A 144,179-nucleotide genomic window follows, 5' to 3' on the forward strand; every position below is an offset into this window, starting at 1 on the left:
GTATTTTCTTCAGAGATCCAGTGGGATTTCCCTTTCAGAATTTTGCTTTACCACAGTAACTATGGAAAATTTAACAATTCAGAGCTTATTTCTAGGAACTTAATTTTTGCAGACCACTGGTGTACATGGTGCAGCCAGAACACTGAGAGACCATGGCCTAGTGAGTTAAACAATTGGTGAACTGAGACTACACTGCAGCTGGATTACAGAGAGGCAGCAGTCAGACGCACTGTAGCCTGATAAATGGCAGATGTGCAACAAAGGAGGAGAGATGACAGCGGATTGGGTAGGGAAATAGTAGTCATGCAGAAAGAATTTGTCTAGGAAGGAATAATGAGGTGGCTTGCCAAAGGCAACATTAATAAAATGGATGGGTACCAACATAGGAAAGAGGCAAGAAGTATGACAGCAGCGGGGATTAAATAGAGGAAATTACAATAGAAAATTGGTTCCTAACCCGAGTCATGCACAAACAAATGATGAGGCTATTGAGCATAGCGCAGATGGGAGATAGGACATTATTTTATTTTTCAGTAGCAAGAGGACATTGGTCCATCTAGCCTACCCATCAACACACTTTGGTTTCATTACCATGATAAAATAGCTTGGCCAGAGCCTAGAGACTCTAACAGTGGAAATGGATGAACAGATGCCTAGCAAATTTTTCTGACACGTCCAGTCCTAAATTGAGTCTTTCATAGAAACACTAAGGTTATAGAGAAGGAAATATCAATAATTTCAAATAAATGAATTTTCAAAAGGCATTTAATAACCATTTGTATAGATTTGCACAGAAGGTTAATATCTAATACTGAGTTTCATTAAAAAATATATAAATTTGTGGGATGGACAGGAAATTGTTTGGAGGTAAAAAGCAGAGAGTTGGGGTGAAATGACTCTGCTTGGATTGGCAGGTAGTGTCCGAGTGGCCGTTATAGGGTTCTCCCAAGTTTCTGTTGCCATGTTGCAGAATCCGCCAAAGTAGCACACAGGAGCCAGCAGATAGAAAACAATAACTCGGTTTATTCGATGTGTAATAAGTCTCCACTCCCCAAAGGGTCTCCCTCCCCGGCCTGCACCCAGGCCGGGCTTTATATACAGGTGAGAGTTCCCCGAGTTAATGGAAAGCTCTGCCCTCGTTATTGGGGAAGTTCATATTCCGTAGAGGTCATGGGGAATTGAATTGTCCTTATATGGTGACCTCCAGGGAGTTAATATCACCGCACTCCTCCCTTTCCCCAAGTCCGGAGAAATGTCCGTGTCCATGGACTGATCCAATGCGTGTCTAGTCTTTTTCACTCAAGGACAGTTCTTGGGAGCTGATCGTGTGGCATCCAGGGGTCTGTACCGGACTGGGGAGCGGTGTTTTCATGCAGAGCGCCTGGGTGGCACCGCTGGAACCAATGAAGCAGTGGGACGTGGCAATGAGGCAGTGGGACGTGGCAATGAGGCAGTGGGACGTGGCAATGAGGCGGTGGCAACATATCCATGCCTGTCTCTTATTCTGAAATGGATGAGACATCCATCCACCAGGCATCTCAGCATTTTCGACGTTGGTGTCTGGTCTCTCGATAGCTGGCACAACCTGGAGTAATGGTGGTAACGAAGGCTGAGGTGGCAACATAGGCGATGGTGGGCCTGGATCGGGGTCTCTGGAACCGGGTCCCGTGTGTCAGGAACGTGGCTGTGGAGATGATCCACCTGTCAATTAGACTCGAGCCCCTGTGCCCACACTCGATACGAGACCAGCCAATACGACAACTGGAATCCACGTGGACCCTTAAGGCCGTGCATCAGATCACCAAGGGCGAACGTGCGCAAAGACGTACACCGACCTGCGTCAGTCTCGGTCCAGTCCTGGCTGGATTTTCCCACCAAGGCCTGAGATGACCAAACTTAACCAAATGCGGAGGCAGTAACCCATCAGCAATTCAGCCAGAGCAACCCCCATCGTGGTGTGCAGTGTCGTGTGGTAGCAAAATAATAAATGTGCGATTTGAGTCTCCAGGAACCAGTGATCTGCTCCTTCATGCTGAGTTTAAAGATCTGGATGGACCGCTCCACTAATCTGGGTGGTAGGGGGCAGTACGCCCATGGTGAATTCCGTTCACGACCATGAGCGCCCGAACTCCATGCTTACAAAAGCTGTTCCGTTATCTGAAACCATTACCTCTGGTATTCCGTGCATGCTGAATGACTGCTGTTGCCGCTCGAGGCTGGTTTAGCACAGTGGGTTAAACAGCTATCTTGTAATGCAGAACAAGGCCAGCAGCGCAGGTTCAATTCCCGTACCGGCCTCCCCGAACAGGTGCTGGAATGTGGTGACTCGGGGCTTTTCACAGTAACTTCACTGAAGCCTACTTGTGACAGGGAAGATGCTGGAATCTATCATCAAGGAAGAAATTGCGAGGCATCTGGATAGAAATTGTCCCATTGGGCAGACACAGCATGGGTTCGTAAAAGGTAGGTCATGCCTAACTAATTTAGTGGAATTTTTTGAGGACATTACCAGTGCAGTAGATAACGGGGAGCCGATGGATGTGGTATATCTGGATTTCCAGAAAGCCTATGACAAGGTGCCACACAAAAGGTTGCTGCATAAGATAAAGATGCATGGCATTAAGGGTAAAGTAGTAGCATGGATAGAGGATTGGTTAATTAATAGAAAGCAAAGAGTTGGGATAAATGGGTGTTTCTCTGGTTGGCAATCAGTAGCTAGTGGTGTCCCTCAGGGATCCGTGTTGGGCCCACAATTGTTCACAATTTACATTGATGATTTGGAGTTGGGGACCAAGGGCAATGTGTCCAAGTTTGCAGATGACACTAAGATGAGTGGTAAAGCAAAAAGTGCAGAGGATACTGGAAGTCTGCAGAGGGATTTGGATAGGTTAAGTGAATGGGCTCGGGTCTGGCAGATGGAATACAATGTTCACAAATGTGAGGTTATCCATTTTGGTAGGAATAACAGCAAACGGGATTATTATTTAAACAATAAAATATTAAAGCATGCCGCTGTTCAGAGAGACTTGGGTGTGCTAGTGCATGAGTCACAGAAGGTTGGTTTACAAGTGCAACAGGTGATTAAGAAGGCAAATGGAATTTTGTCCTTCATTGCTAGAGGGATGGAGTTTAAGACTAGGGAGGTTATGTTGCAATTGTATAAGGTGTTAGTGCGGCCACACCTGGAGTATTTTGTTCAGTTTTGGTCTCCTTACTTGAGAAAGGACGTACTGGCGCTGGAGGGTGTGCAGAGGAGATTCACTAGGTTAATCCCAGAGCTGAAGGGGTTGGATTATGAGGAGAGGTTGAGTAGACTGGGACTGTACTCGTTGGAATTTAGAAGGATGAGGGGGGATCTTATAGAAACATTTAAAATTATGAAGGGAATAGATAGGATAGATGCGGGCAGGTTGTTTCCACTGGCGGGTGACAGCAGAACTAGGGGGCATAGCCTCGAAATAAGGGGAAGTAGATTTAGAACTGAGTTTAGGAGGAACTTCTTCACCCAAAGGGTTGTGAATCTATGGAATTCCTTGCCCAGTGAAGCAGTTGAGGCTCCTTCATTACATGTTTTTAAGGTAAAGATAGATAGTTTTTTGAAGAATAAAGGGATTAAGGGTTATGGTGTTCGGGCCGGAAAGTGGAGCTGAGTCCACAAAAGATCAGCCATGATCTAATTGAATGGCGGAGCAGGCTCGAGGGGCCAGATGGCCTACTCCTGCTCCTAGTTCTTATGTTCTTAATAAGTGATTATTATTGGGCTGGTTTAGCTCACTGGGCTAAATCGCTGGCTTTTGAAGCAGACCAAGCAAGCCAGCAGCACGGTTCGATTCCCGTACCAGCCTCCCTAAACAGGCGCCGGAATGTGGCAACTAGGGGCTTTTCACAGTAACTTCATTGAAGCCTACTCTTGACAATAAGCGATTTTCATTTCATTTTTCCATGGTGGCACGAGTGATCAGCGCCTGCATCTTGTGGATCTTCATCCATTTTGAGTGGGCGTCCACGACAATGAGGAACATCGCCGCCTGGAATAGTGCCGCAAATTCGATGTGGAGGTGAGACCAAGATGGTCTGGCCAATCCCATCCTCGTCGACAGTCTGGCCAATCACATCCTCGTCGACAGTCTGGCCAATCACATCCTCGTCGACAGTCTGGCCAATCACATCCTCGACGACAGTCTGGCCAATCACATCCTCGTCGACAGTCTGGCCAATCACATCCTCGTCGACAGTCTGGCCAATCACATCCTCGTCGACAGTCTGGCCAATCACATCCTCGTCGACAATCTGGAATCCACCAAAGTAGCATGCATGAACCAGCAGGTAGAAAACAATAACTGAGTTTATTCGATATACAATAAGTCTCCGCTCCCCAAAGAGTCTCCCTCCCTGACCTGCACCCAGGTCGGGGTTTGTACACAAGTTCATCCGATGTGCCACAGCGAAAAACCGTACTGACCTCTGTTATATTACACTTTGTGGTAATATGTTGTTATTCTTTGCCTTGTGATCCAGAATGGGCTGATGAGTTGATGATAAAGAAACCATCAAACTTTAGATTGAAGCAAAACTAATTTATTGAATAACGATTAATAAAATAAAGTTCGCACACGGAGCTATAACTACTAATAAAGTAAGGTTGAATCTGTTAAACAGTAATCTAGAATCTATTATTAACTAATGATTGGGGTCCTGCTACTTAAAAAGGACACGGCTGCCATTTTAGGTTGGGCCTCTGCTGTGAACATGTTAATCAGTTCCATGAGTGATGGTTTCAGGGAAACCAGTTAAAGGTGCAGTTGAATTATTTTTGTGTGTCCCACAGGAGCAATGCTGACTTGGACAGACACCACAACTTCTTCATTGTTGCTGGGTCGAAATCCGATAATTCTCTTTCTAAACCCTTAACACGTGGACCTCAGCAATCAGCAAAGGTCCACCGTTACCTTTTCAGCGGAAGTAGGGATAAGCTGTAAATGTGGTTTTGCTGATGTAGTTCATATCACAAAATCATATTTGAAAAATAAGTAATTGTACAAATGGCCTAATAGTAGGGTGCTTATTCACTATAAATGTCTGCATCCTCCTGTGTGTACCTTCTGCAGCAGGACCTTCCAAGGAACTGCTATCAAAAAGAGGAATTTCCCCACATTTCTGCCCATCTGCATTTCCATTGGCTACAATGCTTTACAGTTCCTACGGATATTGCTAATGAAATGAAATGAAAATTGCTTATTGTCACAAGTCGGCTTCAAATGAAGTTACTGTGAAAAGCCCCTAGTCGCCACATTCCGGCGCCTGCTCAGGGAATCGAACTGTGCTGCTGGCCTGCCTTGGTCTGCTTTCAAAGCCAGTGATTTAGCCCAGTGTGCTAAACAGCCCCAACTCATCCATCTGCAACTCATCTAGATTTCTTGCACTGAGACTGATGAAGGCTAATAGTGTAATTTAAATGTTACTTCTGTGGGAATGATAAAATTGATTATTGTATTGTTGTAATTGTTATGTCCAAAGTGAACTATGTCACAATTAATTACATTAAACCGTACACGGTTTCGACCATTTGCTTAATTAATCCAGATGCTCTTTTATAATTTTGTGTACTTACAAAAGAAATAAGGACTTGCATGTATCCAGCATGTTTCAAGGCCGCAGTACATCCCTAAGCTCGTTTCAGACAATGAAATCTTTTAGAAGTATGGTCATTGTTGTAGTGTAGGGAATGTGACAGCTGGTTTGCGCCCCCACAAACAGCAAAATGAAAACAATGACATACTTTGTATTTTTTATTGTGATGTGAAGGGAGGCACGGTTGCAGAGTGGTTAGCACTGCTGCCTCACGGCGGCAGGGGCCCAGGTTCAATTCTGGCCTCGGGCGACTGCCCATGTGGAGTTTTCACATTCTCCCCGTGTCTGCGTGGGTTTCCTCCACATGCTCCAGTTTCCTCCCCCAGTCCAAATATGTGCAGGTTAGGTGGATTGGCCATGCTAAATTGACCCTCAGTGTCCAAAGATTAGGTGGGGTTACAGAGATGGGGCAGGTAATGGGCCTGGGTGGGGTGCTCTTTTGGAGGCTCAGTGCAGGCTTGATGGGCCGAAAGGCCTCCTTCTGCACTTAGAGATTCTGTGTTCAAGGAGTCCGAGAAAAACTGCAGTCAATGAGAATCAGGGTGAAATTCTCAGCTGGTTGCAGTCATAACCAGCAAAAAGGAGGATAGTTTTGGTTGTTAGAAGTTAATCATCTCAGTTCAAGAGTTTCACAGGGTAGTGTCCTCAGCCCAACAATCTTCAGCTGCTTTATCACTTACCTTCCTTTGATCATATATAATAGTAATCTTTATTGTCACAAGTAGGCTTATATTAACACTGCAATGAGGTTACTGTGAAAAGCCCCTAGTCGTCACATTCCGGCGCTTGCTCGGGTACACTGAGGGAGAATTCAGAATGACCAAATTATCTAACAGCGCATCTTTCCGGACTTGTGGGAGGAAACCGGAGTACCCGGAGGAAACCCACATAGACACAGGGAGAATGTGCGGACTCCACACAGACAGTGACCCAAACCGTGAATCAAACCTGGGACCCTGGCGCTGTGAAGCAACATTACTAACCACTGTGCTATCATAAGGTCAGGAGTACCAATGTTTGCTGATGATTGCACAATGTTCAGCACCATTCACGACTCCTCAGGCACTGAAGCAATCCTTGTCCAGTTCCAATTATTTTCATTAGATAATGAGGTGAACATCAAAATGCGTATTCACAATCGACAACGGACGCCCGTGCAAGAAGCTATGAATCACAGTGAAGAAAGAAACACCAACCTGATGATGGAAAGAAAAGGTTGAACACATGAAGCATGTTTAAACATATATTACAATATGAGTCATAATTCATCCCTGCAACAAAGAAAAGTGAGTGAATCTGATTAAACCTGGAATTGGAAAATTGAGATTAAATGTAAAAACAAGCACAAAAGTACCTTAGTGCCCAATAAATAAAATGATCTACTCTTTGTGACTCAAGTGGAAAATGAGACAAACATTTATTCATACTTCAAACACCACCACCTCTGGAAGCAGCTTCCTCACATTTTTCATCTGTTTCCCCAATAACAATAACAACTAAATGTTAAAGCAAACATAATTTTAATGAGCTGAGCACACCGACTTTTAGAAATTGGTCACCTAAAAACAGCTGCCTCAAACTCAGCTTCACGCCAACTGTCTCAGATACCAAATATTCCAGCTCTTTGCTGCAGATTCTGAACCTCAGCAAATCTTCCATGTCCACCCCATGCTTTCTGAGACTGCCTGTTATATTTCTTTGTTAGCTACAAAGAGAAAAGGTAGAGGTGTCCACACTCGGGATTCTTTCAAACATGGTGAGGGGTTTCATAATAATATAATAATCTCTATTGTTACAAGCCTACTTGTGACAATAAAGATTATTATAAGTTTACTATTGTAAGTGTGGTAAACCACGTGATTGTATTGTCTGGACTGTACTGTATCATACATGCCTGGGCTTGTCCAGGTCGGCTCCGCCTGTGGTTCCTCCCCTCGGGCCTTCTGTATAAAAGTGGCAAGTCTCCGCCTCCGGACCCAGTTCAGGTCCAGAGGCTGGAGGCTTGCTGTTTAGTGTATTAAAGCCTCAGTTAACTTTATCAACTCGTTGTGTATTATTGATGGTGTATCAATAAGTTCATAAGATATAGGAGCAGAATTCAGCCCATCGAGTCTGCTCTGCCATCCTATCATGGCTGATAATAATAATAATCTTTATTGTCACAAGTCGGCTTACATTAACACTGCAATGAAGTTACCGTGAAAAGCCCCGATTCGCCACATTCCGGCACCTGTTCGGGTACACTGAGGGAGAATTCAGAATGTCTAAATTACCTAACAGAACGTCTTTCCATACTTGTGGGAGCAAACCGGAGCACCAGGAGGAAACCCACGCAGACACAGTCAGAATATGCAGACTCCGCACAGACAGTGACCCACGCCAGCAATCGAAACTGTGAAGCCACAGTGCTAACCACTGTGCTACCGTGTCGCCCACACAATCTAAGATGGAGAACTGCAAAGTCTGTGCAAACAGTGCTGGCATCACTCCACATCATGTGATGCTTTACCAGGTGTAATCTCTAATCCATAGAAATGGTTGTTGGAGGTCCCTGGTTATAGATGTTTCAACAAGATTAGGGAGGATGGTAAAAGAGGTTGGGGGGGGGGGGGGGTGGCATTGTTAATTAGAGATAGTATAACAGCTGCAGAAAGGCAGTTCGAGGAGGATCTGCCTACTGAGGTAGTATGGGTTGAAGTCAGAAATAGGAAAGGAGCAGTCACCTTGTTGGGAGTTTTCTATAGGCCCCCCAATAGCAGCAGAGGTGTGGAGGAACAGATTGGGAAATAGATTTTGGAAGGGTGCAGAAGTCACAGAGTAGTAGTCATGGGTGACTTCAACTTCCCAAACATTGAGTGGAAACTCTTTAGATCAAATAGTTTGGATGGGGTGGTGTTTGTGCAGTGTGTCCAGGAAGCTTTTCTAACACAGTACATAGATTGCCTGACCAGAGGGGAGGACATATTGGATTTGGTACTTGGTAATGAACCAGGGCAAGTGATAGATTTGTTAGTGGGGGAGCATTTTGAAGGTAGTGACCACAATTCTGTGACTTTCACTTTAGTAATGGAGAGGGATAGGTGCGTGCAAAAGGGCAAGGTTTACAATTGGGGGAAGGGTAAATACAATGCTGTCAGACAAGAATTGAAGTGCATAAGTTGGGAACATAGGCTGTCAGGGAAGGACACAAGTGAAATGTGGTACTTGTTCAAGGAACAGGTACTACATGTCTTTGATATGTATGTCCCTGTCAGGCAGGGAAGAGATGGTCAAGTGAGGGAACCCTGGTTGACAAGAGAGGTTGAATGTCTTGTTAAGAGGACGAAGGAGACTTATGTAAGGCTGAGGAAACAAGGTTCAGACAGAGCGCTGGAGGGATACAAGATAGCCAGGAGGGAACTGAAGAAAGGGATGAGGAGAGCCAAGAGAGGGCATGAAAAATCTTTGGCGGGAAGGATCAAGGAAAACCCCAAGGCCTTTAACACACATGTAAGAAATATGAGAATGACTAGAGCGAGGGTAGGTCCGATCAAGGACAGTAGCGGGAGATTGTGTATTGAGTCTGAAGAGATAGGAGAGGTCTTGAACAAGTACTTTTCTTCAGTATTTACAAACGAGAGGGGCCATATTGTTGGAGAGGACAATGTGAAACAGACTGGTAAGCTCGAGGAGATACTTGTTAGGAAGGAAGATGTGTTGGGCATTTTGAAAAACTTGAGGATAGACAAGTCCCCCGGGCCTGACGGGATATATCCAAGGATTTTATGGGAAGCAAGAAATGAAATTTCAGAGCCGTTGGCAATGATCTTTTAGTCCTCACTGTCAACAGGGGTGGTACCAGGGGATTGGAGAGTGGCGAATGTTGTGCCCCTGTTCAAAAAAGGGAATAGAGTTAACCCTGGGAATTATAGGCCACTTAGTCTTACTTCGGTGGTAGGCAAAGTAATGGAAAGGGTACTGAGGGATAGGATTTCTGAGCATATGGAAAAACACTGCTTGATTTGGGATAGTCAGCACGGATTTGTGAGGGGTAGGTCTTGCCTTACAAGTTTTATTGAATTCTTTGAGGAGGTGACCAAGCATGTGGATGAAGGTAAAGCACTGGATGTAGTGTACATGGATTTTAGTAAGGCATTTGATAAGGTTCCCCATGGTAGGCTTATGCAGAAAGTAGGTAGGCATGTGATAGTGGGATATTTGGTCAGTTGGATAACGAACTGGCTAACCAATAGAAGTCAGAGAGTGGTGGTGGATGGAAAATATTCATCCTGGAGCCCAGTTACCAGTGGCGTACCGCAGGGATCAGTTCTGGGTCCTCTGCTGTTTGTGATTTTCATTAATGACTTGGATGAGGGAGTTGAAGGGTGGGTCAGTAAATCTGCAGACGATACGAAGATTGGTGGAGTTGTGGATAGTGAGGAGGGCTGTTGTCGGCTGAAAAGGGACATAGATAGGATGCAGAGCTGGGCTGAGAAGTGGCAGATGGAGTTTGACCCTGACAAATGTGAGGTTGTCCATTTTGGAAGGGCAAATATGAATGCGGAATACAGGGTTCTTGGCAATGTGGAGGAGCAGAGAGATCTTGGGATCTATGTTCATAGATCTTTGAAAGTTGCCATTCAAGTGGATAGAGCTCTGAAGAAGGCCTCTGGTGTGCCAGCGTTCATTAGCAGAGGGATTGAATTTAAGAGCCGTGAGGTGATGATGCAGCTGTACAAAACCTTGGTAAGGCCACATTTGGAGTACTGTGTGCAGTTCTGGTCACCTCATTTTAGGAAGGATGTGGAAGCTTTGGAAAATGTGCAAAGGAGATTTACCAGGATGTTGCCTGGAATGGAGAGTAGGTCTTACGAGGAAAGGTTGAGGGTGCTAGGCCTTTTCTCATTAGAACGGAGAAGGATGAGGGGCAACTTGATAGAGGTTTATAAGATGATCAGGGGAATAGATAGACAGTCAGAGACTTTTTCCCCGGGTGGAACAAACCATTACAAGGGGATATAAATTTAAGGTGAATGGTGGAAGATATAGGGGGGATTTCAGAGGTAGATTCTTTACCCACAGAGTAGTGGGGGCATGGAATGCACTGCCTGTGGAAGTAGTTGAGTCGGAAACATTAGGGACCTTCAAGCGGCTATTGGATAGGTACATGGATTATGGTAGAATAATGGAGTGTGAATTAATTTGTTCTTAAGGGCAGCACGGTAGCATTGTGGATATCACAATTGCTTCACAGCTCCAGGGTCCCAGGTTCGATTCCGGCTTGGGTCACTGTCTGCGCGGAGTCTGCACATCCTCCCCGTGACTGTGTGGGTTTCCTCCGGGTGCTCCGGTTTCCTCCCACAGTCCAAAGATGTGCAGGTTAGGTGGATTGGCCATGATAAATTGCCCTTAGTGTCCAAAATTGCCCTTAGTGTTGGGTGGGGTTGCTGGGTTGTGGGAACGGGGTGGAGGTGTTGACCTCGCGTGGGGTGCTCTTTCCAGGGGCCGGTGCGGACTCGTTGGGCCGGGTGGCCTCCTTCTGCACTGTAAATTCTATGTTAATCTATGATTAATCTGGGACAAAGGTTCGGCACAACATCATGGCCGAAGGGCCTGTTCTGTGCTGTATTTTTCTATGTTCTATGTTCTATATAACACCCCTCCCCTTAACTTCATTCGAGCAACGGCAACAATTCAATATTTATACAACAGATTCACTGATGCATTATCTTTATAAATATGTATAATTCAACAAGACAGTCTCTCAGATGGACATCTATTCCATTTGAATGGACATTGTGAAATCTGGTTACTCGAGACCCAAGTGTCCCCATTCCCTTCAGTAGGTGGCATTTCCTGGGAAGTTACTCCAATTTCTGTCACTATAGGCATTGGAAAGTCCTCAGACACAGAATCGGAACTTGTCTCTGCATTTGGTCTCTGTCCCGAAATATTGCTGTCCAGATTTTCCAACAATAGAAGTTCTTGAGAAGTCTCAGCGCTTTCACTTTGTGAAGCAAGTAGCTGATCATCATGACATCACCAAACTGTTTAGCACAGGGCTAAATCACTGGCTTTGGAAGCAAAGCAGGCCAGCAGCACGGTTCGATTCCCGTAACAGCCTCCCCGAACAGGCGCCGGAATGTGGCGACTAGGGGCTTTTCACAGTAACTTCATTTGAAGCCTACTTGTGACAATAAGCGATTTTCATTTCATTTCATTCCTCTGCACGGTGTATGAAATTGGACCTGTCTTTGCAAGGGTCGCAGCAGGTAGCCCATTTTTCGTTGGTGTTGTAGCTTCTAGCTAGCATTCACTCTCCCTGGCTGCAAGTTTATTTTTTACAGTTTTGCTCCCTCCTAACAATTTGTGCTTGTTGTTGTCATTTGGCAATCTCTAAAGTATTAGGCAGAGTTAACAAATCAGTTTCCTACTGAACAACAGCATTGCTGGTGAACCCTGTGTTGTTGCATGTGCAGTGTTCTGGTAAGGCATTGGGGATTTGTTCACTCTTCTTGCCAATGTCCCCGGATCCTTCGACGCTTTGATGGAATGTTTCAAAGATAGAACAAAATGTTCGGCCAATTCCTTTGTTGGAGGATGATAGGGAGCTGACTTGATATGGTGCATACCAATATACACTTGATGTGTTGCATTCCGTTTCCCTTCAAGTGGTCCTCAAACTCCTTCAAAGTGAATTGAGTGCCATTGTCACTTACAACCCTTGTGAATATTTAGTCCAGTCTCTCAATGATCTGCTCAGTGATCGTTGATTTCATGATCACGACTTCTGGCCATTTAGAGTGAACATCCACAGTCACTAAGAACATGTAACCCTCCACTGGCCCGGAATAATCTATGTGTATTCTCCGCCATGGCTGTTTCGGCCATTCCCATGGATATAATGGTTGTAACTGTGGAATGTTCCTTAGTTTTACACAGGATTGGCATTGTCCTACTTTCTCTTCAATTTCAGCATCGAATCCTGCCCACAAAAAATAACTGTGCCAGTTCCTTCACCCTCACTATATCAGGATATCCCTCTTTTGATTGATCAAGGACTTTACTGCGTAAGCACAGAGGAACAATCACATTGATTTCCCCACAATAAAACTTCATTCTGCGCATTCAACTCAAGTCTTCGTGTGATGCAGGACTTGAGGTCTGAAGTTTTCCTCTAAACATCTGACCACATTTCCTTTTGGACCAAGTCCGTCACCTTCCCCATCACTGGATCAGTTCTTGTGTATCTCGGAACTTGAGATGAAGGCACATGTATATTATCCACAAGCAAGAAATACAGGATGTTGACGAAATGTTCATGCTTGTAACGGCAGTCTTGACAAATCATCAGCATTTGCATGTTGCTCTGACTTGCGATATTAGATATTGTATATGTGTTCCAACAATATCAAAGACCACCTTGGCAATCTACTGGCTGTCAAAAAGGATACATTTTATACAGCCCAAAGATTGTCATCAAGAGTCGATGACCCATAAAAAGAATAAAATGACATCCATAAAGGTAGTGATAGAACCTTCTTACCCAGAAAATTATGCTCAAAGCTTCTTCTTCTAGCTCAGTGTAATCCATTTCTGCATTAATACGAGTTTGTGAAGCAAATACTATCTGTCGTTCCTCTACTGAAGGCATAATGTGCGAGACAATCGCGCCAACCTCAGAGGGTGAGGCATCACAAGCAAGTTGTAACTTCATTTTAGGATTGTAGTGAACTAACAGCTTTGGCTTCTGTATGGCATAGTTTATTTTATGCATTTTCACATTCATCCGACCGGTGCAGTGCCTGTTTAGCACATAGCAAAGTGTGTAAAAGCTTTAAACATGTTGCTAAATTCGGCACAAATTTGCGATAATAATTGATTAATCTTAAAACGTCATTAATTGTGTCACATTTTGAGGATGTGGTGCTTCCAAGATTGTACCATATTCTTCAGCTCCTTCTGTCAGCCATCTTTATCGATGGTATGAGCAAGGTAATTTATGAATGACTTGAAAAAGTCACACTTTTCCTTCTAAACTCTCAGGTTCTGGCTCTTTAAATGCTTCAGAGTAGCTTCCAAATTCTTCAAGTAGTCCGGATCACTTGAAGCAGTGATGAGTATATCATCTAAATATCATTGCGTTCCATTCAGCCCACTTCGAATTTGATCCATGGATCTTTGAAAAAGAGTAGGAGCAGATGTTATTCCAAAAGGAAGTCTTCTGTAATTAAGCAGACCTTTGTGCATCACAATGGTGAGTGGCAGCTGTGATTCTGCAGCCACATTCGTCTGCAAATGTGCCTATGAAAGATCCATTTTATTGAATTTCTGCCCTCGGAAAAGACCAGCAAACAAGTCTTCAATCAATGGCACTGGATAATGATTTGTGCACTATAATGGGTTAATAGTTGTTTTAAAATTTCCACATATTCTCATGTTTTAATACAGGAACAATTGCTGTTGCCCAATCACTTGTAGCAACTGGTTCAATGACTCTTATTTGGAGCAGTCTTTCTAGTTCTCCATCAACGTTTGGCATGTGATAGGGTTCTAGCTTTGAGACATTGTGGTGTACTGTTTGGCTTGATTTTTAAGTGCATCTCAACTCCAGTCATTCAGCCTAGTGAGTCTTCAAACACCATCTCATGCTTCGCCAGAAGTTGGTGCAAGTTGCTCTTTGAATCTATTAGTTGACTTACTGTTTTCCAGTTGAGTTTCACCTTTGCCAACCATGCTATACCAAATTTCTATGCACAATATGAAGAGGCAACTTTATGTCTGTCCATTTGCTTCTACTTCCATCATAATACATCCTTTTAAAGGTGTGACCTCTTCAGTGATCCTTAGGATCACATACAATAGTTTTAAAGGCAGATGTTTCATATTTTGACAATAAATTGTCTCAGATATTAATAATACAGATGAGCTCATATCCACTTCTATTTGATTTCATGAACCTCGAGTTTTGGATATGCCCAAAAACTTTGTTGATCACCCCACTAACAAGGCACCTAGCTTCAGTTCCTGCAGTGGCTCAGGTAAGTTGGTTTCTGAGTGGTCTTGAACTTCGCCTACACGGTTAGTCTGTGTGATGAACGGTATTAATAACGGCTGTAAACGGTACCTGACCTTTAATACCTTGCCCCTTTAAGATGCTTGGAACCCTGGGGGACTCCGCCTCTGGCTACGCCCCCAGGAAACAGTATATAGGATAAGGCTCCATGTGGTGAGCACATTCTCTCGAATGCAGTCCTGTTCTCTGTAGATTAAAGCCTATTGATTACCGACCTCGCTCTCGCATCGTAATTGAGAATGCCTCAATTTAATATACAGACACATCAAGATGGACAGCGCTCTAAAACCGGAGAAACTCAACCTGGACGCCAGGTCGCCGGAAGTCCCGGAAATGTTTAAATATTGGCTCCGGTGTTTCGAGGACTATCTGGACTCTTCAACGACTGATGTCAACAGCACTCGCAAGCTGCGTTTACTACATGGCTGGGTGGGCCACCAACTCTCCGGCGTGATCGAGAACGCTACGACCTATGATGCGGCGGTCAAAATACTGAAGAAACGCTTCATAAAACCTACTAACGAGGTACACGGCAGACATTTGCTCTCAACCTGCAGCCAGCGTTCCGGGGAAACCCTGGACGAGTTCGTGGAAAGACTCACTGCGCTTGAGAGGAACTGCGACCACAAAGCAGTGACGGCAGAAGACCACAGGAACTTGCATATTCGCGACGCCCTTGTGTCCGGTATCAGGTCCTCGTACATCCGGGAGCGACTCCTAGAAGACGGGGCAAAGGATCTCAGGGCAGGGTAACGCTCGCCTCTTCTCTCGAAACGGCCCACCGTAACCTCCGTACGTACTCCGCGGACCTTGCGAACCTCTCTCGATCCCCTCCAGACTCGGCCACGCTACAGGCCTGTGCCGCGCGACGATCCACTCACTCCGGGGGTTCCCCATGCTATTTCTGTGGGCAAGGCCAGCACCCTCGTCAGCGCTGCCCAGCCCGCTCCGCGATCTGCAACGACTGCGGGAAGAAAGGGCACTTCCCTAAAGTCTGCCTGGCTGGGCCCAAAGCCACAAACGAAACCCTCACCAGGCCCAGAAATCAAGCTCCCGGTCTCACAGACCCCGCAACGCGGCCGCACTGCGGCCGGGCACGCCCACTTCCGACGCGTCATCGACCTCGTGCGAGTCATGGGAGCGGCCATCTTGGCGGCGGCCACCTTCGAAACCCAACACGTTCGACCAGCAGTGGTGGCCATCTTGTGACTCCAGGCGGCCATTTTGTGAGTTCGACTCTGACGGCCCGCAACTAGGAGCGATCACACTCGATCAATCGCGGCCAAAGCACCTGCGGAACTCGATGATGCGGGTTCAAGTTAACGGCCACGACACTCCCTGCCTATTCGACTCCGGGGGGTCATAGAGGCCAGCAACAGCCCTTGGAGGGCTCAAGTATTGGTAGTCCGCTCCGGGGAAAAGCAGCGAATGGTCGTGGATTATAGCCAGACCATAAACCGCTTTACGCAACTCGATGCGTATCCACTTCCCCGCATAGCAGAAATGGTGACCCAGATCGCCCAGTATCGGATATTCTCCACGGTCGACCTTAAATCGGCCTATCATCAACTCCCTATCCGCCTACAGGACCGCCCCAATGCGGCTTTCGAAGCAGCCGGTCGGCTGTTTCACTTCCTCAGGGTCCCTTTTGGTGTCACAAACGGAGTCTCCGTTTTCCAGAGGGCAATGGATCATATGGTGGACCAGTACAGCTTACGGGCCACCTTCCCGTACTTGGACAACGTCACCATCTGCGGCCATGATCAGCAGGACCACGATGCAAACCTGAGGAGGTTCCTCCAGACTGCCCGGGCCCTCAACCTCACGTACAACAAAGAGAAATGCGTGTTTCACACAACCCGGCTAGCCATCCTCGGCTACGTCATGGACAATGGGGTCCTAGGCCCAGACCCCAACCACATGCGTCCCCTTAAGGAACTTCCCCTTCCCCGTAGCCTCAAGGCACTCAAACGGTGCTTGGGGCTTTTCTCCTATTACGCCCAGTGGGTCCCCAGATATGTGGACAAAGCCCGACCACTCATTAAGACCACGTTTTTTCTCCTGATGGCTGAGGCCCAGTCAGCTTTCAGCCGTATCAAGGCCGACATCATCAAGGCCGCCATGCACGCGGTGGACGAGGCCATCCCCTTCCAAGTAGAAAGCGATGCATCAGACATCGCCCTGGCTGCTACCCTCAACCAGGCAGGCAGACCAGTAGCGTTCTTCACCCGAACCCTCACCGCCTCGGAAATCTGGCACTCTGCAGTCGAGAAGGAGGCACAAGCCATAGTGGAGGCCGTGCGACACTGGAGGCACTACCTAGCCGGTAGGAGGTTCACCTTCGTCACCAACTAACGGTCGGTCGCCTTTATGTTCGATAACGCACAACGGGGCAAAATAAAGAATGACAAAATTCTGAGGTGGAGAATAGAGCTCTCCACCTATACGTACGATATTAAATATCGCCCGGGGAAGCTCAATGAGTCCCCATATGCCCTGTCCCGCGACACGTGCGCCAACGCGCAATTGGACCGCCTGAGATCCATCCACGATGACCTCTGCCACCCGGGGGTCACCCGGCGTGCCCACTTCATCAAGTCCCGCAACCTGCCCTACTCCACAGGAGAGGTCAAGACCATGACTAAGGCCTGCCAGATCTGAGCGGAATGCAAACCGCAATTCTATCGACCAGACAAGGCCCGTCTGATAAAGGCCTCTGGGCTCTTTGAGCGACTAAGTGTGGACTTCAAAGGGCCCCTCCCGTCCACCAACCGCAACATCTATTTCCTCACCGTCATCAATGAGTTCTCCCGCTTCCATTTTGCTGTCCCCTGTCCCGATACTACCTCAGCCTCCGTGATCAAGGCACTGTGCAGCATCTTCACTCTGTTTGGTTTCCCCGCTTATATCCACAGCGACCGGGGTACATCGTTCATGAGCGATGAGCTGCGTCGGTACCTACTCAGCAAGGGCATTGCCTCGAGCAGAACGACGAGCTATAACCCGCGGGGAAACGGGCAAGTGGAGAGGGAGAACGCGACAGTTTGGAAGGCTGTCCTCCTAGCCCTACGGTCAAGGAGTCTCCCTATCGCCCGCTGGCAGGAGGTCCTACCCGATGCCCTGCACTCCATTAGGTCGCTCCTCTGTACGGCCTCGAACGAAACCCCTCACAATCGTTTGTTTGTCTTCCCCAGGAAGTCCATCTCTGGGGTCTCGCTTCCACCCTGTCTGACGACTCCGGGTCCAGTCCTACTCCGGAGGCACGCGAGGAGCCATAAAATGGATCCAATAGTCAAGAGGGTCAACCTGCTGCACGCAAACCCTCAATACGCCTACGTCGAGCACTCCGACGGCAGGCAGGATACCGTCTCTCTGCAAGACCTGGCACCCGCTGGCTCTCCCACCGCCCCCACCGACTCTCCCACCGACCCCGACGTTTTCCCCACCGACACCCCCCCTTCTACCGATGCTCCCCGCCCCGCACCGACCGCTGACTCTGACAGCGCCACCCCATAGCGGCCCCTGCCCCCCAGACAGTGCCGGCACCGATCACCCTAATCACCCCGATACCCCCCCCCTCCAAGGCTCAGTCAACCGTGCTCCCAGATAGACCACCATCGGAACCGACCGCATCCACGGCGCCACCACCGGAGCAGCGAAAGCCAGCACGGACGATCAGACCACCACAAAGACTGAACCTGTAACTCCACTTCACCCCCGATGGACTATGTGTTTTTTTTAAACAGGGGGTGAATGTGATGAACGGTATTAATAACGGCCGTAAACGGTACCTGACCTTTAATACCTTGCCCCTTTAAGATGCTTGGAACCCTGGGGGACTCCGCCTCTGGCTACGCCCCCAGGAAACGGTACATAGGATAAGGCTCCATGTGGTGAGCACACTTCTCTCGGATGCTGTTCAGTTCTCTGTAGATTAAAGCCTTTTGATTACCGACCTCGCTCCCGCGTCGTAATTGAGGGTGTCTCAGTCTGTTTAGATGTGTTTTTTTTCTTGCACATTCTTGGTGTTGAAGAGGTTTTCTGAGCCCATCATGCCTTTGCAATATCGCCCTTTTTGCCACAGTTCTTACATGCATTTGTTCTACTCCAATGTTGCCCCGCAGAGTGCCAAACTTGTGTACATTTGTGACATGGTTCTACCCTTGCAGCCTTGTTCTTTGTGATATCCATTTTGTGAATCTTCACTCCAGTCCCTATCTGTGAAGCTTCTGGAGAACCCCACTGACATGAGCAGACAGAGAATTCCGGCCAATGTCTGGAGTTATCTATTCCCTGGGAATAGATAATTCCCTGGGGACTATCTAGTCCTCTTAATACAAACAAAGTCACTCCGGCGTGCTGAACCAGAGATCTGTAATATTATTCACTCGTCCTCCATTCGCTTCCATTTCACTGAAATGTCTCCCTCCTTCAATGCTGATGCGACTATCAATTCACGCGAAACAGAGAGTAGATGTAAACTGTGGCTTTAATTAACTAGAACAGAGCCTGCCTGTGACTGATCTGTTAGAGAGAGCCGCCTACAGAGCTGCTGCTCTTTATACCTCCCCTCAAGGGGCGGAGCCCACAAGGGCACCAACATGATACATTCTATGCAATGTCATCCAATGGTCCATAGATGGAGTCCACATGGGCAACAGCGTGATACAGAGTAATACATGGTGAATGGTTAATACAATACGTTCATCACAAACACCTGCCTTGCTCATGGCTGAAAAATATCTTAACTTGGTTTTGGAATTTTATAAAAGCTGAAATAGACACCTATCCCCGTATGCAAGTACTTACCTTTACTTGTATATATCCTGTTAACTTTGATCCAATTCTGATTGCCCGTTGGGCTTTCTCACTGCACAAGTTGCATTTACAGCTAGGAATAATTATCCAGGTAACCTGCAGTGGGCCTTTTGGGGCAGTCAGTACACATGGACCAATTCTGTGAGCAGGGCAAGGAATTACCCAGGCCTCAGTGCCCTCATAACCTCTGCAACAAACTCAACCAGAGTACATGAGGCAAGCGGGAGGGTACCTCTTTCATTATCAGGTGCCGAGGGGCGCATCGTGGGCACTCACAAAAGAAAAATCTCACAGGTTACAGGCTAAGGGTTGGCAGGCCATCCGCAAAACATTTATTACTGCCTGCAAAAGATTTATTTATAACTCCACTCAAAAAAAATTGTTTCCCTGGCACTGTTCCTCCAATCTACTCAGGAAGAAGCCACATAAAAGCCTTCTGCGTGTTCAAAACAATAAGCATTCCCCACACAGGGATTCTCTGCTACAGGCCCCAAGGCTCAGTTCTTTAGAAGTACTGGTTGTTTAACGGATGATGCACAATCAGAAGGACCTAGAAATTCTGGCCCAGGTGTAACCGGAAGGAAATAGAGTGTTGGCTCCCCCTGCTGGTATTTTATCCACTGCGCAATAATACAAAATAAATCAGTAAACGTGTGAATTAATTTCATCCTAACTCTCCTTCACTTACAACTCTACAAATTAGGATCGAGAATATCATGATGAATCAGTTCTCTTCCACGTTGAACATCACTTTGAACTAGCACTGTGGATAACGAGGGCATAGAATATGCCCTGGGTGAGGGAACTTCAATGTCTATCACCAAGAGTAACTCGGCAACACCAACACAGACCAGCCTGGCTGATATTTGAACAAGCAATTCTGGATTTGGTGATGTGTTGTGTAATGAGGCGGACTTAATTAGGGAACTTAAGGTGAAGGAACCCTAAGGGAGCAGTAACCACAATATTGTAGACTTTACCCTGCAGTTTGAGAGGGAGAAGCTGCAATCAGATGTAAGTTGTACAATTGAATAAAGGTAACTACAAAGACATGAGGGAGGAGCTGGTCAGAGTTGAGTGGAAGGGGAGCCTAGCAGGGAAGACATTGGAACAGCAATGGCAGGAGTTTAGGGGCGTTACTCGGGAGGCACAACAGAAATTCATCCCAAGGAGGAGGAAACATGCTCAGAAGAGGGCAAGATAACCATGGCTAACAAGGGAAGTCATGACAGCGTAGAAGCAAAAGAAAAAGCATACAATTTGGCAAGGATTAGTGGGAAGCCAGAGGATTAGGAAGCCTTTAAAAGCAAGCAGGGGACAACTAAAAAAGCAATAAGGGGGAGAAGATGAAATATGAGTGTAAGCGAGCTAGTAATATAAAAGAAGAATGCAAGAGTTTTTTTGATATATAAAAGGTAAGGGAGAGGTAAGAATCGACATTGGCCAACTGGAAAATACAGTTGGAGAAGCAGTAATGGGAACAAAGAAATGGCAGAGGAACTGAATAGGTACTTGGCATCAGTCTTCACAGTGGAAGACAGCAGTGGCATACCAGAACTTCAGGAGAGTCAGGTGAATGAAGTGGCCATCACTAAGGGGAAGGTGCTGGGGAAACTGAAAGGTCTGAAGGTGGATAAATAACCTGGACCGGATGGACTACACCCCAGGGTTCGGAAAGAGATAGCTGAGGAGATTGTGGAGCTATTGGTGGTGAACCTTCAGGAATGACTGGAAGTAGGGTGGGTCCTAGAGGATTGGAAACTGGCTAATGTAATGTTTAAGAAGAGAGGGAGGTAGAAGAGAGGAAATTGTAGGCCGGTTAGCCTCACTTCGGTTGTTGGTAAAATTTTAGAGTCTATTATTAAGGATGAGATTGCGGAGTACTTAGAAGTGCATGGTAAAATAGGACCGAGTCAGCATGGATTCATCAAGGGGAGATCCTGCCTGGCAAATCTGTTTGAATTCTTTTGGAGATAACAAGGTAGTTAGACAAAGGAGAACCAGTGGATGTGCTTTATTTAGATTTCCAGAAGGTGTTTGACAAGGTGCCGCACAGGAGGCTGCTGAATTAGCTAAGAGCCCATGGTGTTAGGGGTAAGATATTGGCACGGATAGAGGATTGGCTGTCTGGCAGAAGGCAGAGAGTGGGGATAAAGGAGTCTTTTTCAGGATGGCAGCCGGTGACTAGTGGTGTTCCGCAGGGGTCAGAGTTGGGACCACAGCTATTCACGATATACATTAATGGCCTGGAAGAAGGAACTGAGAGCATTGTTGCTAGGTTTGCAGATGATTCAAAAATATGTAGAGGGACAAGTTATGTTGAGGAAGCAGAGAGACTGCAGAAGGACCTGGACAGATTAGGAAAGTGGGCAAAGAAGTGGCAGATGGAAAACAATGGGGAAAGGTGTGAGGTTGTGCACTTTGGCAGGAAGAATCGAGGCATAGACTATTTTCTAATTGGGAAATGGCTTCGGAAATCAGAAACACAAAGGGATTTAGGCGTCCTAGGTCAGGATTCTCTTAAGGTTACCATGCAGGTTCAGTCGGCAGTTAGAAAGGCAAATGCAGGATGGCACAGTGGCGCAGTGGTTAGCACTGCTTCCTATGGCGCTGAAGACTCGGGTTTGATCCCAGCCCTGGATCACTGCCTGTGTGGAGTTTGCACATTCTCCCCGTGTCTGTGTGGGCTTCACCCCCAAAACCGAAAGATGTGCAGGTTAGGTTAGACTGGCCACACTAAATTGCCCCTTAATGCTGTGGGGAGCTGGGTCCCAATCTCTCCATGGCAGATGGTGAAATCTGAATTCAATTTTTAAAACATCTGGAATTAAAAGTCTAATGATGACCATGAAACCATTGTTGATTTTCATAAAAACTCATCTGGTTCACTAATGTCCTTTAGGGAAGGAAATCTGCCATCCTTACCTGGTCTGGCCTACATGTGACTCCAGACGCACAGCTTATGTGGTTGACTCTTAAATGTCCTCTGAACAAGCCACTCAGTTCAAGGGCAATTAGGGATGTGCAAAAAATGCTGGTCCAGCCAGTGACGTCCACACCCCATGAACAAATAAAAAATATCATGAATGATAATTGGCATTTAAACAAGAGGAGCAGGATCCAAATCAGTTTGCAAAAGTTGAAAAAACAAATCTCTATTGTATGATTAATACCACTGTTGACTCTTTACAGCAAAATATGATAGGGTTACGGACGGCACGATGGTGCAGTGGTTAGCACTGCTGCCTCACGCTACCAAGGACCCTGGTTCGATCAGGGCTCCGGGTCACTGTCCGTGTGGAGTTTGCACGTTCTCCCCATGTTTGCGTGGGTCTCACCCCCACAACCCAGAAAAATGTGCACGGTAGGTGAATTGGCCATGCTAAATTTCCCCTTAATTGGAAAAAAAAGGAACTGGATATTCTCAGTTTATTTAAAAAAACATATGATAGAGCATCTTCACCAAGGGCGGATCCCCGCACAAGCGCAAAACACAAAACTCAAATGTTCACAACCAGCTTGGGTTGAAAGAGCCAAGGAAACAATCACCTCGGCCTCGTCCTGAGGTTCCACAAACACAGGTGCCAGTCTGCAGTCAATTTAATTCTTTACATGTGATATCAAGAAATGGCTCCATGCACAGCACTGACTATGGGTTGCAATGACAACTGTAGTGTTGAATGTGGATATTTGTCCAAGTGTGCCCGATCCACAAATTAGGAATAATCTAATTATCAACCCTCAGCCAATAATAATCATCAGCAATGTAAAGGAAGATGTTATTGAGAGGACTATCAAGCAGCACTAACTTACCAAAAATCTGCTCACTGATGCGCGATATTTTTCTGCCAGGACCATTCAGCTCCAGACCCCAAGTACAAGAGAAATGAAACTCGCTTATTGTCACGAGTAGACTTCAATGAAGTTACTGTGAAAAGCCCCTAGTCGCCACATTCCGCCGCCTGTTCGAGGAGGCTGTTACGGGAATCGAACCGTGCTGCTGGCCTGCCTTGGTCTGCTTTCAAAGCCAGCGATTTAGCCCAGTGTGCTAAACAGCCCCACTGTGTGTGTGTGTTGGGGGGGGGGAGTTGACCCAGTGGTTGGGGGAGGGGAGTTTTGACCCTGTGGTTGGGGGAGGGGGAAGAGTGGCCAAACCCAGTGGTGCGGAGGGGGGCTTGGTGGTTGGGGTGGGTAAGTCCAGGAGGGAGAGGGAATCAATCTGGGACGGGGGTTAGTCAACGGATGAGGGTCTCTGATGGGAGACTCTGGTGGGGGTTTCTAATGGGGTCTCTGATGAGGGTTCTGTTGGTGGGGGGTCTCTGATTGGGGCCTCCGATGGGGGGGGGGTTCAGATGGTGGTCTGGGTCAGTGGAAGTGGATCAGGTCACCCTCATGCGTGTGGACTATGCAGGGGGGTAATCCATTATTCCTGTGGTGGAGGGAGGTTGCACCTACTTGTCGGGGGAGGGGAGGCACGGGGGAGGATTTGTGTTGTGCGGGGGAAGGTGCCCACCGCCGAATCACGTTGTCGGGCCCACCGCCAAATCACGTTGTCGGGCCCACCGCCGAATCATGTTGTCGGGCTGCCCGCTCAAAACGGCAGACAAATATTAGGATTCTGCCGGATTCCAGCACGCTCTTCCCCATGTATTAATTCGCATTGCGGGATCTGCTACAAGCACCAGCAACAATTTGTAGCGATTCTCCACTGGTGAGAGCACTTTGGCTACAAAGTGAGCAATCCTGACTCTACTCAGCCCAGAATATCTAGAGGTCCTGCTCAATTATAATAATGCATTTATACTGTAGGGCCCATTTTACAAAACACCACTCTCAGATATTGTGGCATTAATGAATCAAGCCATTTTGGGGAAATGAATACCAAAATCCTGATGACAAATGGTGTCCAGTTTCAGCTGACATTCCCCTACCTGGACAAAGACTAGTGCTACAAGACTGGATTCCATTTTATGCCACAACATACCAACAGGACAACAACTTTCATCAACAGTGCAAACATGACAAGATGTCGAGCAGCTATATCTTGTACATCTTCTTCCGCGTGGTTAATAGTCTTTCGTTTGTTATATTTATTTTGCACTGCGGCCTTATTTTGACAGCCAGCAAAAGTACCAGCTTAAACCTAACATTCCGAAACAGATCAAGGCGACAATTTAAAATCTAAGAGCATATCGAAGTATCTAAAGTTTCAGTAATACAGCTCACCAAACGTGATGGAAAGCACAATCTGCTTAATATTTCATCAAGGTTGAATATTTTATACAATAGCCATGTTAGTGCCATTTTTCTTCAGATGGAAAACTATTTTTGATGCATGTACGAGTTACACATTTATGAAGCATAAATCAGCAGAGGCATGCTCATTTGAATACTGAGATCTGTCAGATAAAATAGCAGCAGAACGATGGTCAGGATTGACATTGAATCTAAAAGATGTAGCTACTGGTTGCACCACTTCTGATTCGCCCCCATACTCACCGCTGCCCCTTTTGTAAGCAACTGTAGGATCAGCGAGCAGAATAGTGAAATGTACTGCAAATTGCTGATTTTAATATGCAGGGAATTCCGGGCTTTAAGCCTGTACAACACCCTTTCTGAAGAGTCACCCCCATCGAGGCCTTCCCGATTTTCACCCTCTCCTCAACCACGTGCTAAAACATTCCTTCCCATTCCAGATGTTTCAAATTCTAAGCAACTTAACTGGAAGCTAGTCATAGAATCCCTACATTGCAGCAGGAGGCCATTCAGCCCATCGAGTCTGCACCGACCCTCTGAAAAAAAGGACCCTACCTAGGTCCACTCCCCGTAAACCCATAGCCCCACCTAACCTTTGAGCACTAAGGGACATTTTTTGCCATGGCCAATCCACTTATCCTGCACATCTTTGGACTTTGTGATCAACTTACCAAACTTCACACCAGTGCATACATTTTAATTGTAGAAAATAAAGGAGGTGATGGCATAGTGGTATCATCACAAGACTAGTAAACTAGAAATGCTCTGGGGACCTGGGTTTGAATCCCACCACTGCAGATAGTGAATTTGAATCCAATCAAAATCTTGATTAAAAGTGTAATGATGACCATGAAACCATTATTGATTGTCGTAAAACCCCATCTGAATAACAGGAATGCGGAATATTTGGCTAATGGTAAAATTCTTGGTAGTGTGGATGAGCAGAGGGATCTCGGTGTCCATGTACATAGATCCCTGAAAGTTGCCACCCAGGTTGATAGGGTTGTGAAGAAGGCCTATGGTGTGTTGGCCTTTATTGGTAGAGGGATTGAGTTCCGGAGCCATGAGGTCATGATGCAGCTGTACCAAACTCTGGTACGGCCGCATTTGGAGTATTGCGTACAGTTCTGGTCGCCTCATTATAGGAAGGACGTGGAAGCTTTGGAACGGGTGCAGAGGAGATTTACCAGGATGTTGCCTGGCATGGAGGGAAAATCTTATGAGGAAAGGCTGATGGACTTGAGGTTGTTTTCGTTAGAGAGAAGAAGGTTAAGAGGTGACTTAATAGAGGCATACAAAATGATCAGAGGGTTAGATAGGGTGGACAGCGAGAGCCTTCTCCCGCGGATGGAGGTGGCTAGCACGAGGGGACATAGCCTTAAATTGAGGGGTAATAGATATAGGACAGAGGTCAGAGGTGGGTTTTTTACGCAAAGAGTGGTGAGGCCGTGGAATGCCCTACCTGCAACAGTAGTGAACTCGCCAACATTGAGGGCATTTAAAAATTTATTGGATAAGCATATGGATGATAAGGGCATAGTGTAGGTTAGATGGCCTTTAGTTTTTTTTTCCATGTCGGTGCAACATCGAGGGCCGAAGGGCCTGTACTGCGCTGTATCGTTCTATGTTCTATGTTCTATGGTTCACTAATATAATTTAGGGAAGGAAATCTGCCATCCTTACCTGGTCTGGCGTACATGTGACTCCAGACTCACGGCAATGCGGTTGACCCTTAGGCAATTAGGGATGGTCAATAAATCCCAGCCAACGACACCCACATCCCATGAACGAATAAAAAAAATACTATCCTTCACTGGGGCGGCACTGAGGCGACCTTGGCATTAGCCTATTGAGTATTATAAGGGTCAAAGAACAATACGGCACAGGAACAGGTCCTTCGGCCCTCCAAGCCCGCCGACCTTGGTACCTGCTTAAACTAAAACCGTATGGACTTATGGAGTCCATATCCTTCCATTCCCACCCTATTCATATATTTGTCTAGATGCCCCTTAAATGCCACTATCGTACCTGCTCCCACCACCTCCCCAGACCGCGTTCCATATATTTACCACCCTCTGTGTAAAAATCTCGCATATCTTCTAAACTTTTCCCCAAGCACTTTAAACCTATGTCCCCTTATTACTTTATTTTCCTACCCTAGGAAAGAGAATCTGACTATCCACTCTGTCCATGCCATTCATAATCTTGTAGACCTCTATCAGGTCACCTCTCAACCTCCGTCGTTCCAGTGAGAACAGACCGAGTTTATCTAACCTCTTCTTATAACTAATGCCCACCATACCAGGCAACATCCTAGTAAACTGCTTCTGTACCCTCTCCAAAGCATCCACATCCTTCTTGTAGTGTGGCGACCAGAATAGAGTATAAGGAAAGGGAAAAACTAGAAGTTGGGGGAACTGATGAAATGGGGAAAATGGGGTCTGGAGACGAAATGGAAAACTATAAATGTGAGAACTAAAGGGAAAAGAAGACCTGGCTATAATAGATCATTAGAGGCTGAACGTCCAGCAAAAGACCATGACCAATAACATACTGGTTCCCACCTTCACATTTAGAGGGTCCCCCAATGATACGCTGGGGAATCCCTTTAGTATGTTCCCATGCAAGGGTTATCCCAGCCATTGCCCAGAAGTGCTAACAGCCTCTGGGCAATTGTGCTGGGGTGGGAACCATCAAACAGAAGTGATTTGAATCGGTAGCTTCACCTGGTTCTGCCAATTTTACCCAGATAGTTACTCTGAAAGAGTTAGAGGAAATAAATGTCTTCTAACTCCAGAATGCCTATTTCAAAAACCTAGACCGTGCCTCACATGTGACACCCCAGGGGACCCACCACACTATCCCCACCTCAACCCAAGCCCTCACCCCAGCTCCTGGACACTCCCACCTCCCAGCCCAATCCTCTCCTCCTTCTGGTGAGGCCTGGTCCAACCAGCCCCCTCCCAGACTGACACCACCCCCCTCAGACCAACTTCCCCCGCCCAATCCACCCCCCACGCCTCCATTGTCTGAAACACTCGCCTTTTTAATTGTCATTTCAAACACCTCCTATAAGGCAATTAGTGCCGTAAAAAGGGGCATTTCTTACCTCTCTGAGCCCACTTGCTCCACACGGTAGCTCGCTTTGTTGCTCCTGTCTCACCCAGCCTGAGTGAGGGAGGTTGGGTGAGATGGGGGCTTTGGACTCTCAGCAAAAGTGCCGAAAAGTGCCACTCTCAGGGAGTTACAGGCCCATGGCTGAGTTACAGAAAGCTGAGTCACTGCAGCTGATTTCCAATGCCAAGCACATCATTATGCATGACAGCACTGAACATCTAGAGAGCTGTGCTGAATCTTTCACATTTAGACAGTAAGGAATCCCAAGACTCTTCATAGATTTTAGGCTGAGATCTGGCTTGTGCCAGGAACAAGGGGCTATGATGGCATAGTGCTAATATTACAATTTCTGCTCCCAAAGGCCTGGACTATTGATCAATAGAAATTAGTTCCAATTGCTGCCAAAATTTGGGGAATTAAAATTCAATGAATTAAATAAATCAGGAATCCAAAAGCAGGTAACATTAATGGTGACCATGTAACTATTTCTGTAATAAAACCCCTCAGGTTCACTTTTTATTTCTTCAAGGGATGTGGGTTTTGCTGGCTAGGCCAGTATTCGTTGCCCATTCCTAATTGCCCTTGAGAAGGTTATGGTGAGCTGCCTTGTTGAACTGCTGCAATCCATATGGTGTAGGTACACCTACAGTGCTGTTAGAGAGAGAGTTCCAGAATTTTCACCCAGCAACAGTAAAGGAACGATGATATAGTTCCAAGTCAGTATGGTGATTAACTTGAAAGAGAACTTTCCGGTGGTGGTGTTCCCATGTGTCTGCTGCTCTTGTCTTTCGAGATGGTGGTGGTCTTGGATGTGGTGTCTAAGGAGCCTTGGTGAGCTGCTGCAGTGCATCTTGTGGATGGTACATATTGCTGCCACTGTGCATTGGTGGTGGAGGGGATGCCAATCAAGCGAGCTGCTTCGATCTGGATGGTGTCGAGCTTCTTGAGTGTTGTTGGAGCTGCGCTCATCCAGACAAGTGGGGAGTATTCCATTACACTCCTGACATTTGCATTTTGAAGGCTTTGGGGAGTCAGGAGGCGAGTTACCCACCACAGGATTTCAAGCCTGTGACTTACTGTTATGGCCACAGTATTTATATGGCTAGTCCAGTTCAGTTTTGGCTCAATGGTAAATGCTAGGATGTCGATAGTGGGGGATTTAGTGATGGTAACGCTATTGAATGTCAAAGAGGGGGTTGGTTAGATTCTCTTTTGTTGGATATGGTTGTTGCCTGGCGCTTGTGTGGCATATATGCCACTTGCCCCTTAGCCCAAACCTGGATATTATCCAGGTGTTGTATTTGATCATGGACTACTTCAGTATCTGAGGAGTCATGATTGTTCTGAACATTGTGCAGTCATCAGCGAGCATCCCCACTTCTGACATTTTGATAAATGGAAGGCCATTGATGAAGCAGCTGAAGATGGACACTCCTTTGAGGAACACTTGCAGTAGTCTTCTGGAGCTGAGATGACTGACCTCCAACAGCTAAAATCATCTTATGTTGTGCTAGATATGAGTGGTGGTGCCCTTTAGAGAAGGAAATCTTACATCCTTGCTGGTCTGGTGTAGGATCAGAATCCCCTCCAACTGAACTTCTATTAAATATAAAATGCCCAAAGCTTCATAGACATAAACACTGCAAACAAACAGGCTTAACCTCAACCTGCAGAGACACGCTGTCATGAAAAGGGTTAATCTGTACAGCATGTAATACCAAAAACAAGTCGATACTATGTAAAGACACAAGGGCGTTATCACTTCAAAGACACAAAACAGCTCCCATGGGACAACCCAATTAAAGAAAATGGGAGACCATCAATGCAAATGGTTCTAGGCAACAGAATTCATATAAACAAATATTGACAACAGCTAAGGAGAAAAGGACTTTATCACAGACATAACAAATCAGGAGCCATAGACAGCGTACTTGAATGAGGTCCATCATTTCTTTTTATTTTTTTATCAGAGTTACAAAGCCAAAGCCCAGAGTGGACAAACCCCTAATCCAGCTCCTTGCCTGCTCCAAAAAACAATTCAAATTAAATCCAATTCATGATCCTCACAAGAGATACATACCAGGCATTCTACCTGACCTCATGTTCAATCTTAGCCAAAAGGCCGAGAAGCGATTAGGTCCATTATTTCAGTCATGAAAACAACATTGCGATGAATGCGTTTGGACCAACGTAGGAACCAGGCGAAAAAGATTAAAAACGTGCTAAGCACTGACCATCCAAACAGAACATCTCCAGGAAATATGCTTGATATTTTCAATAATGTCTTGTAATAAAAAGGCAAGGACAGTAGGGTTTAGCACCACCATAACCACAGAAAGTCTCGAAGGGTCAACCTGCTTCATGGACCGACAACTCACACCAGAAGAACCAACCATGGCAGGAGCTGTAAATATCAGCCAGATCCTAGGGACCTTGGGGCTGCGGTTTAAGGATAGTTTAAGGGTAGTAATTGATGCACTATCAATTACGACGAGACGAGAGTAGAGAGTAATTGATGCCGAAATGGCTGCAGCTCAGAGAGCCCACACATTTATACTCCACCTACTGGGCAGAGCCAGCAGGCAGGGATCTACTCCCGTACCTGTAGTACAAGGGCCTTACCGTAATACCCTCATTTGCAGTATATAATACAACAGTGGTGACTACCACATTCACCCCCTGTTAAAAAAAGAGTTCATCGGGGGTGGTGGAAACTATTTACACACAGGTCAGTAAAACAATTTTGAAGGAGTCTACAAATTTAGACGGTCAGGCGCCTTGATCCACCATTGCGAGCGCCGCAGGTGTGGTGTTGATGCCACCGTTGGTTCGGTCATCGGTCACTCCAGGAGCGTGCCGACCTCATCTTCATCCACGAGTGGGACCAAGGGGAGGCTAGAACGTCCTGGAGTAGAGGCTGTGCGGGGACCCAGCTGGTGCCAGGTCCCGAAGGGAGACTATGTCTTGACGGCCATCGGGGTACGCTACGTAGGCGTACTGCGGGTTCGCGTGGAGTAGCTGTACCCTCTCAACCAACGGGTCCACCTTGTGTAGCCGCAAGTGTTTACGGAGGAGAACAGGTCCTGGAGCTGCCAGCCATGTCGGCAGCGAAACCCCGGAGGTGGACTTCCTAGGGAAAGCAAAGAGACGTTCATGGGGAGTTTCGTTAGTCGCGGTACACAGGAGCGGCCAAATGGAGTGAAGGCTGTCGGGGAGAACCTCCTGCCAGCGGGAGGCCGGGAGATTTCTGGACCGTTGAGCCAGCTGGACGGCCTTCCAGACAGTCCCATTCTCCCGCTCCACCTGCTCGTTTCCCCTGGGGTTGTAGCCGGTCGTCCTGCTTGAGGCAATGCCCCTGTTGAGCAGGTACTGCCGCAGTTCATCGGTCATAAATGAGGATCTCTGGTCTCTGTGGACATAGGCGGGGAAACCGAACAAAGCAAAGTTGGTGTTGAGGGCTTTGATGACGGTACTCTTGAGTACTCGTCGACCACGTTGAGAAAATACGTGTTGCAGTCGGTGGAAGGGAGGGGCCCTTTGAAGTCCAATCTGAGGCGCTCAAAGGGGCGGGAGGCCTTCACCAGGCGTGCATGGTCTGGCCGGTAGAAATGCGGTTTACACTCCGCGCGGACCTGGCAGTCTCTGGTGATAGCCCTGACTTCCTCGATGAAGTAAGGCAGATTGCGGGACATTATGAAGTGATAAAAGCGGGTGACCCGTTGGTGGCTGAGATCGTCATGCAGGGTGCGGAGTCGGTCCACTCGTGCGCTGGCACATGTGCCTCGGGATAGGGCATCCGGGACTTACCGGGGCAATACAAAATCTCGTAATCGTAGGTGGAGAGCTCGATCCTCCACCTCAAGATTTTATCATTTTTGATCTTACCCCACTGTGTGTTGTTAAACATGAGGGCAACCGACCGTTGGTCAGTGAGGAGAGTGAATCTCCTGCCGGCCAGGTAATGCCTCCAATGTCGCACCGCTTCTACGATGGCTTGGGCCTCCTTTGCGACAGAGGAGTGCCAGATTTCGGAGGCATGGAGGGTGCGGGAAAAGAATGCCACGTGCCTGCCTGCCTGATTGAGGATGGCGGCCAGAGCGACGTATGATGCATCGCTCTCGACTTGGAATGGTAACATCTTGTCGACCGCGTGCATCACGGCCGTGGCGATATCGGCCTTGATATGGTTCAAGGCCTGGTGAGCCTCGGCCATCAGTGGGAAAGTGGTGGATTGAATAAGTGGGTGGGCCTTGTCCGCATTGTTTGGGACCCACTGGGCGTAGTGCGAAAAGAACCCCAGGCATCGTTTGAGGGCCTTGGGGCAGGGGGGAAGGGGGAGTTCCATGAGGGGGTGCATGCGATCGTGGGCGGGCCCTAGAACTCCGTTCTGGACCACATAGCCGAGGATGACTAATCGGTCCGTACTGAACACACACTTCTCCTTGTTGTAGGTTATGTTAATGAGTTTGGCGGTGTGGAGGTATTTGGAAGGTTAGTGTCGTGGTCCTGCTGGTCGTGGCCGCAGATGGTGACATTGTCCAGGTACGGGAAAGTGGCCCGCAGTCCGTACCGGTCAACCATTCGGTCCATCACCCGTTGTAAGACCAAGACCCCGTTAGTGACGCCGAAGGGAACCCTAAGGAAATGGTAAAGGCGGCCGTCCGCTTCAAATGTGGTGTACTGGCGGTCTGCCTTGCGAATGGGGAGCTGGTGGTCGGCAGATTTCAGGTCTACTGTCGAGAAGACCCGGTACTGTGCAATCTGATTGACCATATCAGATATGCGAGGGAGAGGGCATGCGTCGAGCTGCGTGTACCGATTGATGGTCTGACTGTAGTCAACAACCATGACTACCGCAGTAACTAAATCCTGGGGGGGTTTGACTTTAATCAGTTAAAGTTTGGGCAGAAATGTGAGGTTTTGCCTGTGGTTTTTCAGTGGGCTTTTTTTAATAAGTCGTGGTTTCAAGTGCTGTGCAGTACCATTTTGCTTGTTTAGAGCTCCTGGGCGGGATTGTTTGCTGCCTGACGCCAAAATCGTAATCAGCGATTGGGCAGAGAATGGATTCCAATGCTCGAATCGGGGGTGGCGTCGGTTTGACGCCGGTTTGTGATTCTCAGCCCCCTCCGAACAGGCATCATCATGACACGCGCTGTGCGCAGTCACAAGGCGTTTGGCACCTCATCAGTTGGCCCAGCTGCGATGCTCCGCCCCCGATGGGCCGAGTTCCCGACGACATGGGACACGTGTTGTCTGAGTCGGTGTGCCGGCTGCGGACTGTGTCCAGTGCCGCCACACTCGGCCGGGATCCATGCCACTGGCTGGGGAGCCATCCGCTAGGGCTAGGGAGACTAGTAGAGGGTAGCCAGGGGGTGGCCAGGGGGTGGGCTGTGGGGTCGCGATTTGCGGGTTAGGGTTACACGCATAGCCACACCATGTTGTACACCGTGACCGCTGCTGGTCATCAGCCGTGCGCATGCGCGGCCCAGGATCCGGTCGTATTCTGCGCAATCCGCGGGTGGTTCCCGCAGCGCGATGCTAGTCCCTCACAGGTACCGGGATCGGTGACGGGTTTGCGGCGATTTTCCTAACGTGAACCTCATGCAGATTCTCCATTCGAGCTGGCACTTAGCCACAGAAACGGAGAATTCCGTCCCCTGTATAAGGGCATAGGAGTGTGTTTATGTTTATATATACGCTTGTGGCCGGACCTAAAACCCTGTGCCCATATAAGTTTGTCCTTTCTAAAATGCTAAAGAAACGAGAGTAAGTGTAGACAGGAGCGTGCACCCCTTACACTGGTCCTTATGTGATTCCAGACCCACAACAATGTGGTTGGCTCTGAACTGCCATCTGAAATGACCCCCCAGGCCATTCAATTGTCAAGAAGGTGTCACCCACACCACCTTCCGAAAGGCAATTAGGGATGTAAATGCTGGCATTGCCAGGGACACCTGCATCCTGTAAATGACTAAAATAAATACCCTACATAGCAGGAGCTCATGATCTCATTAAACTAGCTGAGATTCCCGGGGCTGTCAACACACTAGAGCCTTTCTGTAAACGCAGGTCATTCACATTCTACAGTTTCCATCGAGGTGCGTTGGCAGAGTGGAAAGTGCATTTCAATTTCACCCTGCCCGGAAAAAAAAATCTAATCAGCTGGAGAGAGATGAGAAATGTAACCCTGGCAGCAAAGGACAGCAGCCTGAGGTTCTGTAAGACAAAGAGCACAATCAGGATTGCCAGATTCCAGCCAGATGTGGAACAAACTCATAAAACATACATAGAACAGTACAGCACAGAACAGGCCCTTCGGCCCTCAATGTTGTGCCAAGCCATGATCACCCTACTCAAACCCACGTATCCACCCCATACCCACAACCCAACAACCCCCCCCCCCTTAACCTTACTTTTATTAGGACACTACGGGCAATTTAGCATGGCCAATCCACCTAACCCGCACATCTTTGGACTGTGGGAGGAAACCGGAGCACCCGGAGGAAACCCACGCACACAGGGGAAGGACGTGCAGACTCCACACAGACAGTGACCCAGCCGGGAATCGAACCTGGGACCCTGGAGCTGTGAAGCATTTATGCTAACCACCATGCTACCCTGCTGCCCAGATGAAATGGGTTTGTGCCTATAGCATCCTTATTCATGCCTTGAGTGTCATAGATTACAACTGCCTCTACCAATAAAGTGCTGGGACAGAAACTAAGATTAAAAATTAGGCTTGATAGGCGGATGAAGACTTTGGAAGTCTGTAAGAATAGGGTGGGTAAATATAATTAAAACTACTCACAGGGAGGTTAAGTGCCAACATAAACTGTCTGGGCTGAATTTCATCCTGCAACTCCTATTTCTTGCAAACCTTCCGTGATAACCCCCACGGGGAAGCAATCATTAATCTCCCAGTGGGACCCGTGGAGTATGAGCTCCCCAGGTAGGGGTTGCGGGCCAACCACCTGGGGCTTGTTATGAGCAAGGTATAAAATCAGGCTCAACTTCGGGCCTGGTGAAACAAGTCCTCCCAGCCTGGATTGCAGTCGGAGTGTGATGTTGCATCACGCAGACTATTGTAAACATGTAAATAAATCCATCTTTGTTTACGACAGCTTCCCTCTGAGTTATTATACCCTCCAAACGCCAAGCCTCAAAGTGAACGACCATTTGCAACAAATCAGTCTGTGTGAGTATCTTTGATGAAAATGAGCGTTTGATGCACATAACCATGTCAATAGAGCTATTTATTTCCAGCGTCGTGATTCCCACGGTGCCTACTTCAGAAGAATGGAAGTTGATTTCATCGAAAGAAATAATGTCTTCAGAAGGATTTGCAGCACAGATGCTGAGGGGATGTTTCCCCAGGTGAAGGAATAACTAGGGGGCATACTTTCAGAATAAGAGATTGTCCATTTAGGATGGGCATGAGGAGAAATTTTCTCAAGGTAATTAGCCATGGATATACAAACATACATATTAGAAGGAGTAGGTCACTCGGCCCCTCGGAGTCTGCTCCGCTATTCAAGAATTTATCTACATCCACCTTAAAAATATTTAAAGCCTCTGCTTGCACCACCTTCTGAGAGAAGAATATCTCCCCATCTCTGTCCAAAATAGGCGACTCCTTATTTTTAAACAGTGCTAGATTCTCCCAGAAGAGGAAATATCCTCTCCATAGCCACCCTCAGGATCTCCGCAGTGGGGTTCTCCGACTCTCCGCCGGGTCGGAGAATCCCTGGGGGGCGGCGCGAATCCTGCCCCTCCGCCGGCTGCCATATTCTCCGGCGCTGGTTTTTGGGCGGGGGCGGGTTTCACGCCACGCCGGTCGGGGGCCATTGGCGGCCCCCCTGGCAATTCTCTGGGCCCCAATGGCTCGAGTGGCCGTCCGTTTCTGGCCAGTCCCGCCAGTGTGGATTGGACATGGTCCCACACAGTGGGACATGGCAGGTAAGTCAGCCCTCCCCCCCCCTCGTTGGGGGGGGCCACAGGAGGATCTGCCCCCAGGGAGAGGCCCCACGGTGGCCTGGCCCGCGATCGTGGCCCACCGATCTGCGGGCCTGTGTCGTGGGGGCACTCCTTCCTTCCACGCCAACCCCTGTAGGGCTCTGCCATGGCCGGCGCGGAGAAGACAAACCCCTGTGCATGCGGCAGAATATGTCGGTTTGCGCAAGCGCGGAAACACGCATCGGTATGCCCCGATCGCAGGCCAGGCCCCCGTGGGGGCCCGCCCCGGCGTCAGGTCCCCCCGCGCCCCTCCGAGGACCACCCCAGCTGACTTACCTGTCAGGTCCCGCCTTGTGGGACCATGTTTAATCCACGCCGGCAGGACTGGCCAGAAACCAACAGCCGCTCGGCTCATCGGGGCCCAGATAATTGCCGGGGGGGGCGCTGCCAACAGCACCCCGACCGGCGTGACGTGAACCCCGCCCCTGCCGAAAAACCAGCGCCGGAGAATACGGAAGCCAGGGCGGGGCGGCGGCGCGGGATTCATGCGCCCCCCCCCCAGGGATTCTGCGACCCGGTGGGGGGGGTCAGAGAATCCCGCTGCACATATTTCAATCAAGCTGACTTTTACTCTTCTGAACTCCAGAGGATACAAACCTAGGGATTGAACGCTATAAACATTGGGGGGTTACCATTTACCAAAACTGTAACTGGATTGGCCATATAAATCCTATGGCTACAAGAGCAGGTCAAAGGCTAGGAATCCTGCGGTGAGTAACTCACTTCCTGACTCCCCAAAGCCTGTCCACCATCTGCAAGGCGCACGTCAAGAGTGTGATGGAAAAGTATCCACTTGCCTGGATGAGTGTAGGTCCAACTGTCATAATATCCACTCATGTATATAATGAGATGCAGACAGGCAGTGATTGACACATAGGATGACCAGTAAGCCTACAACACAGTGCAGCCAATCACCAGACAGGACACTACCACTATAAAGCCAGAGGGCACAAGGTTTCCCGCTCTCTCGGGACCCAGCTACTGAGACAGTCAGAGTCCACGAGCTAGCCAGTGCAAACACCATGCGGTAGCTAGTAAGTCTGGTCAGGCTACTACAAGGTCACCAGTCAGATCAGTATAGTGTCGACCCACAGCTGAATATGTATAGCAGCTCTATAGTTGAATAAAACAGTGTTGGATCTTCTCCCGTGTTAGATGTCTGTTTCTAACTTCCCAGGATCGAGTGCAGTCCACATCGAACCAACCTGCCAAACACATCACCAACAACACTTAAGAAGCTCAACACCACCATGGACAAAGGAGCCGCTTGATTGATACCCCTTCCTCAAACCTCCACCACCGACAGACAGTGGCAGTGGCGTATACCACCTTCAAGATGCACTGCAGGAACTCACCAAGGTTCCTCAGGCAGCATCGTCCAAACCCACGACCACTGCCATCTAGAAGGACAAGGGCAGCAGGTACCTAAGGACACCACCACTTGGAGGTTCCCTTCTAAGTCACTCAACACCTTGACTTGGAAATATAGCACCGTTCCTTCACTGTCGCTGGGTGAAAATCCTGGAACTCCTTCCGTGGGTGTACCTACATCTCAGGGACTGCAGCTATTCAAGAAGGCAGCTGACCACTACCTTCTCTAGGGCAACAAGGCAATAAATGCTGGCCTCGGCAGTAACGCGCACATCCCACAAATTATTTTTTTAAACACCCGCTGTTGGCACAATTTTGCACCACACCCTTGGTATGTAATCATCTGAGCTAACCAAGGCCCTCTGTCTTCTCTCAGAGAGCTATGAATCTTTGGAATTCTCTGCCACAGAGAGCTGTAAAGGCTGAGGCATTGAATTTATTCAAGCTTAAGATAGACAGGTTATTGTAGGGGAGTCAAGGATTATGGGGAGGAGGCGCAGCCATGATCTCGTTGATTGGTGGAGGAGCTTGAGGAGCTGTATGACCCACACCTGCTCCTATTTCTTATGTTCTTATGTATATTTCTTTAAATCAATTCTCTGACTACTCCATATTATGATCTTAGTGGCTCGTGAGTCATAGAGTCTTTTTTTTTATTCATTCATGGAATGTGGGCTACCCTGGCAGAGCCAGCATTTATTGCCCATCCCTAAGGGCACTTAAGAGTCAACCACATTTCTGTGGGTCTAGAGTCACATGGAGGCCAGACAAGGTAAGGACTGCAGATTTCCTTCCCTAAAGAACATTAGTGAACCAGATGGGTTTTTATGACAATTGACAATGGTTTCATAGTCGCATTTGGACTTTTAATTCCAAATTTATTCAATTTGAATTCAAATTTCACCATCTGCCATGGCGGGATTTGAACCCGGGTCCCCAGAACATGACTCTGGGTCTCTGGATTACTAGTCTTGCGATAATACCACTTTGCCACTGCATCCCCATTGTGGGTCAGTGGGTGGCCATATTGTCAGAAGACTTCATCGGATACCTGAGATAGCCTTCATCTTAGATTAGCCAGGGCTCCTAATGGACCCACTGAAAGTTGCATAACCTCCACTGCTGAAGGGGATGCAGTGGCTTCTTACACCCATATGTACAAACCTCAGAGAAGTCTGGGAGGAGAGACCACATGTTACATGGTCTGCTAGGCCACTGGTGTTAGCTGAGCTCCTGTCCAGTATTGATCAGCAGGAAGTCAAGCTGAATGGTGCCAGTTAAATTCGAGAAGCTCTGGGTTTCTCATTAAATGTCAGAGATTTTCCATTATTATCTCGATCATGTGCACCCTTAACAAGTGAGGCTTCTGGCAACATTTGATTTCAATTCTACTTCTGTCCGCTTTCTGTCTTTTAATTTTGATTCTTAAATAATTCATCAGTGTCTCGAGTTAATCTGTACACTCAGTCTGCTTATTAACTGTGCTAAGCCTTGTTATATAAGAAAAAGTTCTTTAATTGAACATAATGGCCCTGTAGTGCTACATTGTTACTGGCAGAGGTTTAGTGTACAATGGGGAAAAAGTAATTTTCTTGTCAGATAAATGAGATGGAAACCATTTTTGCCAGCGTTACATCCCAAAGTCAATCCCTCCAAATTCCCTCAGGTTTTTTTAGCCTTTATGCAGTTAGATTACCAAATTGCAGAAGAGCTTATTTGCATATGCTATAATGAGGGCCCATAGTAGGGGCAGCACGGTGGCGCAGTGGGTAGCACTGCAGTTTCACAGTGCCAAGGTCCCAGGTTTGATCCCAGCTCTGGGTCACTGTCCGTGTGGAGTTTGCACATTCTCCCTGTGTTTGCGTGGGTTTCGCCCCCACAACCCAAAGATGTGTAAGGTGGATTGAACACGCTAAATTGCCCCTTAATTGGAAAAATGAATTGGGTAGTCTAAGGGCGGAATTCTCCGCTCCCGCGAAAAATCGGGAAGGCCGCTCCTCGCACCTAATTCACCCCTACCCGGGGGGCTAGGAGGGGCTCTCCGTAAATCTCAGCCGCTGGGCCTTGACGCTTGCGTCAAGGCGGTGTGCCGAGAATGACGCGACGGCGGCGGCGATGTGACGACAGCCGCGCATGCGCAGGTTGGCCGGCTCCAACCCGCGCATGCGCGGCTGACGTCACGACGACTGACGGCTCCAACTCGAACATGCACGGTTGCCGTCTTCCCCTCCGCTGCCCCGCAAGACGTGGCGGCTTGACCTTGCGGGGCGGCGGAGGGGAAAGAGTGCGTCGCTTTGAGACGCCGGCCCGATGATCAATGGGCACCGATCGTGGGCCAGTCCCCTCCCGAGCATGGCCGTGGGGCTCACTCCCCTCTCCGCCCCCCACAAGCTTCAAACTAGCATTTGGTGCCCATGTTCACGACGGCAGCGACCAGGTGTGGTTGCTGCCGTCGTGAACCGGTCGGGAACGGCAGGCCGCTCGGCCCATCCGGGCCGGAGAATCGCTGGTCGCTGTGAAAAACGGCGAGCGGCGATTCTTCCGAGCGGGGGGGTGGGAGAATCGCGGGGGGCACCAGGGGGGCGTGTCGTGAGTCGCCCGGCCCTCCCGCGATTTTCCTACCCGGCGTGGGGAGCAGAGAATTCCGCCCTAAATTTATTTTTTTTGAAATGAGGGCCCATAGTACTGGAACCCTGCCTTTTCTGCCTTACACTCTCAATACATTCACGGTAATGATATGGCGCAGCTGGTGTCAGGGTCAGTTGAGGGAGGGAGAAGTGAGGAGGTGGTGAGCCTGAAGACTCTGGTGAAATTCAAAATTTCTGCAAAGCATGCCACTTCGATGTGATTTTATATTTTGGCTAATATTCCCAGCGTAGTCCAAAACCGGAGTTGTTTTTGACTGACTGTGAGAGATTGGCTCTCACTCACAACCAAAGATTTAATGGAAACATTTCTAAGTGTCACTTTGGGCTTGGTTGGCAGGATGTTTCTCACTGGCTTTATGGCTCAGATCTACCCCGGTGTTCACCCACACATTTTTTTGCTCCTTGGGGAGTTACTCCACAGTTTAGTCCACACCTAGACATTTTTTCAGCAATATGTCCATTACCCCACATCCCCCAAGTGAGGACAACCCCCTGTGAGGTCGCAGAGCCCCCCCCCCCCCCTCCCTCTCTTTCAGGCCTCCCCACTTTCCCTTTTGAGCCCAACCCTTTCAGGACCACCACCCTTCACCCACCAAGTCTTTAAAAGGCCCCATCACACCCACCCTTCACTCTCCCCCAACCGTAATACTTCTTGTATCCCCCCCCCCTTTCATGGGCATGACCCCACTCAGGACCAGGCCCATGCCAGTGCACCCCGGACACCCGGGCAACTTGACTCTGTCACTCAGGCACCTTGGCAGTGCCAGGATAGCAGTGGCAAGGTGGCTAGATGCCAGAGGGAGAGCCAGGGGCCTTGACCACCCGGGGTCTCCAACGGCCTGGGAGTCCCACCCCCCAGGTGCCGTTACGCCTATTCCATGTTTCTTCCTGGGCCTCGGGTGAGTCGGGTGCTGACATATTTAAATGAGCCTAATGCTTCATTTAAATATGTACATCTCGCCCAGCGAGATCTCGCTAGTTCTCTCAAGGCATTCCAAGTGTCGTAAATCTCATGAGAGGCCTCTCACGAGATTTAATGTCGTTTCACCGATTCAGGTGCAACAAGGCCGTTGAATCGCGCCCCAAGTCTTCTCAGAGGCAGGTACAGCATCCCCAATATACAGGCCCTTCATGAAGAAGAAGGAGGAGCAGCACGCAATTGGAGGAGAGTCACAATGTGGCGACATCGACGTTGGACTGGCGTGGGCAGAGTCAGAGGTCTGACAGCACCAGGTTAAAGTCCAACAGGTTTATTTGGAATCACTAGCTGTCGGAGCACAACTGATGAAGGAGCTGCGCTCCGAAAGCTAGTGATTCCAAATAAACCTGTTGTACTTTAACCTGGTGTTGTAGGAGTTCTGATGGAGTAGAATCAGACAGCTTTAAGGGAAGGTGAACCTCCCCAAAAAATATATAGGCAACACAGGACATGTGAAGTTTGAAGCAATGTATGTATGAAGCATAAGAACATGGGTAATAGAAGCAGAAGCAGGCCATTGACCCCTCAAGCCAATCCCACCATTCAACTAGATCAAGGCTGATCATCTACTTCAATGCCATTTCTTGCACGGCCATAGCTCTTGATATCCTAATGTCAGCAATCTAATTAAACTCTGTCTTGAACATACTCAATAACAGCCTCCAAAGCTCTCTGAGGAAGAAAATTCCAAAAATTCACAACCCTTCCTACTCAGCTCAATCTTAAGTGGCCTGTGCCTTATTCTGAGATGTGGGGCGGAATTCTCTGAAAATGGGGCTATGTCCCCACGCCCGCGAGAAAACGAGCGCGAATCACTCTGGACTTTCTCCAGTGATTCTGTGTTTTGAAGGATGCTTGCAGGGCCCCGGAGTGCACAACGCAGCTCCGACTGCCGATACGGGGCCCTGCACTTCCACGCAACATAGCTGATCCACACTGCAAGCCGGCCCCCACAATATAGACCCCCCTCCCTAGATTGCGCGCACCTGCCGATCAGTGCCCCCGATCGTAACTCTGGCCTTCTTGGAGGACCCCCCCCCCCCGGCGACTGATCCCCCCCCGCTTCCCATCAGGGCCGGCACTCCGAGCTCCCGCCGGGTGGAACCATGTTCGAACCACGCTGGCAAGAACTCAGCCAGCTGCCGGAGGAGAATCGCCGCGGGGGCTTCTTTCAATGGCCCACGACCAGCGCTGCATCAACCGTGCACACGTGACCGGCAGCGATTCTCCGGTCCGCAGAGAATCGCAGGAAGGCGTCAGACCCGATCGCGGGTCTGACACCCTTTTCTCCGTCCCTGTGCCGAACGTGATTTTGGAGAATCCCGCCTATGTTCCTTAGTTCTACAACCTCCAACCAAGAGAAACATCCTTCCTGCATCTACTCTGTTAAGCCCTGTAAGAAATGTGTATGTTTCAATGTGGTCACCTCTCATTCATCTCAACTCTATAAAACACAGTCTCAGTCCTCTCAATTTTCATAGGGCTATCCTTCCATCCCAGGAATCAGCCTGATCAACCTCTGCTGTGCTACCTAGACAGCAAGTATATCCTTCCTGTAATGTTCTAGTGCATTTACAATGATTGAATCAGTGCACAAAAGAACATCTAGTTCCAGACTAATCAAATGTATTACAGTATTGTATAACAAGCTGTGGGTTGGATACTACTACTAACGAACTGGAACAATCACACACATAACTAACCACAACGACTTCTCCTACAGACTCCCCCTAGCTTGCAGTCACATAGTATAACTTGCCTGCAACCTAGTGGTCGGAGGTCAAACATATTTACATGTACAATTGCTTATGCATATCACGACACTTCGCTCGGCAAGGAGACCAAAACTGTAGAGAATACTTCAGGTACAGTCTCACCAAGGCTCTATACAACTGGAGAAAGTAATCTTTCCTCCTGTACTCAAATCCTCTTGCAAAAAAGGCCAACATACTATTTACCTTCCTGATTGCTTGCTGAACTTGCATGTTAATTTTCAGTGACTCATGAACAAGGACCCTTTGGTCATCAGTATTTTCTAATCTCTTACCAGAGAGATACATGTCGCTTTTTCATACAAATGTGCATAACTTCACATTTTTCCCCATTATATTCCATCTCTCATGTTCTTGCCCACTCACTTAAGCTGTCTAATTCCCCTTGAAGCCCCTTTGCATCCTCTTCACAACTCACATTACCACCCAGCTTTTGTGTCAGCAACAAACTTGGAAAGATTACATTTGGTGTCCACATCCTAATCATTGATATAGATTGTGAACGGCTGGGGCCCAAGTACGGATCTTTACGGTACCCCACCAGTAACAGTCTGCCAACCTGAGAATGATCCATTTATTCCTACTCTCCTTTTTCTGTCTTTTAACCAATTTTCAATCCACTATTACCCCCTTTCCCGTGTGCTCTAATTTTGTTCACTAAACTGCGGAATACAGGGTTAACGGTAGGGTTCTTGGCAATGTAGAGGAGCAGAGAGATCTTGGGGTCTATGTTCATAGATCTTTGAAAGTTGCCACTCAGTGGATAGAGCTGTGAAGAAGGCCTATGGTGTGTTAGCGTTCATTAGCAGAGGGATTGAATTTAAGAGCTGCGAGGTGATGATGCAGCTGTACAAAACCTTGGTCAGGCCACATTTGGAGTACTGTGTGCAGTTCTGGTCACCTCATTTTAGGAAGGATGTGGAAGCTTTGGAAAAGGTGCAAAGGTGATTTACCAAGATGTTGCCTGGAATGGAGAGTAGGTCTCACGAGGAAAGGTTGAGGGTGCTAGGCCTTTTCTCATTAAAACGGAGAAGGATGAGGGGCAACTTGATAGAGGTTTATAAGATGATCAGGGGAATAGATAGAGTAGACAGTCAGAGACTTTTTCCCCGGGTGGAACAAACCATTACAAGGGGACATAAATTTAAGGTGAATGGTGGAAGATATAGGGGGGGTGTCAGAGGTAGGTTCTTTACCCAGAGAGTAGTGGGGGCATGGAATGCACTGCCTGTGGAAGTAGTTGAGTCGGAAACATTAGGGACCTTCAAGCGGCTATTGGATAGGTATATGGATTATGGTAGAATAATGGAGTGTGGATTAATTTGTTCTTAAGGGCAGCATGGTAGCATTGTGGATATCACAATTGCTTCACAGCTCCAGGGTCCCAAGTTCAACTTGGGTCACTGTCTGTGTGGAGTCTGCACATCCTCCCCGTGTGTGCGTGGGTTTCCTCCGGGTACTCCGGTTTCCTCCCACAGTCCAAAGATGTGCAGGTTGGGTGGATTGGCCATGATAAATTGCCCTTAGTGTCCACAATTCTACGATTAACCTAGGACAAAAGTTCGGCACAACATCGTGGGCTGAATGGCCTGTTCTGTGCTGTATTTCTCTATATCTCTATACCTAACTCTTGTGTGGCACCTCATCAAATGCTTTCTGAAAATCCAAACACACCACATTCACTGACTCCCCCTTATCTATCCTACCAGTAACATCATTTAAAAACTTGAACAGGTTTGTCAAACATAATTTCCTGTTCATAAATCCATGTTGATTCTGCCCAATCCTGTCATTAACCTCTAAGTTATCATATGCTTTGTAATTGATTCTAGCATTTTCTCCACGACCAATGTCAGGCTGACAGGTTTTTACCAGCCGGTTTCCACTTTTCTTAAATAATGGATTTACATTTGCTACCTTTCAATCTACAGGAGCTGTTCCAGAATCAGTAGAATTTTGGGAGATGGCCACCATCCACTATCTCTAAAGTTACTTATCTCAATATTCTGGGACGTAGACCATCAGGTCCAGGGGATTCATCAAATTTCTCCCATTAATTTCTCCCGTACTACCTTCTTACTTACACAAGTTTCTTTCAGTACTTCATTAATATTACTAGTTCCTTGGTTCTCCACTATTTCTGGGAGTTTTTTTGTATCTTCCCCCATGAAGACTGAGACACAGTGTTATATTAGAGGTGCAATATATCTGTACTCATTTGTCTTGCCGAGTTATACTTAATACCGATTATTAAGTTATACCGAGTTATACCGAGTTATACCTAGGGGCTGGTTTAGCTCACCAGGGGCTGGTTTAGCTCACCAAGCTAAATCGCTGGCTTTTAAAGCAGACCAAGCAGGCCAGCAGCACGGTTCGATTCCCGTACCAGCCTCCCCGGACAGGGGCCGGAATGTGGCGACTAGGGGCTTTTCACAGTAACTTCATTGAAGCCTACTCGTGACAATAAGCGATTTTCATTTTCATTTTTCAACTTGATGGTAAACAGTCGAGGTCTTCCAGGTTGATGACAAATTATTTATTGAGTAACAAAATAATATACTTGTGAGTTCTCTACTTTAATACTTTGACTAGTAGTGGAATTAACTAAGATTGAATTAAATTAACAATGAATAAAATACACTACACTCTGAGCTAGTCACACTTCTATTCTCTAGCTACAACACACACAAAGAGAAGAAGAGGAAGAAGAGAGCAGGAAAACTTATATGTCCCTGTTAGTGTTGCCATCTAATGATCATCTGACTGCACATTAACTAATCATGTGTTATCATATACAGAGATTACTACACATTGGATGGAATTCTCAGTTGTCATGACTATGTGCGGTGGTGGGCAGTTCCGGCAGCACCTTTCCTGCTGGCCGGAATGTGCGATCCCGCACCAGATTCAGTACTTTCAACCTCATTAATTATGCACAGATGAGCTCCCCTCCAAGATGGCTGATTCATCCGCCCGCCGTGGCTGGAGAGTTCGAAGGTCCTGGCACCATATTTAATTACCAGTCCAGCACACTCATATCAGTGTCTCCAGCCCAGCTGTCATCCCCAATCCAGAACCCAGAAGCAAAAGGCAAGTAACCTCAAGAAGGAGGCAGTACCAGCTTCCACCACCAGGGCCCTCGAGGCCCACATTCGGGAGTCTGAGCCCACCGGCATGTGCTCACCCCAGGGACAGCTCAAAGCCGCACACCAACCATACCTCTCCAGCCTGGAAGGCTGTTACCCAGGAGGTCAGTACGGCTGCCACCAGCCCGCGAAGCACAATCCAGTGCAGGAAGCAGATGAATGGCCTCACCTGCTCTGCCACGGTAAGTCTTCTCTCAGCTCCCTCCACTATTAAACTCTCAGCATGGCATCAAACATCTACTCTCTTCAGAGAACTCACACATTCAGTCACAGAGGCACATATCGATACTTACTCTCTCAACAGGACTTCCACAGCACCATCATCCCATCTGTCATGTTCCTCACACTTACCCTCTGTCTCCTCTGGCTAGGGCGCACCACACACAGGGGACATTTCACCCAAACTCTGCTCTATCCCTCTGATCACATGTCTTTGTTTTGTCTCCATCCAGGCTAAACTTGCACACACCATGCAAGAGTGAGGGCGAGCTCAGAGCAGGGGACAATCAGCAGAGATCCTTGCCCTCAGAGTGTGAGAGGAGGCTGCTCAGAGCTCACCAGTGAGGACAGGAGTTGCTCATGTGGTGAAGCAGAGCTTGGCCTCTCACAACTGCCTAGTATGGATCTCAGCTCCAATACTTCATCAAATGCTGCAATTTTCACTGAGTGCCATGTATTCAGAATTAGCTTCAGCTCATCCAGTGAACTGTCCTTTTGTATTTCTCAGGTACCAGCAGACCCTGGCCAGCTAGTTAGCCCTGCAGCTCTCTGCGTCTGAGGATGAGGGGGCTTGGGGTGAACCCTCACAGTGTTCACCCACAACCTCCACCAGAACAGACATACACATTGGTGGGACTGAGTCAAAGGCTAGGCTGGGGGTCACTTTCTCGAGAACACCTCTCAGACACGTCCCTGCAGCAGTCATAGGCAGTGACAGCCTAGGTCTCAGGTGCTCTGAGAGCTGCTGGAGAACAGCCACCCACTCAGTGCAAGCCAGATGTTGAGCCTCTAGAACCGGCTGCCTGCTCACTGGTGGGGATGCAAAGGGAGGCAGCGGAACATCAAACAGAGCTTTGAAAGTCACTCATCAGGATAGAGCGCACGATGGATAAGTCTCCCCGCGTTCTATCTGATGTGGCTCCGACATGCGGGTGACTCAAGGCCACCATGGGAAGCTTGGCAACCACCTTAATAATAATAATCTTTATTGTCAAAAGTAGGCTTACATTAAAACTGCAATGAAGACCCTTGGTCCAGCAGATCCTGATGGATTTGCACTTGGTCATGCACTCCATAGTCACAAACCCTGGTGGACGTCATCAGGATTTTGGCCACATGGGGAGGAGATACCTTGACCTCCCTCCATACCCCATGTCCTGCAGGAGTCTTGCAAGGCCCTTTGGCACCCACAGGAAGGATGAGCATCAGCGGTACACCCCCAGGGCCTCCACTCAGGACACTTGATGGGTGTACAGCCACTCAGAGTCCTCTCTGCCTGTACTTTTGAAGCTGCTGAGTTGCTTCTGTCCCTGAACAGGAGACCCTTATAAAGATGGGGATTTCCAGGGCGCAGGCAAACAGGGGACGTCCACCAAGGTCACAGGTGTGGGTGTCAGAGCTGCACCAAGATGTAGATGTAGGGTAAGGAACCTTTTGATGTCACATCAGGGTCACGGAATAAATTTCTGTGAATAAATTTCACTTTTCGATAATCATTCCATGGGTGTACGAATGTAACAGTAGATGAAAGCATTTTGGTTTCGATCTTTGCAGCCCTCATAGTACAAGTTTCAGCATGCCTCACACTTAGAACGTCCCCTTTTACGTTTAACATTCGCGAAAGGTTAACCACAGTGCCACGTCTTACCAGACTCCTGTGTGTTGTCCGGGAGATATGTGTAATTCTTTATTTGGAATATATGATGGATAAGCTCTCAACCTTTAGTCCTCAAGGGGTAGCAATAGTTGAGGAGTGATCATCAGATATTTGACTCTGCACATTTGGGTTTCCTAACCGATAGCATCCCAAAGCAAGTCCGAATTTCCTTTGCGGCAGTTTTTGTATCCTTACATAGCGTAGAAAGCATCTAGGCCCGACTCACATTGTTGTTCTTCCTTAGTGGACTTTAAGTTGACAGAGTGAGAACAATACCGGGATACCAATGATGACAGCTAAGGTCAGATCCTAGAGAGTCATGATCTCTTACTGCCCAAGTGTGAATGTTGGACTGCTCCTCCCAGCGATGGTTCGGCTATTTCCTCAGAAGTCAGAAAATGGCTTGCAGATCCATAGGCGATGTTTCCTGACAATCGGACTTAGTTTTACTCGGAACCTTTCAACTATGAGGGTGTCATGGGCATGCCTCCCACATCAGCCCTCCTCCATGACATCATGACTCTGATATTGTTCCTCAGCATCTCCCTGGGTTTCCTGCACCTCCTCATCTTCATCTTCCGAGGAGGGCTTCTCTTCCTTCAGTTCACTCTCTGGTGTGGTCTCCTTCTCCAAGGGAATCAGTCCCAACTTCTCCAGTCTATCTACGTAACTGAAGTCCTTTATCTCTGGTACCATTCCCATGATTTTTTTCAGTGCTCTCTCCAATGCCTTTTCATCTTGTGGTGTGGTGCCCAGAACTAGATACAATACTCCTGTTGAGCCCAAACCAGTGTTTTATACAAGTTTAACATAACCTCCTTGATCTTGTACTCTACGTCAATTCATAATGAAAATGAAATGAAATGAAAATCACTTATTGTCACGAGTAGGCTTCAATGAAGTTACTGTGAAAAGCCCCTAGTCACCACATTCCGCCGCCTGTCCGGGGAGGCTGGTACGGGAATCGAACCGTGCTGCTGGCCTGCTTGGTCTGCTTTAAAAGCCAGCGATTTAGCCTTGTGAGCTAAACCAGCCCCTAAACCTAAACCTAGGACCCAAGAGAATTTTCTCACTCTGCCTCAACGCCACTTACGCAAAGTGTACTGTATTTGCTTAGTTGGATTGCTGGACTCTGCAGGTGTATGTTGAGCCCCAAGATCCAATGTTCAGAGATCTGCAGACTGGCACGTGTCTAAAACTGAAGAGAAGCGACTTTCGGAGAATTTCTATACATACACACTGTTGGTAAAATTAGGTCTTCCAAAATAAATGTTTTTTTTGTACGGTGTCCTGTTTCTCCAGCTGTAGCAAGCCCCAACAAACTGGCAAGTTTCCAGTCAAACATCCCATTGGAGGGCAGAGAGCTTGTTTCCTACAGGTAAATGATTCCCAGGTTGAGGAGTGTGATCAGGGTCAGCAAAGCAACATCTTTCCAAAAGTATTCCCAAACTAGGGAAATGAAAAGTCCAGGCCAAAGTGTTTTGTCTGGATTCCTAGTTGAACTACTCTGCTATCAATAAGTCAAATGCAGCACATCACTTGTTGCATTCCGTAGAACTCAAGAAAAAATATTTGTGTACTTAACCTCGCTCATTATGGACCAGACTCGACATTCTCAGAGCACAAGGCTCTAATGTATTTTAATTCTCCCATGTATACATGAATTTAATTGATGCAAAAATACACTTGCATATTGGACAACAATGTCCAATTTTAACTTGCTCCAGGTCTCCACTGACCCATGTGGTGCCTGATGTGACCATCAATTCACTCGAGACATGATGGGAAGTAAACTGTGGCTTTAATAGACTTACAATTGAGCCTGCCTGCGTCTAGAAGAACTGAGGGCAAATTCACAAGGCTGCAGCACTTTATACTTCCGGTAGTGGGGGGGGGCATGGGCGGAGCCAAGGGTGGAGCCCTGTACAAGCTCCTCATCTCCCCCTGTGGGCAAAGCCGCGCAACGGCTCACAGACAGAGCCCACAAGGACACAATGCTATACAGTGTGAATTAAGCAATGTACATTCACCACAGTGCCTTTATAAACTATTCATGCCTTGTTCTTGCAGTTTATGACATTAGGCTATTTCAATACTCATTCAAGCGGAATGTATTCACAAGTGGTTAAATAATGCACCTTTGTCTTGACTGGTTAATATTCAGATTAATTTTTCTTTTTGCAAGAGTTTGAAGAGGGGTTTATTGTCTTGCTGTATTTGCCAGATTTTTATATCTTATTCTTCTGCTTTCAGTTCGAAAGCCAAGCAGCAAAAATGATTCAGTAGTTCCTTTTCAAGCTACTTGGAATGAATTCCAATGTTTTTGTAGTACTCTTATCAAAACTACCATTGGACGGCAGAGAGCTTGTTTCCTACAGGTAAATGATTCCCAGGTTGAGGAGTGTGATCAGGGTCAGCAAAGCAACATCTTTCCAAAAGTACTCCTAAACTAGGGGATTGATTTCCCGTTGCTGTTGCTCTGATTAAAACCATTGTGCCTCCTCGAAAAAGTTTGGATCCTGCTCTGCTAAGGGTGACAAAGTGGACCTCCCACGTCAGCTTCAGCTGCAGGTCAAAGATATCCTCTGTAATCCCAGTAAACAGGGCTAAGCTGATGGGCAGTTCATTAAGGACACAGGAGTCCAAACCGAGTAAAAATAAGAACAAAGTTCTATTTGCAAACAGTATATTTACACTCCCCGGTAGACCCCTGCTGGGAACCACTCTGGTCGGTGGTTTCTTACTGGCCGACCTTATATACATTGGGTAATTGAGATACCCTGTCCCTAGCAGGGGAGATCGTACTTCACAAGGAGCACAGGGAAGGCAATCATTTCCATCCCGTAGGCCCCATGCTGGATATTACATTCCTCCCCCTCAAAGTCCATGACCCCCTCGACGAGCAACGAGATGGAGAAGGAGGAGCAGGCGGAGGATGTCGGAGTCTCTTCGTCTCTGATAATGAACATCGCATCACCAGGTGCGAAGTGGCACAGAGGTCAATGTCCTTGCAAATCTTGGTTATGACGCACCTTTGCGCCAATGTCTGGTGAAAGCAAATGCAGCTGAGTACGAAGTCTAAGACCCATTCACATCTCAGCGGGGGCTACCGAGTTACTGCGTGTGGCATGTTGCTCGATGAAAATAGAAATCTTGCCAGTCTATTGCCTGTTATTTTGGATGTCGTTTCCCCGTTTATCCATCTGTACAACACTTTCTGCCAAACCATTCGATGCCGGAGGTGGGTGCGGATGTGGCGAATCTCATTACTCTTCACAAAGGCAGAAAATTCTTCACCGGTGAAGGTGGCCTTGTTATCGGAGACGAGTACCTCCAGGGTTCCATAGGTGGAAAAGGAAATGTGCAATTGCTCGATGGTCGCCCGGGAAGTGATTGTCGCCATCTTGTGGACCTCCAACCGCTTTGAGTGGATGTCCAGGAAAAGAAACATCGAACCTAAGAAGGGACCGGCGAAATCGGCAGGCACATGGGCCCAAGGGCGTCCCGACCACTCCCCAGGGTGCAGGGGCGCTGCCGCGGGGAGCTCCTGGTGCTCCTGGCTGGTGGAGTACTGTTGGGCCAACGTCTCGATATCCGGACCCCATATTCGGAAAATCGTTTCGACACCGCCTCGGAGTTCTGCAAGTGTTCTTATTCCGTGGCCCCTGTGACTAACGCATTGTCCAAGTAAACTGCAACTTTCGGCAATCCACACAGGATATTCTCCATGGGACGCTGGAAGACTGCGCACACCGAGCAGACTCCGAACGGAAGCCAGGTATGTTCACTGAGTCCCTTGTGCATATTAATTGTGATGGACTTCCTTGAAGCTTTATCAAGCTCCAGTGTAGATAAGTATTGCTCATGTCCAATTTTGTGAATGTACAGCCAATGGCAAATGTTACATATAAATCCTCAATGCAAGGTAATGGGTAACAGTCTAACCTCAAAGCCGTGTTCACTGTCAATTTATTGTCTTTGCAGAATAATCCCAAACTCTCCAAACGCTAAGGTTCAGTCTCAACCTTCTCCACTATAGTGTAGGGAACTGCATGGGCGTGGAAATATCAGGGCTGGGCTTCCAGATCCCCTTGTACTTTAGCTACAGTCCCTTTAATAGTAACCAAACCAGGCTGGAAAACCTTGGGGACTTTGCTCAGTATGATCTGTACACAAACCACCAGAGTCCATGTGGAGGATATGCCACCAATCCTACTGCAGCTGGTGTAGCGAATCACGGCCCAACAGGTTAGGGCCATTTTTTTGCACAACAATGAGGGGAAGGTGCACTGACTGGTGCCCATAAACCACCAGAGTGAGGGTGGACACTAGCCATTCCCCTGCACAAGCAATCCAATGAGCCGCCATGTTGGCCAAGGGCAGAGTATGCACTCCTTGCTTGATGAAATCAAAAGTGCTCTGTGCCAGCATGGCGCTCCCATATCAAGCTCCATGTCAGGCATATGACCATTAGCCTGTATCAGAACATTAATAGGAGCCTCACAGAGCACTGCCAAACAGTTCAGCTGTATCTCAGCCTCATCCTCTGCCTCTTCTGGGTCATCCAGATGCAGGGCCCAGCCTTGGGGTTGATGCCTAACTCGACCAGGGCACCTGGAGCACTGGCCTTCCTGCTGCCGGCGAATACACCTAGACCGGCGTACACATGTAGCACACAGGCTGGAATTACCTTCAGCTAAGTTCTAGGATGTTCCACGTCTCGGCGGCCGACTCTTCCCCAAGAAACTAGTCACAGCGGCGTTCAGCCCTTCCGTGGGGATACCAGGTGAGGAGATAGGGTGAAGGTGTGGGCTTGAGTAGGGTGCTCTTTCCATAGGCTGGTGCAGACTCAATAGGCCGAATGGCCTCCTTCTGCACTGTAAATTCTGTAAATTCTAAGAATCGTGAGGAGAGAAGAGGACTCTCCCCTAGTATGGGATGATGACGGGTTACCAAACCCGATTAAAGTTGGTAAGGGACCTTGCCCAGGAGTTGAAAGATCCTTGTTGTGCAACAGCAGTTCGAAAGATGGCGGAGGAGGATGGGTTGTCGTCGACGGCAACTTTGCAAATGGAACAGCTGATGAGTTTCATCAAGGAAGAATTTGGACAACAGCACAAGGAGATGTAGGTGGACTGGTCGATGGCAATTGAGGGTGCCCAGTTGGTACCCAGTTGTGGGTCCCTGGAGCGAGTGGAGAAGCAGCTTGAGGCATAGAATCATAGAATCACAGAATTTACAGTGCAGAAGGAGGCCTTTCAGCCCATCGTGCCTGCACCAGCTCCACCCTATCCCGGTAACCCAGTAATCCCACCTACTCTTTTTGGACACCAAGGTCAATTTTGCATGGCCAATCCACCTAACCTGCATATCTTTGGACTGTGGGAGGAAACCGGAGCACCCGGAGGAAACCCACGCAGACACGGGGAGAACGTGCAGACTCCGCACAGACAGTGGCCCAGCGGAGAATCGAACCTGGGACCCTACAGCTGTGAAGCATCTGTGCTAACCACTGTGCTACCATGACAATGAAGGAGATGGAGAAGACGGTATTGGATCAGAGCAGTCGAATCGCCTCATTCGAGGCCACGTGGGCGACGATGGGGGAGATGTGCAAGGTGCTGCGGGCGATAGTCATCGACCAAGAAAATTGCTCAAGGCAGCAGGACCTGCGTATTATGGAGCTGCCGGAGGGAGCGGAATGAACGAGTGCCACCAATATATGTGTCGAACATGTTCGGGAAGCTGATAGACGAGGAGGTCTTCGAGAGTTCCCCTGAAGTGGATGGGGCCCACTTGTCCTTGATACAGAAGCCGAGGGCAGAGGAGCCACCCCGGGCTGTGATTGTGCTGACGTGTTGTGCCACAAGCGCCACGGGCTGGTCGAATGTTTGCGTATCCGGTGTCACGGGCACGTGAGACTCCAGTTCACTCCAAACGTGTGCTCAGGACGTCAACAATCTGACTGTCTGGTGCTCGATCTCCGTGATATTGTTAGCCCGAGAGAAATAACACATTCATTCAGTATATTGGTTCCGTCTTCAACACCGGCGTCAAATGTATCGAGCCACACAAACAGAGGCATGGGTCCAGAAAATCGGGAAGGTGGCTCAGCTGAATAGGTCGCAGCATTGACAGCAAACCACTTTACTCCTCGTCGCCAGTTTAATAAGGACGCGGGATTCCAAACCGAGTAAAAATAAGAACAAAGGTTTATTTACAAAGATTATATTTGCACTCCCCGGTAGACCACTATAGGGTACTTCTCTGGCCGGGGTTGTCTTACTGGCCGACCTTATATACACTGGGTAATTAAGATACCTTGCCCCTAACGGGGGAGCTCGTACACCGCAAGGAACACGGGGAAGACAAGCATTCCCACCCCATAGACCTCATGCGGGATATAACAAACAGCTTTCCAAAGAGTTTGACAAACATACTAAAATCAGCTCTTATAATTTTATGTCAGTCAGGTTTTTTCAAGAATAATATAATTTTATTATGTGGTCATCAAGGTAATGCAGTCATATAGTGGGTGTGAAATATTTCTCTCACACCTCACATCAGGTCAAGTAGTTGCGGCAGAAATAAATTTTGAATGCTCTTCCCCAGCAGCAACGCACCTTAATTGGACTAACCTATTCAGCAGTAAAGAAATTTATTTTTCCCATTTCAGCAACACTTGTATGGCCTCTTTGAATAACATTCTCCAATTAGGGCAATTTCTCACTGCGGACTTGTCACTGTTCGCAGCGCCACTGAAACTCCCCAAATAAATTTCACGTTGGACATTTTGTTGTCAAAGGCCCATTTTTATTCCTCATCCGACATCACTGAAAACAGAATGGGCCAGATTTTAATGTCAAAGTAACAATCAGGCTGATGGTGCTCCACGTTATTTATGTGTAAACACAACAGCAAGCTCAGCGAAGATATAGATGTGCAGTTAAATACAAATGTCCACAGATTGCTGCCTGTGCTGCGCCACTCTGTCATTAGCTTTGTGAAAAAGACATTATGCTTCGCCTGCACTGAATGTCACGGAGTTGCTGCATTTATGTGGTGGATATATATAAAGACCAGTTAGCTTAACATCTGTGGTAGGGACATTGCTGGAATCTATTATTAAGGAGGTTATAGCAGGAGACTTAGAAAATGTTAATGCAATCAGAGTTAACATGATTTTGTGAAAGGGAACTCATGTTAGACTAATTTATTGGAGTTCTTTGAGGAAGTAACAAGAACTAAGAACAAAGAACAAGACAGCACAGGAACAGGCCCATTGGCCCTCCAAGGCTGTACCGGTCATGATACTAACCATGGCCAAAACCCTCAGCTTCCTTGTGCCGTATCCCTCTATGCCCATCCTACCCATGTATTTGTCAAGATGCCTTTTGAACAATGTTAATGTACCTAGAACATTGTTAAAGTATCTAAGCAGGGTGAATGATGGGAAATCGGTGTGTTTACATAGAACTTTACATAGAATTTACAGTGCAGAAGGAGGCCATTCGGCCCATCGAGTCTGCACCGGCTCTTGGAAAGAGCATCCTACCCAAGGTCAACACCTCCACCCTATCCCCATAACCCAGTAACCCCACCCAACACTAAGGGCAATTTTGGACACTACGGGCAATTTAACGTGGCCAATCCACCTAACCTGCACATCTTTGGACTGTGGGAGGAAACCGGAGCACCCGGAGGAAACCCACGCACACACGGGGAGGATGTGCAGACTCCACACAGACAGTGACCCAAGCCGGAATCGAACCTGGGACCCTGGAGCTGTGAAGCGATTGTGCTATCCACAATGCTACCGTGCTGCCCGTGGTTATCCACAATGCTACCGTGTTGTACTTAGATTTCCATAAAGCAGTGGAGGGAGCATCGGTCTGGGCTCCAATCGGCAATAACCATCGGTTTGTACCTGGAACGCTGGATGGGAGATTTCGGAGATGGCAGAGAGCAGGGATTGAGAGGATGGGGACCTATTTATAGATGGGAGCTTCACCTGTTTGAAGGATTATTGTAAAGAACTCATGGAGTCAGAGGAAACGTAGACAGGGTTCCTAAAGCGCAAATGGGAAGACGAGTTAGTGGGGGAAATAGAGGCAGGTCTTTGGGCGGATGGGTTAAGCAGAGTCAACCCATCCTCATCATGTGCCAGGCTTAGCCTGATTCAGTTTAAGTTCATTCACCGAGCACACTGATGTGGTGATTGTATATCTGTGTAGATGCAATACAACTGAGCAAACGCTAGAGGGAGCACGGGAGAGATATAAATACACACGAACAGGAAATCAGGACACTTCACAGGAACGGGAGCTGGTAGCAAGACACAGACTAGCAGCAAAGATGTAACATTAAGTTAAGCACTGAAGAGAGAACGAACTCACAATAAAGCATCTACTTCAAATTTAAGACTACGAGCTTTATTAAGACACAAGGAACAACACATGGTACCAGAGAACTTCAGAATGCTTACTAGATGATTGCACAAGCTGCAGACACAGAAAGACCAAAATGGCAAGGAAAACTCCTACCGGACATTCGACGTGGCAAGACTTCGCTAATTCGATGATATCTATTGGAACCCCACCTCAGCTGAACACAACCGGTAATTTAAGTAACGAATGGAAAATATTTAAACAAATGTTCGATATATATATCATAGCTAATGATTTAGAAGCAGCCTCAGAAGAAATGAAAATAGCACTGCTCATCGCAGGACATGAAGCGAGAGAAATATATAATTGCTTTAAATACTTGAAAGGTGAAGACAGCACCAAATTAGAAGTAATACTAAAAAAATTTGAAGAGCACTGTATAGAATTTGAACAGTACTGTATGCTCAGAGACCAAACTGCACATGGACTGAGTGATGCAAAACTCAAACAATCATTATCAGAACAGAAAGGGTTCAGTCCATAAATCGCGAGTGAAAAGTCCAGATCGAAAGGAAAAATGAACTTGAACTTTTTACAAAGAAAAGACGCTGAAATCCACTGTAAAATGGCATCTGAGCACCTTTTACAGTCTCCGGGGAATAAAAGACGAAAATCTGCGTTTACGCATGCGCAGGAAACAGAAGCCGCACATGCGCAGTTAAAATCAGCCGTTTTGCGTTCTGCACATGCGCAAGCCATGCATGCGCCGTTAGAAAAGGTTTTGGTCGCGGATCGTTCTGCGCATGTGCAAATCGCGCATGCCCAGTTGAAAGGAAAGATCGCACCATTCGAAGATGGTTCTGCGCATGCGCAAGCTGCGCATGCACAGTGGACAAAAAAAAGCACAGTAAAGGAAGATCGATTTGCGCATGCGCAATCGATTCCTACACATGACGTCACGAGCGTCATGGTATCAGAGGAACCGGACCACGCCCATTTAAAAGGGAAATGCCCAAAAATTGAAAAGAAACTTAAAGCTGTAAAACACAATTTTCTTACCTCAAAAGACAGAACAACCCCGGAACTTACACCAGCAGTTGAAAATAACTCTCACAACACCCTGGAACAAGCAGTCTGCACCACCCAAAGTGAAGAGAACAATAACAATTCCAAAACAAAAAAAGATGAAGAAAACGATACCAAATCTGAAACAAAAAAAGATGATTTGTTTTTTGAACAATACTACTCAGACATGGCTGAGTTGGTTGAGTTATTCGGATATGCTGATCACAGCATCAGCAACACGGTCGCAAAGCTCAACACGACTCTACTCATGGTAGATGAATCCAATACCATGGTGCCATGGCCGATCGTCGATACATTGAATGACAGCAATACCCAAGACGAAGACAACACCACACAGAGAGCACAGAAAGACTCCACAGAGAGAGCGATGACAGGCTCCACAGAGAAAGCGATGAAGGACTCCACAGAGCGAGCGATGAAAGACTCCGCAAAGAGAGCGACGCAAGCCTCCACAAAGAGAGTGACGCAAGCCTCCACAGACAGCTTGTTGAAAGACTCCAAAATGGAAGCAAGCATACACTCCATAGCGAACACCATGCATGAACAAAACCATGAAGGTCAACCCACCGTATCTGAGCAACCACAAGCAGATTATGAAAGTCTACCAAGCTCACAAAATCAAGAAGACGACAATGTAAATCTACCCACTGCATGCGAAAACAGTGAAAATGTGACCACACTCGACATACAGGAGGTACAGGATCACAGCGAGACTGACAGATCTCAGCTCATCTGTACAGAAGCACAGAGTAGGGCTACTCATGAGACCAGAGAGACCACGTCAATTTAAATCTTGAAAATTTTGACTCCAGAAGAGGAGCACCAAGAGTCCAGAGAGACCGCGTCCATAGAAATCATGAAGATTTTGACTCCAGAAGAGGAGCACCAAGAAAGCAAAGAAGAGGAATCAAATCCACCACAAATGACTGATGTCACCAACATCAATGCAACATCAGATCATTCTCACCATTCTCTAGACAAAACGTTCAATGTAACAGATACCACAAAGGACACTCGCACCAATAACTGTGACAATGACTCAAATTATCCACACGGGACACTCATTGAGTGCAACAAGAAAAACAAAATTCGCAATAAGCACTGCAGAAACAAGAACAACAACAGCAACAACAAAAACTACAAACACAACAACAAAAACTACAAGAAGAACAACAAAAACAACAAGAAGCATAACAAAGACAACAACAAGCACAAGAACAACGATGAAAACAACAAAAACAGAAGCAACAAGAACGACAACGAAAACAACAAAGACAGAAATGACAAAAACAACAACAAGAACGACAACGAAAACAACAAAGACAGAAATGACAGAAACAACAACAATGAAACAACGACCTGTACAAAATGGTACAACTCTGCACATGAAGGACAATGCCACAGCACACTGCAAAACAATGACAAGACTACAAACATGCCATGGCATGACAACGAATCTCACAAATTCACATCTGCTCCAGAACAAGCAAGCACACCAGCTGTCAAGGCAGATGACACACTAAATCGATACCACAAGCACAGAAAAAAGTCCATCTTAGTCAACATCAGTGGTTTAACCATTCAAACACCTCGGGATTACTTATTGGTTACTTAAAAAAACAAGAACACCGACAACATTCACAACGGAGTTGCAATATCAATATCACCACGTCAACAACGAAAAAGAAAAAACTCAATGAACAATTTAATCAAGTTTGGACTCATAAATGTTTTTATTAAGATTGGACTAATAAATATTAATTGGCATTGTAAAATATCCAATATCATCATCACTTGTATAGATACACATATCATAAGTAATCTAACTGTTTTGTACAATTTTCTTTAACAATGTACAGAAAATATGTAAAGAAGAAAGGGGGGATGTGCTGATTGTATATCCGTGTAGATGCAATACAACTGAGCAAGCACTATAGGGAGCACGGGAGAGATATAAATACACACGAACAGGAAGTCAGGACACTTCACAGGAACGGGAGCTGGTAGCAAGACACAGACTAGCAGCACAGATGTAACATTAAGTTAAGCACTGAAGAGGGAACAAACTCACAATAAAGCATCTACTTCAACTTTAAGACTACGAGCTTTATTAAGACACAAGGAACAACACAACTGAAACTAGGGGACAGTTTAAAAATATGGAGTCTTCAATGTTGTGTCCTGTGTTCTTGACCAGCAGTGAATCTATAGAACTGCTGGTGACTCAGCCAGAACTGGGATTTATTAATTTAGGGAGTTAGATTGGAAGCTAAAGAGCAGGAGGAGCAGAGTAGTAATCTCAGGATTGCCTCCGGTGCCACGTGCTAGTGAGGTAAAAATCATAGAGCGGGTGCAGCTGAACATGTGGCTACAGCGCTGGTGCAGGAGGGAAGGCTTCAGATATGTAGATCATTGGGATGCCTTCTGGGGAAGGTGGGACCTGTACATGAGGGATGGGTTGCAACTAAAAAGGAAGGGCACTAATATCCTGGGCGGGAGATTTGCTGGAGCTCTCGGGAGGGTTCAAACTAGTTTGGCAGGGGGTTGGTAACCAGAGCTATGGATCAGAGGATAGGGTAGCTGTTGAACGGACAGAAATAGTATGTAGCAAGGCTGTGAGGAAGGATAGGCAGTTGATAGGGCAAAGTTGCACTCAGTGGGATGGGCAAATGTGTGTCTGTTTCAATGCAAGGAGTGTCAGGAATAAGGGAGATGAACTTAGAGCATGGATCAGTACTTGAAACTACGATGCTGTGGCCATTACAGAGACATGGATTTCACAGGGGCACGAATGGTTGTTAGATGTTCCGGGGTTTAGATGTTTGAAGAAGAATAGGGAGGGAGGTAAAAGAGGAGGGGGGATGGCACTGTTAATTAGAGAGTGCATCACAGTTGCAGAAAAGGAGGAAGTCGAGGACGGTTTATTTAGTGAGTCAGTGTGGGTAGAAGTCAGAAACAAGAAAGGAGCAGTCACTTTATTGGGAGTTTTCTATAGACCCCCACTAGCAGCAGAGAGATGGAGGAACAGATTGGATGGCAGATCTTGAAAAGGTGCTGAAGTAACAGAATTGTTGTCATGGGTGACTTCAACTTGCCTAATATTGACTGAAACCTCCTTAGTGCAAATGGTTTGGATGGAGCAGGTTTTGTCAGGTGTGTCCAGGAAGGATTCCTGACTCAATACATAGAAAGGTTGATGAGGGGGGAGGCCAGATTGCATTTGGTGCTTGACAACGAACCAGGCCAGGTGTCAGATGTCTCGGTGGGAGAGCATCCGGTGACAGTGACCACAACTCCTTGACCTTTACCATAGTCATGGAGAGGGATAGGAACAGATAGCATGGGAAGGTATTAAATTGGGGGAGGGGAAATTATACTGCTATTAGACAGGAGCTGGGGAGCATAAATTGGGAATAGATGTTCTCTGGGAAATGCACAACAGTAATGTGGGGTTTGTTTAAGGAGCACTTGCTGAGAGTGCTGGATAGTTTTGTCCCACTGAGACAAGGAAGGAATGGTAAGGTGAAGGAATCTTGGATGACAAGAGAAGTGGAGCTTCTCGTCAAGAGGAAGAAGGAAGCATACGTAAGGTTGAGGAAGCAAGGATCTGGCATGGCTCTAGAGGGTTACAAGGTAGCCAGGAAGGAACTCAAAAATGGACTTAGGAGAGCTAGAAGGGGGCATGAAAAAGCCCTGGCGGGAAGGATTGGGGAAAATCCCAAGGCGTTCTACACTTACGAGAAATAAGAGGATAATCGGACTGAGAATAGGGACAATCAGGGATAGTGGAGGGAACATGTGCCTGGAGTTTGAGGACATAGGGGAGACCCTAAATGAATAGTTTGTTTTAGTATTCACTAGAGAGAGGGACCTTGTTGCTCAGGAAAACAGCATGAACCAGGTTAATAGGCTCGAACAGGTTGATATTAAGAAGGAGGATGTGCTGGAAATATTGAAAAACATTAGGATAGTTAAGTCCCCTTGACCAGACGGAATATACTCAAGGTTAATACAGGAAGCAAGGGAGGAGATTGCTGCGCCGTTGGCGATGATCTTTGCGTCCTCACTCTCCACTGGAGTAGTACCAGATGATTGGAGGAAGGCAAATGTTCCCCTGTTCAAGAAAGGGAATAGAGAAATCCTTGGGAATTACAGTCAGTCTTACGTCTGTGGTGAACAAAATACTGGAAAGGATTCTGAGAGGTAGGATTTATGATTATTTAGAAAAACATAGTTTAATTAAAGATGGTCAGCATGGCTTTGTGAGGGGCAGGTCATGCCTCACAAGCCTCGTTGAATTCTTTGAGGGTGTGATGAGGCACATTGATGAAGGTCGGGCAACGGATGTGGTGTACATGGATGTCAGTAAGGAATTTAATGAGGTTCCCTATAGTAGGCTCATTCAGAAAGTCAGGGGGCATGGAATACAGGGACATTTTGCTGTCTGGATACAGAATTGGCTGGCCGAAAGAAGACAGTGAGAGCCTTTTTCCTCGGATGGTGATGTCTAGCACGAGGGAACATAGCTTTAAATTGAGGGGAGATAGATATAAGACAGATGTCAAAGGTAGGTTCTTTACTCAGAGAGTAGTAAGGGTGTGGAATGCCCTGTCTGCAACAGTAGTGGACTTGTCAACACTAAAGGCATTCAAATGGTCATTAGATAGACATATGGACGATAAGGGAATAGTGTAGATGGGCTTTAGAGTGGTTTCACAGGTCGGCGCAACATCGAGGGCCGAAGGGCCTGTACTGCGCTGTAATGTTCTATGTTCTATGTTCAATGTTCTAGTGTTGAGGGCTGTTGCAGGTTACAACAGGACATTGACATGATGCAGAGCTGGGCTGAGAATTGGCAGATGGAATTCAACCTAGATAAATGATTCATTTTGGAACGTTGAATTTGAATGCTGAATACAGGGTAAAAGGCAGGATTCTTGGAAGTGTGGAGGAACGGAGGGATCTTGGGGTCCATGTACATAGATCCCTCAAAGTTGCCACCAGGTTGATACGGTTGTTAAGAAGGTGTATGGTGTGTTGGCTTTCATTAACAGGGGCTTGAGTTTCGGAGCCACGAGGTTTTTGCTGCAGCTTTGTAAAACCCTGGTTAGACCACACTTGGAATATTGTGTCCAGTTCTCGTTGCCTCATTATAGGAAAGATGTGGATGCTTTGGAGAAGGTGCAGAGAAGGTTTATCAGGATGCTGCCTGGACCAGAGGGCATGTCTTATGAAGAAAGGTTGAGGGAGCTAGGGCTTTTATGACTGGAAGAGAGGTGAATTGATAAAGGTGTAGAAGGTGATGAGAGGCATGGATAGAATGGATAGCCAGAGACTTTTCCCCAGGGCGGAAAAGGCTGTCACAAGGGGACATAAATTTAAGGTGATTGGAGGAAGGTATCGGGGAGTTGTCAGAGGTCGGTTCTTTACACAGAGAGTGGTGGGTGCGTGGAATGCACTACTAGCAGAGGTGGTGGAGTCAGAGTCATTAGAGGCATTTAAACAACTCTTGGACAGGCACATGGACCGCAGTAAATTGAAGGGGTGTAAGTTAGATTGATCTTAGATTAGGATAAGTGGCCGGCACAACATTGAGGGACCGAAGGGCCTGTACTGTGCTGTACTGTTCTCTGTTCTTTGTTCTATTTGCCAGAACTAGGATATATTAATGTACACGAGCCAAGGTAATGATCAAATGCAGACCAAGTTATCATAGAATTATATTAGACTCTCCTGGAACGACCCTTATGCATAACTGTCCTCATGTACGCCTTACTACCTACTGCTAGTAGCTGGAAGTCACCTGACTTATGTTGGACGGCACCTGCTGAGTACATGTAATATTATCTGCAGGCATATCCCCACATTCAATTTAAGACAGAGATGAGAAGATTTTTTTTCTCTCAAAAGGTCATCGGTCTGTGGAGCTCTGTGCCCCAGAAAGCAGTGGAGGTAGGGTTAATGAATATTTTTACAGCAGCGGTAGATAGATCCTTGACAATAAGAAAGTCAAAGGCTATTGGAGATAGGCGGAATGTGAGGTTGAGGCCACAATCAGATCAGTCGGGATCTTATGGCGGAATGACAGAGCAGGCTTGAGGGTCTGAATGGTCTATCCCTGCTCCTAATAGTTTGTAGAGATCAAGTTAACCTGCCAGAGATGTTTAGGGTTCGTAATTAAATGTATAAATAGTCCTTTAACAATGTGATAAATGTTAATAGCTACCAATCAATTTCTCTGCAAATAAAACAGTTGAATTCCCTCAGGGATTGTGAATTGTTTTAGGATATTTTTTAAAAGCTCTAGTTTTATTTTTATTATTCTCATTACATTTTTTTCCTGTTTTACCATCTCTTTGTTTTTAAATAAATTATTTTTTCCAATTAAGGGGTGATTTAGCGTGGCCAATCCACCTAACCTTCGCATCTTTGGGTTGTGGGGGTGGGACCCACACAGACAGGGGGAGAATATGCACACTCCCCTCGGATAGTGACCCGGGGCAGGGATCGAACCCGGGTCCTTGGTGGTGTGAGGCAGCAGTGCCAGCCCAGTGCCACCATGTCACCCATATTTTACCATCTCTTAATCCGTTCTTTCTCTCCCTCTGTTTATTCCTTCCTGCACTTTGTTTCACATGGTATTCACCCCCTTTTATTCATCCTCTTTCGCCAGTCTTTATTTCCCAATCATTAACTCTCATTCATTAAGGAGATTCTCTGTTAGTTACTTGACCATTGTCCACTTGCACTTATGGCCACTTTAATGGGCAAAAGTTTTTTGAGCTAAAGAGGTGCAGAAGCAGATGCAGATAGTTGCTTTGCGACAGCAAATTCTGGGCATTATTTCAATGTTGTTGTGGAACTTTACAGTGCACAAATTGACATAATAATAATCTTTATTATTGCCACAAGTAGGCTTACATTAACACTGCAATGAAGTTACTGTGAAAATCCCCATTTGTAACATTGCAACAATGATCGTACTTCAAAAGTATTTAACTGCCTGTAAAATGTTTAAGTCATCCTGAGGTCATGAAAGGTGCTTTCATTCTATCTTTAGTTTCAACTTGTTCAAACCCCATTTCTCGTAGTTCGAAAAGGTTATCCACATTTCCCCATTCATGGATATTGATGTAGAAGACCAATTTATAGTTGTTATTTTATTAAAAAGCAGCTTGTGGGTTAAGCGTTGTGCGGCTGCATGGTGGCAAGGTGCTTAGCACTACTGTCTCACAGCGCCAGGGACCCGGGTTTGATTCTGACCTCAGGTGACCATCTGCGTGGACTTTACACCTTCCCCCCATGTTTACGTGGGTTTCCTCCGAGTGCTTTGGTTTCCTCCCACAGTCCAAAGATGTGCAGGTTAAGTGAAGTTATGGGCATTAGGCAGGGGAGCATGGGCTCAGGCACGGTGCTCTTTTAGAGAGTCAGTGCAGACTCATATAATCATTTAATTTATAGTGCAGAAGGAGGCCATTAGCCCCATCGGGTCTGCATCGGCCCTTGGAAAGAGACTCGATGGGCTGAATAGCCTCCTTCTACACTGTAAGGATTCTATGATTCAGATTACGCCATAGTTTGTACCTTTTGTTGGATTCCCGTCAACTTTGTCTCTGGCTTGGCTCATCTGGTGCTGAAGCCCTCATCCATGCCTTTGTTACATCTAGATTTGATTATTTCAACACTGGCCTTCCACATTCTACACTCCGTATACATGAGATCATCTAATCTCTGCTGCCCGTTTGTTAACTCAGACAAAGTCGCTTTCATCCATCGCCCCATGCTTGCTGACCTCCATTGGCTCCTGGTAAACCAACATCTTTATTTTAAGATTCTCCTCGTTTTCAAATCTCTCCAGGGCCTCGCCCCTCCCTTTTTGGGTAATCGTTTTCAGCCCACAACCACAGGAGGCATCTGTGCTCATCTGATTCTCATCTCTTGAGCATCCCCAATTCCAATCGCTCCACTATTGATAACCAAGCAAATAAAAGCAAATGCCGGAATCTGAAATAAAAACAAAAAGTACTGGACAATCTCAGCAGTTCTGACAGCATCTGTGGAGAGAGAAGGGAGCTAACATTTCGAGCATGGATCAATCTTTCTCAAGGTGCTGATTACCATGGCTTCAGTTGCCTAGGATTTGAACTCTGGAATTCCTATCTCCACCTCTGTACCTCCCTTTCCTCCTTTAAGATGGTCCTTACATTACAACCTACCTCTTTGACCAAGCTTTTGGTCACCTGACCTAATATCGCCTTACATGGTTAGTTGGGGGTCATATTTTGTTTTATAATGTTCCTGGATATTTTATTGTAAATATAAGTTGTTGGTGTTGCAAGTAAAATTAACATTGCTTCACAGTACTTCATAAATAATCACTAAATGATTTGTAGTCCGCGGCCCCATTCCAACTACCATGTATGAGTAACATCAATGGTCCCAGCAAAGGCACATTTGGATGGCAAAGAGCCTCTGTAGTTAGCTGGTTTGCAAATAGCATGTAGATTCTACTTTCGAAGTTTGGACTGCTATTCGTAAAATGTCCCAATTCAAAGATTAAGGCAGTTAATTAAAATTAATTCTAGTGGTTATTTTTGCTCCTGTAGCCCAGATGTAACTCCTACTCCCAGTATGCTGTAACTACACAACCCCAATTTGTCACAGTAAAAAATCCATTCGTGATCAGCACAAAAAGGACATGTCGTTTCTGCAACTGGCCACAATTACCAAAAAGAATCCTTACATTTAATTTTTCAAAACTTGTTTTTATCTCAAACGCCTCCAAAAGGCAAGGAAGACTCCTTCCCACTGCGGGGACGGTGCCCCCTATGGTGGGGAAGAGCAAATTCCGCCCGTTTGTGTGGTGATAGCGCCTCGTACAGTTGGGGAGGTGTAAACTCTGACTGCAAAGGCGGAACCAGGGCCCTCAGCAGGCGGGGAGGAAAAAGTGCGCCGACAGTGCCGCCCGCTGGCGGGGAGGAGCAAAGACCGTCCCTTTGGTGCGGCGACAGTGCCGCCCGCAGGTCGGGAGGAGCAAACTCCACCCCTTTGGTGCGGCGACAGCGCCGCCCGCAGGCTGGAGGAGTAAACCCCGCCCCTTTTGGTGCGGCGGCAGCGCCGCCCGCAGGGGAGGAGGAGCAAACTCCACCCCTTTGGTGCGGCGACAGCGCCGCCCGCAGGCAGGGAGGTGTTGTCCTTCTCTCCCTTTTGCTGCCGCCTGAGTCGGAAGAGCCTGCGGGTCACTTGCTCCAGTTGGCGGAGCCGGGAAGCTGCGATGTCCACGGAGTCGGCGAAGAAGAGAAAGACCAAAGTGATTCGCAGCGATGGCGGGGCGGCGGAGAAGGAAGTTAGGAAGGGTCGGGGGGACGCCGACCAGGTGGGTGGCTGGCTGAATGCGGGTGGGGTTGGTGCGAGGCTGGGCGCCGCGGCCTGGGCCGGCCCGACAAACACACTGAGCTGCTGTTGAACAAACCACAAGCACAGGAGGATCTAATTCCTCCTCCTCACAGATTACCTTGTGCTCAAGCCTAACAGGATATCAAAGAAAAGCCAACATTTCAATTCATTGGAGTTTTATCTGGAAATTGCTGTTGAAACTGTTTATGGAGCATTTCAGCATCTTGTTTTCTTTTAAAAAGGTGAAGTTAAAGATAAATCACCCACATCCAGTATTTTATTTTGAATTTTAGTATTTTCGGTCTCCAGACCTGATCATCATCAGGTTTAAAGTTGGCTCAGTAGTTGAGCTGAAGCAACCACCCCCATGTTAATCTAGTCCCTTCACCTTCATTCCTGTAAGGCAACTTTTGCAGATGAACATAGCAGTGGTTATGAGTGGCCTCATAGTTGTCGATGTGTATCGAATGGTAAAATACGTGCTTGTTTCAGGAGACTAAATCTTACAGTGAAGAAGCAGAAGTGGACGCCCGAGACCCTGCTAAGGACTACGATCTGTACAAGAAAACCTGTGAGGATCTTCAAAGGTTGATGGCTGAGATTCACGAACTGAAGAGTAAAGGGGGAAAAGATGCGGTAGGTCGAACTCCATTGATGTAAATGTTCTGGATGCTGGAAATTTGAGTTGCGGAAACAGAAAATGTTGGAAATGTTCAGCAGCTCTGGCAGCACCTGTGGAAGATGGGAGTGAATCATAGAATCCCTACAGCGCAGAAGGAGGCTATTCGGCCTATCGAGTCTGCACCGACCCTTCAAATGAGCAGTCTATCCATGACCATTACCCCATCCCTGTAAGCCCATAACCTAACTTGCACATCCTTGGACACTAAGTGGCAATTTGGCGTGGTCAATCCACCTAATGCGCACATCTTTGGACTGTGGGAGGAAATTGGAGCACCCGGAAGAAACCCACACAGCCAGGGGGAGAATGTACAAATGCCACACAGGCATACAGTCAAGTCAAAATTGAACCCAGGTTCCCGGGCTGTGAGGCAGTAGTGCTAACCACCCAACATTTCAGTCCGATAATCTTTCATCAGAGGCTGATGCCATTAACTCTGTTTCTCGCACCACTGAGGCTGCACGACCTGTTAAGTATATCCAGCATTTCTATTTTTATTTACATTAATGGGGTCCCTGCTTCACCATGGGAACAGCTGTGAAATCAAGAGCAATAAACCCCATATCCAATTCCAGATTTTTTGAAAAAGCTTAATATGAATTAATCTTGGTGGAATAATTTTCAACTGGCCAGGCGTGTTCAGACTGGATTAGCTCTAAACATAAAGCAGGAAAATAAAGGGATTGGGTATGTAATAAATAGCCCAGGCACTTTTTCTAAGAGTCTGAGAGAAATTGGTAAAACTGCGGACTTGCTGTCAAATAGTCTTATAAGCATCGTGAGATTGAATATAACACGATATAGTACAGTATTGTATTTTAAGCAAATTTGAATAATTTGACAGTGTGAGGTATTCTGCTATCTGAAGAGATAGAGAAATCTAACATATATATTGGGTATTTTCTAGTGACATATTTATTAGATGTTAACTAACCCAAACACAGCAGAAAGTAAAATTACTTGATGAGAGGGAGGAATGTTGGCCAAACCGCGAAGCAAAGCTCCACTCATCAAATAATCCCATTAACCTGAACCACTGATAAGAGAAAATGGGCCTTGGTATGACATCTTTTCTAAAGGATGGCATTGCCAACAGTGCAAAATGCCTCATTGCTGCTCTGGAGGGCAGCCTTGATTAGGTGCTCCAGCCCGAGAGTGGTGTGTGTTTTGTTTTCATGGGATGTGGGTGTGGTTGGCAATTGCTATCCCAAATTCCCCTTGAGAAGGTAGCAAAGAGCTGCCTTCTTGAACCACTGCAGTCCATCTGGTTCATGTATATCCACAGTGCCTTTAAGGAGGGAATTCCAGGATTTTGATCTAGCGACATTGAAGGAACAGGGATATAGTTCCAATTGAGGATGGTATGTGACTTGGAAAAGCTTTCAGTTGGTGACGTTTCCATGCAACTGCTGCCCTTGTCCTCGGTGTTGGAGGTTGTGGGTTTGGCTATCAGAGGAGCCTGGTGAGTGGCTGCAGTGCATCTTGTATATGGTACACATTGCTGCTTCAGTGACCTGGTGATGGATGCAGTTGCAATCAGACAGGCTGCCATGTCCTGGACGATGTGCAGCTCCTTGAGTGTCGTTGGAGCCAAACTCATCAGGCAAGTGGTACGCATCCCATCACTTGTGTCTTGTAGATGGTGGGCAGGCTTTGGGGAGTCGTGTTGCTCTCTACTGAATTCCCAGCCTCTGACCTAGTCCTGTTCAGTTTCTGATCAGGATGTTCGTAACCTGCAAATCTTTGACACAGAGGAAAGAATGCAGCTAACTGTGCAAAGCTTAGGCCTTGAGAAACTATTACTGAGGATGTAAATGAAAATTGGATCAAATATTATTTAAAATAAGTAACAAGAAGAAATTCTTGATACAACTTGTGCTGGGCAGGTTAGTAGGGACCAAAACATTGAGTTGGTTCAGTGTCACTGGATGCCATGTTGACAGAGGAATGAGCTAAAGTGTGCCAAGGTGTTTTATTTCATCCTCAGCTTTGCCTACCTCTTTTAAGAGCTGCAGTTTTGGGGGTTTATTGCTATGTGTTGCTGAATTCCCTTGTCATTATGTACTTCATTTCATAATACCAATGGCAGGCTCTGAAAGATGAAGGTAAAGAAAACTAAGATCTTCTTGAGTTGGTAATAGAAAGCCTCCACTTAAAACATGACATGAGTAGCAGATTAAACAAAGGAAGAGAGTGTGGGTACTGAATTAAGTGTTGAGGATCATTGTTTTAAGCTTAGAATATCAGAAACTGAACTTGCGGGCAACTTTTGTATAAATTGGGTATTTCACTCTCTGTGCAATGGAAAAGTTGATGTACAAATATTGTTTTACAAAGGCACTTCAGTAATATCAGTGCTTTCTTCCTTTAAGACACTTTAAGTGAAAGAAATAAATTAAAAATATAAATTAAGAACAACAACTTGTAACATCTTTTGCAACCTGCCGACCCCCCAAAGTGCTTTATAATTAATTAAGTATGTTTGAAATATAGTCAGCATTGTAATCTAAAATCCTGGCAGCCAATATGCACCCAGTACAGTCCCACAGAGAACAATGAAATATTGGACAGATGGTTATTTCAATGATATCCGTTGGAAGGTAAATATCGGTCAGAACTACAGGATAAAACCTATTCTGTTCTTCGAAAGATCTTTTATATCCACGTGATGGAAGACTGTTCCTCGGTTTAACCACTTACCTGATAAACTATATCTCTGACAGTTCAGTACTCCCCCCATCCTGCACTGAGGCGTCAGCTTAGATTAGGTGCTCAGTTCTCCAGAGTTTTTTCTTGGACACATGATCGACTAACACAAAGGCAAAAGAACCAAAGCTGACAGTAGTTTATGTAGAGTAGGAGAAGCTCGGGTGTAACATCTCACCATTCCACGTGCTAAGTACATGCTTTACATTTGGTACATTTGTGTAGTTTCTAATTCGCCTTTCCCTTCTTACAGTCAGCAGAGATTGATGAGCGGCGGATCCAAAGCTGCATTCACTTCATGACTCTAAAGAAATTAAATCGTTTGGCTCATATCAGGTTAAAAAAGGGTCGAGATCAAACTCATGAGGTAAATACTTTATGCATCAAAAGTGGGGAGGTCTTGCAAAATCCATTTTCACTTTGGGAGATTACTGTCTCGGAGAAAAACACTTTTACTTCAATCCCCAACTCCATCACCGCTGACTCCAAAAGAAATAGACTAAAAATAGGGCCAATTTCTTTGGTTTTTCTCAAACTTGTTCAGCTGCATTATTGATTTGGGAGGTTTTGCTCCATTTATTGTGGGGTAGCTGTGTAATTGTACGTGATTGGTTTGGAGGCTGGTTTAGCACACTGGGCTAAATAGCTGGCTTGTAATGCAGAACAAGGCAGCAGCGCGGGTTCAATTCCGTACCGGCCTCCCCGAACAGGTGCCGGAATGTGGCTACTAGGGGCTTTTCACAGTAACTTCATTGAAGCCTACTTGTGACAATAAGCGATTATTATTATTATTATTGTAGTAATTAATTCTGGAATATTAATCCTATAGATTGGCCTTTAATAAATCAAGTAGTTACAATTGTTGTTGCACTACAGTCAACTGTGACTGGTATGTTCCTAATTGACATGAATGAAACAGTTCTGGAAATACTGTAACAATGTTGGAAAACTTTGTATGTTGTTCAGAATTGACTTTGTTTGAAGTAGCAATGTAAACAAATTGATGCAGTTTATACACTTTGGATACTAAAGACTAGCTGTTGTTTCTCAGGCCAAACAGAAAGTGGATGCTCTTCATCTGCAACTTCAGAATCTTCTATATGAGGTGATGCATCTTCAAAAGGAGATCACTAAGTGCTTAGAATTCAAGTAAGTTTCCCTTATCAATGGGAAAGGTTTTCAAATTGTTTCATGTTCTCACCTTTGGTTTTATTGCAGCCAAGAGGTCTGTTTTATTGACGTTTGTCAAATCTCTTCAATGTTGTGGTAATCCACTATTTCATATTGTTCATTGTCTCGAATTTTTCCCCCAATATTTCATCCCAGCATTGTATGTTTTAAAGTGCTCCTTAAGTTTGGACGGGCAGGGTATATATTTATACAGCTTGGTATTGTGCATTAGCAGTGACTCAGAAAAGCATGTCACTATGTTTTAATTCATTCTGTGTTTCACTGGCAAGACCAGCATTTATTGCCCATCCCTACGTGCCCTGGAGAAGGTGGCAGTGAGCATTCTTCTTAATGCACAGATACTACAATGTTTCAAGTACTCCAACAGTGTTGTTGGTGGGTGAAGTTCCAGGATTTTGACCCTGTGACGGTGAAGAAAGAACAATATATTTCCAAGTCAGATTGATGGGGCAGGAACCTGCAGGGGTGGAAAAGATCACAGGTTTAATAGGTGTGGCAGAAAAAGCTCTAGCAATTTGCCTCACTGCAGCCTGTAGATAATACACACGGCAGTCACGATGCACTGATGTTGGAGAGATTGAATATATCAGACCCTGAAGGTGTAGGTGAACAGCACGAGCCACTTTCCCTTCACCCTTGTATTTCATGTCAAATGGGCCCCTCAGCTGAAATACTGGACTGAACTTTGCTCTTCATATGCCTGAATTAATTCCAACTCTGTTTAACTTCAGGTAAAACTGCAGATTTACAAATCTTCTATCTTGATATGATATCAGATGGGTGTTTGTCATTTCTTTCCTTCTGTGCTGTATTTTAGATCTAAACATGAAGAGATTGACTTGGTGAATGTGGATGAGTTCTATAAAGATGCCCCATTGGAAATTAGCAAGCCTACGTTCACCATGAATGATCCACATCAGCAAACTCTGTCTCGTTTAGACTGGGAACTTGAACAACGTAAAAGGTATGAAGATGTTCACAGAATGATGCAGCACTGAGAGACTCCGTTCAGCTCACCATGCCTTTCTTAATTCTTTGAAAGAGTTATCTAGTTAGTTCCACTCTCCTGCTCTTTCCCCCCCAGAGCTGAACAATCATTTTCCATTTCAAGGATTTAATCAAGTCCCATTTGAAAGCTATTATTGAACCGAGTTCCATGCAGTGCATGGTAGATCATCATAACTCGCTAGGTAAAAATAGTTTTTCTCCGATTATTGACCCTACCTGCTGTAGGAAGCAATTTCTCCTTACTCTACCAAAACTTTTCAAGATTTTGGATGCCTCTTTCTGCGTTTTAGGGAAGTAATTCCAGTCTCTCCACAAAATTCCCCAGTAACATGCTAGTAAATGCTTCTGTGCTCTCTTCCAATCCTTCACATGGTTCCTATAGTGTGGTGCTCAGAATTGAATGCAATACTTCAGCTGGGGCCTGACCAGTGTTTCATAAAGCTTTTGTAATCTGTGCTTTTTATTTTTTTTAAATACATTTAGAGTACCCAATTCATTTTTTCCAATTAAGGGGCAATTTCGTGTGGCCAATCCACCTACTCTGCACATCTTTTGGGTTGTGGGGGCAAAACCCCACGCAAACACGGGGAGAATGTGCAAACTTCACATGGAAGGTGACCCAGAGCCGGGATCGAACCTGGGACCTCGGCACTGTAAGGCTGCAGTACTACCACTGCGCCACCGTGCTGCCCTATCTATGCTTTTAAAACCAAGGATCCATGTGCCTTTTTAACAGCGTGATAAAATTGTCTTGCCATCCATCCCCCAGATCTCTCTAACTGCACTCTGCGCCTCTTTAAAAGTGTAATCGCTCATTTCTATTGCTACTAAAATGAATCACTTACATTTCCCTGTGTTATATTTCTTCCCATTTCATCAGCCTTTTAGTAACCACTTCACTGTTTACCAGATTTCCGGGTTTTGTGTCATCTGCGATCTTTGATACGTGATACATAGAATCATAGAATGGTTACAGCAGAGGAGGCCATTCATGCCCATGACATCTCCCTGCAAGAGGAATTCTGCAAGTTCCATTCCTCTGCTCTTTCCCCAGAGCCTATTTTTTTTCTCTTCGGGTGCTTATCCAATTCCTTTTGCGATTCACAGTTGGAATCTGCCTCCACCACAATATCGGGCTGTGCATTCCACATCCTAATCACTCGCTACGTAAAAAGTTTTTCCTTGTCACTCTTTTGCCTCTTTCCAATTCCTTGAATCCAAGGCTTCTGGTTCCTTCCAGTGGGAACACTTTCTCTCTTCCCATTCTGTCCAGCCTCTTCATGGTTTTAGAACACCTCTATTAAATCACCTATCAATAGCCTGTGTTCATAACTACCCCATCTTCTCCCATCTATCATCATTATTGAAGTCTCTGATTCCATGAACCATTCTCATAGATTTTTTTCTGCATTCTCTGTAAATTCTTCACATCCTTCCTAAAGTGCAGTGTCCAGAATTGAACAGAATACTCCATTTGAGGCCAAAACATTTTTTGTGAAGGTTCATCATAACCTCTATTTATAAAAGTTAGGGATCCATATGCCTTTTTTACCACTTTCTCAATCTCTCCTGCCTACTTCAATGATTTGTACACGTATCTATCCTTCCTCACTGTTCCCAATGTTTCCAAGTTTTATGATATCCAGGTCAATGATATATATCAAAATGAGCAGTGGCCCCAACAAAGATCCTGGGGAACACCACTATACACTTCACTCCCGATGGAAAAACAACGGTTATCAGTGGAGCCATTTAAATTTTGCTAACAAGTGATACATGTGATATATTGTGATACTTTATCAAATGCCTTTTAAAAACCCCATTAACTGCACTACTGTCGTAAGTTAATTTATCAATCAAGTTATTCAAACACAATTGGCTTTTAATAAATCTGATGGCTTTCATTTAGTAGCCCAATAGTGGGATTCTCCGGTCTGCCAGCCACATGTTTATCAGCCACGCGCCGTTGTCAATGCGATTTCCCTTTGTAACCACCTCACGCCGCCGGGAAACCTGGCAGAGCTGTGCTGCCAGCAGGAAAATTGAATCGCAATGACTGGAAAATTTTGGCCACAGTTTCCAAGTGTAACTAATTTTGTGCCGAATTAGTGTCTCTAAAAGTTGGCCTGAATTGCCCAGTCATCACTCCCTTCTCTTTTGAACAATTTTCCAGTACTCGGACACCATTCCTGAACCTAAGGATACTTAAAATATTATGGCCTGGGCCTTCACAGTTTCCATCATTAAGTTCCTCAACAACTTAGGATGCTATCCAACTGAACCAGGTGACTTTTCTATTTCAAGCTCAGTCAACCTGTGAAGTAGCTAGTTATCTTTTTATCTTATCCAATTTCTCCACTGCCCCCTTTACTATAACATGACTGCATTTTCTTTTGTAAAGACAAAATACTCATTTAGTTCCTCAGCCCTTGCCCTTGGCTTCCCATAAGACAATTTTTTTTGGTTCCAAATCAGCCCCACTCTTTTACTGTTTATATAAAGACTTTTGGGTTCCCCTTTATGTTCCCCGGCAATCTGTTTTCAAACACTCTCTTTACCTTTCTTATTTCTGATTTTAATTCTCCCCTGTCCTTAAGAACAAAGCAAAATACAGCACAAGAACAGGCCCTTCGGCCCACCAAGCCTGTGCCGATAAGTTGTATTGTTTTCTGTCTCTGTGGTAAAAGCTTTCTGAAACCTATTCATTTTTATTTGTAGGTTGGCCGAAAAATATAAAGAATCATTAGCAAACAAAGAGAAAATTCTAAAAGACATTGAAATCAAAAAGGAATATTTAAGCAGTCTTCAGCCACGGCTCAACACTATTATGCAGGTATGCAGGACAATGCATTTAAACTTTAAGTTTTAATATTTTTCACTGTATGATGAAGTAAGCTTTTTGGATCATAATGCAGTCTTGCATGGTTCACTCCAGGTACCGTCTTTACCCCTAATGAGACAAAATGTTTGAAACCCTTTAAAACTAATAGTTGGAAACGGTCATTTGGTACATATCATGACATCTCCAGTGCTACTCATGTGATCACTGCAAGCACCATCCAGCCTGAAAACCAAAATGGTATTTAGTATGTTTGTATTTTTTAGCGCTTAAAACATTTTGTGGGAATTTTTGTGCTCATTGGAGTTGAGTCGCCAACCCAGCCACACCTTTTTAATTTAAATGAGATTGTATACCATGTCAAATTGTGGGTCGGTTTTTGTTCTAAAAACATATGCCAACTAAGCCCTGGTGTAACACGACTGTAGAGTTATTTCACATTTAATTTTTATGCCTACCCAAGGAGACATTTATCCTTTCAGTCAAGGCTGGGTTTAATCCAGGTCTCAGCTAGACAACGCTACGTGCTAACAAACTATCAGCTAGTCCCTCAGAAATTTCAGCATAAGATTTGATTATATCACAAGCTCTCGACAGACTGAACGTTAAATCCAGAGTTGGTGCCTTGAGTTGTCTACATAAAGAATCTTTGCCAAACTGAAATATATTTCCCAAAAACTTGCAGTTACATGTTCAGAATAAAGTAGAACCCTGCTTAAGTAAAATATGTGGAGCTTTTTTTATTTGGCATTAACACAAATCTGCCCAGCTAATTGTGTGTGTCAGTCTCTGTCACTTCTTCCACTTTCTCCCTACCCTGATCTAAGAAAGAAACTACTTGCCCCACCTCCCATTTGTGTTCCCTCAAATAAGCTGACCAAAGTTGAAAAAACTCCTCATGAATAAAACAAGCTTTGACAAATTCTGGTTGAGAATATCTTCTAAATTATTCAGCCTTTCTCGTGTTTATTTGAATATTAGTCATACTAGAATATTCAAAACTGTATATCACTATTTATTTGATATAGATTCTGCACCTTCTGTGCTGATATTTACATATGGCACCTGTGCACATAATACAGCCAGTCTTCCAGCAAAGGACCATCCACATTTTATTCATAATGTAGCAGCTACCCCAGTTACTCTTGTACTTCATTATACACACTTTTCTAACATTAGATTGTGTTCTTCAGTTGCTTCACTCTTCTGAAGATAGTAACTCGGGCAGGGATTTTCTCGCTCTTCTGAAGATAGTAACTCGGGCAGGGTTATGATTTTGTTGAGGTGTGCAGCCTTTGACCAATGTTCATGTTTAAGTCTAAACAGTGAATATCCACAAACTATTTTAAGAGTTGCTAGATAACCAAGAGAAAATAAAAATCAGAAAGGGATACTCAAACAGCCTTATGCCATGGCTCAACAATATCAGCCAGGCGTGTGACAAAAAGGTATACTAACCAATTTTATAAGAACATAGAATTACACAGAATCCCCCTCACAGAAACAGGTCATTTGGCCCAACTGGTCTATGCTAGTGTTTATACTCCACATGAACTTCATCTCACTTTAAATACCTCGTCTCACCCTGTCCTATCCCTCAGTCAGCAGTACTATTTTTCTCAAGTCGGAGCGGGGTACTGTGGAGGCTGCTGATCCTCTCTCCAATTGGTGTCCATAGAATTTCTGAGTCTGGGCACTATAGCTAACTGTTATGCACATTGGCACTATGTGGATTATGCACGATGTGGATTTGTGCATTACTGCATGGTGTATTTATGCTGCTGAATCATTGGAGTATGGGGTGCGCATAATTGGAATATAAGTTCTATGTCTTCAGAGTGAGTTTAAAACAAGGTCAATTTTAAATGGCCACGTGACCAATGCTATGAATAAATGATGTGTGTTTTGCTGTTATCCTGGTGCAACATTTGGAAGTCCATTGACTATTAATTTACTGCTTTGTTAGGCATCTTTACCAGTGCAGGAGTATCTTTCTATGCCCTTTGACCAAGCTCATAAACAGTACGAAATCGCGAGACACCTGCCTCCTCCATTATATGTGCTGTACGTGCAGGCAAATTCTTATGGGCAAGCTTGTGGTAAGTCAAATGCACAATGGCTGAGTGATTTGGCATGCATAAAGTTCACAATAGCAATGCACTTGTTTTCATTTCTGTCAATGTTTCTATAAGCTTGTTAAAATTATTGCATACAACCTTTATACAAATTGAGTTGAAAACTTTAAACTTTGTTCTGAATGCAATTGTTGCTTTAGCAAATGTATATATAAAATATATTTTTATTCTTTCACATTTGAAACGGTTCGCAGTATTAATCTTCCGTGTTCTCTTCATGGTATTTTGTTTTGCCGGTGTTGTTATTTTTTTAGCCTTTTGTTTTTGTGCTGTATTTTGTTGCCAGACTTTTTAAAAACTTTGAAATAAGGAACAGTTTGGCAGATGTGGCCCAATTTGTTGTGCTTTCCTACTACGTCCCTTGTAGAATTTAATCGCGTTTACTGTGAGCGTCATTTGTGTGACAGGAAAGTGACACACAAGTCATATGTAGTAGCTTTAAATCTTTACTGTTGGTTTCTTAATCTCTCTATTAACAAATAGTTACTTTTGTTTGGTTTTCAATTCAGCATGCAAGATTAATTACTGGATTAAGCTCAGCTTTGTTGCTGCTTTGTTTTCTTTTACTGACACCATTCCTCTCTTTCACAATCCTTTTTTGTAACCCTCTTCTGGCTGTGGTGGTGGATGCCCCATTAGCTCAGATGAACAAGGCCTCCCAGCCCTATGGGCGGGGTGAGTATTGGGACTTGAATATTATTTATTGAGCTTTCAATATTTTTGCATTTAGTACTGTGCTGCTTGTATCTTATAACTTTCAACCGAGGTACCACTGTACCTCGTGACATAAAACCGTGACATTTAAAATATAGATTAAGGTTTTTAAGAACACAAATTACAGGCGTGGATTTAGCCAATTCTTCCTAAATTGGTGATTTTACAAAAGGTACCTGTTTTCAAATTTTCACTATATTTTTAAAATACAAAGAGAATCTCTTCCGAGAATCTAACCCTAACCCAATCTTAATTAGAATGGTATCCTGTAGAATTAAGGCAGTTTGTCTTCATTCATTCATAGTTTATGATCTGTAATGCATGCCTGCATGTCCATTTTTCTATAAAGGCTTTATATTAGCCAATCTAAGGAAAACAACTTGACTATTGCACAAGTGTTGCGTAATTGATGTGGAGATATTTCTCTGGAAAGAAGCTGCCATATTTCACTTAGACTGAGAATTTCTGTTTGCGCATATCGATTTATATTTAGGTATGCTGTTCTACCAACTGTCTGCGTGTGTTTTAAGTTTATTCCTAGCTCTCTGAGTGAAATGCTTAATAACTGCATCCAAGCAGATTTGTATCTTACTGAATTATTGCATTAACCTTTTTTTTTAAATGTACTGCTGCCGATTTACAATCTCCTGTTTTTCTGCTAATATTCTAATGTTTAAGTTCTTGCAGTGGTAGGATGAATAACTAGAAAGTACTTCTACTGAGATGTGAATTGGATCTAGTTTTGTATAACCAAGTCCCCAGTTTAGTAATGTTGAAATTTCTGGAACTGTTGATACAAATTTCAAGCAAAATGCGAAAAGATTGCAAATGCATATGCAGCCTTTAAATGAAAGGGAAAGTACACAATTTTCTAATTCAATTATCATACTGGAAATATGAGTATGAATATGACTGCCCCATTCATGGAAATATAAACTATCAAACCCATCTATAGATTTGCTTTTCATTAGGGCAGCACGGTGGCGCAGTGGTTAGCACTGCAGGCTCACGGCGCCGAGGTCCCAGGTTCGATCCCGGCTCTGGCCACTGTCCTTGTGGAGTTTGCACATTCTCCCCGTGTTTGCGTGGGTTTCGCTCTCACGCAAAAAAGATGTGCAGGGTAGGTGGATTGGCCTCGCTAAATTACCCCTTAATTGGAAAAAATGAATGGGGTATTCTAAATTTATAAAAGAAAAATTTGCTTTTTATTTCCTTTGGCTTGGACCGCCCAACCAGTGCTGAATGTGTAGAATTGATTAGTATCAGTGGACTCTATTTCTGCTCTTTGGAGTGTATGGAGTTGTTTAAACCATCATGTAGCCAGCTAGCACAGAAATTAAAACAAAATATTTTCACAGAAATTAAAAGTTAATGTTTTCTTTGATCATTTTCTTTGAGGTATAAGAATCTGAAATCTTTCATTAAGCATCATGCATAGAATGTTCATTCTACACAATCAGAGTGACAGTTTTGATAGTGTTCTGTCTTGAATCTGATGAGCCTTTGCTTTATTTCATTTTGAATGTGGATAGATGATCACAATGAATTCAGTGCCATTTTTAAGTATGCAATACTCAGATTATATGTGAAGATGTGTTTTATCTTCCTGATGCTTGACTCCTTATCGTCATTTGATATTGCATCTGATAACCTTGCTATTGTCAGCAGGCCATCCTTTGAAAAAACATAAGAATTTGATTTCAACCAAATTTACATGGTGATTAAAAGTATTTTTCACAAGTTTGCATGCTGCACAGCTACCTATATAGTGTTTTTTTTTCTTCCTCGATCAATTACCTGTTAGTAGAGATGGTGAGCAGAGCACGTGTGTAATCAGTTTTGGGAAAAAGTGTCACAGGAGAAAATGGTCTTTTTTGCAGTGTTTTCACCTTCGTGGTAGAAATCTAGGTCTAAACCTTGCAGTCAGCAGCAAGGCAAAGGCACTCACTGCTGCACCAGAAGAATATGCCTTGTGCTGACCCTTCCCTGACAGCAGTCCAAATCTGGCTCTAAGCCAAGGGATTCTGCAGTAGTGATGTTAGCAAACAGGATAAGCAACTAATCAAATTGAAGTATTCCCAATTGAAGTAGGTATGAAAGCAAAATATTAGATCACTGAATGCCTCCACTCTTATTTTCAATTTTCAGATAAATGAATTATGATTAAGGATGAAGTTAAAATATTCTACACAAATTTTAAAACAAAACTAATATCAAATATTATATCATGATGGAGAAATTGGACATTCCCCAAATATTGAAATAGCTTTCATGCCCAGATTAGCAGTAATTATGAAGTTTGAACACTGTTGAAAACCCAATGACACCACCTTCAACAAAGGTTTTTACAGTGACACGCATAGCATAAAAATGGATGGTTCCTTCAGTTTGCTGGTTGCTATGGGGCTGCAGTCCAGGAATCTAAACCGCACATCGAGAAGAGTATTAAATCATTAGTAGCATCTTCTGAATATCAGCGTTACTCTGCACATGTGAGGTCACCCAAAGTTACTGTCAGTTTCAGAAATAATGACAGAGAACACAGTAGCACTGTGGGTAGCACTGTTGCTTCCCAGCTTAAGGGTTCCAGGTAGGACAGTGACCAGGCACTGGGATCGAACTTGGTGCTGTGAGGCAGCAGTGCTAACCACTGCACTGCCGTGCTGCCCGGCTTATTGACAATGTTGGTAGCTTCGGACTACAAGCCAGATATCTAAATATTTATTTTTCCCCACACAATAGAACTATATGGGGACCGGAAATTTGATATTCATACTACTTGTGGCAGACAGTAGGTGCAGTCTCCTTGTGCTCTGCTAAACTTGGATTAAATTTTGAAAAGAAATCTGACAGGCCAGCTCTTTATTGCATAAGGAGTTCGCCTTGTAAAATACTGTCATAAGGGAAATATGAATCCTGTTCCTTACCAACTAATTTGATGATAACACCGTAAATGAAAGTTGTCAGTTTCCCATAACGGTCAAAACGTTTTAACCATCTTTATTTTCTGGTATTGATATTATGTGATCATATAAATCAAATTCATATTTTTCTTTTGCCAGATAAGAATCTTACGGTCGCTATTGATGGGGATGTGGAAGAAGCCAAGGCACTTGCAAGACCACCAGAAGATTCTCAAGGTGATCATATAATGGTGGAAATTGGGGCTATTTGGAACTTTACTTGGAAATTAATTTTTGCTTTTTGCTTTAATTAGCAACCAAACACTTTTTCCCAATGACTCGGCAAAGTTATCTGTTAATTAAAATCATTAAAATGCTGGAAACAGGGCAGCACGGTGGCTCACGGCGCCGAGGTCCCAGGTTCGATCCCGGCGCTGGGTCACTGTCCGTGTGGAGTTTGCACATTCTCCCTGTGTTTGCATGGGTTTCACCCCCACAACCCAAAGACGTGCAGGATAAGTGGATTGGCCACGCTAAATTGCCCCTTTTTGGAAAAAAATGAATTGGGCACTCTTTATAAAAAAAAAAAAATGTTTAAAATGCTGGAAACAGTCATTAACTAAGATGTATAGACCAGGAGGTTCCTGGCACTGTAATTGGCTTCAGTGGCTCAGACTGCAATGCGGGGGTGATCTGGCAGAGTCCATGTACATTATTTCGGATAATCAGGACTTTACAAACAACAAGTCACTTTTCTTTGTCTTTTTCTACAGATGATGAAAGTGACTCAGATGCCGAGGAAGAGCAGGCAACAACTGTAAGTAACTATCACTTAGTTGAATTTGATCTGTTCAGTGGATGTTTGGTCACGTTAGTACATTCTTAAACAAAATCTAAAATCCTGTTGTTTTGATCAGCAATGACTAAACCAACATTGGTGGAAATGCAAAATATGTTGTTTAATATCTTAAAGAAAAAAAGAGAACACTGGTTCAAGTGGCAACCTTTATTCTTGATTAGGAGCTTGAACTTTAAAAGTACAAAAGTACAATGCTAAGAACGGACATGTCCAAATGTATTTTGCCACATTTTCTTAAAGGTAAACTGAGATTTTAGTTACATAGTTGAGTGTATGTTTTACAACAAATTAATATGCCTATAATTACTTCAATAAAAATAAAGACTTGTAATTTGTATAAAGCTTTACAAAACCTCCAGTTGCCTCAAAAGTACTTTTTGAAGTGTCATCATTGTTGTAAAGTAGGATAGACAGCAGCCAGTATGTGCACAGCACAAAAAACAATGTGATCGTTGTTATGATCTGGTTAGGGATCGTTAACATTTAAAAAGAAATCCGAATATCTCGTTTTAACCAATATATGCCACAAAATTTCACTTGTTTTAACAAAACAAACTTTATTGTACATAAAGCAAATATGGTTAATGTTGTTGCTTTATAACTATGTATTTTATGCATTCCGTTTTACTACTTCTCCCAAGAATTCTCTTTTAAGACACATCGATCTTAAAAGTTATTTTAAGGCCACCCATAAGTATCCCACAATTCCCAGGAAACTGTCTTTAATTCGCCTCAGCTCCAGCTATTCTCAAAGGTAAAATTGTCATTTACCCTGAGTTGACTGTGGATACCTCAGTCCTTTCTCCTGGTAGCATTTTTTTATTTACATCAAACACTTCCAAATGCACCTGCTTGCTGCTTTCTTTGGTGCAAGAGTTTGTGGAGGACCACTGTAGATTCTCCCACTAATTTCAAACTAGGCAATCTTCCATCTTCTACTCCCTCAAATTGAGATTAAGCCCTACCTGCATGCAAAACAGTTAAAGATGGAGTTAGTGTTTTACTGCACTTGCAGTGGAGGTCCACCTAATTATCATTTACCTTGGCTGCCTTCTCTCAGTGAATTGTAATCTGCACAACACCAGATCCAAGTTACAACTAACTCTTAGTAAACACCCAGATAGTGGTAATGGCTCATATGATTTAACCAAGAGTATGAACAGGAGATAATACAATATGATTGGCTATTTTTCTTATGTCCAGTAATGCATTTCGTTGACGTTTTCTTTCTTTATTTATTTATTTATTTTAATTTAGAGTACCCAATTCATTTTTTCCAATTAAGGGGCAATTTAGTGTGGCCAATCCACCTACCCTGCACATCTTTGGGTTGTGGGGGTGAAACCCATGCAAACACAGGGAGAATGTGCAAACTCCACACGGACAGTGACCCAGAGCCGGGATCGAACCTGGGACCTCGACGCCATGTGGCAGCAGGGCTAACCCACTGCGCCACCATGCTGCCCTTTGTTGGAGTTTTATGACGCTTAAGTCTTGATTTGCTCCTGCAGCCAGTGAACAAATTCCATAATTGCAGAAATATTTATATTTTTTTAATGAACTATCAAACGTTGGCTAAACTATTAATCTGTCTTCCAGAAACGTCGTCGCCCAACTCTTGGCCTACAGCTGGATGATAAACGCAGAGAAATGTTAAAACGGCACCCTTTGTCTGTCACTTTAGACCTGAAATACAAAGGTTAGAATTGACCCTTTGCATACCCTCATCCCCACCCTCAACATCAAACACAGAATTACTAGCTACAAGACCTTCATTGCCTTTATATTATCTGAAGTCGCTGAAACCAGTTATGCTGCCAACAGCAAAATGTTATGTAAAATACAAACTGCTATTTTCTCTTCAATATACTATCTCCATAGTCTTCAAACAGGAGGGTGTCTGCCTCTGTGTGTCACTGTCTGTCTCTGTATGTCACCGCGTCTGTGTTGTAAGGATAGAACTACACCAAAGTTTTATATACTGGATAAATACTGTGCGCAAAAGTCAAGAAGAGCTGTTGCATTAGCTATAATTTTTTGCTGTCTGGTGTCATATTGAAATTAACACAGTATGTTACAAATCAAACATTTTTAGAAAATCTTTGTCGGTTTTGTTCGGCCCGACATGTTCTTTTTTTTTAAAGCATTCCTGCTTTCAGCAAATGTATATTTAAGGATGCATTGATCAGATTTATTGTTTGTTTCTAATTTACAGTTATCTTTCTCTTTTGGCAGATGGCAGTGTCCTTCACCTTTATTTCTACTATTTGATGAACCTCAATATAATGACTGTCAAGACTAAAGTGACCACAGCCACTGAAATGTCCATAGCTATCAGTGCAGGGTAAGGCCTAAAGGGAGTAAAATCTAAATATTATGCTTGTGTTGATTTAAATCCTCTGGTTACGGCATTGACTAGTATGACAGCGGGGTTGGTACCGAAGCAATAGGTCAGAAGGTGAAATAATTGAGGGAGAACTAGGAAATAGGGCCAGTATGGTTCTGAGGAAGAGCAGACTGGGAGATGTTGCTGAAAACAGTGGGACTGGTGGCCTGAAGTGCATATGTTTTAATGCAAGAAGTATAACAGGCAAAGCAGATGAATTTAGAGCTTGGATTAGTACTTGGAACTATGATGTTGTTGCCATTACAGAGACCTGGTTGGCAGATTGGCAGCTAAAGGTTCCAGGATTTAGATGTTTCAGGTGGGATAGAGGGGGATGTGAAAGGGGTGGAGGAGTTGCGCCACTGGTTAGGGAGAATATCACAGCTGTACTACGGGAGGACACCTCAGAGGGCAGCAAGGCTATATGGGTAGAGATTAGGAATAAGAAGGTTGCAGTCACAATGTTGGGGTTTCCTACCGGCCTCCCAACAGCCAGCGGGAGACAGAAGAACAGATAGGTAGACAGATTTTGGAAAGGAGTAAAAGCAACTGTGATGGGTGGCTTTGGGCGCGATTCTCCCAAAGGGAGACAAAGTGTTTCACTCCAGCGTCAGAGCCCGCTCCCAGCCCCCTATTCTCCCGCCCCCGGGGGGGCTAGAAGCGGGGTTGCGTCTTTTAAGCGCGCTGGACCTTGGCACCGCGTAAATGACGTCACCCGCGCATGCGTGGGTTGGCCAACATCAACCCACGCATGCGTGGTTGCCGTCCTCCCTGAGGCCGCCCCATAAGAAGATGGCGGATGGTTTCCGGGGGGGGGGGGGATTGGGCGGCGTGGCGCGACTCGCACAGCGCCCCGGCGATTCTCCCACCCGGAGTTGGGGGGGAGGGGGGACAATACCGCCCTTTAACTTCCCCAATATTGACTGGGACTCACTTAGTGCTAGGGGATTGGATGGGGCAGAGTTTGTAAGGAGCATCCAGGAGGGCTTCTTAAAACAATATGTAGACAGTCCAACTAGGGAAGGGGCTGTACTGGACCTGGTACTGGGGAATGAGCCCGCCCAGGTGGTAGACGTTTCCGTAGGGAAGCATTTCGGGAACTGTGAACACAATTCAGTAAGTTTTAAAGTGCTGGTGGACAGGGTTAAGAGTGGTCCTCCGGTGACTGTGCTAAATTGGGGGAAGGCTAATAATTTTAGGCAGGAACTGAAGAATCTAGATTGGGGGCAGATGTTTGAGGGTAAATCAACATCTAACATGTGGGAGGCTTTCAAATGTCAGTTGAAAGGAATTCAGGACCGGCATGTTCCTGTGGGGCAGAAGGATAAATATAGCAAATTTCAGGAACCTTGGATAACGAGAGATATTGTAGGCCTCATCAAAAAGAAAAACGAGGCATTTGTCAGGGTGAGAAGGCTGGGAACAGACGAAGCCTGTGTGGAATATAAGGAAAGTAGGAAGGAACTTAAGCAAGGAGTCAGGAGAGCTAAAAGAGATCACGAAACGTCATTGGCAAATAAGGTTAAGGAAAATCCCAAGGCTTTTTACACGTACATAAAAAGCAAGAGGGTAGCCAGGGAAAGGGTTGGCCCACTGAAGGACAGGGGAGGAAATCTATGTGTGGAGCCAGAGGAAATGGGCGAGATACTAAATGAATACTTTGCATCAGTATTCACCAAAGAGAAGGAATTGGTGGATGTTGAGCCTGGAGAAGAGTGTGTAGATAACCTGGGTCACATTGAGATCCAAAAAGGCGAGATGTTGGGTGTCTTGAAAAATATTAAGGTGGATAAGTCCGCAGGGCCTGATGGGATCTAGCCCAGAATACTGAAGGAGGCAAGAGAGGAAATTGCTGAGGCCTTGACAGAAATCTTTGGATCGTCGCTGTCTTCAGGTGATGTCCCGGAGGACTGGAGAATAGCCAGTGTTGTTTCTTTGTTTAAGAAGGGTAGCAAGGATAATCCAGGGGACTACAGGCCGGTGAGCCTTATGTCAGTGGTAGGGAAATTACTGGAGAGAATTCTTCGAGACAGGATTTACTCCCATTTGGAAATAAGTGGGCGTATTAGCAAGAGGCAGCACGGTTTTGTGAAGGGGAGGTCGTGTCTCACTAACTTGATAGAGTTTTTCAAGGAGGCCACAAAGATGATTGATGCAGGTACGGCAGTGGATGTTGTCTATGTGGACTTCAGTAAGGCATTTGACGAGGTCCCTCATGGCAGACTGGTACAAAAGATGAAGTCACAATGGATCAGAGGTGAGCTGGCAAGATGGGTAAAGAAGTGGCTAGGTCATGGAAGTCAGAGAGTAGCAGTGCAAGGTTGCTTTTCTGATTGGAGGGCTGTGACTAGTGGTGTTCCGCAGCGTTCAGTGCTGGGACCTTTGCTGTTCGCTTTGCAGACGACACAAAGGTTGGTGGGATTGCGAATAGCGATGAGGACTGTCAGAGGATACAGCAGGATTTACATTGTTTGGAGATTTGGGTGGCGAGATGGCAGATAGAGTTTAATCTGGACCAATGTGAGGGAATGCATTTTGGAAGGTCTAATACGGTAGAGAATATAAAGTGAATGGTAGAACCCTCAAGAGTATTGACAGTCAAAGAGATCTAAGTATACAGGTCCACAAATCACTGAAAGGGGCAACACAGGGGAGAAGGTAGCCAAGAGGAAATAAGGCATGCTTGCCTTCATTGGCCAGGGCATTAAGTATAAAAATTGGTGAGTCATGTTGCACTTGTATGGAACCTTAGTTAGGCCACACTTGGAGTATAGTGTTCAATTCCGGTCACCACCAGAAGGATGTGGAGGCTTTAGAGAGGGTGCAGAAGAGATTTACCAGGATGTTGCCTGGTATGGAGGGCATTAGCTATGAGAAGAGGTTGAATTAACTTGGCTTGTTCTCACTGGAACGAAGGATGTTGAGGGGCAACCTGATAGAGGTCGACAAAATAAGAGGGGCATAGGCAGAGTGGATAGTCAGAGACTTTTTCCCAGGGTAGAGGGGTCAATTAATAAGGGGGCATAGATTTAAGGTGCGAGGGGCAAGGTTTAGAGTAGATGTATGAGGCAAGTTTTTTTTACACAGAGGGTAGCGGGTACCTGGAACTCACTGCCGAAGGAGGTGGTGGAAGCAGGGACGATAGTGACGTTTAACAGGCATCTTTACAAATACATGAATAGGATGGGAATAGAGGGATACAGACCCGGGAACTGTAGAAGATTTTAGTTTAGTCAGCGCAGGCTTGGAGGGCCGAAAGGCCTGTTCCTGTGCTGTACTATACCTGGGCAGGGCGAAGCCAAAGGAAACTCTGGTGGAGGTCCGTAGCGGTCCTGACGTGCAAATCGGTCGAAAGACTAATCGAACCATCTAGTAGCTGGTTCCCTCCGAAGTTTCCCTCAGGATAGCTGGTGCTCGTCCACACGCAGTTTTACCTGGTAAAGCGAATGATTAGAGGTTTTGGGGCCAAAACAATCTCAACCTATTCTCAAACTTTAAATGGGTAAGAAGCCCGACTCGCTGGCTTGGAGCCGGGTGTGGAATGCGAGTGCCTAGTGGGCCAATTTTGGTAAGCAGAACTGGCGCTGCGGGATGAACCGAACGCTGGGTTAAGGCGCCCGATGCCGATGCTCACAGACCCCACAAAAGGTGTTTGTTGATATAGACAGCAGGACGGTGGCCATGGAAGTCGGAATCTGCTAAGGAGTGTGTAACAACTCACCTGCCGAATCAACTAGCCCAGAAAATGGATGGCGCTGGAGCGTCGGGCCCATACCCGGCCGTCGCTGGCAATGGAGAGCCCGTGGGGGCTACGCCGCGATGAGTAGGAGGGCCGCTGCAGTGAGCACGGAAGCCCAGGGCGCAGGCCCAGGTGGAGCCGCCGCAGGTGCAGATCTTGGTGGTAGTAGCAAATATTCAAACGTGTACTTTTCTTTGTTCTTTTGTTCTCTGCATGACGATTTGGAGCCAAGTGGTAGGAGAAACAGGAAATTGGCCATTCAGCCTCTTGAGCCTGTGCTGCCATTCAATGATATTATGGCTGATCTGATTGTGGCCTCAAGTTCACATCCAGCCTACCCCGATACACTTCGATCCCTTGTCAATCAACTCAGCCTTAAAATATTCAATGACCTTGATTCCATCGGTGTCTGGGAAGAGAGTTCAAAGATTCATGACCCTGTGAGAGAAAAAGTTTCACCTCATATTTTAAAGTAGGAGACCCTTTATTTTTATATTGTGTCTCTGAGTTCTGGGTGTCTCCCACAAGGGGAAATGTTCTTTCAGCATTCACCCTGTCAAGTCCCCTTAAAATCATGTATGTCTCAGAAGATTTCCCCTCATTTTTCTAAACTCCAATGGACACAGGCCCAAGCTGTCCAACCTTTCACCCAACTGATAACTTACCCCCCGCCCCATTCCAGTTATCAGTTGGGTGAACCTTCTCTGAACTGCAAATGCAATTCTGTCCTTCCTTAAATCAGGGGACCAAAGCTGTACATAATACTTTAGATATGGTCTCACCAATGCCCTGTACAACTGTAGCGAAACACCTCTGCTATTATATTCCTTTCCCCTTGCAGTAAACGACAACATTCCATTTGCCTTCCAAATCACCTGCTATACCTCCATGCTAACTTATCCTGATTTGTGTACCAGACATCCAGATCCCTCTGTACCTTAGCTCTGCAGTCTCACCCCAGTTAAATAATATGCTTCTTCCTGCAAAGTGGGCACGTTTACATTTATCCATATTATACTTCATGTACCAAATTTTTGCCCCCTAATTTATCTATATCCCTTTGCTAGACTCCTTATGTCTTCTTCACAGCTTGCTTTCCTACCCATCTTTGTGCCATCAGCAAATCTAACAACTATATATTGGGTCCTGCCATCCAAGTTGTAATATAGATTGTAAATAGCTGAGGCCCCAGCACTGTCCCCTGTGGCACTCCAATCGTTACATGTTGCCAACCAGTGAATGACCCATTTATGCCTACTCTCTGTTTCATGTTAACTAACCAATCATCTATCCTTGCTAAGTATTCAGTTATGTTTTCAATGTTGTTAACCTGATTCAATTTTATTAATGCAGCTGAAAATATGTTTAACACAAAAACTGAACATTTTAATAAGTGTCCAGTTCCCAACCTGTGAATAACCTGATTTAACATCATGGGAATTGCTTTTTAAAAAAAACATAGACTGAGCCAATTACTGTATCACATTAATTGGTGTACAAGAGCCGTTTCCTTGGTAAATTAAATATTTTTGATCTGGAAAATAAACCTGCAAAGACATGCCTATCAGTGTAATTTGGTGCAACTAACCAGCAGAAACTGTCAGTGTTGTATTATGGGTGGGGCCTGACCTGAGTGAATTGAATCTTAAACCAATGTAAAAATTATGGAAATCGTGTATAAATTATGATTTTATTTATTTTGCTGATTCTTCCAATTCTGCCCTTATTGTGTCAGTATTATGGATGGGAACTGTACACCTCGATTACTGAGTTTGTCACACTGGTTCAAATCTTCTCCAATCTTGTCATGCATGTTATCTTGGAACTAACTCAGCCTGGAAGAGACTCCAATTACTGTCCCCTTGAGGAGAATAGTCACTGAGTGATCATTTGGGTTTGAGCATTTACAAGAGAGGTTGCACAATTAATAAAATCTGACCATTTCTCTGATTTAATTCTCAAAGGCTTTTACGAGAAATGGGAGTATCTGGCTTCTCTTGGATCCAAGTCCCAGTTGAAATAATATATATATTTTAGATAAAGATATTAATTACTGTTCATTTTTTTCTCTCATCATTTTTGTGATAGCTCCATGCTCTTTGTGTTTTCTTTGAAATCTTTTGCACATGCAGAGATCTGTTATCTCCAGCCTCATTACTGAGTTGTCTGTACCCAGGAGACCATGGCAAGAAGACTCCAAATCCTGCGAATCACTATCAGTTTGATAAAGTTGGGTAAGTGGTCTTTCATTAGATTTCACTACCATACGCTGCAGTATATCTGTTAAACTGCATCTTGTCATGAACTGTTTTTATTTTGCCTCTGTGTACTTTGTAAGCCACACCTGCGGAGATTGTTGCGGAGGATGTTTCAATACTGTCATCTACTGCATTTGCTCTTCCCAATGCAACCTCCTAACCTTTGGAGAGACTAATCACAGACTAGATGACCGCTTTGTGGAGCACCTTCGCTCAGTCCACAAGCGAAACTCCGATCTTCCCGTTGTGTGCCATTTTAACTGAGAAACTTCCTCTCATGCCCACATGTCCGTTCTTGACCTGCTGCAATGTTCCAATGAAGCCGAAAGCAAGCAACCTTTTAAAAATATATCCCTTATCTTTATTGTCTTTGCAAAAAACCTCGCACCTCTCTCTCTCACTCTCTCTCTCTCTCTCTTCTTAACCCCCCGCCCCACACACACACACACACTGTCCTTCCCATACCAGGCCATCTGTCTCTTGTTCTTTAGGTTGCTACATCTTGTTGCAATCTCTCCCAGCTACAGTTTAATATCTTAACACATTTCACCCACTCTTTAGTTCTTATGAACAGTTAAACAGACTAGAAATGTTTACTCTGTTTTCTCTCCCGACAAATGTTGCCAGACCACTGAGTTTTTCCAGCATTTGCTGTTCTTGTTTCAGATTCCAGAATCCACAGTATTTTGCTTAATTTTATCTTCCAATACTTGTTGCATTTGATCCTGCCGAGTAAGAAAGATAGAACCCTTTTGGAGTGTTTTGATAAGCCACCCAAATCAGTTCAATGGTTGGCAAAGAAAAGTTCAAAGGTCAGTCAGTTTTAGTCAGGGAGAGAGTCAGAAGCAAGCAAAGAAGGTCCATGCAGCTAAAGTGCTGCTGTGAGCTTTGAGGAGCTGGGTTGGCATGCTCTAAGTAGAGAGGGTTTGGGAAAAGCCCTGGATAATCTGAAAGGAAAGGGGAATGTTCGTGTCTGTTCAGCGGTCAGTGGGACAAAGGATAAAACTTTGGAATAGTGGCGTTCTGCTTTGCATGACTGAAGAGATGGAGTTGTGTCGTTGAGTTGTTGCTGGAGTACAGACTCAGGAATCCTGGGGAAAGTAGTCTTGGGAATGGAGATTGAAACCCTGGGAGGTGGCATTAATGTAGTCCATGTGAGAACAATCTTTGGAGGGAATTCAGAGGCTAGTTCTTCAACGGTAAACACTTTCAACCCCTCAAAAAGGAGACAGAGTTTTAACAAGATTGTGTAATTACACTTTCACTGATGGGGTGGGTTGCTTAAAAATCCATGGGAACTGTCTTGGTCACATCTTCCATTTATTGTGCAAAGTGGTGTGTTAGTTTGCCTGTTCATTCACATGTACCTCATATTTATTCTGAATTTTAGAGTATAAGATGGATATTGTAAATTATTTTACTTCTCTGACTTTGTATAGTAACATTTATTTTGTTGGTTCAAAAGCTCTGGAATCTTGTGACTTTATTACCTGAACAAGTACCTGGGATCTCACACTTTGTCTACTTTATGTAGAAAGTTACTGGTCCCTAACCAGTATTTGGAGCACACCAAATATTTGGGGGTCTTGTCCAGATCTGTGTCGGGTTTGCACATTCCCCCTGTATCTGCATGTGTATCCTCTGGGTGCTCCAGATTCCTCGCTCAGCCCAAAGATGTGCAGGTTAGGTGGATTGACCATGCTTAATTGCCCCAAAATGTCCAAAAGGTTAGGTGCGGTTACGGGGATTGGGCTTAAGTAAGGTGGTCTTTCGCAGGGTCTGTGCCGACTCAATGGGCCAAATGGCCTCCTTCTGCACTGTAGGGATTCTAAGATCATTACAATTGCATGTCACAAATGTGTTGGAGACAATGTAATAAATATTGACGTTTTGTCTTATGAAATACTTTGTGATTGCGATTGTGATGCTGTGTCAGGATTCGTTCATTGTTTTTTCTAAGCGCATGAGAAAAAATAGGCTGACTTGTTTTTGAACTGTTCAGATAGCAGAGGTAGACATTTATTCCACCAGTCTGCACTTGATTAAAGTCAGATTCCAGAGATCAAAAGACTGTTTGCTTCTAGTTCTCATAACCTGGTTTTTTGGCAAGCCAGATCTGACCTAAGAACAGAAATTAGAGTCCAAACATGCAAACGTTTTAGCTCTGTGAATTAATCTGAAAATGTTTTCTCTAGAATCTTAACTTTCAGTGACTATATTGGCGAGCTGGGACATCCCTATGTTTGGGTTCAGAAGCTCGGAGGACTGCATTTTCCAAAAGACCAGCCACAGGTGAGTCTTTGCAATTCAGTGAGGTGTTTGTTAAAATTGAGGCAGCATCAAGTGAGCAACATTCCAAAATGTTACTGGAGTTACGTGAATCGTGATGGGGCAGCACGGTGGCGCAGTGGCTAGCACTGCTGGTTCACGGCCCCCAGGACCCGGGTTTAATCCCGGCCCCGAATCACTGTCCATATGGAGTTTGCACATTCTCCCCGTGTCTGCATGAGCCTCGCCCCCACAATCGAAAAAAAAGATATGCAGGGTAGGTGAATTGGCCACGCTAAATTGCCCCTTAATTGGAAATAAAAGAATTGGGTGCTCCAAATTTATTTTTTAAACGTTGAATCGTGGTAGAGGGTTTTTTAAAGGTGGAAGGGAAGAGGCTCCAAGCAGAAAGACATAGCCCTATCTCATGATAGAATTATTGTGAAGAGATGGGGTTTTTTCCTGTGGATTCACTTAAGAAACAGTAAACAACCTGTGCCCTATCTGCCATCAAGCAATTTTATATTAAAACTGTTTTAGTCACGGCCAATAGAGTGTTGTACCAAAGAGAAAATGCTGGAAAATCTCAGCTGGTCTGGCAGCATCTGTAGGGAGAAAAAAGAGCTAACGTTTCGAGTCCTGGTGACCCTTTGTCAATAGGGTGGTGTACCAACTGCATTAGGTAACAATCGAGTATTAGGCCACCAACCCTGCTATCAGGTACAGTGGACCTTGGCGTTTGGCTTCTTATTATGCCATTTGATTTGGAGCAGTCAGTATCACAAATTCAACAATTAAACAGTTAACCAAATTCACAATGGTTAAATGAAGCCGAGATGTATAATGGTTAGCGATCAAAATGCATCTGTCAACATAAATTATTTGCAGGTAGGTATTCCCGGGATGACTGGTGAAGGGTATTGCCACACTAATAAAATAGTTTTGTACAGAGTAAAATGTTCTTTTCTTGTCCAACAAATGATTTTGTTGAAATAATTAATTTATTTATATGCTGGGAAGTCAGAAACATCGTAGGGATAAAGGAAATGTACCCTGACTGGAGGGATGTGTCGGGTAATGTTCCCCAGTGATCTGAATTGAGGCTTCAGCTTTTCACCATATGTGTCAATAGATAGATAGAGAAATACAGCACAGAACAGGCCCTTCAGCCCACGATGTTGCGCCAAACTTTTGTCCTAGGTTAATCATAGAATTTTGGACAATTTTTCATGGCCAATCCACCCAACCTGCACATCTTTGGACTGTGGGAGAAAACCGGAGTACCCGGAGGAAACCCACGCAGTCACGGGGAGGATGTGCAGACTCCACACAGACAGCGACCCAAGTCGAAATCGAACTTAGGACCCTGGAGCTGTGAAGCAATTGTGCTATCCATAATGCTACCGTGCTGCCCTTAAGAAGTTAACCTACACTCCATTATTCTACCCTAATCCATGTACCTATCCAATAGCCGCTTGAAGGTCCCTAACTTTTCCGACTCAACTACTTCCACAGGCAGTGCATTCCATGCCCCCATTACTCTCTGGGTAAAGAACCTACCTCTGACATCCCCTCTATATCTTCCACCATTTATCTTAAATTTATGTCCCCTTGTAATGGTGTGTTCCACCCGGGGAAAAAGTCTCTGACTGTCTACTCTATCTATTCCCCTAATCATCTTAAAAACCTCTATCAAGTCGCCCCTCATCCTTCTCCGTTCCAATGAGAAAAGGCCTAGCACCCTCAACCTTTCCTCGTATGACCTACCATGGATCAATGAATGGCAAGTTTCCAGATTGCACCTAGTTAGGAGGCACAGCAAGTTGTGCAGGTGGGAGGTGAAAGTTACAAAGGGACATGGTCAGGTTAGTTCTTAGCTGGATGAGACTAGAAACTCTGGAGGAACAACGGGATTTTGATGTCTACATATTAAGAAAACATTAAAAGCTTGTACCAAAAGTGCAAGTACAAAATGTAATCACAAAGGGTCCTGGAATGGTGGCATTTATCTCCAGGGAATTGAAATGTAAAGGGGAGGAAGTTATGCTTCAGTTGTAAATCACCTTTGACAGAGGATTTGGAGGATGTTAGAAATAACTGCAAAATTATATATATATTTGGATGAGATTCCAAGACTGTTCTGCACGAGTCTTTGTATTTTATTTCTGCCCTTCCAACAGAAATTTGTGATGGCTGACAATTCTTTGAGTGCCAGTCACATGGAAACTACAATAAAACTGCTGCGTGTCAGGTTGCAGTCTCGACTGGCTCTGCAGAAGCAGTTTGCTTCACTTGGTGAGTATCAGCAAACAGTTTCCTTTCCAAGCTCCTAGAAATTAATGATCAGGGGAGTGTAATGCCACGAGAAAACTGTTTTTTTTGTGAGGGTAGTAATTTCTGTTTTTTGCCTGGTTCTCCGATTGCACATAGCCTGCATTCTGAGAGGGTGCCCTGCTCACTGACATCTGGCATTGCCATTCTGGGACAACCTGCAAGCGACATGTGAACCTCAGGGCATTTTTTTCTCTGTTATTTCCTGGTTAGTTGTGTGAGTTGTATTACTGTGTTGCTTCTGTTCAGCACTTCACCACAGTAACATGATCCTCACCAATGTACAATGCTTGTTCTTGTTACCACAAACTTCTTTCTCAGCGGATCCCTCTGTTCAGATTCAATTTCCTATTGCTGCTTTCTCTGATTTTCCTGGACGGGAACGATATTTTTGATTTACTGTTAAGTTGAGAATGTAGTGAACCAATCTGGGTAGGTGTGTGTCAGGTCACATTTACACATCCCCTGTCCACTTGAGAACTCTTGTCATGAACTGTTTTGATGGAAATATGAATTGCAGAGTAGCAAAAACCAGCTAGAACTGATGCTCAGATCATTTTCTACAGTTCAAAATTGACTGGCTCATGGCTATAAAGATGCCATAAATGATTTGAAAATCTTTTGTTCCCTTGTATTTCAGTTTCTGTCTTGAATGTTCGATTAATAAATATTAAAAGCATCGATGTTGTTTTCCTACTAGAATCCAAATATATAAAAATCAACTAAGTTAATGGTTATTGAAGATTTTAAGAAAAGCTGAAAAGACGGTTCAGTACTTTCCTCGTTTTATTTCATTTCATTGATACGTGTATTGTGATTCAGATTTTCCTATTTTGTATTTTTGGCTGCAGAGCACAGTATTGTGCCAATATCCAGTGAGTGTCTGCATCTTTTCCCAGTGAAGATCATATCTAGATTGATCAAATGGTGTGCTATTTCATACGAAGACTATGTGGTATGTGTGTGTTTTTTACCGACATTGTTTCCGTCATCTCCTCCTCTTGATATTCTTTTATTTTTTTCATGATTTTCCCTTATTGATAGAACTCTAATGGTCAGAGTTATTGGCTTGAGGCTTAACTGATCAGTATCACCATTAAATGCAATGCTGTTCCTTCAGAATTATTAGGTCAGAGTTATTCGTTTACAATATTCATACTTCAGTGTGACCTGTCACATTGACTTCCGTGTTATTTTTCATAGCTGGTAATTGAGTACACCCAAACAGTTGACATAAGGGTTGCAAAAGCAGAGGTCCAGGAATACAACTCTTACTCTTCATTTTCCTTTAATGGTTAATATCAGGCTTAAAGATCAAAAAATGTATGGCCTGATATACTGTCATTTTCAAAACATTAATTTTTAACTTCAGTCCATCTGTGCTTTCATATTCGTGTTCTACATAATTAATATGAGTGCCAAGACGCTTCCATCGTGAAACAGTGAGAAACCCCAAAATATGACCTAGGGACTGGTCAGGTGTTTTTCATGCATCGGTGCAGACTCGATGGGCCAAAGAGCCTCTTCTTGACAATATTATTGTGTGACTGAATCAGTATGACCTGTAGAATATGGTGCAGAGGCTGGTTTAGCTCAGTGGGCCAGACAGCTGGCTTGTAATGCAGAACAAGGCCAGCAGCCCGAACAGGTGCCGGAATGTGGTGACTAGGGGCTTTTCACAGTAACTTTATTGCAGTGTTAATGTAAGCCTACTTGTGACAATAAAAGATTATTATTGTTATTCTGTAGCTCATGGCCTACGCCTTTTTATAAAAAAACTGAATTTTGGCATTAGCCATTCTAACTTGGAGACTAATTTTAAGGTAGGATGTTGGATGTTATGGAACTAAGGCAATAGAGGGGAGGCAAAGGCATAGTGGTATTGTCACTGGGCAGAGATCCAGAATAATGATCTGGGGAACCAGGTTCGAATCCCAGCATGGCAGGTAATGGAATTTAAACTCAATAAAATATCTGGAATTAAAAGTCTAATGATAATGGAACCATTGTTGATTGTCGTTCAAACCCATCTGGTTGACTAATGTCCTTTGGGAAAGGATATATCTGGCTTTCCTGTGACTCCAGACCCACAGCAATGTGGTTGACCCTCACCTACCCCCTTGCGTGAAAGTAGGGATGGGCAATAAATGCTGGCAAAGCCTGCAACGCTCACATCCCAATGAATTGGAAAAACAGATGGAGGGTGAGATTTAGCAGACCGCTGAAGGGCACATATAGCGGAAACATCCTGCTATCCAACAGTAATTTGCCCTTTTTTGACCTCTAGGAGATTCTCTCCGCCAAGGCCCCACTTAGAGCAATTTCCTGCTGAGGAGAGGCTCCTCGCAGATCAGGGTGCCGTTTCTCCGGCAGTACTGATATTTTGATTTGCCAACTCCCAACTTTAGTCCCCTAGGAAACCCCCTCTACTTAGCAAGGCCTCTGGCAGTGCCAACGAGGCCCTGGGCACCCTGGCAGTGTGCCCACCCCGGGGACCCTGGCAGTGCGCATCCCCCTCTCGGCACCCTGACAGTATGCCCCCCTCCCTGTCCCCTGGCTGGATTGTGACCCAGCAAGGGCGAAGATACAGTGATATATTACCAAGTCGGGGATGGTGTGTGACTTGTGGGGGGGATCTTGGAGGTGGTGGTGTCCCCATGTGCTGGATGCCTTTGTTCTTCTAGGCAGGTTTGGAAGATGTTGCTGAAGAAAACTTGGTGTGTTACTGCAGTGTATCTTATAGATGGCACACACTGCAGCCAAAGTGCACCAGAGCTGAAGGGAGTGAATCTTTAAGGTAATGAATGAGGTGCCAGTCAAGCTGCCCGGCTGTTTCACTTAGATGGTGTCAGGCTTCTTGACTTTTAATGATGTTGCATTCATCCAGGCAAGTGGGAAGCATGGCAACACAGTGGTTAGCACTGCTGCCTCATAGTGCCAGCGACCTGGAATCAATTCTGACCTTGGGTGACTGGATGGAGTTTGCACATTCTTTCTGTGTTGGTTTCCTCCGGGTGCTCCAGTTTTCTCCTACAGTCCACAGATGTGCAGGTTAGATGGATTGACCATGCTAAATTGACCCTTAGTGTCGAACAGTTAGATGGGTTATGAGATAATAGGGATAGCGTGCTGGAATTGACCTTGATAGGGTGCTCTTTCAGAGGGTTGGTACAGACTCGATGGGCCAAATGGCCTCCTTTTGCACTGTAGTGATTCTGTTAAGTGGAGAATGTTCCATCACACTCCTGACTTGTGTCTTGCAGGTGGTAGTAAGTCAGGAGACGAGTCACTCACCTCACAATAACTGGTGGTCCAATAGGTTTCTGGTCAATGGTGATTTCCAGGATGTGGGATGTGTCAGATTCAGCAATGGCAATGCTGTTGAATGTCAAGGCGAGATGGTTACCCTTTCACTGGAGTTGGTCATTGCTTGGCAGTTGTCCGGGCGGCACAGTGGCGCAGTGGTTAGCACTGCTGCCTCACGGCACCAAGGACCTGGGTTCGATCCCAGCCCCGGATCACTGTCTGTGTGGAGTTTGCACATTCTCCCCGTGCTTGCGTGGGTCTCATCCCCACAACTAAAGATGTGCAGAGTAGGTGAATTGGCCATGCTAAAATTGCCCCTTAATTGGATTTTTAAGAAAAATAATAAATAAAATATTACTTGCCAGTTGTCTGATATGAATGTTACTTATCACTTTTTGGCCCACGTTTTGATGTTGTCCAGAGCTTGCTGCATCCGGGAACAGCTTGCTTCATTGTCTAAGAAGCTGGGAATGGAAATGAATGCTGTTCAGTCATCAGCAAACATATCCACTTTTGATGGTGGGAAAGCCATTGAGGAAGCAGCTGAAGCTGATTGGGTCTAGTACATTGTCTTGATTTCTGGGGCTGGGATGATTAGTCTGTAACCACCACATCCTTTGTATTAGACATGACTTCAACCAGTAAAGAGTTCTCTTCTCTCTCTCTCTCTCTCTCTCTCTCTCTCTTTCCTCCCCCCCCCCCCCCCCCCCCCAATTTTACTAGGATTCCTTGATGGCACAATCAGTCGTCAACTGCTTTCATTTCAGAATTTGGATGAGTTGCATTAAGATGGATAGAGGCTCAAATGGAGTATAAGCATTGGTTCATACAGCATGTTCTATTACTGTGCTGTAATCTCTTATATAATTATTTTATTACTGCACAATTGAAGGATTCATGTTGTATGCAAGTATTGTATATTGAATCTGTTCTTTTGAGATTAGAAGCTGAAGAATTAAACTCTTCATTTCCCTCTTAGGCTCTGCCTTTCACCAAGCATGTCATAGAAGCAGACATGGCTCAAGAGACTGATCTCTTCTTTTCAGCTTTTATAGAACGAGGAACAGGTAGGAGACAAGTTCCTTTAAAAATGCCTATATCTGCAGATATTAATCGTTTATTGTAGCAGCTTTTTAAACTTTTGACCAAATACACAATGAGTATTTTTGTAGCAGTTATATATATTTTATGATCCCCATGGAGATCAACAAACCAAAGAAACCAAATTTACTAAATGACCCCCAACACAAAAATGAATGGGAAAGGTTTCCTGTTTTATAACTTTTACTTTAACTATCAACCAAAATCAACAAAAAATTAAGCATGAATTAACGAGCGAATTGTGGTCAATATAAACTATAAATGATACATTATAAAGCAGATACAGCAAAGATAGATCTCACTGATTTACTAAACTATCCACTTAACAAATATGATTTCAGCCAAAGAGTGTTCAGTGCTCTTCCTCCGCAGAATCCCAGCTCCTTTTCTTCAGGGTTTTGGCCACTGACTCTGATCCGACTGCAGCTCCCAAGCAATCCAATTTGGTCTTCACTAAAATGCCGCATTTGTCCCGATCTACCTCTGTTTTGCTCAAGGCAGTCTTGATGGTGTGGGTCCACCCTGTGCTCTGTTTGGTCAGGTCATTCAATAACTTTTTGTCAGAAATAGCTGCAACCACTTTGTATTTGCCCGTTGCCAGCACCTAATGCAGCCTTCATTTTCTTCAACTTGTCTACCCTGCACCACTTGAGTAATCTGAGTTTGGATGACCCTGTACATTTTCTCTGGTTTCAACCAGCCTCAGTTTCCCCAGGTACATTATGTTTCTGTTTTAGTTTCTGTTCCTCAGAAACCGCAAGATTTTGCTGTCCCTTTCAGTTAGGTTCTGACCCAAAAAATACAAGTTTTGAAACCATGTATACCGTTTGAATAATCTCGTATAATTTGGCAATTTTCTGTAATTCTGTTTTGGAATTCAAAAATAACCTGTTATACAGGCTATATCTTGGGGATCATGTCACTTTGCCATAGCCTCACAATTGCTTCACAGTTATTAAAGAAACTTCAGTCGTACATTGAACTGTATCACTACATCTGGTTTAGGTTAACACAAAAAAAGTCCACCTTTTTGGGTCAGAAATAAATCTGAGAGGTTTAAGTTTAAGATCTAATAGAAGGCGATGTTGTAGTGGTATTGTCGTTGGGCTAGTAATCCAGAGACCCAGACTAACGCTGTGGGAACAGTTGGCTGATTTAAGATTAAATTAGTTAAATCAGGAATTGAAAGCTAATCTCCATAATAGTGACCATGAACCCCTTGTTGATTGTCTTAAAAACCCATCCGCTTCACTAGTGTTCATTAGGGAAGGAAATCTGCCATCCTTACCAGGTCTGGCCTACATGTGACTCCAGACCCACAGTAGTGTGGTTGACTTTTAAATGCCCTCTGAACTGACCTAGCAAGCCACTCAGTTGTATCAAACCACGATAAAGTAATTTCCTTCCAAGCAGCACTGCGGAATTACATGGACTGCAGCCCTCCACTGCCTTCTCAAGGGCAATTAGGGATGGGTAATAAATGCTGATCTAGCAGATGATGCCCACATCCCATAAAATAATTTTAAAAAGGTTAATCAAACTAATAATTTCAGAGAGAATGACATTTCAGTTGTCTTTACAAAGTGTCATCCTCTGCGGCTCCTCCTTACCCCAAATAATTTAGAATTGAATGTGTTTCATTTTTGCTCTGAAAGCAGGGTTTTATTGAGTGCACACCATCAGAAACTTATTTCTTCATAACTGATTCTTACGAAAAGTAATTGAGACAATGTGGATATTTCTTATTGTGTGAGTTGAGTTGAAAGATATTGCCAACTATTTATACTTCGTTTTCATTATTTAATATAAATAGATATCCTGTTTTAGTCTAAGTAAATTACAACCTGCGTTAAATATCTAACAAGTCTCAAAATATTTGGTACGTGTAGCAAAAATAGTGCTGTTGAAATTGCTGCAAATTGCTTACATATTAATACTTGGGTTACTTACCTTTATTAAGACTGTAAGACCAGCTTCTGTTCCGTGGCATCGGCCAATACAAGAACCACTGTTAAAATATTAAGAACACTTCACTTGTAACAGATTACAAATGTAACACTAGCACTGTAAAGTGTAAGAGTAACAGATTGCAAATTACAGCGGAGAGTGACTTTGCCTTTGATTAAAACATCTTCTGTGTTTATTTAATTTAAATGTTCATTCTTTACACTTAGCTAAGCTCCATGTGGCAATCGTGTTGAATCCTGGTTATTCTACCATCCCCCCTATCTTCAGCATCTGTTTAAATTGGAAAGGAGAGAAATCAAGCCGTAATGATGATAATCTAATGGTAAAGTGTTAAACTGTTTACTGTTATTTTGCATTTAGCAGGCTGTCAAAATCATAATAGCGTACACTATGTGGAGTTCGTCTGATACCTGAATACTGTACCACACAAAAATCTGAATGTATATTTTCTTTACTTTCACTCTTTTACTCTGTGTTCCTGAAATTAGTTGACTTCTTGTTCCATTGTTGCTACTTAATAACTATTTTACATTTGTGGCATTTATCTAGTCAATTTGGTACCATTCTACAAGGTCATTGTACATTTTCAATACTGCATCATTCAGTGGTCAGCGTATTGGTAGCACAAAGAGCTAGAAAATATGAGCATAAAAATGCAATAATTTATTATCAGAGGCATATCTATAATTCAAAGCCTACCTCGCCTCTGTTATGACGTGTCTCTAAAGCATTTTTGTGGAGCAAAATAATGACGATTTACTCACATAGCCACTATTTATTAAATCTGCAGAGTAGCTCAACTTTAGTCCATTGGATAATTAAGCTAATTAATTGGGCAGCACGGTAGCACAAGTGGATAGCACTGTGGCTTCACAGCGCCAGAGTCCCAGGTTCGATTCCCCGCTGGGTCACTGTCTGTGCGGAGTCTGCACGTTTTCCCACAGTGTCTGTGTGGGTTTCCTCCGGGTGCTCCGGTTTTCTCCCACAGTCCAAAGACATGCAGGTAAGGTGGCTTGGCCATGCTAAATTGCCCTTAGTGTCCAAAAAAAGGTTAGGAGCGGTTATTAGGTTACGGGGGTAGGGTAGAAATGAGGGCTTAAGTGGGTAGGTGCAGACTCGATGGGCCGAATGTCCTCCTTCTGCACTGTATGTTCTATGATGAAACACATTTGTACGGCAGACAGGAAACCAGTGTCGGAATTCTCCGGTTGTTACGATTCACGATCCCTGCCTCCAGCGAATGGTGCACCGCCGAGAAACAGCGGCTGGGGAACCGGAGAATCCAGCCCCAGGACTGCCAATCCTCACCAAGAGCTTAAAACTAGGCAATCAGAGTCCTCAATTATTTATGTTTACAAACCAGCAAGTACTACAAAACTGCCAAACACCTCAAACTATTTTGCCTTTGATACCACTGAATCATATAAAATTTACATCACAAATAACTTTTCAAGAAATAACTGATTTGAGTCAAGAGCTTGACTATTTTATGTGGCAATCTCTAACTGTTTTTCTCTGCACAGGGCCTGGTCCTTCTCTGGGACTGGAGTTCCCAGTGTCAGCAGTGTTCAGCTGAACTTTCCTGCTAATATTTCAGGACTCTTAAGGATGTAATTCCCGAGTGGCAACCTGCGGAAAGTTGTCATTTATGTGGCTGGGAGTTTAAGTAACCCAAACCTATTTTTGAAACTAAGTCATGGGGGAAAAGATAACCCTTCACTTCTTTTCTCAACTACCAGCTATCTCTTTAAAGTCCTACCCCCTCCATCCTTGCCTCTATCACCAACTCCAAGGTACTTCTGCACTTGCCTGCCCCTCGCCTAGTCCAGATCTATTACTCTCTCTAAGCTCATCTTGATTATGGCCCAGCTTCTTACTTTCTTTTGCTCATCGTCCCAACCCAATTTCTTCCTGACATCTGTGATGGTTGATATTATAAATAGGTTTCCCCCTTCAGAAACTGTCCACCTCCCTTTCAAAGCTACGCTCAATTCCTCCCTCTCAAAATAAAATGCACACTCTCCCTCTGAGCCTCAGTTCATTCTAATCTCCACTAGTCTTATCCTTTCTTACATAATGTCCCACTCGCCCCATCACCCCTATGCTCCACGAAATTAGTTAACTTCTTGTCCACCAACACCTCAGTTTTAAAGCTCACATCCTTGTGTTCAAATCGCTCCATGGCCTTTCTTTATATCTCTGTAATGCCCTCCAGCCTTGCAAATTCTTTGTAACTCTCCATTCCATGTCTCCAGCCACCTACAAACCCGCCCCCCCCCACCCCATTTTAACATTGGGAGTCATAACTTCAATCGATTGTTCCCGTGCACTGCACTTGAACTGCTTTGCCTTCTGTCACAGAATCATTGAATTTGCGGTGCAGAAGGAGGCCATTTGGTTCATCGAGTCTGCACCGGCCCTTGGAAAGAGCACCCTACTTGAGCTTAAGCCCACGCCTCCACCTTATCCCTATAACCCAGTAACCCCACCTAACCTTTGGACACTAAGGGGTAATTTAGAATGGCCAGTCCACCTAACCTGCACATCTTACAAAGAGCACCCTACTGAAGCCCACGTACCTACCCTATCCCAGTAACCCCCACGTAACATTTTTTGGACACTAAGAGCAATTTAGCATGGCAAATCCACCTAACCCACACATCTTTGGACTGTGGGAGGAAACCGGAACACCTGGAGGAAACCCACGCAGCCACGGGAAGAACGTGCACAGTCAGTGACCCAGCTGGGAATCGGACCTGGAACCCTGGAGCTGTGAAACAACTGTGCTGACCACTATGCTACCGTGCTGCCCACAAGTCCCGTTAGGTGACTTGGATATTCTGAATTGTTTCTCTATGTACCCAAACAGGCGCCGAATGTGGCGACTAGGGGCTTTTCACAATAACTTCATTGCAGTGTTAATGTTAGCCTATTTGTGACAATAAAGAATATTATTATAATGATGTGAAGTGCCTGAAGACATTTTTCCAATGTTAAATGTGCTATATAGATGTAAGTTGTGGTTGAAACATGCAGTAAAACGACCGAGAAAATGTGTAAGAGACCTATAGAATGGAAAGAGACGAATGAGGCATGAATGGTGTGTAGTAATGGGGAAGGAGGGAAGTCTGGAGAGAAGTGAAGACTTGAGGGTGACAGAAAGAATTTGAATATGCGAGTAAATAGAGAATGTGTTTCCAGAAGATATTTCATTATTGTTGGTGAGCAATACCACAGATTTACGATTGTGTTTTATACATATGCCTTGTATGATTCGTGCAATATGATTTCAATAATTGTAAAACATGATCAGAGGGAATCGACGGACGGCCAGCCACGTTTTCCTGGGCAGTGTGCCCTCGCCATCAGTGGGATTCTCCATTCCTGCCACCTGCCAATGGGATTTCCCATTTTCACAACCCGCGCCGCCAGGAAACCCCAAGGCGGTGCGATGCTAGCCCAACAGAGAATCCCGCTGCATATCCTTTCAATTTACCATGAGCAATCCACAGGAAATCTGATATTTTATCCTCCTTGCTGTTCTCAAATTCTTTCTGTTCAAATTTTTTGAAATCCCTATATATATTGGCGAACCACATGAAGGAAGAAATATAAAACTGTGCAGTTGAATTTTGATACAGATATGGTACTGCAGCTTTGATTTTGCCGACAGGACAGTTTCCTGAAACTAAAATTCTGCATCATCACTAAAATTTGCGGCAACTGCACATTTCTGAAATGGCTCTGCTGTTGTTGAATAACTAGAGCAAAGAAAATGTTGTTACTGTGTTTCTGCGGGATTGGGGGGTAGGGACGTGTGTGTGCATGCACGCAGAGGGAAGATTGGTCCACCATTGAGCTGTGCCTTTTTTTAGTGAGCCATTAATACAGTGCAAGGAGCACAGCTGGTAGCAGATGTAGTAAACAAGGTATCTCTGTGATGATGATGAGGCCAGCTCGTCACAGTAGTAAAAACAGGGAGGGATACAAATACATGGGCCGGGATTCTCCGCCGAGGTGATTCTCCGTTATGCTGGCACCCGGGGGTTCCCTGACAGTGTGGGGTTGCCGTCACTGACCGGCTGGCATAACGGAGAATCCCGCTGGCCGGTCAGGGCAGAAATGTGGCGCGTGGGGTGGAGAATCCCGCCCATGGTATTTCTGTCGGCACCTCAAGGGAAGAAAATATTCTGGGTGAAGGTTTTCATCAGAACGAGTTACTGCCTCTTGTAACCAGATCTAAGAATGTTTATTGAATGCAGTGAATGAAAGCAGTTGTGGCTTTCCCAGTGTCGGATGTTCATGCATGTATTTGTGATCACTATCTAAATCTTGTGGAGCGTTACTATGACTATATATAACTTGACCATCTGTGTGGATTGTTTCTTTCAGGCTATAGAAAGTGAAGTTAATGTATGTTTCAAAGAATTGCTAGGCCCCAAGCCAGGGCATCAGCTGCTGACAAATCAGATCCAACGTTTATGCATGTGTCTGGATGTGTATCTGGAAACAGAGACTCATGATAACAGTGTGGAAGGACCAAAGGAATTCCCACGAGAGAAGATGTGCCTGCGTCTTGTTAGGTGATTTTTTTTTTTCCAAGTATCTTGTGTAAAAGAATATCCTCCGGCAGATATCCGATTAGCACATCAGTGAAGGACATCATTTTTTAAAAAACCTGCACTAAATTTTGCTTGCTCCTGTTGTTATAAAGGCATTGACTCTCACTTTAAAAGAAATCACAAGTGTTTATCAGTCCGTTACCACACTCAAGTGGTTAATATGTCTGAGCCCAAATTGACAAGTCTATTTAAAAACTGGGTGCACAATAGCCAAGTTTATTCTTGTCCTCACCTGTGTCTACACGTGCATGCACCCAGCATGGCCGCTAAATAATAGTCAGGAACAGGAAACTTAACTGATTTTTGTCTCCTTAACCCAGAGTTGTGAATGCAATTCTAGCCCCTGACTGTTACCCGAGCTGAAATTAGCACATCAGCACAGACTGGGGATTCAATCTGGATGCTATCTAGTCTGTATTGCTTATCCTATCGCTTTGTGAATCCTTTAAATATTGACTGATTGCAATGCAAAGAAGTTAGTATTGTAGTAGCTTAGAAAGTAAATTTCAAGTAATCACAACTGAGAACGTTTAGTTATATTTGTTAGATTGTTGTCGAACACTCTATATTTTACAGTCACATTTATTTTAGTCATGTAATTGCTTGGGCTAGATAATGTTGCTGCAATGTATTTTTGCAAAGTTTGCAATATCAAACCTGAGCTGTCAGGCGAAAACTTAAACTGTTTACTTATTGGATAAACGCTTAATCTGTGGTACTAAACAATTTAGACGTTTTATTCATTCGCAAGATTTATTGTCCATCCCTAATTGCCCCTGAGAAGGTCATGGTGAACCATCTTCTTGAATACAACTGAGTGGCTTGCTAGACCATTTCGGAGGGCAATTAGGAATCAACCTCATTACTATGGGTCTGGAGTCACGTAGAGGCTGCACTGGGTAAGAATAATACATTTCCTTCCGGCATTAGTGAATTAAATTAGTTTTTATGACATTCAAGTGGTTTTGTGGTCACCATTACAGATATTAGCTTTTAAATTCCAGATTATTTAATTTTAATTAATTGAATTTATGTTCTCCGGCTGATGTGGTGGGATTTGAACTTGTCTCTGGATCACTAGTCCAGTGTTGTAACCATTATATTGCTTAACGTACGCCTTGAAAGATCTGGATTTGACTTGCAGCCAAATTTTGGATCTCAACTGGAGAAACATTTAGAACTCAGTTAGTCTCATCCACTTAGCTCAAAAGGGAAACATATAGGATGTTTCCATTCCTCATTAGTAACTCTGCTGCAATGCACATGACAACAGGCTGTGCTGTGATGTTCTCCACAATTGAATAATCTAGTTCTTAAGATCACATAAGAAAGAATGTGGCTGCCTAAATGAGGGAGCAGATGATTGTAGGCCAGGACATTCAGGGGAAAAAAGGGGAAGATTGAAGAGGTGGGTGGGGCAGGTAGAAGAAAAGCCTTTAGAAATACCAAAAGCATTTAATTATTAGTGAAAGAAGGAGAAGCAATGGAATGCGGAAGTGTTGAATTACATTTAATTTACCCATTTTCCTTCAAACTGAATCTAGTTTTGATGCCACAAGCACTCTGAAACCCTCATATTTTGATTCCTTCTCTCCCCTTTAGAGGTCCTAATCGAATCAAGCCTTTCAAATACAATCATCCACAGGGATTCTTCACACATCGATGAAGCAGCAGAACTTGAATGAAGCTCCTGCATGCGGCAGTCTGGTGCACATGTTAATTTTCTGATGGGTCTTTCACAGTAATTTGAGTTAGAATTTAGGTTTGCAAGAAAAAAAACTACAAGCATCAGTATTACAGCTCTGAAATGTGTGCATTGGTCAATAAAAGTAAGGGGGGTAAATACCATATTTTGTTGCAGAATCTCTTTTTTTGTCTCCCAAGATTGAATATGTTTACAACTTAATTTTGGTATGAGCTATTTTTGAGGATACACTGGCATTTTTTGTACAATATCTATTTCAGTTGTCATTGAAACTGAATTCAAGTCAACATGTTTAAGACTAAATTGCGAATGACAGTTTTGAAATGATATTTTTAATTTGGACTTTTACCATTGAAGAGTAAAAATCTGTACAGCATTGAATTTCACTTTGTCACACAACGAGCAGAACAATTAGCCTTTTGCCTTGTAACTTAGGGCTGAAATTTTTTAGTAAAATAATTATATTCCCACAACTTTTAAGTGCAGTGAGAAACTTATTTTAACAGTGTACTTTGACTGAAAGCATTCCCATTTGTTTCAAGTTAAACTCTGGAGTGAGTTAAGGCCTGTACGCTGTTTACCTTGTACAACTACAAATTTATGGACTAAAATTACACATTTCATGGATTTAAAATCTTTCATTTGAAGCCTAGAAATCATTTATTTAAGATTATTATTATTATTGATTAAATCATTATTTAAGAAAAGACAAAAAATAGCTTCACAAATCATTATCGTAGCTTCATGTCTAATGTAGTTAATTTTTATTTGTTCAGATTCACCTTTTGATCCCATTTGGTGTTTTGTAGATCAAATCTGATCATAGAACAGTACAGCACAGAACAGGCCCTTTGGCCCTCGATGTTGTGCCGAGCCATGATCACCCTACTCAAACCCACATATCCACCCTATACCCGTAACCCAACAACCCCCCCTTAACCTTACTTTTTAGGACACTACGGGCAATTTAGCATGGCCAATCCACCTAACCCGCACATCTTTGGACTGTGGGAGGAAACCGGAGCACCCGGAGGAAACCCACGCACACAAGAGGAGGACGTGCAGACTCCACACAGACAGTGACCCAGCCGGGAATCGAACCTGGGACCCTGGAGCTGTGAAGCATTGATGCTAACCACCATGCTACCCTGCTGCCCCTATGTAATGTAAGGTTGAATGGAGATATCTAATCTTTCCTCAACCCCTGGTCAAATTTACACCTCTCCATCTCCAGAGAAGGGAACAGAGTAATGGAAGTACAAATAAAGAAACTGGAACTAATGCAAGCCTGAAGTAGTAGCAAGAAATGTTGGAAATACACAATAGGCTAATGGGCATCTGAGGAGAAAAGACAAGTTAACACTCTGGGCGTAGCCCTTAACAGGGTGAAAGAAACAGCTTGCCCTCATGTATTCCTTTTCACATCCTCAAGATATCCCAAAGCATTTTGCAGCCATTGAAAAGCTTTTAGCGTGCAGTCACTGTTACAGGGCAGTGCAGCAGCGCAATTTTGTATTTTCTTATTTTGTAGTACCTTTAACTTCACCCTATTGAAATTTATCTAAAGCTCTGTTTATTTGCAATTTTTTTAAGTCCTGCTTCAGTGCTTTTATTGATCCCCCAAGTTTAGTATCGTTTACAAATTTGACTACTTTTCATTGAGTTTCTAAATCCTGATTGTTTATTTAAATTAGAAACCGCATTAATCCGTTTACAACCCCACTCACTATATTGCCACAGTCCCAACATCACTCCACTAGCTTTTACCTGCTGCTTCACCTATCCGTTAATTCTTTATTAACCTCCAGGTAAAAACAGAACTCTGCCTTGTAGAACTTATTCAAAAGCTTTCTTGTTGCATTACGTTGTAGAACTTTGCAGTGTCTACTTGAAATGCTGCTCAGAAGAAAAGAAAGGTAACACCAGCCTTTTGTAGAACTGAAAGCTGCCACTTACCAGGTTATTTTCATATGGATAATCCTCAAGTTTGTTCCGAATTATTATTTTGCTGTTTACTGATTTTAAAGTAACTTTAGCTTAGATGTGTCACTTTTTTGAGTACAGTTTGACTCAGTCCAGTGGGATATTTCCCAAATTCATCAATCATTCAGCTGTCCTCGACCTGCTTAAGATCTCTTTTGCAAGCTGTGCCGAAGTTGTAAATTTAGTTATTCTGATAAATATTTTTGCCGTATTTTATTGTTTTTTTTGGTTTTTTAAAATAATTTTTATTGAAGAATTTTGAATTTATACAACAATAACGCACCATAGTAAAATACCAAAAATAACAATGATATTAACAATCATAAACATTCGCCCCACCTCCATGAACAACACAGCATTTTAACAACAATGCAAATTAACACAATATAAAGTTACAGAATAGATACTACAATAAGGAACACTGCCCCCCCCCCCCCCCCGGGTTGCTGCTGCTATTGCCCAAGTTACCTATCTTTGAGCCAGGAAGTCCAGAAAAGTCTGCCATCGTTTATAGAACCCTTGTATTGATCCTCTCAGGGCAAATTTGACCCTTTCCAATTTTATAAATCCCGCCATGTCACTGATCCAGGTCTCCACACTTGGGGGCCTTGCATCCTTCCACTGCAGCAGAATCCTTCGTCGGGCTACTAGGGACGCAAAGCCCAGGACACCGGCCTCTTTCGCTTCCTGCACTCCCGGCTCTACCGCAACTCCAAAAATCGCGAGTCCCCACCCTGGTTTGACCCTGGATCCAACCACCCTCGACACCGTTCCCGCCACCCCCTTCCAGAATTCTTCCAGTGCTGGGCATGCCCAGAACATATGGGCGTGGTTAGCTGGACTCCCCGAACATCTACTGCACCTGTCCTCACCCCCAAAGAACCTACTCATCCTAGTCCCGGACATGTGGGCCCGGTGCAGCACCTTAAATTGGATGAGACTAAGCCTCGCACATGAGGAGGAAGAGTTGACTCTCTCCAAGGCATCCGCCCAAGTCCCGTCCTCTATTTGCTCCCCAAGTTCCTCCTCCCATTTAGCCTTCAGGTCCTCCACTGACGACGACTCCACCTCCTGCATTACCTTATAGATGTCAGACACCTTCCCCTCTCCGACCCACACCCCCGAAAGCACTCTGTCCATCGTCCCCCGCCACGGCAGCAGAGGGAATCCCTCTACCTGTCGCCGAGCAAACGCCTTTACCTGCAAGTATCTGAACATGTTCCCTTGGGGAAGGCCAAATTTATCTTCCAGTTCCCCCAGGCCCGCAAACCTCTCGCCAATAAACAGGTCCCTCAATATGCTGATGCCCGCCCTTTGCCACCCCCTAAATCCCCCATCCTTGTTCCCCGGGATGAACCGATGGTTGCCACCCAGTGGAGCCTCCATCGAGCCCCCTGTTTCCCCCCGATGCTGTCTCCACTGTCCCCAGATTCTTAGGGTCGCCGCCACCACCGGGCTCTGGTAAACCTCTTAGGGGAGAGCGGCAACGGTGCCGTTACCAGGCTCGTACCTCCACATGACGCCATCTCCATTCTTTTCCACGCCGCCCCTCCCCCCTCCATCACCCATTTACGCACCATTGACACATTGGCTGCCCAATAGTACCCCAGAAGGTTGGGCAGCCTCTATCCCTCCCTCGCTCCAGGAACACCCTCTTCACTCTCGGAGTCCCATGTGCCCACACAAAGCTCAAAATACTGCTAGTCACTCTCCTAAAGAAGGCCCTGGGGATAAAGATGGGCAGGCACTGAAAGAGGAACAAGAACCTCGGAAGCACTGTCATTTTGACGGACTGTACCCTCCCCGCCAACGATAATGGCAGCATGTCCCACCTCTTGAACTCCTCCTCCATCTGATCTACAAGTCTGGTGAAATTATGCTTGTGAAGAGTCCCCCAGTCCCTGGCCACCTGCACCCCCAGGTACCTAAAGCTCTCCCCTGCCCGCCTAAGCGGGAGCCTACCAATTCCTTCCTCCTGGTCTCCAGGGTGCACCACAAACACCTCGCTCTTGCCTAAATTTAATTTATAACCTGAAAAGGTCCCAAACTCAACTAGCAACTCCATCCCTCCCTCCGGGTCTGCCACATACAGTAACAGGTCATCGGCATACAACGACATCCTATGTTCCTCTCCACCTCGCACCAAGCCTCTCCACCTCTCTGAATCCCTCAACGCCATCGCCAGCGGCTCGATTGCCAGTGGAAACAACAAGGAACAGGGGGCAACCCTGCCTGGTCCCTCGGTAAAGCCGGAAGTACTCCGACCTCCTCCTATTCATGGCCACGCACGCCATTGGGGCCTCATATAGCAGCCTTACCCATCTAATGAACCCTTCACCAAATCCATACCTCCCCAACACCTCCCATAGGTACCCCCACTCCACTCTATCGAAGGCCTTCTCCGCATCCAGTACCACCACTATCTCTGCTTCCCCCTCAATCGCCGGCATCATGATGACATTCAACAATCTCCGCACATTCGTGTTCAGCTGCCTTCCCTTCACGAAACCTGTCTGGTCCTCGTGCACAACCCCTGGCACACAGTCCTCTATCCTGGTGGCCAGGATTTTTGCCAGGACCTTAGCATCCACGTTGAGGAGAGATATGGGCCTGTATGAACCACACTGCTGGGGGTCCTTGTCCCTCTTTAAAATTAACGAGATCAGCGCCCGCGACATCGTCGGGGGCAAAGTCCCCCCTTCCCACGCTTCATTGAGTGTCCGCACCAGCAAGGGGCCCACTAGGTCCACAAACTTTTTATAAAATTCCACCAGGAACCCATCCGGCCCCGGTGCCTTCCCTGACTGCATCTGCCCGATCCCCTTAACTAGCTCCTCCAGATCAATCGGCGCACCCAACCCCTCCACCTTCTCCTCCTGCACCTTCGGGAAAGAAAGCCCGTCAAGGAACCTCTCCATTCCCCTCCTCTCCTCCGTTGGCTCCGACCGGTACAGTTCCCCGTAAAAGTCCTTGAAGACCTCATTCACCTCTACCCCCTTCCGCACCACATTCCCACTCTTGTCTCTCACTCCAGCAATTTCCTTAGCCGCATCCCGCTTGCGGAGCTGATGAGCCAGCATCCTACTCACCTTTTCACCATGTTCGTACACTGCCCCTTGTGCCTTCCTCCACTGTGCCTCTGCCTTTCTAGTGGTCAGCAAATCAAATTCAGCCTGCAGGCTGCGCCTCTCCCCCAACAGTCCCTCCTCTGGTGCCTCTGCATACCTCCTGTCCACCTCCAGTATCTTTCCCACCAGTCTATCCCTCTCACTCCTCTCGCTCCTCTCCCTGTGTGCCCGGATGGACCCGTATTTTATTGTTAACTATTTTAAATCCATCCTCAATTATAGATTATCATAGAATTTACAGTGCAGAAGGAGGCCACTCGGCCCATCAAGTCCACACCGGCTCTTGGAAAGAGCACCCTACCCAAGGTCAACATCTCCACCCTATCCCCATAACCCAGTAACCCCACCCAACACTAAGGGCAATTTTGGACACTAAGGGCAATTTATCATGGCCAGTCCACCTAACCTGCACATCTTTAGACTGTGTGAGGAAACCGGAGCACCCGGAGGAAACCCACGCACACACGGGGAGGATATGCAGACTCCACACAGACAGTGACCCAAGCCGGAATCGAACCTGGGACCCTGGAGCTGTGAAGCAATTGTGCATCGTTATGGAATCTTAATTCATTTTGCTAACTTTCCAACAGTTCAATATTGGAATAATTTACCAAACCAGCCAAAGCCACCTCGTGAGAAATACTGCAAAAATCAATGACAATGATGCTTTATTTTTTCAGCCCGCTACCAAATAATTCACCAGTCTCATGTCAGCAGTGATAAATACAATGATGGCCTGTATGCATACATTCAGGAAAATGTATTTCAACATTAGAACAAACACAGCTGTCTTGTTTTTCTTCCTTTGCCCAGGAATGCTGATTTCAATGTTATTCTCTGTGCTCCAGGTAAGAAACAGCTAACTTAATACAAACCAGGCATTCAATGCTTCTTGGTGTTCTACATTTACCCACTGTGTCATCGAATTTTTAAAATATTCAATCAGGAGATGTGGGTGTTGCAGGTTGGTTCAGCATTTCTTGCCCAACCCCAATTACCCTTGAACTGAGTTGTTTGCTCAGCGTGGGGCTGGATAGGTGGATAGCAATGGGTGGAGATTGACAAAGTTGTCGAAGACAAAGACAAAAGAAATGTAATTGGAGGTGATTAAGGCTAAGGAGGGGACTGACAGTGGCTAAAAGAAAATTACTCCGGATGCTGGAAGCTGAAACACAAACAGAAAGTACTGGACAATCTCAGCAGGTCTGACAGCATCTGATGTGTATTAGTAGCTTTAGGTGAGTTATTAGTCTGATGTAATGTAGAAAGATTTGACAATCAGAACAATACTTGAACAGAGAACTGATTTGACTTGCATACTAATGTTATAATAAAGTCTCAAAAGATGTTCAGCGGGATTCACCGAAATCAGCGAGATGGCCCGATGCCGGTGTTATGGGAGCGGCGTTTTCAGAACCCCAAAATGTATCATGGAGTTCAACCAACCTCTCCCTTTAATGTATTGTTGCTTTTTAAGCACATGGCTTGGTCTCCAGGTGTGGTATTACAATTATGGACACGTGGGTTTTTAAACACAAAACAATGTTTATTCCATGAATTCAACTTAACCTTTTTAAATAAACATTGGATCCCTTAACACCCCTTACTTCAAAGATGACTCCGAAAATAATACAACACTAAATAATCCCTCAATGTTCTTTCAAACCTCCAAAAGACTTAACACCTTTAAACAGAAACACACCAGGTTAAAGACATTACTATTATGAGTTTAAATCACCCAAATGATTCAGAGATAGTCTTTTCTGGCAGAGATCACAGCAGATCCAGTTTACTGCAAACACAGACACACCCAAGCTCTTTTTCCCGAAACTGAAACTAAAACTCCCAAAAAGCAGAAGTGATCTCAACGCAACTCCCCGCTCTGACATCACTTCAATAATATGAGCTGCTCTATTTCTTAAAGGTACTCTCACATGACATCGGCGTCAAAAACGGCGCGAACCACTCCGGCATCAGGCCGACTGCAAGAAGCAGAATCCTCCGTGGGGCTAGGTGGATGTCGGAGGGGTTGGCACCGAGCCCGCCGGCGCCGAAGGGACTGCGCGAGTCCGCGCAAGAGCCAAAGGGCCAGCGTGATCCTGCACATGCGCGGAATTGCCGCGGTATTCTGGCACATGCACAGGGGGGTGTCTTCTCCACGCCGGCTGTGGCGAGCCCTACAGGGGCCGGCGCGGAAGGAAGAAATGCCCCCACGGCACAGGCCCGCCTGCAGATCGGTGGGCCCTGATCGCGGGCCAGGCCACCGTGGGGGCCCCGATCAGGGTCGGATCCTCCTGCGCCCCCTCCCCTGAGGACCACCCCAGCCGACTTTCCTGCCAGTTCCCGCCGTGTGGGACCATGTCTAATCCACACCAGCGGGACTGGCCAGGAACGGATGGCCCATCGGGGCCTGGAGGATTGCCGGGGGTGGGGCGCTGCCAACAGTCCCCAACCGGCATGGCGTGAACCCCGCCCGAAAGCCGGCGCTGGAGAATATGGCGGTGCGATATTCGTCTCCCCCCCCCCCCCCCCCGGGGATTCTCTGACCCGGCTGGGGGTTCAGAGAAACCCGCCCGCTAAATGTTTTTTTTAATAATATAGAGTACCCATCTACCCTGCAGATCTTTGGGTTGTGGGGCTGAGACCCACGCAGACATGAGGAGACTGTACAAACTCCACACAGACAGTGTCCCGGGGCCGGGATCGAACCCGAGTCCTTGGTGCCATGAGGCAGCAGTGCTAACCACTGCACCATCTTGCCGCCCAAAAGATGTTAAATGTTATTGGGTTTATGTAAACATTTTACTTCATCAAGCTTTTGCTCTGCTTGATTTTGAAGAATAACATCTAGCTGCATCAGATTTACCAAACAAAGGAAGAAATTACCAGACAAGATTTCACTTTTTGCTACTATTACTATAATGCATGCCAGAATTAACATAAATTAAGAGGTAAATCATGGTCAGTGTGTACTATGTATTACATAGGGAATAACAGATACAGAGACTGAGTTAGTAAACTATTCACTCTGTATGGTCCCAGTTTCAGCCACACGGTTCTTAGAAACAAAATTCCAGTCTCTTTCCTTCAAGGACTTGGCCAATTCTCCACAGGCAAAGCTTCTGTGTAAATAAGGTTCTACCTATGCAATCTTGCTTATACTGCATGCTTCTATGCAAAACCTTCTTAACACTCAGCTCCAGTAAGTCATGGTACTGTAGATCTACTAGTCTACCACCTTCTCTCAGCAGCTGTTCGTTTTTCTCAATGTCTGTGTGCCACACAGTCTCCATATTTTAATTTCCTTTCTGTTGATACTGCTTCCATGTCAAGGGCCACCGGGTCACATGGTACAGTATTTCCTGTTAACCCAAAAATTACAATTGACCCCTTTACAAGCGATTAAAAACTCTTAAGTACTTAGATTTACTATCAGATTTACTGTCACGTGTACCAAGGCACAAACTTTTCAAACGTTTGAAAGCAATTAGGGATTACCAGACATTATAAAGTAACTATAAATGTTCCTGACAGTTACTGTACTGCTTCTCAATCAAAGCTGTCACATATCATCATAAAACTACATTTTGATTCATCAACGGATGTGGACTTTGCTGGCAAGGCCAGCACTTATTGCCCTTCCTTAATTGCCCTCAAGAAAGTGGTGGTGAGCTGCCTCCGGGAACTGCTGCAGTCCACACTACTGTTAGAAATAAAGTTACAGCATTTTGACCCAGTTATAGTAAAGGAATGGTGATATACTTCCAAGTCATGACGGTGAGTGGAGTGAAGAATAACTTCCAGATGGTCATGTTCGGCTGTCCCTGTCCTTTAGATGGTAATGGTTGTTGGCTTAGAAGATGTTTTCTAAGGAGTCTTGGTGAGTTTTTGTACATACTGTTGCTCTATGCATCGGTGATAGAGGGAGTGAATGTTTGCGGAGGGGGTGCCAAGCTAGGGGGCTGCTTTGTTCCGGGTGGTGTCAAACTTCTGAAGTGTTATTGAGGCTGCACTCATCCAGGTAAGGGAGAGTACATGGTTTCAAATCCTACCAAAGCAGATGGTGGAATTTGAATTAAAAATTAAGTGATGGCCATAAATTCATTGTCGGTTAAAAATCCATGTGGTTCACCAGTATCCTTTGGGAAACAGAATCTGTGGTCTTTACCTGGCCTGGCTTACATGTGATTCCAGGTCTACAACCGTGTAGTTGTCTGTCAAAATGGTACTCCGTTCAAGGGCAATTAGGGATGGCCTTGCCAGCGACACCCGCATCCCATGAAAGAATAAAGAAAAAAACTTCTCAGCCCAATCCTGGATATTGTCTAGGTCTTGCTGCCTTTGGATATGGGCTGCTTCAGTTTCTGAGGAGTCATGAATGATGCTGAACATTGTGCAGTCATCAGTGAACATCCCCACTTCTGACCCAATGATGGAAGTCCATAGAATTCCTACAGTGCTGACGGAAGCCATTTGGCCCATCAGGCCTGCACCAACCCTCTGAAACAGCACCCTACTTTTTGTTTCTAATTAATTTAGCGGGACAATCTACCTATCCTGAACATCTTTGGATTGTGGGGACGAGACCCACGCAGACATGGGGCAAATGTGCAAACTCCACATGAACAGTGACCCGGGGCCGGGATTGAACGGGGTTCCTCAGCGGTGTGAGGCAGCAGTGTTAATTACTACTGTCCACGAGCACCCTACCTAGGTCCATTCCCCCACCCTATCCTCTATCCTCATAACCCCATCTCTTTTGGATGCTAAGGAGCAATTTAGCGTGGCCAATCCACCTAACCTGCACATCTTTGGACTGTGGGAGGAAACCGGAGCACTCGGAGGCAATCCAAACAGACACGGAGAATGTACAAACTCCACACAGACAATCACCCAAGGCCTGGCGCAATGAGGCAGCAGTGCTAATTACTGTACCATCCTTTGTCATTGATTAAGCAGCTGAAGATTGTTGGGCCTAGGACACTACCCTGAGGAACTCCTACAGTGATGTGATTTTACTCTGCGGTGTAATTGGCATACTTTGACCAAGATATAACTCAAGAGGTTTGGCAGCAAGGAAGCTTTAAGCAAGACATTTTGCATAAATTAATTGACGTGAATTAATATAGTCTCAATAATTTGCTTCCTTGCTGTTGTTGACAGAGTTGAATGTCAACAAGTATGAAAATGTAGTGCCCCCTTACCAAGTAAATTTTACCAATCAAGGGGTACTGTAGCAAAGTGATTGTGGTTCCAGCCATAAAAAGGTGGTGGTCACACTCCAATCACATATTCCAGTTCACTTTGCAGCTGTGTTCACTAAGTACTTTGCATTTTTTTCACATTGCAAGGGAAGGAGGTATGAGCAGTTTTAATGAGCCTATAAGTGGAGGAGAAATCCCCGGGGCCACGTGAGCTGTATCCCAAGTTGCTGTGGGGGTCAAGGGAGGAAATTGCAGCTGCCCTGACAAAAATTTCCAAACCTTCTCTGGCCACAGGAGAGGTGCCAGAGGACTGGAGAACAGCTAATGTGTCATTGTTCAAAAAGGGAAGTAGGGGCAAACCAGGAAATTACAGGCCAGTGAGTCTAATTTCAGTGGTAGGAAAACTTTTTAAAATACATTTACGGTAAGAGGGCGTCGCTGGTTAGGTCAGCATTTATTACCCATCCCTAGTTGCCCTTCAGAAGGTGGTGGTGAGTTGCTTTCTTGAACCCCTTCAGTCCTTGAGGTGTCGGGGCAGACACTGTGCTGTTAGGGATGGAGTTCCAGGATGTTGCGACAGTGATGGGGAAAAAATTCTGAGGGACAGAGTTAATCTCCCCTTGGAGTGGCAAAGAGTGATCAAGGATAGACAGCATGGTTTTGTCAAAGGAAGATCATTTCTGACAAGCTTGATTGAAATTTTTGAGGAGGTGAGTAGGTGTGTGGATGAGGGTAGTGCAGTTGATGCAATCTATATGGACTTTAGGAAGGTTTTTGACAAGGTCCTACATGGGAGGCTGATGAAGAAGGTAAGAGTCTATGGAATCCAAGGCAATTTGGCAAACTGGATCCAAAACTGGCTTAGTGGTAGGAGGCAGAGGGTGATGCTTGAAGTTTGTTTCTGTGACTGGAAGCCTGTGTCCAGTGGTGTTCTGCATGATCGGTGATTGGTCTCTTTGTAGTACACATTCATGATCTGGATGTGAATGTAGGAGGTATGATAAATTTGTAGGTGACACCTAAATTGGTGCTGTGGTAAATAGTGAGGAACAAGATTACAGGACAATATAGATTGGCTGGTTAGATGGGCAGAAGAGTGGCAAAGGGAATTTAACCATGAAAAGTGAGAGGTATTGCATTTTGGGAGGCCTAACCAGGCAAGGGAATATACAATGAATGGTCGGACCCGAGGAAGTACAGAGGATCAAAGAGGCCTTGGTGTGCATGTTCACAGATTTCTGAAGTCAGCAGGACATGTAGATAAGGTGGTTAAAAAGGCAGATGGGTTTCTTGTCTTTATTAACCAAGGCATTGAATATAAGAGAAGGGAGGTTATGATGGAGTTGTATAAAATGCTAGTTAGGCCCCAGCTGTAGTACTGTGTGCAGTTCTGGTCACCATATTATAGAAAGGAAGTGATTGCACTGGAAAGGGTGCAGAGGAGATTCATAGAATTTACAGTGCAGAAGGAGGCCATTTGGCCCATCGAGTCTGCACCGGCTCTTGGAAAGAGCACCTTGCCCAAGCCGACACCTCCACCCTGTCCCTATAACCCAGTAACCCCACCCAACACTAAGGGCAATTTTGGACACTAAGGGGCAATTTAGCATGACCAATCCACCTAACCTGCACATCTTTGGACTGTGGGAGGAAACCGGAGCACCCTGAGGAAACCCCGCACACACGGGGAGAATGTGCAGACTCCGCACAGTGACTCAAGCCAGGAATCGAACCTGGGACCCTGGAGCTTTGAAGCAATTGTGCTAACCACTATGCTACCGTACCACCAGGATGTTGCCTGGGCAGGGTAATTTCAGCTATCAAAAGAGACTGGAGAGGCTGGGGCTGTTTTCCCTGGAGCAGAGAAGGATGAGAGGAGGGGACCTGAGTGAGGTGTATAAAATTCTAAGAGACATAGATAGGGTGGACAGGAAGGTACTTTTCCCTTTAGTGAAGGGGTCAATAACTAGGGGGCATAGGTTTACGGTAAGGGGAAGGAGGTTTAGAGGAGATCAGGGAAAACGTTTTCACCCAGAGGGTGTTTGGAATCTGGAACTCACTGCCTGAAAGGGTGGTAGAGGTGGGAACCCAAGTATTTAGATGAGCACTTCAAATACCATAGTATACAAGGCTACAGACCAAGCGTTGGAAAATGGGATGAGAATAGTTAGGTGAAAATAGCACTGATTCGGGACAACAACGGCAGACTAATAACCAAGCCGGAAAAGGTCAGCGAAGCATTCAAGACCTTCACACCTCCGTGCCCCCCCCCCCCCCCCCCCCCCCCCCGGGGGACTCGAGGATGAAGCAGTTCCTTGAGGGACTGGACATGCCAGTTGTTGAGGAGATCAGAAAACAGGGGCACTCCGTGCAGGCGGGGAGGGCCCCGGGACCAGACTGATTCTATAAGAAATTTGCGGCAGCACTGGCCCCGCACATGTGGGAGATGTTCACAGACTCGCTAACAAGGGGCATCCTGCCTCCCAATGCTAGCACAGGCCTCAACCTTGCTGATACCCAAGAAAGGCAAAGACGCGGGTCATCCAGGCCCATTTCGCTATTCAATGTAGATGCGAAAATACTGGCCAGGCAACTCTACATGCCAGAGGTGGTCGCAGAGGACCAGACAGGCTTTGTTAAGGGTAGAAAGCTAACATCGAACATCAGGCGCTTGCTGAACGTGAAAACGACGCAATCCGGGGAGAGAACACCAGAGGAGATCATCTTCCTGATGCAGAAAAGGTCTTTAACAATCGAGTAGAGGTACTGGAGCTGTTTGGGCTTGGAGCAGGGTTTACAGTCTGGGTGAAATTCCTGTACAGCACTCCCACGGCGGGGATGCGGACCAACACCACCAGCTCTAAATACTTCCATCTGCACAGGGATGCCTGCTGTCCCCGCTCCCAAATCCCCTGGCAATCAAACCTCTTGCGAGTGCCCTCAGAACTGAAAAATTGGAAGGGGATCCAGAGAGGGGACAGTTTCACTCTATGCGGATGACCTGCTCAGCTATGTCTTGGACCCCCAAAGCAGCATGGAGGGGATCATGAAGCTCCTGAAAGAGTCTGGCGCCTTCTCAACCTGAACAAAAGTGAAACCTTCCCAGTGAACCCGCAAGGGAGAGGGGCAGAGCTGGAGGGACTGCCATTTAAACAAGCCAAAACAAATTCCGTTAATTGCCCAGGACTGGACACGGATCCACAAATGGACCCTGACAAGTCTGGTGGAGGACGTAAAGAAGTACCTGCAGAGGTGGACCATGATCCCACTCTTCCTTGGGGGCCGGAGGGGAGGGGGGGAGGGTGCAGACAATCAAGATGAACGTACTGCCCAGGTTCCTCTTCCTGTCCAGATCCGTGCTGATCTAAATCCCCAAGGCACATAAGTAGCAAGTAACCTTTGTGCCACACAACTGCCAGACAATGACAATATCCAACAAGAGAGAATTAAATTGCCTCCTCTTGACGTACAATGGCACGGCAATCCCTGAATCTCCCACCATCAACATCCTGGAGAAGATGATATTGACCAGAAACTGAGCTGGACCAGCCATATACCTACTGTGACTAAAAGAGCAGGCCTTTGGCTTAGAATTTTGTGGCAAGTAATTCACTTGCTGACTTGTCAAAGCAGGTTCACCATCTAAAAGACTCCAGTCTGGAGTGAAATGGAATAATCACCCACCACAACCTTCTCACGGGCAATTAGTGATGACAATAAATGCTAGGCCACATCCCACAAATTAATTTTTAAAATGTCGAGTAACTAGGCCGCAAAAGCCCCCTGAGTGTGATCTGATCAGTAGATGCTCATCAATTTTATAGGCCATTGCAAATTCCATCACTATTACACTCAGCAGTATTCATCTGAATCTGCTTCGGTTTGTAGCCTGTCTGTCGATTTGGTTAGCACAATTCATCAAACTTATATTGTATGATGCCACATTTGTTCGTATTCCACATAATCCTGAACACTACTAAAAGGGGCTGGTTTAGCACAGGGCTAGATCGCTGGCTTTTGAAGCAGACCCAGGCAGGCCAGCAGCCGGTTCAATTCCTGTACCAGCCTTCCCGAACAGGTGCCAGAATGTGGCGACTAGGGGCTTTTCACAGTAACTTCATTTGAAGCCTACTTGTGACAATAAGCGATTTTCGCTACTATCTTCGCAGTTCTGTAAGTGATTATTAACTCTGCTTTGGAGGCATTTGCAACCTTTCTGTTATAAGCAACTTTTTAACTTCAAATGATCAATATAATTATGTAAGCTAGGAAAGTGTAGCCTGTATATTTATGAAAGTACAAAATCTCAAAGCCTCACTGTGGTTTTATGTTCAATTTTCTCTCCCCACTATTCTCCCGGTTTGCCCTGATGCTCTTTGAATGGCTCTGGGGAACTGTTCATTCAGCACTTCAAAAAGTGGACATTTTTATGTATCAAGTAAAACCATGATAAAGAGCATCACTCCACATCTGCCGATAATATATATATATATATACACACACACACACACACACGCGCATACCTTGCAATAAAAATCACTGATTGGGAATCAGGATAGATTTATTCCTTCTGTCACCTGGCATTGTTAGGTGAGGCACCAATATCACTATGCCAGCTAGTTATTTGACGCAGTTATTAGGCTTTAAGTGATTAGACTGTTCTTCTTTAGCTTACTTTAAATGCAGTGTTTTCTGCATTGTGTGACCAATGAATAAAAAAGGTTCAAAATTTCAACATGAAGTCAGAAATTCATTTAGCCAGGTGGTGGAGGGATAAAACACTGGAGTCTAATCTTTATTCATTTACAAGGTTTTATTTACAGGGATACGCATTGCATACCATACACATCCAACAAAAAGAAAGCCTTCAATCTGCTCCTATATATATGTGTATATGATATATGTGAGTACAAATGTTCCCCAGCTCACACCACCATTTGATAATAATTACATTTGATCTATAAGTAACGCATTACACCTCTGATGGTTCTGTGCTTTTGAGCAGTATTTGGCTGGGCCAGGCAGCTCAGAAAGGTCAAGAGTAAAATACTGCAGAAGCTGCAAATCTAAAATACAAACAGAAAATGTTGAAAAACTGAGTTGTGATGGAGGTTCACCAACCTGGAATGTTAACAATGTTTTGTTCTCCACAGATGTTGCCAGACTTGCCGATTATTTCCAGCATTTTCTGCTCTTATGAACTCAAAGGGTGCCTGGTTTATGCTGAGTTAGATGGATAACAATAGGAGATTTAATAGAAATACTGCAATTGGCCTCAGCATTGCAAGTTAGAGAGAGGAAACTCAGATAGGGTTTCCACTCTGATCAACATCCTTTGATAAAAATATGTATGTGTGAAGGAACTGGGGGATAAATAATTAAGTTTATCTCTGATAGCCTCCACAATTTAATAGCCAAATGGCACTCACTGTCAAGTCTTAGACATGCCTACCCGTTCTTAGAAAGGTAGCAATACCTTGGGATAGCACACAAATTGGCAACAAAAATGTCTTCAGAAGCACTTGGAGTAATTTTTCATAAGTACTGAATAGTGACACATTTAGATGAACAATTCAAGCCTCATAATTTACTGCAATTTTAATAATGAACCTTTTTAAGGGTCAGTCGTGCTGGAATTGAAAAATTGCTTCTCTTCTAGAATGTTCTATAATTTGTATTAATATATTTTGGACAAGTAGCATTAACTTGGATTTAAGACAATATGCCTGACCCAAGGGAAGTCACAATTTCAAAGAGGACACATTTCTGTAGTTCTGTGTGCCTTCTGGCACATTTATCATTGTTGTATTTTGCTGCACTCACTTTATTTCTTTCTCCAGGGATATAACCCTCGAGTAAAAATAGCCATTAGTGATACCTGCACTGCAGCAAAAATATACCTCATTTGCATACTTTGGTAGGGTGCCAACTGACTAAGCAGAAACTAACTATATTACAAATGAGTATTGAAATCCAAGTTCTGGTGCTGATTATTTCCTCTGGTACAAACTGCAGCACTGAACAAATACAGATTGTAGAAGACGTAAAGGTCATTATTATTCTTTTCAATTCTATGTAGTTCTAATTAGAAAGCTTTCTATTTTGGGATTTCTCAACCCCTCCATTGATTAAAATGTCAGACTGTTTGTCTAACATCCAGAATTGGACGAGCAGAAATCGCGCGCCCCCCCCCCCCCCCCCCCCCCACGGGCAACAAGTTCTGTTTCCTAACCAGCTAGTCCATCCCTCTCACCGGCAGTTGTCCGGTGCTGAACTTTGGTTATTCACAACCCTGGTGCTGTATGTAACCATTAAGAGTAGCTCTGATCATATATCACTGAGACTGCCCATTTACATCTCCACAACACTGCCCAACTCCAACCGTGTCTAAGCATTTGACAACCTTGCAGATGTGATTAAAATCTAGTAACCCAGAAGGATGAATTTGGGGCCAGGCAATCAATGGAAGCTTCTTGTGCTGTAAATTGTGATTGCTGATGTTGGAACTTGAGCATGAAGGGCTGGATTGTGAAGGGAACATGAGGGCTGGACGCACCAGGCAGGTGTGTTTTCAGTTGGGGTGGGAGGGGGCACATAAAATATGATGGCTGGGTAGCCCACCACCTTACTGCCCAATTCCAAATCTCCAACCCTGCACCCATAAAGTAGTAGGTGGACGGGTACCAAAATCAGCAGCATTTTGGGATGTTGCCCCTCACATGGTATCCCCATGGAGCGGACCTAATGCTCCAATGACTCCGGCCTCTGGACGAAGAGTCGGCCGCTGAGACGTGCAATGTCATTAGAGTCGATGAAGACGACTTCCGGTTGCGGCTATGCGGAGCTAAGCCGCACGTTCGGCAGCTCCCGCTTTAAAAGGACTTGTGGGCTCTTTTAAGGGCCCCAAACGGCGCTGATTCGACGATTCCCGGTGGATAAAGGGGTCTGGAGAAAAACCCCCCGGGATTTATGGTTCGAACTCGAAGTGGGGCGAGGAGAAAAACGGCAGCAGCTCCCCTGGAAAAGCGGGGGAAGGTGGACAAAATGGCGGCCAGTGGAGCCCCTAAGGAGTGGAGGCAGTGGGCTGAGGAGCAGCAGGCGGCCCTTCTGCGCTATTTCACGGAGCTGAAAGGGGAGTTGTTGGAATCCCTGAAGGTGACGACGAGTAAACTGCTGGAGATCCAGACAACCCAGGGTGTAGCTATACTCGAGTTGCAGCAGCAGGCCTCTGAGCGCGAGGAGGAGGTTTCAGCCCTCGTGGGGAAGGTGGAGATACACGAGGCGCTTCATAAAAAGTCGCAAGATCGGTTTGAGGAGATGGAGCTTCGGTCACGGAGGAAGAACCTGCGGATCCTGGGCCTCGAGGAGGGGCTGGAGGGGTCGGACCTGCCGGAGTATGTGGCCATGATGTTGAACTCGCTGATGGGGGCAGGATCCTTCCATCTGCCCCTGGAGCTGGAGGGGGCCCACAGAGTGCTGGCCAGGCGGCCTAAGGCAAATGAACCCCCGCGGGCGGTGCTGGTGCTGTTCCATCGGTTCAGCGACCGGGAGTGTGTTCTCCGATGGGCCAAGAAGGTGAGGAGCAGTAAGTGGGAGAATTAGGTAGTGCGTATCTACCAGGACAGGAGTGCGGAGGTGGCCAAGCGGAGAGCCGGGTTTAACCGGACGAAGGCGGTGCTCCATGGAAAGCAGGTGAAGTTCGGCATGTTGCCGCCTGCGCGCCTGCCTGTGGGTCACCTACAAGGACCGGCATCACTACTTTGAGTCCCCGGAGGAAGCGTGGGCCTTTGTGCAGGCTGAAAAGCTGGACTTGAACTAGAGATTGGGGGCTGTGGGAGGTTTTCTATTCTATTCATGTATCATTGTTTATGCTGTAGCGGGTTATTCTGTTTGTTTTTGTTTTTTCTCTCGCTTTCGGACGATGTGGGTTATGGTTTTGTGTTCTAAGGGGGGTACTGGGGTTTGTGGTTGATCTGTGTCTTTGTTTGTATGGAGTTGTTGGTTGGGTTGGGACTGCGGTTTGGGAGCTTTGTTGGTGGGGTGGGGCAGTGTGAAAGCGCGGGCTTTTCTCTGGTTTCCCGCGCTGCGGGACGAGGGGGTGGAGCTGGTGGCGAGGGGCATGGCTATTAGACCGGGTTTCCCGCGCTGAAGCGGTGCCCAGGAGAGCTGATGCAGGGAGGAGGGGGGACCTCATATCGGGAGGGGACAGAGATAGAGCGGGAGCTGCCGGGGTCAGCAGAAGTCAGCTGGCTCACGGGAGTACAGTGGAGGGAGAGTCGCGGCTAAGAGGGGTCCTAGCCTGGGGGGGGGGGGGGGGGGGGGGGGGGGGGGGGGGGGATACCGGGTTGCTGCTGGATTGGCCAGGGAGGAGTTCGGGGGGAGTCGGGGTGAGGTTCTATCGCCGTGGGAAACGGGCCGAATGGGTGATGGCCAGGGGCGAGCAGTCGATGGGTTATGGTTAGTCGACGGGAGAGGGGGGCGGGGTGCCCCCTGATCCGGCTGATTACGTGGAACGTGAGGGGGTTGAATGGGCCGGTTAAGCGGGCCCGGGTGTTTTCGCATCTGAAGGGGCTGAAGGCAGACGTGGCCATGCTCCAGGAGACCCACCTGAAAGTGGCGGACCAGGTTCGTCTGAGGAAGGGGTGGGTGGGGCAGGTTTTCCATTCAGGGCTTGAATCGAAGAACCGGGGGTGGCGATGCTGGTGGGGAAGAGGGTGGCGTTTGAGGCATCTGAGGTTGTGGCTGATAGTGGCTAGAGATATGTGATGGTGAGTGGTAAGCTGCAGGGGGAGAGGGTGGTGTTGGTTAATGTGTACGCCCCAAATTGGGATGATGCTGGTTTCATGAGGCGTATGTTGGGCCGCATTCCTGGCCTGGAGGTGGGGGGCTTGATCATGGGGGGGGGGAGTTCAACACGGTGCTGGATCCCCTACTGGATCGTTCTAGTTCAAGGAGAGGCAGGAGGCCAGCGGCGGCCAAGGTATTGAGGGGGTTTATGGACCAGATGGGAGGAGTAGATCCCTGGAGGTTCGGGAGGCCGAGGGCTCGGGAGTACTCCTTTTTCTCCCATGTGCACAGGGTTTATTCCCGCTTTGATTCCTTTGTTCTGAGCAGGGGACTGGTCCCGAGGGTGGAGGAGGCCGAATATTCGGCTATCGCGATTTCGGACCATGCTCCGCATTGGGTGGATCTGGAGATGGGGGAGGCGCGGGGCCAGCGCCCGCTTTGGCGTCTGGACGTGGGGTTGTTGGCCGATGAGGAGGTGTGTAGAAGGGTTCGGGGATGTATCGAGAGGTACCTCGAGGTCAATGATACTGGGGAGGTCCAGGTGGGGATGGTGTGGGAGGCTCTGAAGGCAGTGATTAGGGGGGAGCTGATCTCAATCCGAGCCCATAGGGCGAGGGGGGAGAGGAGGGAGAGACTGGTGGAGGAGCTGTTGAGTGTGGATAGGAGGTACGCGGAGGCCCCGGAGGAGGGATTGCTGGGGGAACGGCATAGCTTGCAGGCCAAGTTTGATTTATTGACCACCAGATGGGCGGAGACACAGTGGAGGAAGGCGCAGGGAGCGGTCTATGAGTATGGAGAGAAGGTGAGCAGGATGCTGGCGCACCAGATGCGTAAACGGGACGCGGCTAGAGAGATTGGTGGAGTGAAGGATAGAGATGGGAATGTGGTGCGGCAGGGGGCAGAGGTCAATGAGGTCTTTAGGGACTTCTATAGGGAACTGTACCGGTCGGAGCCGCCGGCGGTGGGAGGGGGAATGGAGAATTTTTTGGACAGGCTCCGATTTCCAAGGGTGCAGGAGGAGCAGGTGGAGGGACTGGGGGCGCTGATCGAGTTGGAGGAGCTGGTCAGTGGGATTGGCCACATGCAGTCGGGGAAGGCGCCGGGACCGGATGGGTTCCCGGTTGAATTTTATAAGAAATATGTGGACCTGCTGGGCCCCCTGTTGGTCAGGACCTTTAACGAGGCATGGGAGGGGGGTGTTCTGCCCACGACGATGTCTCGGGCACTAATCTCCCTGATCCTGAAGCGTGATAAGGACCCCTTGCAGTGCGGTTCACACAGGCCGATTTCACTGCTGAATGTAGACGCCAAGTTGCTGGCGAAGATCTTGGCCACTAGAATAGAGGACTGTGTGCCAGGGGTAATACATGAAGATCAGACGGGTTTTGTGATGGGGAGGCAGCTGAACACTAACGTGCGAAGGCTGCTAAATGTGATAATGATGCCGGCAGCAGAAGGAGAGGCGGAGATTGTGGTGGCATTGGATGCGGAGAAGGCCTTTGACAGTGTTGAGTGGGGGTACTTGTGGGAGATGTTGGAAAGGTTCGGGTTTGGGGTGGGGTTTATTAAATGGGTGAGGTTGCTGTACGAGGCCCCAATGGCGAGTGTCGCGACAAATGGGAGGAGGTCCGAGTACTTCAGGCTCCACCGTGGGACGAGGCAGGGGTGCCCCCTGTCCCCCTTGCTTTTTGCGTTGGCAATAGAGCCTCTTGCCATGGCTCTCAGGGAGTCGAGGAGGTGGAGGGGTTTGGTGCGAGGGGGGGAGGAGCACCAAGTGTCGCTGTATGCGGACGACTTGCTGCTGTATGTAGCAGCCCGGTGGGGGGAATGCCGGCGGTGATGGAGATTCTTGCTGATTTTGGGTTTTCTCGGGATATAAATTGAACCTGGGCAAGAGTGAGCTGTTTGTCGTACACCCGGGAGATCAGGAGGAGGGGATTGGTATGCTCCCGCTAAAGAGGGCAGTGAGGAGTTTTAGGTACCTGGGGGTTCAGGTGGCTAGGAGCTGGGGGACTTTGCATAAGCTTAATTTTACTAGGTTGGTGGAGCAGATGGAGGAGGAATTTAAAAGGTGGGACATGCTGCCGTTGCCGTTGGCGGGTAGAGTACAGTCCCTTAAAATGACGGTGCTCCCGAGGTTTTTGTTTTTGTTTCAGTGCCTCCCCAATTTCGTTCCAAGGGCCTTTTTTAGGAGGGGGAACAGCAGCATTCTGGGATTTGTTTGGGCGCACGGGACTCCGAGGGTAAGGAGGGTCTTTTTGGAGCGGGGCAGGGATAGAGGGGGGCTGGCGCTGCCCAACCTCTCTGAGTACTATTGGGCGGCTAATGTCTCGATGGTACGCAAGTGGGTAATGGAGGGGGAGGGGGCAGCATGGAAAAGGATGGAGATGGCGTCCTGCGGAGGCACGAGCTTGAAGGCACTGGTAACGGCTCCGTTGCCGCTCCCTCCAACGAGGTACACCACGAGCCCGGTGGTGGCGGCCACCCTCAAAATTTGGGGGCAGTGGAGTCGACACAGAGGGGAAGTGGGGGGCTCGGTGGAGGCCCCGCTGCGGGGGAACCACCGGTTTGTCCCAGGGAACATGGATGGCGGGTTCCTGGGGTGGCACAGGGCGGGCATTAGGAAGTTGGGAGACCAGTTCATTGATGGGAGGTTTGCGAGCCTGGGTGAGCTGGAGGAGAAGTTTGTGCTCCCCCCGGGTAATATGTTCAGGTACTTTCAGGTCAAGGCGTTTGCTAGGCGACAGGTGGAGGGTTCCCTTTGTTGCCCCCGCGGCGGGTAAGGGATAGGGTACTTTCGGGGGTGTGGGTTGGGGATGGGAAGGTGTCTGACATCTATCAGGTAATGCAGGAGGAAGGGGAGGCGTCGGTAGAGGAGCTGAAGGTTAAGTGGGAGGTGGAGCTGGGGGAGCAGATTGAGGAGGGGACATGGGCGGACGCCCTGGAGAGGGTGAACTCCTCCTCTTCATGTGCGAGGCTTAGTCTCATCCAGTTTAAGGTGCTGCACCAGGCCCACATGTCCGGACCTAGGATGAGTATGTTCTTTGGGGGCGAAGACAGGTGCGTCAGGTGTTCGGGGAGTCCAGCGAACCATGCCCATATGTTCTGGGCATGCCCGGCACTGGAGGAGTTCTGGAAGGGGGTGGCGGGGACAGTGTCGAGGGTGGTGGGATCCAGGGTCAAGCCAGGTTGGGGACTCGCGATATTTGGGGTTGGTGTGGAGCCGGGAGTGCAGGAGACGAAAGAGGCCGATGTCTTGGCCTTTGCGTCCCTAGTAGCCCGGCGGAGGATCTTGCTGCAGTGGAAAGATGCGAGACCTCCGAGCGTGGAGACCTGGATCAATGACATGGCGGGATTCATTAAGTTGGAGAGGGTCAAATTCGCCCTGAGGGGGTCGATACAAGGGTTCTTTAGGAGGTGGCAGCCTTTCCTCGACTTTCTGGCTCAACGATAAGGTACTAGGTCAGCAGCAGCAGCAACCCGGGGGGGGAGGGGGGGTAAGGGGGGTTTAGGGGGATAGTGTTTAAGTTAATTTGCTTATTGTTAATTTATTCTGTTGTTTATTTGGGGGGGTTGGGGGGTTTGTTATATGTGTTGTTACGGGTGCTGGGGGGTGTTTGTTATTATTATTGTTATTGTTATTATTGTATTGTTTTGTTGATATATATTTTTCAAAAAATTTCAATAAAAATTATTGAATGCCAAAAACAAAAAAGATAAGTCGATGAAGACCATTCTGACCCATGTGCAACATGTGGGCACCAGTCTAGGTGTACTGACAGGCAGTAGGAGGGCCGGTGCTCCAGGCGCCCTGGTCGAGGTAGGCGGGGCCAGGCCTTGCATCTGTATGATCCAGGAGAGGCCGAGGATGAGGTTGAGATGCAGCTCACTGTTTGGCCTCACCGTACGTCACAATCAATATGCACAAGGGACTGTACGAGTACACTTAGCCCCCGTTCTGGGCATCCTCGGCATGCGCAGTCTTCCAACCCGTCATGGAGAACATCCTGCGCGTGCTGTTTACTCTCCCCCCCAAAATAAATAATAACAAATAGCAATACAAGAAAGAAGAAAATAACACAAACCCACCGCCGCAAATACACCCCCCCCCCAACCATCACCAAACCCACCACCCCTGCCCCCCCCCCCCCCCCCCCCCCCCCGGTTGCTGCTGAGACCGACCACTCTCTACCCCTTCGCCAGGAAATCGAGAAAGGGCTGCCACCGCCAAAAGAACCCCTCCGCTTCCGTCACCCACCTGCGAATCATCTCCACGTTCGCCGCCCAATAATATCCACACAGGTTGGGCAGCGCCAGGCCCCCTACCTCCCTTCTTCGCTCCAAAAATACCTTCCTTACTCTTGGGGCCTTCCGCGCCCACACAAACCCCAGAATCGACTTATTCACCCTTCTAAAAAAAAGCCTTTGGGATCAACATGGGGAGGCACTGGAAAAGAAACAAAAACCTCTGGACCCTGCCCGCCAACGAGAGCGGCAGAGCATCCCACCTCCTGAACTCCTCCATCTGCCCCACCAGCCTCTAAAAGTTAAGCCTATGCATAGCCCCCCAGGTCCTAGCCACGTGGACCCCAAGATACCTAAAGCTCCCCTCAGCCCTCCTCAACGGGAGTTCCCCTATCTCCTCTCCTGACCACCCGAGTGCAGGACAAACAGCTCGCTTTTCCCCACATTTAGCGTATATCCCGAAAAGTCCCCATACTCCTCAAGTATCCTCAGCACCTCTGGCATCCCCTCAGCCGGGTCCGCAACATGCAGCAGCAGATCATCTGCATACAGCGACAACCGGTGCTCCTCCCCCCCCCCCCCCCCCCCCACACAATCCCCCCCAACCCTTCGAGTCCCTCAGCGCCATGGCCAGGGGCTCAATTGCTAACGCGAAGAGCAGGGGAGACAAGGGGCACCCCTGCCTCGTCCCTCTGGAATGCCGAACGTCCTCTGACCTCCTCCCATTCGTCACCACATTCGCCACCGGGGAGCTGTACAGCAACCTCACCCAGCTAATGAACCCCTCACCAAACCCAAACCTCCACAACACCTCCCACAGGTAACTCAACTCCAGCCTATCAAAAGCTTTCTCCGCATCCATGGACACCACTATTTCTGACTCCCCAGCCACCGGCGCCATCATCATAACATTCAGGAGCCTCCGCACGTTGGCATTCAATTGTCTCCCCTTTACAAATCCCGTTTGGTCCTCATGAATCATCGTCGGGACCACATCCTCCACCCTCCTGGACAGCACCTTTGCCAACAACTTGACATCTACGTTAAGGAGCGAGATCGGCCTATAAGACCCACACTGAAGGGGGTCCTTGTCCCGCTTCGGGAGCAAAGAGATAATTGCCCTGGACATCGTCGGGGGCAAAGCCCCCCCCCCTCCCTGGCCTCATTCAGGGTCCTCACCTGAAGCGGGCCCAGCAAATCTGAAAATTTCTTATAAAATTCCACCGGGAACCTGTCAGGCCCTGGCGCTTTCCCGGTCTGCATGCTTCCCAGCGCCTCCACCAGCTCCTCAAACTCAATTGGGGCCCCCAAACCCTCCACCCGCTCGTCACCTACTCTTGGGAACTCCAGCTTATCCAAAAAGCGGTCCATCCCGCCTGCTTCCCAGGGGGTACCGCCTGGTACAGCCCCTCATAAAAGGACCTGAACACCCCATTGATGTCCTTTCCACCCTGCACTAAGTTCCCACCTGCAGCCGTGGCTCCCCCAATTTCTCTAGCTGCCTCCCGCTTCCGGAGCTGGTGAGCCAACATCCGACTTGCCTTCTCCCTGTACTCATACACCGCCCCCTGTGCCCTCCTCCACTGCGCCTCCACCTTACGGGTGGTTAAAATGTCAAACTCCGCCTGGAGACTGCGCCACTTCCTCAGAAGCCCCTCCTCCGGGGTGTCTGCATATCTCCTATCCACCCATACCATCTCCTCCACCAGCCTCTCCCTCTCGACCCTCTCCCCCCTCTCCCTGTGCGCCCGAATAGATATCAGCTCCCCTCTAACTACTGCCTTTAGCGCTTCCCAAACCATCCCAACCTGCACCTCCCCGTTGTCATTGGTTTCCAGATACCCCTTTACACCCCTACGATCCACCCGCACACTTCCTCCTCTGCCAAAAGCCCCACATCCAACCTCCGCAGCGGGCATTGATCCTTCCCCTCCCCCAGCTCCAGGTCCACCAAATGTGGAGCATGATCAGAAATGGCTATCGCCGAATACTCCGCCCCCACCACTCTCGGGATCAGCGCCCTGCTAAGCACGAAAAAGTCAATCCGGGAGTACACCTTATGAACGTGGGAGAAAAAGGAGAACTCCCTACCCCCCCCGGCTTCAAAAACCTCCAAGGGTCCACCCCTCCCATCTGATGCATGAACCCCCTCAGCACCGAGGCCGCTGCCGGCCTCCTGCCCGTGCTAGACCTCAAGCGGTCCAGAGCCGGATCCAGCACCGTGTTAAAGTCCCCATCCAGAACCAATCCCCCTGTCTCCGGGTCTGGGATCAGGCCCAGCATACGCCACATGAAGCCTGCATCATCCCAGTTGGGGGCATAAACATTAACCAAGACCACCCGCTTCCCCTGAAGTCTCCCACTCACCATCACATATCGACCTGCACTATACGCCACCACTTTGGACGCGACGAACAACAGGCTCTTACTGACCAAAATTGCCACCCAACGGTTCTTTGCATCAAGCCCCGAGTGAAACACCTGTCCCACCCAACTCTTTCTTAGCCTCACCTGATCCGTAACCCTGAGGTGCGTCTCCTGGAGCATAGCCACATCCGCTCCCAGCCCCCTCAAGTGAGCCAAGACCCGGGATCGCTTCACCGGACCATTCAAGCCCCCTCACGTTCCATGTGACCAACCGAACCCGAGGGGCCGTCCCCTTCCCTCTGCGCCGATCAGCCATATCCCTTCCTCAACCCACTACGTGCCCAGGGAACCCCCAAGCCCGCTCCCCACGGTGGAAAACCCCTCTCCCAACCCCCCCTTCACCATCCATTCCCTCACAGTCCCTGCAGCAACAACCCGGCACCCCCCTCCTCCTCCTCCAGCTAGGGCCCCCCTAGCTGCGTTACCCCCAACATTATGCTTCCGTGTGTCAGCTGACTTCTGCTGACCACGGCTACTCCCACCATAACCACGACCCCCCCCCCCCTCCCCCCCCCCGGATGCAACACAGCCACCAATCCCTCCCTCCCAGCGCTGGCCCCGCCCCAATTCCTCCGGCGCGGGAAGAAAGCCCGCGCTTCCAACCCGAGCCCCGCCCCTCGACCCAACACGTGGGAAAAAGACGGACACATGACCAATCGGGACCCCAAACTACTCCCCAACCCACCAGTGGAAAAAACAAAAAAAACCACCACAATAAATAACCAACAGCCCCAAAAGAACCCAAATAACCATAACTAAAATAGCAAAAACGGCGTAAACAAACAGGAAACCACCATCAGCAAACACAGCCAATATAGGCGAAAGGATACCTAAGAGGGCAAAGCCTCCAAGCAAAGTACATTTCCCCCCAGCCCCCCAGTCCTCAGTCCGAATCCAAGTTCTCAGCCTGGACAAAAGCCCAGGCCTCCTCTGGAGAGTCAAAATAGAGCTGGCGGTCCTTGTACGTGACCCAGAGGCGAGCCGGCTGTAAAAGGCCAAACGTCACCCCCTTCCTGTGGAGCACTCCCTTCGCTCGATTGAAGCCAGCCCTTCTCCTCGCCGTCTCTGCGCTCCAGTCCTGAAAAATCCAAACGTCCGTGTTCTCCCACCTGCTGCTCCTCTCCTTCTTCGCCCACCTCAACACGCACTCCCGGTCAACCAAGCGGTGAAAACGGACCAGCACCACCCTGTGCGGTTCGTTCGGCCTGGGCTTCGGCTGCAGCACTCAATGGGTGCCTTCCAGCTCCAGGGGACCACGAAACGACCCTGCACCCATCAGAGAGTTTAACATTAGGATCACATAGGCCACCAAATCCGAACCTCCCAGCCCCTCCGAGAGGCCCAAAATCCGTAGATTCTTCCGGCAGGAGCGGTTCTCCATCTCCTCCATCCTCGCCTGCCATTTCTTGTGCAGTGCCTCGTATGACTCCACTTTCACTGCCAGGCCCAAAAGCTCATCCTCATTCTCCGAGGCCTTGTGCCGCAGCTCCCGAATCTCCCCGGCCTGAGCCGTCTGAGTCGCCACCAGTTTGTCCAGCGAGGCCTTAAACGGCTCCAAAATGTCGGCTTTGACCTCCTTGAAGGAGCGCTGAAGCAGCTCCTGCTGCTCCCGCACCCACAGCTGCCACGCTGCTGCTGCTTCCCCACCCGCCGCCATCTTGCCTTTCCTGCCTCTCGCCGTTCTCTGAGGTAAAACCGATTTTTGGACCGCTCCACTGCGAGTCCAGTCCATCCACCAGCTGCTGGGTGTAGAGGGGTATCTGGAAACCAATGATCAAACCAATTGGGTCTGCGAGGATTCAGCGTTGGACCTTGATATTAGCTGCTTACAAAAACACTTTCGAGCACTGCTAAGGGGCACAGATTGCACATGCCGATGCTTTGAGCCATCTTCCCCGTAGACCAAATCCGCAAACTCCCCTACGGTGGATGAAGTGGTCCCTGTCCAGAATTTTATGAACTCTTTGCCCGTCACTGCATAATGTATTTATGACTGGACGCAAATCAACCCCGTCCATGCCTTGGTACGGTATCTGGTGTGAGACAGTGGCCAGAATCGACAGCTACCAGGGGAGTTGAAGGCGTTCTCCTCCAAGTGCTCAGAGCTGACCGTGGAAAATGGTATCCTCCTGTGGAGCATGAGTGTTGTTGTCCCAGAGAAGGAATCGTATTGAAGGACCTTCACAACAGGCACCCCAGTGTGCCAAAATGCAGATGCTGCCGAAAAGCTGGGGCTGGTGACTGCTTTTGGACACGGATATCGAGACGTTGGCCCAACAGTGCTCCATCTCTCAGGAGCACCAGAAGCACTCCACGGTGGCATCCCTTCACCCTTGGGAGAGGCCCTTGGGAGCTCATAGGCCCCGATTTCTCCTGTCCATTCCTGGGTTCAATGTTACTCAGCCTGCTGGACGCCCACTCAAAGTGGCTGGAGGTCCACAAGATGGTGACGATCACCTCCTGGGCAACCATCGAGTGACTGCGCATTTACTTTTCCGCCCATGGAATCCCTGAGGTGCTCATGACAGATAACGGAGCCTCTTTCAGGAGTGAAGAGTTTGCCGCTTTTCTGAAAAACAATGGGATTCGCTAAGTCCACACTGCTCCATACCATCTGGCATCGAATGGCTTGGCAGAGAGGGATGTGCAGACGGTTAAACATGGGCTAAAGAAACAGACTTCAGGCTCGATGGACACCAGGTTAGCATTTCATACAGGACCACATCGCACAGCCTAACTGGGGTGGCCCCTACTGAGATGTTAATGGGTCATAGGCTTCGTGCACAACTGAGTTTGATTATCCAGGACATCGGTGCAAAGGTGCGCCATAACCAAGATTTGCAAGGGCGTTGCCCAGTTCAACATTGATGTCTTCAACACTTCGCACCCGATGACATGATGTTCGTAACTTCAACGGTGGTGCTCTCTTATTGTTGGCTGCCAAACAGGACCAGTCGCTTACCAATTTTGGGTCCGGGGCAACTGATCTGATGGTATTTGGATCATATTCACTCACGGAGGTTACTCCCTCGTGAGGTTCCTCAAAAGAAACTTGTCCTGGATTCTCTGGCTCCATTGCCAAACCAGCTTACTGTGAAGCTTCTTGTCTCAACGTCGACATGCCCAACGTCGTATCTTCTGACTCTAAAATGGAGACGCAAACCTCTCGGACGCCGATCAGCCGCCTCCCACTGATCGTCCACCACAACGTTCCGGCCTCAGATTGCCATCCGATCCGGCGCATCAACAACATGACGATTTGCCGGAGCCGAAAATAATCCACCTCATTGGTCGGCGAGGGGGCGAGGTGTTTAAAGGGTCAGCCAGGAAGGCACTGACTAGGACAGGAACCTGGTATGGATCTATTGGGCAGTATATATATTGTGTTTTATTAGAGCCTGAGTCTGGGACAGCCATGGCTGTCTTCATCCTGGAGCCTACTTACAGTCCCAGCAGTACCCATGGCTCAGTTCTAGTGCTGCTGGGACTGCTAGAGCTGACAGCCAATCAGATTGACTGGCAGCTCTCAAGTGTGGGACTTCCTCCCACTGAGGGGTGGAAGCCACATCTCTCTCTTCATTTAACCCACTGGCAGCATGTCATCTCTGAGGGGAGGGGGGTGATTTATTTATTTTAAATAGGTCGGCTGGCATCTGAATTTTGTAAGCAATAGCTCCACGCACACCTGGTGAAATTCAGCCCGAGGAGTATGCAAATCACCAATCTTACAATAATGTTAATAAATGTTAACTCTAAACAATCTAGGAAATATTTTCATTATCGAAAGAGAAAATGCTGGAAAATGTCATCAAGTCTTGCAGCATCTGTAGGGAGAGAAAAGAGCTAGCGTTTCGAGTCCGATGACTCTTTGTCAAAGATCAGATTCAGATCCAGCATCCGCAGTAATTTGCTTTTACCAATCTTTTCATTATAAAGGTTGTATTTTAATTCTGCAGTGACAAACGTATTTAGTAACCACTCATATTACAGTCGTCACAAAGTGTAGTTTAATCAACTAATTTTGAGTAATTGCATGTTCATTAGCTTATGTTTGGAAACCAACAATGAACCAGGATTGCCAAGATGGAACGATCTTCCCGTGTTTGTGGCTGTATTTCATTTCTCTCTCCCCCTTGTTCAGTTCCTTTTAAAGTGCTACATATCTTTAATATACACAGAAAACCAATTAAGGTACAGAGTGTACTCATGGAGTGGTATTTCAATGTCCATCATTAACAGGCCTCAGTAACACCACTACTAAGCAAACTGGTTAAGTACTGAAATGTATAGGCTGACACACTGGGTTAGCAGTTGGTGAGGGAACACATCTTGATCTCATCTTCATCAATCTACCTGTTGTAGATGTACTTGCCCATAACATTATTCATAGGAGTGACCACCATGCAGTTAGACATAGACATAGAACATACAGTTCAGAAGGAGGCCATTCAGCCCATCGAGTCTGCACCGACCCACTTAAGCCCTCACTTCCACCCTATCCCCATCACCCAATAATTCCCCCCTAACCTTTTTGGACACTAAGGGGCAATTTATCATGGCCAATCCACCTAACCTGCACGTCTTTGGACTGTGGGAGGAAACCGGAGCACCCGGAGGAAACCCACGCAGACACGGGAAGAACGTGCAGACTCTGCACAGGCAGTTACCCAGCAGGGAATCGAACCTGGCACCCTGGCGCTGTGAAGCTACAGTGTTAGCCACATGTGCTACCGTGCAGTTCTGGAGATAAAGTATCATCTTCACACTAAGGACAGCCTCCATTGTTGTGTGGCATTACCACATTGCTAAATGACAAATTCAGAACAGATAGAGCAGGGCAAAATAAGTCACCCAGCAGGCACGGTAGGCCAGCAGCAGCAAGAAAATTTTATTCTACCACAATCTATAATCTCTTGGTCTGCCATATCCTTCACTCCCATTATTGGCATAAGAGTGCCAATCTTGGTTCAATGAGGAGCATAAAAGGGACTGCCAGGGACTATGTGAGGTTTACCTAAAAATGAGGTACCAATTTGGTGAATCTATAACACAGGTCTATGCTATACAGCTGAAACAACAAGCTATAGATAAAACAAAGCAATCCCCACAACCGATCAAAGCTCAGCAGTCCTGCCACATCCAAACATGAATGGTGGTGGACAATTACGGAGGGAAGGTTCCATAAGAGTGCACATCCTCAATGCTGGGGAGTGCAACATGCGATGTGAAAAAAGAATGCTGAAGCATTTGCAACCATCTTTAACCAGAAGTACCGAGTGGATAATCCATCTCAGCCTCTTCCTGAGTTCCCCACCATCATAGAAGCCAATCTTCAACCAATTTAATTTATTCCACATATCAAGAAATGCTAAGCAACAATTCCAGGGTTGTGGGGGTGAGGGTGGAGCCTTTCCCACTGGTCGTGGTCTTCAGGGTATCAGAACAGCCAGAGCTCTTCATGGGGAGAGAGGCGGACGCCCAGGCCTTTGCCTCCGTAATCACCCACTGGTGACTCCTGCTCGCCTGGCGATTGGCAGCACCGCCCAAGGTTGCAGACTGGCTGTCTGACCTGGCAGAATTTCTCAGGTTAGAGAAGATAAAGTAAGCTATCAGAGGATCGGAGGAAGCTTTCACAAAATGTGGAGGCTGTTCACCAACTTGTTCCAAGGCCTGTTCATAATCAGCGCACAACAAAGCAAGGAGGGAGGTGTGGGCGGGTACACAGGCCAGGTCACAAGAAGGTGAGGGGGGAAGAGCACGGTGAGGGGGGGGGGGTTAAAGCATCAAGGGAAAATGTAGGGTAAGTAGGAAAGGAGAGAACCACAGGGGAAAAAGGGTAACAAAGGATAGAGCGTACCTAGCGTACAACCCCCCCCCCCCCCCCCCCCCCTCCCACCTATAGCACAGCTAAGTGCCAGGAGGCAACAGGGCGAGTGGCAGGCCACAATGCGGCAACGGCTGACCACCGGGGGCTCCCACATGGGGAGCCTCCTCCCCCTTGGCTGCATGGAGGCTTCCCACCTCCCTCCCCCCACCCCCCACAGAATCTACAGTGCAGAAGGAGGCCATTCGGTCCATCGAGTCTGCACTGGCTCTTGGAAAGAGCACCCTACTTAAACCCACGCCTCCACCCTATTCCTGTAACCCAACCTAACCTTTTGGACTCAATAGGGTAATTTAGCATGGCCAATCCACCTAACCTGCACATCTTTGGACTGTGGGAGGAAACCGGAGCACCCGGAGGAAACCCACGCACACACGGGGAGAACGTGCAAACTCCATGAGCGAGTGGAAGTACTCCATCCGGGTCATTGCCTGGCCCCCCAGTGGTCAACAACAGTTTTTCTCTCTGTGTAAGCCACTTCTTTCGGTATTTGTCTCGATCACCTTGTGACCTCGACAACTGAACTTTGTATGACTGCCCCGTGGGTTGATACACACTATGCATAATGGTTAAAACTATAGTGGTTGTAAAATTCTTGTAAATACATGTCTTGTTCTTGTCTGGTTGGGTAAAGTATGTTACAAAATGTTAAGACCCTACTAAAAACATTTAGAAAAAAAAAATGCCAAGCGTACAGCAAAGGCTATGGGGACTGACAACATTTTTTAAAAATGTATTCATGAGCTGTGGGCTTCATTGATAAGGCCAACATTTATTGGCAAATTCTTAGCTTTCCTTGAGAAGTCTGTGGTAAACCACCTTTGTGAGCTATTGTAGTCAATATGGTAGTCCCCAGCTGTAGTGCTGATGACTTGTGCTCATAGTTTGCCCTCCAGCCAAGCTTTACCTGTACGGATATAACACTGCCAAAAAGAGAAATTGTCCAGTATTGTCCTATCCACAAAAAAAATACTCTCAATCATCAACAAAATGTTTGAAGCTGTAATTGACCATGCTATCATGTGGCATTAAACTAACCAATAACTTGCTGACTAACACTCAGCTTGGATTCCACCAGGACTACTCACTCAAGATCGCACAACAGCTTTTGTCCAAAAATGGACAGAAGAGCTGAATTCTGAAAGTGAGGAGAGTGTAACTACACTTGATATCAAGGTAGTATTTGACCATTGTAGCATTAAAAAGCCCTAGTAAAATTGGAATCAGTGGTGATGTTTAAATTGGGGGTTAGGGTAGGAGAGGTTGGGGGGTGGGGGGGGGGGGGGGGGGATGGGGCTGCTCTCCATATGACCATATGACATAGGAGCAGAATTAGGCCACTCAGCCCATCGGGTCTTCTCCGCCATTTAATCATGGCTGATATTTTCTCATCCCCATTCTCCTGCCTTCTCCCCATAATCCCTGGGGATTATTAATCCCCTTATTAATCAAGTACCTAACTATCTCTGTCTTATCTCCACAAAGGCAGTTAGTTATTGATGTTGGGACCCAAGCATATCAGCCCCAGAACTTCTCAGCAGGAGTTCCTCAAGGCAGTGTTCTAGGGCCGACCAATTGTCATCTTCTTGGGCAGTCCCTCAGCATCGTTTCCAGTCCGGGGAGGTGGGTGCTGCGGTAGCTGAATAGTCCGATCCTGGATCCGCAGACTCTACCACAGGTTTGACAGGTGGTGTTTGATGAAGTGGGTGGGTGGGACGCTCTAGATTCTGCTCTGTCTTTCCACTGTTTCCGCTTGGCCCCTGCGTTATCCACCCTACGATGCTCGAAGTGATTGGGGCCTCCACGGATGCTTTTTCTCCAGCCTGTGCGTTCTAAGGCAAGCGATTCCCATGTGTCAGTGGGGATGTTGCATTTATTTAGGGGGGCTTTCAGAGTGTCTTTGTAGCATTTCCTCTGCCCTCCTGGTGATCGCTTGCCATTTTAGATCTCAGAGTAGAGCACCTGTTTTGGGAGTCTTGTGCCGGCATACGGGATCTGGCCCACCCATCACAGCTGGTCGATACTGGGGATATTGGTCTGGGAGAGGACGCTCACATTGGAATGCCTATCCTGCCATTGGATGTGCCGGATTTTGTGTTTGCAGTGTTGGTGATATTTCTCCCAAGGATTTGAGGTGTCCACTGTACAGCGTCCATGTTTCTGATACATACAGAAGGGCGGGGACCACAGGTGCTCTGTAGACCATGAGCTTGGTGCTGGGATTTTGAGGTCTCAGTCTTCGAATACTCTGCTCCTCAGACATCCTCAGACTGCACTGGCACATTGGAGTCAGTGTTGGATTTCATCGTCACTGTCTGTTTACACTGAGAGGAGGCTCCCGAAGTATGGGAAATGATTCACATTGTCCAAGGGCGCACCGTGGAACGTGATGATTGGGGGGCAGTTTTGAGTGGTAGGAGCGGTATGGTAGAGAAGCTTTGTTTTACAGATGTTTATTCTGAGGCCCATTCTCTCATATGCCTCGATGAATACGTTGATGATGGTTTGTAGCTTGGCCTCTGAATGTGCGCGCACACAATAATAATAATCTTTACTGTCACAAGTTGGCTTCCATTGCAATGAAGTTGCTGTGAAAAGCCCCTAGTCGCCACATTCCGGCCCCTGTTCGGGTACACAGAGGGACAATTCAGAATGTTCAAATTACCTACAGCATGTCCTTCGGGACTTGTGGGAGGAAACCGGAGCACACGGAAGAAACCCACGCAGACACGGGGAGAACGTGCAGACTCCGCACAGACAGTGACCCAAGTGGGAATCGAACCTGGGACCCTTGCGCTGTGAAGCCACATTGTCAACCATTGTGCTATCATGCTGCCCACACAGGCGTGGTCTGTGTACTGCAGATGACAATTGTAGCTCCTTGGTGATTCCCACTATCATAATGTCAAAAGTAATGAAAGGCATGAGGGATTCTAATAATACTGAGTCTGCATCAGTGCTCATAATGTGAAAGTTATATGGAGCCAACATATGTTCATCTCCACATGGACTGCTGTACAGCAGGAAGAACTAGCAAGTAAAAATATTTTTGTGGTTATTCGGACTTTGTATTTGCAGAAGCCTGAAGAGTCATATAATCTTAGATTCCCTACAGTGTAGAAGGAGCCGATTCGACCCATTGAGTCTGCACCGACCCTCTGAAGCACGCTACATAGGCCCACTCCCCTACCCTAATCCCACCTAACCTTTGGACACTAAAGGGGAGTTTCGCATGACCGATCCACCTAAACTGCACATCTTTGGACTGTCGGAAGAAGCTGGAGCACCCGGAGGAAACCCACACAACACATACAGTTACCCAAGGTCGGAATTGAAAGCGGGTCGCTGGCTCTGTGAGGCAGCAGTGCTAACCACTGTGCCATCGTGCCACCCTGACCGTTAGATGTCAGGCACAAGTTAACAGTTATCAAATTAAAATGATGGTTTTGTGCACCTAATAATGCTAGTTCAATTCCATTCACTTGTATTTCCAAGCACTTTTAATTGATTATTTTTGTGACAAAGCAAGGAAATTTACAGTAAGGCTTCTGATTAAAATTTGTGGAATGCCGAGACATTAGCATATCTATCTTGTCCCTTCAAATAGTGACTATGGTTACATTCTGGTTAGAGATAAATCTACATTCTCTTTGCAGTAAACACAAAGAAGTCTCAACACAATGAATGTCTCTAAGGCTTTTATGTATAAGAAAGAATTCTGTGACATTAATAATTTTTGCTTTGTCACAGTTACCGCAGGAAAAGAATTCATGTTTTACCTTGCAGTTATGGTTTCTACTAAAATAAAAACTATTTTCACTGCTTCAAGGTGGGTGTTGCGCGTGATAAATCAGACAATATGCTGATTTATTAATGCACAAAATATTCTTCTGTTACTAAGGTGAGTTTGCGTCCCTTTAAGGCCACGAAGTGTAATCATTTAATAAACACTGGATGTATTCAATCAGAGATCAACTGTTATTCAAATCAAGGTCAGAACTCTGGCATTGCCTTTTTTAAACATGACCCACATGGACAATTAAGAGTCAACGTACACTCAGCCTCAGGAACTTTCTATCCTTGGAGGTTTCCTTTGTAACATACAGGCATACCAGATGTATGTTATATAAGTGTGCATTGTTTACAAATCTTACTTCTACACTTGGAAAGAACAAGTTATCAAGAGGAGGAAAGATGCCAGGTTTTTCTTTCTTTTATTCACTTGTTTCGATTGAAGTATAATGCTTATATAAAATGTAAATCTCTGCCTATGGTACACTTAGCAATCTTTGTGAAAAGTAATTAAAGTCTGGTGAGAGTTTTATGACAGACTGCAATTGAGAAGAAACATGCTGGCTCCACAACTACCTCCAACTATGATTTTTCTGTATCTAATATATACGATGCAGGATTTATATCTCCAGCAAAAAAGGTATAACCATCACTAGCTGATCTACAATGGCGTAATTATTGAGACCTCAACCACCAACGTCCCAGCTATTACCACTGAATAACCTTTTTTATTTAAAAAAAATAAAGTACCCAATTCATTTTTTTCAATTAAGGGGAAATTTAGCGTGGCCAATCTACCTATCCTGCACATCTTTGGGTTGTGGGGGTGAGACCCACGCAGACACGGGGAGAATGTGTAAACTCCACACAGACGGTGACCTGGGGCCAGGATCAAACCCAGGATCTCAGCACTGTGAGGCACCAGGGCGAACCACTGCACCACCGTGCCGCCACCACTGACCATAAACTCAACTGGACTGGCTATATCAATAATCTAACAACAAGAACAGAGGCAGAGTACTCTGTGACTAGTGCTCACCCCCTGTTCTGCTGATGCCCCACCACTATCTGTAAGGGTCAAGTTATGAGTATGATGATTTCCTGACCATTCACCCAGATATTGCAGCTGCAGTGTGCAGCTACAATCAATGTGATACCATCCAAGACTCTACATGATTGGGCACTCCTGTCATTGAACTCAATGTCTACCCCTTTCACCACTGTGACTATAGTACATACTAGCCACAGGATAAACTTCAGCATTCAACAAGCCTATCTTAACAGCACTTCCCAGCCTGTGACATCTGCTGCCAAGAATGACCAGAACAGTGATATAACGGAATACCATCCTCTCTAAACTTCCCTCGAAATCGCACATCAATCCAACTTGCATAGATGCATCATTCTTTCATCAGTAGGTGATCAAAATTCTGGAGTTTCCTATCTGACACCATTAT

General features: G+C 46.2%; 1 protein-coding gene across 3 annotated transcripts; it reads left to right on the top strand.

Annotated features, from left to right (window-relative positions):
- The first annotated feature begins 66,334 nt into the window (after positions 1 to 66,334).
- Positions 66,335 to 107,906, top strand: thoc5 (THO complex 5). Of its 3 annotated transcripts, XM_038781797.1 has the most exons (20): positions 66,335 to 66,531; positions 67,044 to 67,187; positions 70,193 to 70,306; positions 70,991 to 71,088; positions 71,948 to 72,094; positions 74,857 to 74,971; positions 76,944 to 77,076; positions 77,752 to 77,787; positions 80,889 to 80,966; positions 81,503 to 81,546; positions 83,188 to 83,287; positions 83,824 to 83,932; positions 89,846 to 89,947; positions 92,167 to 92,263; positions 94,420 to 94,534; positions 95,422 to 95,525; positions 98,856 to 98,943; positions 101,152 to 101,267; positions 105,338 to 105,528; positions 107,170 to 107,906. In XM_038781797.1, the coding sequence occupies exons 1-20, from the start codon at positions 66,430 to 66,432 to the stop codon at positions 107,231 to 107,233; spliced, it is 2,097 nt and encodes a 698-aa protein (XP_038637725.1). In that variant the 5' UTR covers positions 66,335 to 66,429; the 3' UTR covers positions 107,234 to 107,906. The 3 variants fall into 3 exon arrangements, with proteins under 3 accessions (XP_038637725.1, XP_038637812.1, XP_038637901.1); XM_038781884.1 differs by lacking the exon at positions 77,752 to 77,787; XM_038781973.1 differs by lacking the exons at positions 66,335 to 66,531; positions 67,044 to 67,187 and adding an exon at positions 67,537 to 67,701.
- Positions 107,907 to 144,179: the final 36,273 nt, after the last annotated feature.

The sequence above is a fragment of the Scyliorhinus canicula genome, chromosome 1 (assembly GCF_902713615.1).
Source record: "Scyliorhinus canicula chromosome 1, sScyCan1.1, whole genome shotgun sequence".
Taxonomy (NCBI): domain Eukaryota; kingdom Metazoa; phylum Chordata; class Chondrichthyes; order Carcharhiniformes; family Scyliorhinidae; genus Scyliorhinus; species Scyliorhinus canicula.

Excerpts from the sequence above, each read along its gene's own strand:
- thoc5 (XM_038781797.1), top strand. The coding sequence starts at position 66,430 with ATGTCCACGGAGTCGGCGAAGAAGAGAAAGACCAAAGTGATTCGCAGC. Across the intron at positions 74,972-76,943 it reads GGCTCAACACTATTATGCAG|GCATCTTTACCAGTGCAGGA; the intron begins GTATGCAGGACA and ends CTGCTTTGTTAG. Across the intron at positions 95,526-98,855 it reads TTTCATACGAAGACTATGTG|GCTCTGCCTTTCACCAAGCA; the intron begins GTATGTGTGTGT and ends TTTCCCTCTTAG.